Source organism: Oncorhynchus tshawytscha, linkage group LG04 (assembly GCF_018296145.1).
Source record: "Oncorhynchus tshawytscha isolate Ot180627B linkage group LG04, Otsh_v2.0, whole genome shotgun sequence".
NCBI classification, from domain to species: Eukaryota; Metazoa; Chordata; class Actinopteri; order Salmoniformes; family Salmonidae; genus Oncorhynchus; species Oncorhynchus tshawytscha.
The window spans coordinates 12906391-13025530 of record NC_056432.1 but is presented as its reverse complement, the minus strand read 5'-3'; the positions used below and the strand labels follow the sequence as shown (position 1 = coordinate 13025530).

Below are 119140 nucleotides of genomic sequence, written 5' to 3'. Positions count from 1 at the left end.
CAGTACGCAATTAAGGTCACAGTTATGAAAACTTAGGACACTAAAGAGACCTGTCTACTGACTGAAAAAAAAAAGATGTTCATCTGCGTGAACGTGCCTTAAGCTTGCTGCAAGGAGGCATGAGGACTGCAGATGTGGCCAGGGCAATACATTGCAATGTCCGTACTGTGAGACTTCTAAGACAACACTACAGGGAGACAGGACGGACAGCTGATCATCTTCGCAGTGGCAGACCAGGTGTAACAACACCTGCATAGGATCAGTACATCCGAACATCGCACCTGCGGGACAGGTACAGGATGGCAACAACAACTGTCCAAGTTACACCAGGAACGCACAATCCCTCCACCAGTGCTCAGAATGTCCGCAATAGGCTGAGAGAGGCTGGACTGAAGGCTTGTAGGCCTGTTGTAAGGCAGGTCCTCACCAGACATCACTGGCAACAACGTCGCCTATGGGCACAAACCCACCGTCGCTGGACCAGACAGGACTGGCAAAGTGCTCTTCACTGACGAGTCTCGGTTTTGTCTCACCAAGGGTGATGGTCGGATTCGCGTTTATCGTTGAAGAAATGAGCATTACGCCGAGGCCTGTACTCTGGAGCGGGATCGATTTGGAGGTGGAGGGTCCGTCATGGTCTGAGGAGGAGTGTCACAGCATCATCGGACTGAGCTTGTTGTCATTGCAGGCAATCTGAATGCTGTGAATTACAGGGAAAACATCCTCCTCCCTCATGTGGTACCCTTCCTGCAGGCTCATCCTGACATGACCCTCCAGCATGACAATGCCACCAGCCATACTGCTCGTTCTGTGCGTGATTTCCTGCAAGACAGGAATGTCAGTGTTCTGCCATGGCCAGAGAAGAGCCCTTATCTCAATCCCATTGAGCACGTCAGGGACCTGTTGGATCGGAGGGTGAGGGCTAGGGCCATTCCCCCCAGAAATGTCCGGGAACTTACAGGTGCCTTGGTGGAAGAGTTGGGTAACATCTCATAGCAAGAACTGGCAAATCTGGTGCAGGCCATGAGGAGGAGATGCACTGCAGTACTTAATGCAGCTGGTGGCCACACCAGATACTGACTGTTACTTTTGATTTTGACCCCCCACCCCACCCCACCCCCCCTTTGTTCAGGGACACATTATTCAACTTCTGTTAGTCAAATGTCTGTGGAACTTGTTCAGTTTATGTCTCAGTTGTTGAATCTTGTTCATACAATGTTCATACAAATATTTACACGTTAAGTCTGCTGAAAATAAACGCAGTTGACAGTGAGAGGACGTTTCTTTTACAATGCTTTGGCTTATGTAATCAAATATAAACCAGATCAGTTTAAGACATACGATGGAGGTGCCTGCATGAATGGAGAGCAGGGTATATCCAGTCCCTTTACTGTTGGGGATATTGGGGATAAGAAGCCATGTTGCTTTGGTTTATGTACTCAGTAAAAGTGTTATACAATTCTGACATCAGGCCAGGTGCAAATACTTTGATCCTTTGCTGGTACAATCTGGTTTAAGGGAAATACTAGGCTGTTCTGTCCCAGTATGTACAGTAGGCCTACTTTCTGTTCAATTAAACCACTGACTTTAACAACAAACCTTAAAAAAGAAGGCACAAGTTGGTCTCCTCCCTATAATTCACGTTTTCTAGATTGCCAAAATAGGTTTTATGTGACTGACGTGTTGCCATTACAACCCAGTGAATCCTGCTGAATCGAAAGAAATCACAGCAGGTGGAAAACATCTTTGATTTAGAGAAGAATTTAAAGCAGCAATCAGCAGTTGAAGCAGTTAGAAAGTGTACTCCCTGCCCCTGTTTTGGTAAAAGCTGAGAGATAGGGCTGGAGAAATGTAACCACTCTCAAATTAATACACAGAGCTATGGATGCAAGGACTGACCATCCACCATATAAAAATTCTAGACTTAACCATGTTTTGAGGCTATATGGTGTTTGTTTGCTTTGTTTACAAACATTGGAGTAAAACACGATTATATGTTAGGTTCTGATGGGGTACGACAGTTGAACTAAGGTCATGAGGCATTTTTGAGTTGTATTCTTAAAGAATCAATGGTTACATTCAATTGATTCTTAAATCCCCATCAGATGGTTGTAGCAACTGCAGATTGCCCCTTTAATGCCAGAAACCTGCCCCAGCAACCTCTGGGTTTTATGACCTAAGAAGACTGATATGACTATAAAGTCTAAGGTATGCAGCCGAGTGAATGCTGGTAATGATAGAAAACATATGCCCAGAACAGGCAGTCAGGTAGCAGTCAGTTAGTGGATAAGCCAGGTTTGTTGGGCGTTGCCAGCTCCTTGTAGCTACTCCCAAGGGACATAACAAGAATGGATAAGAACACATTTAAAAAAGGGCTCCTGGCAGTAAATACAGATGTAAAATCTTAATTTCATTCGTCTTTTGTTGCTGAGAATACAGGAAAAGCAAACATGTAGTGTATTTGAGATTTAAAAAGGCTTCTAAAGTTTCCACTTTAAAATGTCGGACCATTAATTTTAATCCACATAATAATTCACATTTCCTGTTGCTGCAAGATTATTTTCCTGCTGTAGCAAACTGGCTCAAATGAAGATCCGAGAGATAGAGAGAGAGAGAGAGAGAGAGCGAGAATAAGAGAGAAAGGGAGAGAGAGAGGGGCAGAGACAGGGAGAGGGAGAGCGAGAGAGAACAAGAGAGAAAGGGAGAGAGAGAGAGACAGAGAGAGAGGGACAGAGACAGGTAGAGGGAGAGGGAGAGAGAGAGAGAGAGAGAGAGAGAGAGAGAGAGAACAAGAGAGAAAGGGAGAGAGAGAGAACAAGAGAGAAGGGGAGAGAGAGAGAGAGAGAGAGAGAGAGAGAGGGACAGACAGGGAGAGGGAGGGAGAGAGAGAGAGAGAGAGAGAACAAGAGAGAAAGGGAGAGAGAGAGAGAGAGAGACAGAGAGAGAGAGAGGGACAGAGACAGGGAGAGGGAGAGAGAGACTGACAGATGTTATGGACTGAAAGGTGAGAGAGGCCACATTTACCAAAAGGAGAATAAATATGAAGGAGAATATGAGTGTAGCTAGAGGAACTCGGAGAACACTGTATGTCTGTCTGAGACTTCCTGAAGTGAACTACTCTACCACCCCCACAGGACTAAGAATGACCATGCAGTCACGTAGGGATTTAATATTGACAACAACTCATTTCTTACATGACTCAGTCATACAGTGTAGTGTGTGTCAGTGTGCGCGTGCGTGTGTGTGTGTTCTGCTAAAACAGCATTACCAGATAAGTAAACAATTAGAAGGTGAGAAGTGTGTGTGTGTGTGTGTGTGTGTGTGTGTGTGTGTGTGTGTGTGTGTGTGTGTGTGTGTGTGTGTGTGTGTGTGTGTGTGGTGGGCATGTGGTGTGTGTGTGATTGTAGTAGGAGGAGAAGAGAACAGGACAAGACATGAAACATTATTCCTCTTAACTTGTGAATTTGATATTTTAAGAGCAACACTTAGTCATGTTATTGTATTTTAAGTAGAAGGGAGACTTTTCCAACCACACCTACACACAAGCTCACTCACACGCACAGACTGACCTGTTCATACCTGCTTCTGCTCAGACATGTGGCATCTTATGATTCATACCACTATTCTGACCTGTTGGCAGGCCAAAACCTCAACCCCTAATGCAGGGGGATTATCCTTAAGTTTTCCCAGTACTTTTTCTTATCCAACAAATGACCCTATTAATACAACATAACGGTGTATACTACCCTACGCGATATCAGCACTCCTTCAAATGTAGGATCTTAGTTTGATCACTCTTTTGTTGCTAAGAAATTGTTGCTGATGTATAGAACAACATTTGGTTTAGATACAAGTATCATGAAACCTCTAACACAATAAATTCAGTAGGTTTTTTGACCTAACTTGCTTACCACTTTTTCCATGTGGTTTCTTCATACACACTCAATGAAATGATGACCTCTTCCTAAATATTTGGTCAAGTTACTAATTTTGTGTATGGTGTCCTAGAAACAAGAGTGGCTCAACTTACCCCTTTGGCTCAGCTTACCCCACTCTCCCCTACCTTATGGAAGACTCTCCCTGATTATTACAATACACATCCAAGAATGAAATCAATGTCATGTTCAGACTTGATTTCTGCCCTCTTTATTCCTCTGGTAATGCTGTTTGACCCGAGCAAACACGCACACACGCACACACACACACACACACACTACTGTTAGTCTGTCATCTTTGTGACTTGCATTTGAACTGAGTCGTGTAACAAATTAGTTGTTTGCGTAGCTGTTCTCTAACAAGTTCACTAGCAGTTTCAATATTAAATCATGACTTGATGATTGCATGGCTGTGTGCTCAATTTTATACACCTGTAAGCAACAGTTTGGCTTTTCTTGAATAGATTTAACAAAGACTCATATTTAAAGCATTAAAATTCAATTCCCCATTTCAGCAATACCTACACTACCGGTCAGCCTACACTATACCTACACTATACCTACACTATACCTACACTATACCTACACTATACCTACACTACCGGTCAGCCTACACTATACCTACACTATACCTACACTATTCCAGCTTCACCTGGAATGCTTTCCGGGAGCATGCATGCTAACACAGCTCCAGGTGTATGGTGTTTCCTCCCACACATTGGTGCGCTGGCTTGCGGGTTAAGGTCCGTATGGAGTTGCAGGGATGGGACAAGACTAATTGGATACCACGGAATTGGGGAGATAATAATAATGATAATAATAATAATAAATACCGTTAATAAAATAATAATGATACCGTTAGCTAGCTTGCTTAACATTGACAATATGGTCAGACTAGGTACATTATCCATATTGATGAGGTTGTATTTGTCCCAAAAAATATTTGTTGTCATATTTTGGTTGAAAAGGTAAAGGCCAGTTGGGTACCAACATTTTCTCTGAGTTTCCAACTTTTAATTCCAACTTGGAGGGTCATTCAAGTGAAATGTCCCACTTATAACTACGATAGCACTTGTACGCAGCGTATCACAGGGTGGTAAAGCTAGCTAGCATTTTTCTCTTATAGAGAACAATAGTAATGCATTCTTTTTGTAGGCACTAACTCCACCAATGCATATTTGCCAAAGCCTATGAGGAAATGAGTGGGACTGTGGTTAACACAGGCTTAGGAGATCTTATATGTTTTGTTCTGTGAGATAATCTTCATCAGCTGTTGTCAATTTTTGTGAATTTTAAAGCATTTATGTAATCAAAAGAAACACATAAAGCACTTCATGTGGCTTCATAATTCATGAAGGTCATGTTAACTGACTGATATTATCTCATAGAACAAAATGTATAAGATCTCCTAAGCCTGTGTTAACCTGACATGGAACCCAAACCGGCTGCACGCATGCGCCATCGTGCATACATTTATTTTGTCCCCCTACACCAAACTCGGTCACAACACGCAGGTTAAAATATCAAAACAAACTCTGAACCAATGACATTAATTTGGGGACAGGTCGAAAAGCATTAAACATTTATGGCAATTTAGCTAGTTAGCTTGCACATGCTAGCTAATTTGTCCTATTTAGCTAGCTTACTGTTGCTAGCTAATTTGTCCAGGGATATAAACATTAGGTTGTTATTTTACCTGAAATGCACAAGGTCCTCCACTCCGACAATTAATCCACACATAAAAACGGTCAACTGAATTGTTTCTAGTCATCTCTCCTCCTTCCAGGCTTTTTCATCATTTAACTTATATGGTGATTGGCATCTGAACTTTCATAGTATTTAATTTCACATTAATTTCCAGCATAGCAATGGCTGAACGAACCAGAGGTAATTTATTTACGGCTTTTAGGACTACAAGCTGGCTAGCTCTATTCACTAATGAGGTCAGTGTGACATCACTACCGGGTAATAGCCCATCGTTTTTCTTGCTCCTTATTAGCTGTATTGGTTATTTTAAATGTGCAAACATACTATGTCAGTCGTTAAATAGCGAAGTTAACAAAATGTTTAAGTTGTTGTTTTTTACAGTTTTCGTCATAGCGGTGAGACATCTCACCTTAAAAATTCTCAGCAACAGAGTGATCAAATTACGATCCTTCAAATTACGATCCTACATCTGTACAACAAATGACAGATTATACAAATGCCTTAAAAGACACACATGTTTACTAGGCTGTTCTGTCCCAGCAAGTACAGTGAACCTACTTCCTGTTCAATTAAACCTCTGACTTTAACAACAAACCTTAAACAAGATGGCACAAGTTGGTATCCTCCCTCTAATTTATATATTCTAGATGACCAAAACAGGTTTCATGTGATGGATGAGTTTGCATTATAACCAAGTGAATCCTTCTGAATCCAAAGGAACAACAGTAGGCGGAAAACAACTTTGAATGATCATGTAGACTTGATTATGTTTTTTGGATCATTATCTTGCTGCATAATCCAGCTGTGCTTCAGCTTCAGCTCACAGACGGATGGCCTGACAGTCTCCTGTAGAATTCTCTGATACAGAGCAGAATTTATGGTTCCTTCTATTACAGAACAGAACTCATGGTTCCTTCTATTGAGGCAAGTCGTGCAGGTCCTGAGGCAGCAAAGCATCCCCAAACCATCACACTATCACCACCATGCTTGACCATTGGTATAAGGTTATTACTGTGGAATAGAGTGTTTGGATTTCGCCAGGCATAATGGGACACATGTCATCCAAAAAGTTAGACTTTTGACTCCTCTGTCCACATAACATTCTTCAAAGATTCTTGATGATCATCCAGGTGCTTCCAGGTGCTGTTTGGAAAACTTGAGTGAACTTTTTGTTTTAGTGATTAAACCAATGTTCTCATTACATTTCACAATAAATGTACATTTTGAAAGAATGGTTGTGTGCTTAGGGATGTTTACAATCCAAATGAATGCACAATGACAGGTTTCGAATTAAAGACTGGCTCTGTTACAAGTTTGACCAGTTTGGAGTTTTGTACTAAGAGTTGTGAAAATTTACCACATACTTGGGAAAATATTACCAAAGCGATAAAAAACCTGTAATTGAACTTTAAATAAATGCATGTTGATAGAATAGTGTTTTACTCTTTAGACACGGAAACACGACAGGATCTTAGGTGAGTTTAAACAAAAAACCATTTTATCTTGATCTGACAGAAAGCAGACAGTCATATGAGAATAGCATACATGGGAACGAGTGTGTGTGTGTGTGTGTGTGTGTGTGTGTGTGTGTGTGTGTGTGTGTGTGTGTGTGTGTGTGTGTGTGTGTGTGTGTGTGTGTGTGTGTGTGTGTGTGTGTGTGTGTGTGTGTGTGTGTGTGTGTGTGTGCGTGTGTGCGTGTGTGTGTGTGTGCCTGTGCGTGTGGAATGAAAACAAGATACAGGACAAGACATGAAACTTCATCCCTCCCTCATATAATGTGAATTTGATTTTCCAAGAGCAACAATTAGTCATGTTATTGTTATTTTATTTTAGAGAGACTTTTCCAACCACACCTACACACTTGCTCACTCACACTGACCTTTTCATACCTGCTTCTGCTCAGACATGTGGCATCTTATGATTCATACCACTATTCTGACCTGTTGGCAGGCCAAAACCTCAACCTCTAATGCAGGGGGATTACCCTTAAGTTTTCCCAGTACTTTTCCTTATCCAACAAATTCCTCTATCAATACAATAGAAAAGTGTATACTAACTACGCAACATCAGTTCTTCCACAGATGTAGGATCTTAATAATAATTTCCACTTTAAAATGTCAGACTTCATTTGCTGAATCAAACCCCTACAAAAATCTCACAACACGCCCCCGTTCACATCGACAGGGCTGTAGTGGAGCAGGTCGAGCGTTTCACATTCCTTGGTGTCCACATCACCAACAAACTTTAATTGTCCAAACACACCAAGGCAGTTGTGAAGAGGGCACGACAACAACATCTTTTCCCCCTCAGGAGAGTGAAAAAATTTGCCAATCAGAGCGAGTGCACCATTGAGAGCACCATCAAGAGCATCCTGACCGGTTGCATCACCGCCTGGTATGGCAACTGCTCGGCATCCGACCGTAAGGCACTACAGAGGGTCCTGGATGGCAGGAAGCTTGGCCCCAGTGATGTATTGGGCCGTACACACTACCCTCTGTAGTGCCTTGCAGTCGGAGGCCGAGCAGTTGCCATACAGTGATGCTACCACTCAGGATGCTCTCAATGGTGCAGCTGTAGAACCTTTTGAGGATCTGAGAACCGATGCCAAATCTTTTCAGTCTCATGAGGGGGAACAGGCTATGTCGATGCATTCTTCATGACTGTCTTACTGTGTTTGGACCATGATAGTTTGTTGGTGATGTGAACTTGAAGCTCTCAACCTGTTCCACTACAGCCCAGTCGATGACAATGGGGGCGTGCTCAGTCCTCCTTTTCCTGTGGTCCACAATCATCTCCTTTGTCTTGATCACGTTGAGGGAGATGTTGTTGCACCGCACTGCCAGATCGCTGACCTCCTCCCTATAGGCTGTCTCATCATTGTCAGTGATCAGGCCTACCACTGTTGTGTCATCTGCAAACTTGATGATGGTGTTGCAGTCGTGCCTAGCCGTACACTGCCAGGTCGCTGACCTCCTCCCTATAGGCTGTCTCATCGTTGTCGGTGATCAGGCCTACCACTGTTGTGTCATCTGCAAACTTGATGATGGTGTTGGAGTCGTGCCTAGCCATGCAGTCATGAGTGAACAGGGAGTACAGGAGGGGACTGAGCAAGCACTCCTGAGGGGCACACGTGTTGAGGATCAGCGTGGTGGATGTGTTGTTCCCTACCCTTACCACCTGGGGGCGGCCCATCAGGACGTCCAGGACTCAGTTGCAGAGGGAGGTGTTTAGTCCCAGGGTCCTTAGCTTAGTGATGAGCTTTGAGTGCACTATGGTGTTAAACGCTGAGCTGTTGTCAATGAATAGCATTTTCACGTAGGTGTTCCTTTTGTCCAGGTGGGAAAGGGCAGTGTGGAATGCAATAGAGATTGCATCATCTGTGGATCTGCTTGCTCTTGAGGTAGGTATCAGTGAATAGCTTATTGATCGTGCAGCCCTACGTACAGCCGCACGTACAGCACGTCATGTCATCACACGTCATTAGAGTGCGCAGCTGAACATTGTATGCTGAAAAACACTTGGTTTGTTATTTTTGATTGAAACAAAACTGATATTCATTAAATGCGAATGCAGAACTTATTGTTCTGTGGATTACGCAATGCAGTTAGCTTTTAACAGCAAGCACTTGTCCCGGAATCCTGCTTAACAAAAAGGTTTAAGCCTGCTTGACAGAGATGCTAAGCTAAGCATCCAGCTAACGAAGTTGGTACCAGATGAGTTTTGCAATGGAGCCCTCTTTGTCTGGAGAAATAAATGAACGGTTCCAGCGCTGTTGGACCGCTATCTATTACGCTCTGTTTCGGGACAACTTGGAGTTCCAATGTGGCTATTGTTTATTTACTTTTTTACCCCTTTTTCTCCCCAATTTCATGGTATCATGTCATGCTTCCTTAACACCGCACGCATCCAACACGGAAGCCAGCCGCACGGAGGAAGCACCGTGCACCTGGCAACCTTGGTTAGCGCGCACTGCACCTGGCCCGCCACAGGAGTCGCTGGTGCGTGATGAGACAAGGATATCCCTACCGACCAAGCCCTCCCTATCCCGGACGACGCTAGGCCAATTGTGCATCGCCCCACGGACCTCCCGGTCGCGGCCGGTTACGACAGAGCCTGGGCGCGAACCCAGGGACTCTGATGGCCTTAACCACTGCGCCACCCGGGAGGCCGGATTTTGTTTACTTGCCGGGGATTATAGGCTTGAAGTGGCTTCATTGGTCATGCAGGAGTGGAATGCTTACATTTTCTACGCCAGTGGATGGACTGCGTTCGCGCTTGTTGAATGCATCTCCACCTTGTTGTTTGTCGTTATCCGACTGCCAGGAGCACCTCCATCTGATAGCCGAGTCGAAGGAGCACAGCAAGAGAGGATACAAACAATGAATAGTTTGGCCGTCCTGGAGCCTGATCTTCCTGCACCTTCCTCGCTGGGGGTGCCTATGTCTGCGGCCACAGTGCCTACAACTACGAATTCGAAGTCGACGTCAACAACCTTCCGTCTCTGTTCTGGATCGAGCGGGGCTTCTCCATCTGTCGGAGGTCTGCCACAGGTGCCGGGAGCAAAGGCTCAAGTTATCCTGCCTCTCGCCCGTCCATAAAGGGTTCTCCTAATCCTGAGAAGCGTGGGAGTGGGTGAATTTCCTCGTCCTTCTCGCCAGTGTTGATTCTGGGCTGCTCCATGGTAAGCTGCTCCTGAGTGTACTACGCCTGAAGATGGAAATTAGTTCTATCATAGTCCATATGGGTTTTAATGTGGCAGTTTTGAAAAGTTGAAACTGGATTTTAAAGAGTTGATTGACTCTCTGCTAAACACTAACAAAATGCCCATCATATCTGGCCCTCTGCCATCTCTGAATCACGACATTGAACACTTTAGCAGGATTATTTCTCTTCACAACTGGTTACGTGATTATTGCAGCTCAATGGGTGTAACTTTTGTTGACAATTTCAATACCTTTTGGAAACAAAACACGTTTTATAAGGAGGATGGGATCCACCCAAATCATTTGGGTTCCTGGATCCTTTCACAGCATTATAAGGCTTCGTTGAGACAATGACTTATCAATGACTCAAGCCCAGTTCAGCTAATCCCTACCATTGTGACACAGACTTGTCATGATGCTTCAGCACTTGTACATTACACTAGGGGCGTCAGTAGACACAATATAAGTAACCTAATTTTAAGTCCCTTTAACTGCCCTGAATGCCTCTACTGATCCTACAGCTATTGTATGCAGTAATCATGTGCCTATGAACCAGATTTATACTGTTAGCACTAAGCCGGTGTGCCCTAGGAGGAAGTCCACTGTGAGCAGCTCACCCTGCACTAACATAAAGAACATGAGCACATCCACTGCTGCTAAGCTTCCCAGTAAAGTAATGAAAGCAAGTAAGCATCCCAGAAGAAAAGTGCTCAAAATAGCCCACGTTAATATATGTAGCTTAAGAAACAAGGTTCATGAAATCAATAATTTGCTAGTAACAGATGACATTCATATTCTGACTATCTCTGAAACTCACTTAGATAATACCTTTGATGATACAGTGGTAGCAATACAAGGTCATAACATTTCTAGAAAATATAGAAATGCCAATGGTGGAGGTGTTGCTGTTTAAATCCAGAAGCACATTCCTGTAAAGATTAGAGAGGATCTCATGTTAAATACTGTTGAAGTAATATGGCTACAGGTTCATCTGCCTCACCTAAAGCCCATTCTGGTGGGAAGCTGCTATAGATCACCAAGTGCTAACAGTCAGTATCTGGATAACATGTGTGAAATACTTGATAATGTATGTGATATCAACAGAGAGGTATATTTTATGGCTGATTTAAATATTGACTGGCTTTCATCAAGCTGCCCACTCAAGAAAAAGCTTCAAACTGTAATCAGTGCCTGCAACCTGGTTCAGGTTAATGAAATCATCAACTCTGCCAGGACCTAGGATCAAGAGAGACACTCAAGTGTTTTAGTACTATATCTCTTGACACAATGATGAAAATAATCATGGCCTCTAAACCTTCAAGTTGCATACTGGACCCTATTCCAACTAAACTACTGAAAGAGCTGCTTCCTGTGCTTGGCCCTCCTATGTTGAACATAATAAACAGCTCTCTATCCAAACTCACTAAAAGAAGCAGTAATAAGGCCTCTCTTGAAAAAGCCAAACCTTGACCCAGAAAATATAAAAAACTATCGGCCTATATCGAATCTTCCATTCCTCTCAAAATTTTTAGAAAACAAGGTTGCGCGGCAACTCACTGCCTTCCTGAAGACAAACAATGTATATGAAATGCTTTAGTCTGGTTTTAGACCCCATCATAGCACTGAGACTGCACTTGTGAAGGTGGTAAATTACCTTTTAATGGCGTCAGACCGAGGCTCTGCATCTGTCCTCGTGCTCCTAGACCTTAGTGCTGCTTTTGATACCATCGATCACCACATTCTTTTGGAGAGATTGGAAACCCAAATTGGTCTACACGGACAAGTTCTGGCCTGGTTTAGATCTTATCTGTCGGAAAGATATCAGTTTGTCTCTGTGAATGGTTTGTCCTCTGATAAATCAACTGTACATTTCGGTGTTCCTCAAGGTTCTGTTTTAGGACCACTATTGTTTTCACTATATATTTTACCTCTTGGGGATGTCATTCGAAAACATAATGTTAACTTTCACAACTATGCGGATGACACACAGCAGTACATTTCAATGAAACATGGTGAAGCCCCAAAATTGCCCTCGCTAGAAGCCTGTGTTTCAGACATAAGGAAGTGGATGGCTGCAAACTTTCTACTTTTAAACTTGGACAAAACAGAGATGCTTGTTCTAGGTCCCAAGAAACAAAGAAATCTTCTATTGAATCTGACAATTAATCTTGATGGTTGTACAGTCGTCTCTGTGAAGGACCTCGGAGTTAATCTGGACCCTGATCTCTCTTTTGACGAACATATCAAGACTGTTTCAAGGACAGCTTTTTTCCATCTACGTAACATTGCAAAAATCAGAAACATCTGTCCAAAAATGAAGCAGAAAAATTAATCCATGCTTTTGTTACTTCTAGGTTAGACTCCTGCAATGCTCTACTTTCTGGCTACCCGGACAAAGCACCAAATAAACTATTGCTAAATTAGTGCTAAATACGGCTGCTAGAATCCTGACTAGAACCAAAAAATGTGACCATATTACTCCAGTGCTAGCCTCCCTACACTGGCTTCCTGTTAAGGCAAGGGCTGATTTCAAGGTGTTACTGCTAACCTACAAAGCATTACATGGGCTTGCTCCGACCTATCTTTCTGATTTGGTCCTGCCGTACATACCTACATGTACGCTACGTTCACAAGACGCGGGCCTCATAATTGTCCCTAGAATTTCTAAGCAAACAGCTGGTGGCAGATCTTTCTCCTATAGAGCTCCATTTTTATCGAATGGTCTGCCTACCCATGTGAGAGACGCAGACTCGGTCTCAACCTTTAAGTCTTTACTGAAGACTCATCTCTTCAATGGGTCCTATGATTGAGTGTAGTCTGGCCCAGGAGTGTGAAGGTGAACGTAAAGGCTCTGGAACAACGAACCACCCTTGCTGTCTCTGCCTGGCCGGTTCTCCTCTCTCCACTGGGATTCTCTGCCTCTAACCCTATTACAGGGGCTGAGTCACTGGCTTACTGGTGCTCTTTCATGCCGTCCCTAGGAGGGGTGCGTCACTTGAGTGGGTTGAGTCACTGACGTGATCTTCCTGTCTGGGTTGTGCCGTAGCGGAGATCTTTGTGGGCTATACTCGGCCTTGTCTCAGGATGGTAAGTTGGTGGTTGAAGCTTACCCTCTAGTGGTGTGGGGGCTGTGCTATGGCAAAGTGGGTGGGGTTATATCCTTCCTGTTTGGCCCTGTCTCTGGGTATCATCGGATGGGGCCACAGTGTCTCCTGACCCCTCCTGTCTCAGCCTCCAGTATTTATGCTGCAGTAGTTTATGTGTCGGGGGGCTAAGGTTAGTTTGTTATATCTGGAGTACTTCTCCTGTCTTATCTGGTGTCCTGTGTGAATGCTCTCTCTAATTCTCTCTTTCTCTCTTTCTCTCAGAGGACCTGAGCCCTAGGACCATGCCTCAGGACTACCTGGCATGATGACTCCTTGCTGCCCCCAGTCCACCTGGCCGTGCTGCTGCTCCATTTACAACTGTTCTGCCTGCGGCTATGGAATCCTGACCTGTTCACCGGGCGTGCTACCTGTCCCAGACCTGCTGTTTTCAACTCTCTAGAGACAGCAGGAGTGGTAGAGATACTCTTAATGATCGGCTATGAAAAGCCAACTGACATTTACTCCTGAGGTGCTGACTTGCTGCACCCTCGACAACTACTGTGATTATTATTTGACCATGCTGGTCATTTATGAACATTTGAACATCTTGGCCATGTTCTGTTATAATCTCCACCCGCCACAGCCAGAAGAGGACTGGCCACCCCTCATAGCCTGGTTCCTCTCTAGGTTTCTTCCTAGGTTTTGGCCTTTCTAGGGAGATTTTCCTAGCCACCGTGCTTCTACACCTGCTTTGCTTGCTGTTTGGAGTTTTAGGCTGGGTTTCTGTACAGCACTTTGAGATATCAGCTGATGGACGAAGGATATATAAATACATTTGATTTGATTTGATTTGATGTATTGATCACATCTTCACTAATGCTACAGAAATGTGCTTGAAAATAGTATCCAGATCCATCAGATGTGGTGATCACATTGCAATAGCCATATCTAGGAAAACCAAAGTTCCAAAGGCTGGGCCTAATATAGTGTATAAGAGGTCATACAATAAGTTTTGTAGTGATTCCTATGTTGTTGATGTAAAGAATATCTGTTGGTTGTGGTGTGTAATGAGGAGCAAACAGACACGGCACTTGACACATTTATAAAATGGCTTATTCCATTTGCTAATAAGCATGCACCCATTAAGAAAATTACTGTAATAACTGTTAAATCTCCATGGATTGATGAGAAAACTTTTGGAACAAATAGTTTTGACCAGATACAATGCCATTTTACAGTAAACAAATTGACAACAAACTTTCAGCATGCTTATAGAAAAGGACATTCAAAAAGCACAGCACTTACACAAATGATTGATAATAAAATATTGAGGGAGCTGTTTTGTTAGATTTCAGTGCGGCCTTTGACATTATCGATCATAGTCTGCTGCTGGCAAAACTTGTTATGTTATGTTATGGCTTTACACGGCCTGCTACAGTATATTGTGGATAAAAAGTTACCTGTCTAACAGAATACTGAGGGTGTTCTTTAATGGAAGCCTCTCCAACATAATCCAGGTAGAATTAAGAATTCCTCAAGGCAGCTGTCTAGGCCCATGACTTTTTTCAATCTTTATTATTATTATTTTTATACATTTTTTACCCCTTTTTCTCCCCAATTTCGTGGTATCCAATTGGTAGTTACAGTCTTGTCTCATCGCTGCAACTCCCGTACGGACTCGGGAGAGGCAAAGGTCGAGAGCCGTGCCGTCCTCCGAAACACAACCCAACCAGAGGAATGAGGAAAAACCGTACACCTGGCGACGGGGTCAGCGTGCACTGCACCTCACTAAACCATTCACTAAACCCTAAACCTCAACTAAATATTGTAATAAATAATGTGGAAATTGAGCAAGTTGAGGTGACTAAACTGCTTGGAGTTACCCTGGATCGTAATCTGTCATGGTCAAAACATTTTGATACAACAGTAGCGAAGATGGGGAGAAGTATGTCCATGATAAGGTGCTGCTCTACCTTCTTGACAGCACTGTTTTGTCACACCTGGACTACTGTTCAGTCGTGTGGTCAGGTGCCACAAAAAAGGACTTAGGAAATTGCAATTGGTTCAGAACAGAATGTGGGAAAAGTTAAGGGGTCTGAATATTTTCCGAAGGCACTGTATATCTAAGATAACACATGTACGCGGCATAGGTGGTAAAGCTAGCTAGCATTTTCCTCTCATAGAGACCAATAGTAATGGCGTATTTTGTAGGCATTAACTCCACCATGGGTCATTGGCCAAAGCATATGGGTAAATTAATGGGACTGTGTTAAACATTAATGGGGAAATAATGTGGTTTTGAGATAAACTGTGAAAGTAAGGTCTGAGGTTCTCACAGGCTTAGGAGATCTTATACATTATGTTCTATGAGATAATCTCATAGAAAATCTGCTTCAAAAGAAGCACATAAAGCACAAAAAGGTTTAATAATTTATTAAGGTCATGTTAACTGACTGATATTATATCATAGAACAAAATGTATAACATCTTCTCAGCCTATGTTAACCCCAGACCTTATTTTCGCAGTTTATCTCAAAACCTCATTCTTTCCCCATTAATTTCCCCAATAGGAATGGCTAAACGAACCATAGGTAACTCATATCTGTTTCTTTAGGACTTCAAGCTGGTGACACCACTTTTGGGTGACAGCCCAGTGTTTTTCTTGCTTTTTATTAGCTATTTTTATTTTATTTTATTTTTTTCTTTTTTTTTCTTGCACAAAACACCAATATACTTACAGGAAGTACGCAAACAAACAAACAAATAAGAAGAACATATGGTACAGATATAGGATCTTAATTTGAGCCAGTTTACTTAAGCAGTGTCAAAATAAACAAATGCCTTAAAAGACACACAAGTGTTGACTGTTTTTCAGCTTTCTCACTTGAATATTGGACAATGATCTTAATATACTGCTTGTACTTCTTATAGAAAACATGGAAGAGTGTTTCTTTTTGTGAATTTACAGTTCTGAATATGCAATGTGCCTCTCACATTCTCCTCATGTGTAGCCAAATTGAAAAAACTGTCAGGATGTTTATGTCTCTTAATTTGTCCTAGTCCTACTTCCGGCAGATGGGGCTAATATTCCTTACGTGATTTACCATTGGTGTCCTGCATTTATCTGCACAGCCGGAAACACATTTGTGTCCCCTGGCGACCGGTTCGTACATAAAGCATCCTCAATTCAGGCTGCAAAGGCATCAATTTCCTCCTTAACTAGCTTTAATGTTGTCCCTCCGGGGAAAACAACAGGAAAAATATGCATGTTGTCTTAATAAAACACAATTTTCCACTAGAGGAGTGTATAGCCAGTTGGGCTGACTGTGTCAACACCTAGAGGTTATACAACATCAGGAAGAACAATGCCCAACTATCCTGTTGGTAAAGGTTTCTAGTGTGCAAATGTACAATGTAAATCTTAAAATAGTGGCATAGCTACCATTGTTACTATACGTTTTAAGAATTGAATGACGATTTTGAAACATTTATTGACCATTGCCAGGGACTTAGCTAGCTGCTAGCCCATGTCAGCTACCGGTTTTTTAGCTCATTCTTTTAGCCCATATATTTTGTTGTAATGTTTGAGTCACTCAAATATCACATTAATACACATTAGAAGTGGTAAAATGTATAGATTTGCAAGAACAAACTGCACAATTTTCTCTGCACCACACGACAAAATGTGTAGAATTGCAAGAAATAAGCTTTAAACCTGCGAAATAGTATTATAGTAATAGTAACTGTGTGAACAGTTTATGTCATGAACACTGCTTGTACCCATAGAAATAGATGTGACGCGAGCGCAGGGAGGGGTCGTTCTAGACAAGTATGCTCATACCATCTATTGGCTTATTTGGCCATCTGGAGTGCAGGTAATATTTTTAGAAGCTTTATGAAATGGGATAGTTTGTTATCCCCTATTTCCAGTGACGAGAACCGTATAATGATGACGTAGCACGTCATGTTTAATTTCTAGGAAGGATTATCCCTTTAAATAAATATGATCTATTATATTTAAATTTTTGACAAGATTGCAGAGTAACCGCTCTAACAATAGAAATGCATGTCCTCAATGATTGAAGGCAGGCGAGATCATGTGGGACCATTCTAGCCAATGAGAGGGCAGATAAGCATGTGAACAACATGGACAACTAATGTTAACCGACATTTCTTTAGTATTAACCGGCCTTAAGTCGTTTTTCTCAAAGTTACCGAAATGCCACGTGCATCCATTTACATCAGTACATTTCTAACAGCCTAAACATTACGAAACTTATATTAAATCAAATAAGCCATATTTAAATTGACACTCTCTCACAGAACTCCATTCAAAAAAGTGCTTATCTAATGCAGACACATTTTTGGGCGGAGTAAATCCTCTCGTTTCACCGCGTCCTCTCTGCTTTAAATAGTTATTGTTATGTGTCGGAAATGGGGAATTGAATTTGAATGCTTTGAATATGAATCTGTTAAATCTGTTGAAGACAGTCAACTAAAAAATGTCAATAGAATTATTCTATTTCTGTGTCACATCTAGAACATGTAAATAAAATGTTAATATTTCCTTTAACATTCCATGTTGTGTCCATATTTTTTCTGATAAGTGAGGCATGTCCATAGAGGGGTAAATAGAAATAACAGAACATTGACTGCACACATTTTAATCATTTAGCAGACGCTCTTATCCAGAGCAGTTAGAGATAAGTGCCTTGCTCAAGGGCACATCAACAGAGTTTTCAAGTAGTCGGGTTCAGGGATTCAAAACAGCAACCTTTCCGTTACTGGCCCAACACTCTTAACCACTAGACTTCCTGCTAGTGTTATAGCTCAGAGTGGCAAACTGCAGTTAATTACCATGAAGTGCTTAGCTATTAATGCTTTATGAAAGGGACAATAGATTAGACTTAACTTTGACTGCATATAACTCATGAATAGACCTTTCATGTGTGTGTTATAGACCAGTATGACAAACGTAATTGAGATGTGCAGTAGAACTGTTAGTTACAAAGAGTTAAGATATGACCCTCAACTACACAATTTCATCCATAAAATGTACCCTGACGATTCAACCCTGTGGGTATCTTGATGCACAATTGACCTCAGTGAGACGAAGAAGATAAGTCAAGGGCTTATAACATAATTTTAAAAATGTGGTTTGGCCTTTAGGTACACTACAGTTCAAAAGTTTGGGGTCACTTAGAAATGTCCTTGTTTTTGAAAGAAAAGCACATTCTTTTGTCCATTAAAATAACATCAAATTGATCAGAAATACAGTGTAGACATTGTTAATGTTAATAATCTCCATTGTAGAAATTGTAGAATATCGATATAGGCGAACAGAGGCCCGTTACCAGCAACCATCACTCCTGTGTTCCAATGGCACATTGTGTTAGCTAATCCAAGTTTATCATTTTAAAAAGCTAATTGATCTTTAGAAAACCCTTTTGCAATTATGTTAGCACAGCTGAAAACTGTTGGTCTGATTAAAGAAGCAATAAAACTGTCCTTCTTCAGAAAGGTAAAGTGTCTGGAGCATCAGCATTTGTGGGTTCGATTACAGTGCCTTGCAAAGGTATTCACCCCCTTGGCGTTTTACCTATTTTGCTGCATTACAACCTGTCATTTAAATATATTTTGATTTGGATTTCATGTAATGGACATACATAAAAGAGTCTAAGTTGGTGACGTGAAATAAAAAAAATTACTTGGTTAAAAGAATTCACAAAAAACAAAAACAGAAAAGTGGTGCGTGCATACTGTATGTATTCACCCCCTTTACTATGAAGCCCCTAAATGAGATCTGGTGCAACCAATTATCTGCAGAAGTCACATAGTTAACTAATGTCCACCTGTATGCAATCTAAGTGTCACATGATCAGTCACATGGTCTCAGTAAAAATACACCTGTTCTGAAAGGCCCCAGAGTCTGCAACAACACAAAGCAAGGGGCATCACCAAGCAAGCGGAACCATGAAGACAAAGGAGCTCTCCAAACAGGTCAGGGACAAAGTTGTGAAGAAGTACAGATCAGGGTTGGGTTATAAAAAATATCAGAAACTTAGAACATCCCACGGAGCACCATTATTAAAAAATGGAAAGAATATTGCACCACAACAAACCTTCCAAAAGAGGGCCGCCCACCTTAACTCACGGACCAGGCAAGGAGGGTATTAATCAGAGCTGCAAAGCTTCACAGCGGAGATTGGAGTATCTGTCCAAAGGACTACTTTAAGCCGTACACACAACACAGAGCTTGGCTTTATGGAAGAGTTGACCGAAAAAAATAAGCAAACATGTCTGATGTTCGCCAAAAGGCATGTGGGAGACTCCCCAAACATATGGAAGGAGGTACTCTGGTCAGATGAGACTAAAATTTAGCTTTTTGGCCATCAAGGAAAATGCTATGTCTGGCGCAAACCCAACACCTCTCATCACCCCGAGAACACCATCCCTACAGGGAAGCATCGTGGTGACAGCATCATGCTGTGGGGATGTTTTTCATCGGCAGGGACTGAGAAACTGGTAAGAATTGAAGGAATGATGGATGGCGCTAAATACAATGAAATTCTTGAGGGAAACCTGTTTCAGTCTTCTAAAGATTTGAGACTGGGACGGAGGTTCACCTTTCAGCAGGACAATGACACTAGGCATACTGCCAAAGCAACACTTGGGTGGTTTAAGGGGAAACATTTAAATGTCTTGGAATGGCCTAGTCAAAGCCCAGATCTCAATCCAATTGAGAATCTGTGGTATGACTTAAAGATTGCTGTACACCAGTGGAACCCATCCAACTTAAAGGAGCTGGAGCAGTTTTGCCTTGATGAAAAGGCAAAAATCTCAGTGGCTAGATGTGCCAAGCTTATAGAGACAAACCCCAAGAGACTTGCAGCTGTAATTGCTGTAAAAGGTGGCTCTACAAAGTATTGACTTTGGGGAGATGAAAAGTTATGCACGCTCATGTTTTCAGTTTTTGTGTCTAATTTCTTGTTTGTCCACAATAAAATATATTTTGCATATTCAAAGTGGTTGGCATGTTGTGTAAAAAAATGATACAAACCTCCCAAAACTCTATTTTAATTCCAGATTGTAAGACAACAAAATAGGAAAAATGCCAAGGGGGTGAATACTTCACAAGCCACAGTACAGGTTCAAAATGGCCAGAAGCAAATCTTTCTTCTGAAACTTGTCTATTCTTGTACTGAGAAATGAAGGGTATTCCATGCAAGAAATTGCCAAGAAACTGAAGATCTCGTACAACGCTGGGTACTACTACCTTCACAGAACAGAGCACACTGGCCCTAACCAGTGTAGAAAGAGGAGTGGGAGACCCCGGTGCACAACTGAGCAAGAGGACAAGTACATTAGTGTCTAGTTTGAGAAACAGATGCCTCAAAAGTCCTCAACTGGCAGCGTCATTAAATAAACTCTGCAAAAAAAGAAATGTCCTCTCACTGTCAACTGTGTAAATGTTCAGCAAACTTAACATAAGTAAATATTTGTATGAACATAACAAGATTCAACAACTCAGACATGAACTGAGCAAGTTCCACAGACATGTGACTAACAGAAATGGAATAATGTGTCCCTGAACAAAGGGAGGGTCCGAATCTAAAGTAACAGTCAGTATCTGGTGTGGCACCAGCTGCATTAAGTACTGCTGTGCATCTCCTCATCATGGACTGCACCAGATTTGCCTGTTCTTGCTATGAGATGTTACCCCACTCTTCCACCGTGGCATCTGCAAGTTCCCGGACATTTCTGGGGGGAATGGCCCTAGCCCTCACCCTCCGATCCAACAGGTCCCAGACATGCTCAATAGGAATGAGATCTGGGCTCTTCGCTGGACATGGAATAACACTGACATTCCTGTCTTGCAGGAAATCACGCACAGAACGAGCAGTATGACTGGGGGCATTGTCATGCTGGAGGGTCATGTCAGGATGAGCCTGCAGGAAGGGTACCACATGAGGGAGGAGGATGTCTTCCCTGTAACGCACAGCGTTGAGATTGCCTGCAATGACAACAAGCTCAGTCCGATGATGCTGTGACACATCGCCCCAGACCATGACGGACCCTCCACCTCCAAATCAATCCTGCTACAGAGTACAGGCCTCGGTGTAACGCTCATTCCTTCGACGATAAACGCGAATCCGACCATCACCCCTGGTGAGACAAAATCGAGACTCGTCAGTGAAGAGCACTTTTTGCCAGTCCTGTCTGGTCCAGCGACGATGGGTTTGTGCCCATAGGCGACATTGTTGCCGGTGATGTCTGGTGAGGACCTGCCTTACAACATGCCTACAAGCCCTCAGTCCAGCCTCTCTCAGCCTATTGAGGACAGTCTGAGCACTGATGGAGGGATTGTGCATTCCTGGTGTAACACGGGCAGTTGCTGTTGCCATCCTGTACCTGTCCCGCAGGTGTGATGTTCGGATGTACCGATCCTGTGCAGGTGTTGTTACACATGGTCTGCCACTGCGAGAACGATCGGCTGTCCATTCTGTCTCCCTGTAGCGCTGTTGTAGGCATCTCACAGTACGGACATTGCAATTTATTTCCCTGGCCACATCTGCAGTCCTCATGCCTCCTTGCAGCATGCCTAAGGCATGTTCAGGCAGATGAGCATGGACCCTGGACATCTTTCTTTTGGTATTTTTCAGAGTCAGTAGAAAGGCCTAAGTGTCCTAAGTTTTCATAACTGTGACCTAAATTGCTTACTGTGTGTAAACTGTTAGTGTGTTAACAACTGTTCCACAGGTGCATGTCTATTAATTGTTTACAATGAAGATCTGTGATTTTTATGAGTTTTCTTTGAAAGACAGGGTCCTGAAAAAGGGACGTTTATTTTATTGCTGAGTTTAGTACCCGCAAAACACCAGTTTCAACGTCAACTGTGAAGAGGCGATACTGGCCTTCTAGATGCTGGCCTTCACTACATGACCAAATGTATGTGGACAGCTCGTTGAACATCTCATTCCAAATGGAGTTGGTCCCCCCTTTGCTTCTATAACAGCCTCCACTCTTCTGTGAAGGCTTTTCGCTTTCTACTAGATGTTGGAACATTGCTTGCTTCCGTTCAGCCGCAAGAGCATTAGTGAGGTCGGGCAGTGATGTTGGGCGATTAGGCCTGGCTCGTAGTCGGCGTTCCAATTCATCCCAATGGTGTTCGATGGGGTTGAGGTCAGGGCTCTGTGAAGGCCAGTCAAGTTTCTCCACACTGATCTCGACAAACCAATTCTGTATGGACCTCGCTTTGTCCACAGGGTTATTGTCATGCTTAAACAGGAATGGGCTTTCCCCAAACTGTTGCCCAAAAGTTAAAAGCACAAAGTCATCTAGAATAACATTGTATGCTCTAGCGTTAAGATTTCCCTACACCGGAACTAAGGGGCATACCGTGAAAAACAGCCCCAGACCATTATTCCTCCAAACTTTACAGTTTGGCATCTTCCAGACCTAGATTTGTCTGTCAGACCTCTCCAGAGTCTTTACACCACTCCAGCCGACACTTCGCATTGCTGAAGCTCCCGTTGAACAATTCTTGTGCTGACGTTGCATCCAGAAGCAGTTTGGAACACAGTATTTAGTGTTGCAAACAAGGACTTATGATTTTTATACGCTACGCGCTTCAGCACTCGGCGGTCCCGTTCTGTGTGATTGGGTGGCCTACAAATTCACGGCTGATCTGTGTGCTCTATTTTATACAACTTTCAGCCACAGATGTGGCTGAAGTAGCTGAATACACTCATTTGAATGGGTGTCCACATACTTTTGTATATATAGTGTAATGCCTTCCATCCTAGACACATTTCCTCATCTGCTTGCATGCGCCTCCTCTATCAAGGTGTTTTAGTACTTCCCTTATGAACTATGCTTTTCCGCACGCTAAGTATGTCACAGATCAATAGTCTACCAATCGAGGAGGCTATTCTCATTGATTAACATTATTTAAGGAAATGAGGCGCAGCAAGATTTCAATTCACATAATGTGTACATAAACTTTTCAATTGACATTATACCCTTGTCTTCCTTTTCGTTGTGGCTGGCAAAGTGACATTCTTGATCTGCAGCTCCAAATTTACCGTAAATATCACTATCACAGTAGCCAGTAAGCTTGCAAACTAATCAACAATGCAAGCAACCTTTCCTCTAAAATATATTAGCTAGCTACACTCTTGAATAATGCCAAGCCATATTACACTCTAGAATAATGCAACAATTCACAAGCCTGTGCAAACAAGTAAGAGGTTTATTTTCTTGTTCCTACACACATTGTGCTTGCAAGACAATAATACAGCTAGATAGCTATGCTGGCTAGTAACATTAGCATATCAAACATGAACGTTTAGCTACCCCTCTCATACGAATATACAAGTACAGTTTCAGTGTATTAAAGTTACTTTAGAACAAACTAGGCTTCATTTGATCAGTACCATGAAGTCATTATAATGTGGTAAACGTTAATTGCAAATGAAAAAATTGATACCTTGGTGAGTGGTTTCCACTAACTTCTAGACCCACAAAGTCAGATTCTACAGCCACAAAGTGAAAATTGGAAGATTTTTTAATAAATTTTTTAGCTTTTTTGTCTTCATTTAAGGTTATGGTTAGGCATAAGTAATTAGTATAGTAATTAATGTAGTGATTTTCGTGTGTGTTTTTGTGGATTGTAGTATTTTGGCAGACATTAGTAGACTGTGGTATTTACTGTAGTGTTTTGGCAGACATTACTGTGGTATTTACTATAGTGTTTGAGATCGGTAGCCCTAAGCTACTGCTTATGTAGCTTATGCCTGAAGCTGGCCCTACCTTTAAATAGGTAAGGAGACTTGGGCTTGTAGGGATAGCTCAGGGCTTCCAGACCTTTTCTACCCCTCTTGTTGGAGTTCTCTTTTTGTCTTCTTCAACTTGATTTTAATCAAACTTTATTGGATAATTGAATGTAAAGAAGAAAAATAAAGAAGAAAACATGTGAAAAAGGAGGGAGGGGTTCGGTAGGGGATACAAACCCGGTTTAGGGTAAGGTTTAGGGGGTAAGGATAGGAATAGGATACAGACCCGGTTTAGGGTAACGGTTTGGGTTGGGGGAGGGATTTAATATCTTTATTAGAAATAGAAAATATGGCCTCCCGAGTGGCGCAGCTGTCTAAGGCACTGCTGCGGTCTAAGGCACTGCTGTGGTCTAAGGCACTGCTGCGGTCTAAGGCACTGCTGCGGTCTAAGGCACTGCTGCGGTCTAAGGCACTGCTGCACTGGTCTAAGGCACTGCTGCGGTCTAAGGCACTGCTGCGGTCTAAGGCACTGCTGCGGTCTAAGGCACTGCTGCGGTCTAAGGCACTGCTGCGGTCTAAGGCACTGCTGCGGTCTAAGGCACTGCTGCGGTCTAAGGCACTGCTGCGGTCTAAGGCACTGCTGCGGTCTAACTGCTGCGGTCTAAGGCAATGCTGCAAGGCACTGCTGCGGTCTAAAGCACTGCTGCGGTCTAAGGCACTGCTGTGGTGGCACTGGTCTAAGGCACTGCTGTGGTCTAAGGCAATGCTGCGGTCTAAGGCACTGCTGTGGTCTAAGGCAATGCTGTGGTCTAAGCCAATGCTGTGGTCTAAGGCACTGCTGTGGTCTAAGGCACTGCTGTGGTCTAAGGCACTGCTGCGGTCTAAGGCAATGCTGTGGTCTAAGGCACTGCTGTGGTCTAAGGCACTGCTGTGGTCTAAGGCACTGCTGTGGTCTAAGGCACTGCTGCGGTCTAAGGCAATGCTGTGGTCTAAGGCACTGCTAGAGGCATCACTATAGATCCGGGTTCAATCGTGGGCTCTATCACATCTGGCTGTGAGTCCCATACCGAGGTGCACAATTGGCCCAGCGTCGTCCGGGTTAGTGGAGGGTTTGGCCGGGGGTGCTTTATTTGGCTCAACGCGCTCTAGAGATTCCTTGTGGCGGGCCGGTTGCCTGCAGGCTGACCTCAGTCGTCAGGTGAACGGTGTTTCCTCCAACACATTGGTCCGGCTGGCGTCCGGATTAAGCAGGCGGGTGTTAAGAAACGCCATTTGGCGGGTCATGTTTCGGAGGACACATGACTCAACCATTGCCTCCCGATCCCGTTGGGGAGTTGCAGTAATGAGACAAGACTGAAAATGGGGAGAAAAAGAGGGTAAAATACCAAAAAATAAATAAAATAAATAGGAGATGCTCTTCAGGATGCTGGGAGGGTGTGGTGCTCTGTGATTGTGAGTAGTTGGTTGAGTGGTTGTGGATGTTGTTGATCTTGATTGTGTTTGTGTTTCCACTGTTCAACAGGATTACACACAGGTCTTCTCCCGAGCAGCAACACAGCGGGTACACTGCGGTTCGGAACTCAGGTCAGGATTCGGGTAAGTATTGGTGTAGGTTTTCCTGTTAAAGGCTTTTCTTACTAAGTATGCATGTTTTAATATATATATATATATATATATATATATATACGTATATATATATATATACGTATATATTTTTTTCTAATAAGTCACTGCAGGTAGGTATGCATGTTTTAAATGAATATGATTGAGAATCCACTCTGGGTCGGTATGCATGTTTTAAATGAATATGATTGAGAATCCACTCTGGGTCGGTATGCATGTTTTAAATGAATATGATTGAGAATCCACTCTGGGTCGGTATGCATGTATTAAAAGTTCACTCCGGGTACGTACACTCTTAGAAGTGTTCCGAAAGGGTTCTTCAGCTGTCCTCATAGGAGAACCCTTTTTGGTTATTGGTAGAAGCCTTTATGGTTCCAGATAGAACCCTCTCTATGGAAAGGGTTCTACATGGAAACCAAAAGGGTTCTACCTGGAATTAAAAGGGTTCTACTTGGAACCAAAAAGGTTACTTCAAAGGGTTCTCCTATGAGGACAGCCAAATAACCCTTTTAGGTTTAAGCACCTATTTTTGTGTATGCATTTTCAGTGTAGAGTTCTTTAAAGCTGGCAGACCCTGTGCTTCTCCATAAGGGGATACAAATCAAATACCAGTGGGAGTAAAAGCAGCTGTTTAAAAGTGGATAAAAGTTATGACATGAAATAACACAATAATAACATGATAATGTGTTAAAAGGCATGAAACTTGTTAGATCCACTTAAAATGTTATGGATAAAAAAACAGTAAAAAAAAACATTAAAAAAATTGATAAAAGTGATGACACAATAATAGCGTGAATTGTTAAATATTACTGCACTGTTGGAGCAAGCATTTCACTACACCTGCAAAAACATCTGCTAAATGTGTATGTGACCAATACAATTTTGATTAAAAAAATGTGATTGGATTTGATGTTTTGATGATTATTGATCTGATGATTAAAACTCAGGAAAAAATACTTTAATATTTTAAAAGGGCCACGAGGGTGGTGCTTGCTAAAACTCTGGGACGTTTTTGTTGTTCCTCTTGAATCATCAATTTCAAACTTCCACCCTAGAACAGCCATCCTCTCCATGACAGTCCATGTGAGTATTGATTATTTGTGTGTTTTGGGAGCCTAGGTTTCTCACTCATGGGTGGCATAAATTGGGATATGGGGGAGGGAAATGGGCAGGGTATATGCAAATTACTACGTAGTGTACTGAAACAGGCAGGGAGTGTGAGCGCGTCCATGGTGGTCTGTGAACCCGCAACCTTCTGGCCCTTAGCCCTGGACTCTCCCACAAAACCATGCTGGGGCAAAGTTGATATCCACATTTATAAACACAGTATCGCTACAGTTATAGTTATTTGTGGTTCTTAATTTTTGTAGTTGAGTTAATTGAATGAGGGGGGAGGGTGTGGACATTTTAAAGTACAAGGGTGGGTGTGCATGAGTGTGTGCGTGAGTGTGTGCGTGAGTGTGTGCATGCCTGTGTGGAGAAGGAGAAGAGAACAGGACAAGACATGAAACCTCATATCATGAACCATATTTAAACCATAACATAACTTTATTATAATGATAGTACAAAAAAAATACACATGACCCAACTAACAATATACCAAAGGCCTTAGGGCACAGGCATTAGAACCCTAGCAACGTGTTACTGACACAAGGCACATATGGCAGTGGTTTTATTGACAGGTTTAAATACTGCAAATATTTACAAGCAAAAAGTGTTGGCAATCAAACCCAATGAAAATGAATCAAATCAATGAATCTCAAATGTTTTCATATGGTGAGAAACCCAAGAGCTGATGAAGGAAAGTAGAACAGTGGTTTTCATCACTCCAATGAGAGGTCAGAAGGCTGTGTTGCCATGAAACAATCAAAGTGTACTGCTTGAACACTTCATAGCTAGCTAGTTGTTAACACTCTGAACAATAAGATATACAGAACGGATTGTTTTCTGGTTGTAGTCTTGTTACCTTGCCAACAGATAGACAGTATACAGTCTGTATTACATGTAATGACATAACAAGCATTAATCAAAAGTCATTATCACACTACCTATCCCATAGAGAGGTGTTCTCTTTCCTCTAACCAGGAAAACATCTGGTTAAATTCAACTTCACTGTTTGAAGGTATTCGTTCAATTTCCGTAACAAGAAAAAGCAGGCATTTCCTTGTGAGAGGAATGTTGACATTGACATTTTTTAAATTCCAGTACTCTGGTCGTGGCACATCAGAGGAGGCTGGTGGGAGGAGCAATAGACGAGCGGGCTCATTGTAATGGCTGGAATTGAATTAATGGAAGGGAGTCAACTACATGTAGTTTTCATATGTTTGATGTGTTGGATATCGTTCCATTAATTCCATTCCAGCCATTACAATAGGCCATCCTCCTATAGCACCTCCCACCAGCCTCCTCTGAGACACATACAATCAGTATAAAACATAGAAAACATTTCAAACAGTAGCCCTAAAGATATTAGGATATAAACTTCCATTGCTTCTAAATGTTTAGAATTAATATAATTCTGTTTGAGTCATGACATTCACCCTTTTTACTTAAGGACACAATTAAGCTGCAATGTAAGACAAAGAAAGCCTAGAGCTAAATATACTGGAGCGATGCTAATGCTATGGAAAAGACTGCGGTCCATTGTGCATGTGTGTGCTGTATTTGTCTCCTTACAGACACACAGCTGTCAGAGTCAAGGATGGTGAGGGACCCACCGGCCCTCCAGGAGACCATACCCCCCACTGGGACTCGCTTTAGGGTTACAGGATGCTTGTAGTGGTGGGGTTGGTAGTGGTGGTGGTGGTGATGGTGGTAGTAGTGGTGGTGATGGTGGTAGTAGTAGTGGTGGTGGTGGTGGTGATGGTAGTAGGTAGTAGTGGTGGTGGGGGTGGTGGTAGTAGTAGTGGTGGTGGTGATGGTAGTAGTGTTGGTGTTGGTGTTGGTGGTGATGGTAGTAGTGGTGGTGGTTGAGGTGATGGTGGTTGTGGTGATGGTGGTAGTAGTGGTGGTGGTAGTGGTGGTGGTGGTAGTAGGGAGTGAAGGCTTCTGGAGAGTGGTAGGTTAAGAGACTCATACCATCTCTTCCTTTAGGACATCCTTTTTGGTGATATTAGTGAGTCTAACTCTGGCTTCCTCTTTCTCCTCATCCTCCCTCCTCTTCTTGTCACGAGCCTCTCCCTCTTGATGGTAGCCCACCATCAGCTGATAGACTATCACCCCGAAGGTGGAGCCTATAAACGGGGCAAAGATGGGCACCAGGAACCAGCACTTACCGGCACTGTGAGGACCAGAGAGCGAGAGAGCGAGAGAGAGAGAGAGAGAGAGAGAGAGAGAGAGAGAGAGAGAGAGAGAGAGAGAGAGAGAGAGAGAGAGAGAAAGCAAAGACATGGATTACACAAGAGACCGGAGAAAGATATATTCTTAATCCTCTGCTTTTAGCTGTTTGTTCCATCATTACCATCTACCATTTTGTCTCATCTGCATATCAATAACGCACAAAGCCCGAACCAGGACATTCAACAGAGGGGTAGACGTATAGTGCTAGGATACATGAGAAGAGGTGTGAAGACAAGCAGAGAGATGAGGAGGCAACTAGAATAATGCAGAAAGGTGTACAGGATTGTGGGAGGACTCACGTGAAGACCTCGGTGCCCCAGCCTGCCAGGGAGGTGAAGAGACGAGGCCCCAGGTCCCTGGCAGGATTGACGGCGTAGCCGGAGTTGAAGCCCATGGACAGGCCAATGACCAGCACCACAAAGCCCACCGTGAAGGCCTCCAGGCCCTGGGGGATGGGGTTGTTGTAGGGGTCTACGATGGCCAGGATACACACGACCAACGCTGCCGTGCCAATCACCTGAGATAGAGACACTTCCATTAACATGGAGAATTCCCAATATACTAGTAGTTCTGTTCCCTAATCAGTTTGGGGGTTGTATGCAGAAGGAAGATGCTAACCTGGTCAAAGAAGCCATTGAGCAGGTTGAGATGTTCGCCAGGGTAGGTGGCGAAGATGCCAGCGGTGGCGTTGGGCCCGGTAACGATGAGCTTTCCAGCAAAGCCCCACAGAGCGTCTGTGAGGAGATTACACACAGACAAACATCATGAGATAACATCAACTTTAAAAAGGTGTTACACTATACACTGATTCGTCCAATGGATGCATCAGTTCCATCCCTGGACATGTCAGAGGACTCACCAAAGTACAGACCAAAGATGATCCCGGAGCCCAGGAAAGCGCCCAGTGTCTGGAAGGCAAAGTACATTGGGAACTTTCTCCAGCGTTCTCTCCCAAGCAGGCAGAGGGCAAAGGTCACCGCCGGGTTTAGATGGCCTCCTGGGAATAACACACGTTGAGAGATTTTTAACATTAAAGCAGGATGGCTTCTCTCCAAAAGGAAGTACCTTTCCAACACTGCAACACAGTCATTTATCAGGCAGAAGAACACATGACTATTATAGGTTGAGCCTTAGAACAACTCATGGGAACAAATCTGTTCAAGGAGAACCTATACACCTAGTCATATGATGTGCGTACCTGATACTTGGCCACAGACCAGGATCCCTAGGGTGGCAGCGAAGCCGAAAGCAAAGTTCACGGTGAGGAACATGCCATGAGATCCTCCACTAAGCACCAGCTGAGCCACCGCACCACAACCAAACATCTGTCAAGAGAGGGGAGAGACGAAAAGTATAACATGAGTACCAACAAAAATTGAGCGCCAACATCGCTAGGTGTGTAATTCCAGAGCACAGCCAAACATACACCTTGCAATGTTAACACACTGCAATAGTCACTCAAGCTTTGTGCATCAAATGGCTTTGTAATTATAAATTATATATACTGAACAAAAATATAAACTCAACTTGTAAAGTGTTGGTCCCATTTTTTTCCGAAATAAAGGATCCCACGCACAAAAAGATCATTTCTCTCAAATTTGGAGAACAAATTTGTTTACATCCCTGTTAGTGAGCATTTCTCCTTTGACAAGATAATACATCCACCTGACAGGTGTGGCATATCAAGAAGCTGATTAAACAGCATGATCATTACACAGGTGCACCTTGTGCTGGAGACAATAAAAGGCCACTCTAAAATGTGCAGTTTTGTGACAACACAATGCCACATATATCTCAAGTTTTGAGGGAGCGTGGAATTGGCATGCTGACAGCAGGAATGTCCAACAGAGCTGTTGCAAGATAATTTAATGTCAATAAGCCACCACCAAAGTTATTTTAGAGAATTTGGCAGTATATCCAACCGGCCTCACAACCGCAGACCACGTGTAACCACACCAGCCAAAGACCTCCACATCCGTCTGAGAGGGGGGAAAAACTTATTCTGATTGGCTGGGCATGGCTCCCCACTGGTTGGACCTAGCTCCTAAATGGGTGGGTCTATCCCCTTCCAGGCCAATCCATGGCTGTGTCCCTGCCCAGTCATGTGAAATCCATAGATTAGGGACTAATGAATTTATTTAAATTGACTGATTTAACTGTAACTCAGTAAAAATGTAGCATGTATATTTTTGTTCAGTGTTCAAACAGATATCCTAGATTTGTCATCCCTGAAGGTCAGCACAGGTCAGAAGCGGTGTGCAATCGCTGTAAGTGAAACTGGACACCTTAAAGATTGAAATGGGATCCAGTCGCAAGGCCCCCTGGAGTGAATGCATTCCACTGAGACCACAGTAACGTTTAGTTGCGAGGAACCATAGCTCTCGATAAAGGTCTTGGCGTCTAGCAGAGGTTCAACATCACTGAGCCCAGTCTAAACTCCCGATGAGACCAGAGGGCCTCATGCTTCCAACTCGGTGGAAAAATACTTCAGGGACACCATCTTTAGACATGTAGTCAAATGTCAGCGGCATCTGATAACATGTCGGTATGGTGCCAAAGAGTCGACTGAATTAGCCAGATTAAATTACACTGAAAGGTTATTCTCGGACTCGTTTGAAGTTTCATGACACAGTGAGCAATGTCTCAAAAAGACAGCATCTAACAGAATGAATAACCTAAATCACAGCTGTCTAAATGGCTTGTTGGTGATAGCGACACCAAGTCATGACAGCATTACGCCATGACATTGCATGACTGCATTACGCAATCACTCACTAGAATGTCAGGCAGTTTATGCTGTGTCCTCATACAGCAACATTATGTTTAGCGATAGACCTGGTCACCCAGGTATCCCTTTTAGCCAACAGCACTGGAGGTAGGGAGGTAGGGAGGTAGGGAGGTAGGGAGGTAGGGAGATAGGGAGGTAGGGAGATAGGGAGGTAGGGAGGTAGGGAGATAGGGAGGTAGGGAGGTAGGGAGATAGGGAGGTAGGGAGATAGGGAGGTAGGGAGGTAGGGAGATAGGGAGGTAGGGAGGTAGGGAGATAGGGAGGTAGGGAGGTAGGGAGATAGGGAGGTAGGGAGGTAGGGAGATAGGGAGGTAGGGAGGTAGGGAGGTAGGGAGGTAGGGAGATAGGGAGGTAGGGTATGTAGGGAGATAGGGAGGTAGGGAGGTAGGGAGATAGGGAGGTAGGGAGGTAGGGAGGTAGGGAGGTAGGGAGGTAGGGAGGTAGGGAGGTAGGGAGATAGGGAGGTAGGGAGGTAGGGAGGTAGGGAGGTAGGGAGATAGGGAGGTAGGGAGATAGGGAGGTAGGGAGATAGGGAGGTAGGGAGATAGGGAGATAGGGAGGGTTTGAGGGTGGTAGAGTCACATAGACAGGAAACCTCAGATAGCTTTAGACGGCGTTAAGTCTTTTCAAACATCACTATACATGAAAAATGTTTATTGGAAAAAAGAACAGGTGAAGTTTGAAGAAGTCACCATACTCTTTCCATCACAGAGCCACTCCTACATAGCTGCAGGAAGCAGGGGTGCTGAGGGTGCTGCAGCACAACCTGAAAAATCCCCCCCCCCCAAAAAAAAATATAGTAATAAAAAAATGTAAAAGTATTTTTTTTTTTACAACATTATTTTACAAAAGTAGTGCACTGGGCCTTTACTGGTATTCGGGGACTAATGTAGACCTCTGTAGAGCAGGCAACAAAAAAAAACAGCATCACTGCCTTGCCAAAAAAAGGTAGTTGTAAAATTAGGAACAGTATATCTAGCAGGATTCAATAGTTGGAATTGTGAGAGTTGTTTCCCTGTCCCCTTCTCTGCGATTGTCATTCTACTGGAATACAGAAAGAACAAAACCCTGTCCTAAACAATTACATCCAAAAGTGCAAAGTCATGGACAAAGACACAAAACATCTGCATCAAATGAAATGTTTTTCTTGATAAAATAACATGGAAAACAACCACTTTTTATGCAGTATTAATTGACCATCCTTATAAACCACTTACTGTAAATTTACATTACTGTATTGTACATAGGCTGGTCCTCTAGGTTTGTACCTGTAGACTTTCCATCACCATGAAGAAAAACAATGACCAATACAGTAATTGAGTACATTGAGACATCAAGTGGTTTGTGATGATGTGGCTCGTGTTAGTAGAGCATGGTGCTTGCAATGCTCGGGTTGTGGGTTTGATTCCCAAGAGGTGACCCGTATGAAAATGCATGCGGTCACTACTGTAAGTTGCTGTGGATCAGAGCGTCAGTTTTCACATAGAAATAAGTTGCATTTGCGAAGTATTTCTAGAAACTGGAAAACATATACCAAGCAAGTATTTTTATATTCCACTTGTATTATCAGCTTAACTGTTTTGTACAGATAATGATCAGATTCAAGTTACAAATGTTTTATTTTTATTTTTTTTAAATCACAAATGTAGTGCACTGAGCCTTTACTAGTCCTGTATTAGAGGACCATAACACTGGGCCTTTACTAGTCCTGTATTAGAGGACTGACATAGAGGACGGTAACACTGAGCCTTTACTAGTCCTGTATTAGAGGACCATAACACTGAGCCTTTACTAGTCCTGTATTAGAGGACTGACATAGAGGACAGTAACACTGGGCCTTTACTAGTCCTGTATTAGAGGACCATAACACTGAGCCTTTACTAGTCCTGTATTAGAGGACTGACATAGAGGACAGTAACACTGAGCCTTTACTAGTCCTATATTAGAGGACGGTAACACTGAGCCTTTACTAGTCCTGTATTAGAGGACCTACATAGAGGACCATAACACTGGGCCTTTACTAGTCCTTTATTAGAGGACCTACATAGAGGACCATAACACTGGGCCTTTACTAGTCCTGTATTAGAGGACTGACATAGAGGACAGTAACACTGAGCCTTTACTAGTCCTGTATTAGAGGACTGATATAGAGGACGGTAACACTGGGCCTTTACTAGTCCTGTATTAGAAGACCATAACACTGAGCCTTACTAGTCCTGTATTAGAGGACCTACATAGAGGACCATAACACTGAGCCTTTACTAGTCCTGTATTAGAGGACCTACATAGAGGACCATAACACTGAGCCTTTACTAGTCCTGTATTAGAGGACTGACATAGAGGACGGTAACACTGAGCCTTTACTAGTCCTGTATTAGAGGACTGACATAGAGGACAATAACACTGAGCCTTTACTAGTCCTGTATTAGAGGACTGACATAGAGGACAATAACACTGAGCTTTTACTAGTCCTGTATTAGAGGACCATAACACTGAGCCTTTACTAGTCCTGTATTAGAGGACTGACATAGAGGACAATAACACTGAGCCTTTACTAGTCCTGTATTAGAGGACTGACATAGAGGACAATAACACTGAGCCTTTACTAGTCCTGTATTAGAGGACTGACATAGAGGACAATAACACTGAGCTTTTACTAGTCCTGTATTAGAGGACCATAACACTGAGCCTTTACTAGTCCTGTATTAGAGGACTGACATAGAGGACAATAACACTGAGCCTTTACTAGTCCTGTATTAGAGGACCATAACACTGGGCCTTTACTAGTCCTGTATTAGAGGACTGACATAGAGGACGGTAACACTGAGCCTTTACTAGTCCTGTATTAGAGGACTGATATAGAGGACAATAACACTGAGCCTTTACTAGTCCTGTATTAGAGGACCATAACACTGAGCCTTTACTAGTCCTGTATTAGAGGACCATAACACTGGGCCTTTACTAGTCCTGTATTAGAGGACTGACATAGAGGACGGTAACACTGAGCCTTTACTAGTCCTGTATTAGAGGACTGACATAGAGGACAATAACACTGAGCCTTTACTAGTCCTGTATTAGAGGACCATAACACTGAGCCTTTACTAGTCCTGTATTAGAGGACTGACATAGAGGACAGTAACACTGAGCCTTTACTAGTCCTGTATTAGAGGACTGACATAGAGGACAGTAACACTGAGCCTTTACTAGTCCTGTATTAGAGGACCATAAGACTGGGCCTTTACTAGTCCTGTATTAGAGGACCATAACACTGAGCCTTTACTAGTCCTGTATTAGAGGACTGACATAGAGGACAGTAACACTGAGCCTTTACTAGTCCTGTATTAGAGGACCATAAGACTGGGCCTTTACTAGTCCTGTATTAGAGGACCATAACACTGAGCCTTTACTAGTCCTGTATTAGAGGACTGACATAGAAGACCATAACACTGGGCCTTTACTAGTCCTGTATTAGAGGACTGACATAGAGGACCATAACACTGAGCCTTTACTAGTCCTGTATTAGAGGACTGACATAGAGGACCATAACACTGAGCCTTTACTAGTCCTGTATTAGAGGGCTGACATAGAGGACCATAACACTGAGCCTTTACTAGTCCTGTATTAGAAGACCATAACACTGAGCCTTTACTAGTCCTGTATTAGAGGACTGACATAGAGGACAGTAACACTGGGCCTTTACTAGTCCTGTATTAGAGGACCTACATAGAGGACGATAACACTGAGCCTTTACTAGTCCTGTATTAGAGGACTGACATAGAAGACCATAACACTGGGCCTTTACTAGTCCTGTATTAGAGGACTGACATAGAAGACCATAACACTGGGCCTTTACTAGTCCTGTATTAGAGGACCTACATAGAGGACGATAACACTGAGCCTTTACTAGTCCTGTATTAGAGGACTGACATAGAGCACGGTAACACTGGGCCTTTAGTAGTCCTGTATTAGAAGACCATAACACTGAGCCTTTACTAGTCCTGTATTAGAGGACTGACATAGAGGACAGTAACACTGAGCCTTTACTAGTCCTGTATTAGAGGACCATAACACTGAGCCTTTACTTGTCCTGTATTAGAGGACTGACATAGAGGACGGTAACACTGAGCCTTTACTAGTCCTATATTAGAGGACGGTAACACTGAGCCTTTACTTGTCCTGTATTAGAGGACTGACATAGAGGACGGTAACACTGAGCCTTTACTAGTCCTGTATTAGAGGACTGACATAGAGGACGGTAACACTGAGCCTTTACTAGTCCTGTATTAGAGGACCATAACACTGAGCCTTTACTAGTCCTATATTAGAGGACCAACATAGAGGACGGTAACACTGAGCCTTTACTAGTCCTGTATTAGAGGACCATAACACTGAGCCTTTACTAGTCCTATATTAGAGGACCATAACACTGAGCCTTTACTAGTCCTGTATTAGAGGACCATAACACTGAGCCTTTACTAGTCCTGTATTAGAGGACCATAACACTGAGCCTTTACTAGTCCTATATTAGAGGACCATAACACTGAGCCTTTACTAGTCCTATATTAGAGGACCATAACACTGAGCCTTTACTTGTCCTGTATTAGAGGACCTACATAGAGGACGGTAACACTGAGCCTTTACTAGTCCTGTATTAGAGGACCATAACACTGAGCCTTTACTAGTCCTATATTAGAGGACCATAACACTGAGCCTTTACTAGTCCTATATTAGAGGACCATAACACTGAGCCTTTACTAGTCCTATATTAGAGGACCATAACACTGAGCCTTTACTAGTCCTATATTAGAGGACCATAACACTGAGCCTTTACTTGTCCTGTATTAGAGGACCTACATAGAGGACGGTAACACTGAGCCTTTACTAGTCCTGTATTAGAGGACCATAACACTGAGCCTTTACTAGTCCTATATTAGAGGACCATAACACTGAGCCTTTACTAGTCCTGTATTAGAGGACCATAACACTGAGCCTTTACTAGTCCTATATTAGAGGACCATAACACTGAGCCTTTACTAGTCCTATATTAGAGGACCTACATAGAGGACGGTAACACTGAGCCTTTACTAGTCCTGTATTAGAGGACTGACATAGAGGACGGTAACACTGAGCCTTTACTAGTCCTGTATTAGAGGACCATAACACTGAGCCTTTACTTGTCCTGTATTAGAGGACTGACATAGAGGACGGTAACACTGAGCCTTTACTAGTCCTATATTAGAGGACGGTAACACTGAGCCTTTACTAGTCCTGTATTAGAAGACCATAACACTGAGCCTTTACTAGTCCTGTATTAGAGGACTGACATAGAGCACGGTAACACTGGGTCTTTACTAGTCCTGTATTAGAGGACCATAACACTGGGCCTTTACTAGTCCTGTATTAGAGGACCATAACACTGGGCCTTTACTAGTCCTGTATTAGAGGACCATAACACTGGGCCTTTACTAGTCCTGTATTAGAGGACCATAACACTGGGCCTTTACTAGTCCTGTATTAGAGGATCATAACACTGGGCCTTTACTAGTCCTGTATTAGAGGACCATAACACTGAGCCTTTACTAGTCCTGTATTAGAGGACCATAACACTGGGCCTTTACTAGTCCTGTATTAGAAGACCGATATAGTCGTCCTCAGCACATTTATTCTGCACATTTCTTCCCCAAACTACTTCCCGCGGTTATGCACTCCTATGAACATTGATTGAAGATAGTGATTTGGGGGGTGGTCAGCCGTGGTTTTGTGTGGCAGTATGTGGTCTCCCGCCACTTGGACTTAAGCAAAGCAGAGCACACAGACTGTTTCAGAAATGAAGCTGAAATATAAGGAGAACAATTATTGCTGTTTTTCCCCCTAATTCCTGGGTTTATGTAAGGACGGTATTGTTTCCTGGGAGGTGCACATGCACACCACCGCTGGGGCCTGAAGGACGTGTTCTGTATGTCCAACCGCCTGTCACACACAGGTGATCCTGTAAGAGCTCAGGAAAGACCTGTCTGCTGATAGAGTCACTGTCACCCGCTGACCTTCAGAGACAAAGAGTGCCTGTCGGCTCCCCACTGACCACCTGGAAATGGAAGTGGTCCCCTTCACTCCAGAGACACCACATTCATTCAGAGGCTTCTAATTGACGACTTCAGTTTAGTTTCACTCTTTTCCTATTTCTTCAGTGTAAACTGGAGTCAGGTATACAATTGTAAAGAATGCAGAGATCTGTTCTCCATATATAGGGGTGAAGCTGTGCGCATGCCAAATCTAATGCGCACACACACACACACACACAGAAAACCACACACACTGAAAAACACACACACACACACACATTGAAAAACACACACACTGAAAAACACACATATACACGTAGAGATAAACAACCCTGCCCTTCGTTCCTCCTCCCTACCTGCCCTGCCCTTCGTTCCTCCTCCCTACCTGCCCTGCCCTTCGTTCCTCCTCCCTACCTGCCCTGCCCTTCGTTCCTCCTCCCTACCTGCCCTGCCCTTCGTTCCTCCTCCCTACCTGCCCTGCCCTTCGTTCCTCCTCCCTACCTGCCCTGCCCTTCGTTCCTCCTCCCTACCTGCCCTGCCCTTCGTTCCTCCTCCCTACCTGCCCTGCCCTTCGTTCCTCCTCCCTACCTGCCCTGCCCTTCGTTCCTCCTCCCTACCTGAGAACCAGTCATTAGAACGCCTACCTGTTCACTCATTATATTACTTAGTCATTAGTACAACTTGATGACGTTAGCTCAATAGATGACGCCAACCTGTGTCCTGGAGAGCATTTGGTGTGTTCACGTTTCACCCATTGTGTTGTCGCTGTCACTCCCAATACTTCCTCCCATAACATACATTAACATTAAGCAGTGACGAAAAACGTTGTTTAAAACGTGTGTGAAAGAGCCTGCAATCGTAAGACTGAATGATCCCTCCATCAACTCTCTGAGCCAAATAGTGAAAGTTAACTGCCTAGAGACCCGCAGGTTGTGTACTCACTAAACTGTCCGCTAGGTGCTCAGTGGCCATTGACTGCTAGAGCCAGATAACAATACAAATAGCAGGGGTTGTTTAATTTGTCTTGTTTCTTTATTTAACGTGACCAATGGCCTAGGGTCTGGGTTCCTTTATGTGAATGACTGAGGGAAGATTTAATCTGTCAGTTTTATTAAAGCTGAGTGATGTGGAGGGATGAGTCCTTCTAGGAAGAGGCCACTCTAAGAGGGAAACAAACAACAGCGGTCAAAAGTGCAAACAAGATGCAATCATCCCTAATATTCTTTTTAAAAACAAATTGTTACAATATCATAGTTTTGTGCTTAAATTGAAGCTCTCAAATGTTCTACTGCTTGAGATCCTGAACCTCCTATAAAATATTAGCTCCAGAGTATTGTGGAGTTCCTGCATCGGAATATAAACAGTAACGGCACCAAATCATTAGTACCGATACATATTTCAGTCCAAGTCAAGCACTGCTCCTCAGGGAAATACATCTTACACACAATGTACAGTATGTTGAATTCTAGACTACCAATTTCTCAGTGTTCAATATCAACAAGTCTTGTGCCATGTCACCATGATGAAGAATGGAACAAAGGAACAAATATGGCAGACACAATGTGTCAAGTACACAGAGATTTACAAACACACATTTACAAACACACGTATGTGTGTGAATGTGTGTTTATGGATATGATTCAAAAACACACATATACAAACATGCCCGTGCGCACACACACACACACACACACACACACACACACACACACACACACACACACACACACACACACACACACACACACACACTAAACTCAAATAGGGCAGCAGAAGGGCATGAGGTTGTCGGGGGAGCTTAGGATCCTGGATCGTTATGCCGGTATCATGTGTCCATGTTCTTGCCAACAAGAGCAAGCATATTTTTGTACAGACTCAAGGAGTGTGATTTACAGCTGCCTATATGAGTCTCACATTCCAGACTCCTGTCACTTTGAAGTCAAGTGCAAAGTCTAGCACAACCTGTAAACCCATGCTGAACTTATCCACCAGTATCCATCGCTCTCACATCTTGGCATTGCAACAATGGTCTATACTCGAGTTATTGTTAATTCAGAATTAATACAGACAAGAGGAGCCAAGAAAATGTAACCTGCAATGTCATATTTCAAGGAGATACAGGTATGAATATGCTCAAACTAATATTTATTGTGGCAAAGAATCATGAAAGTAAAACATGCAGTCTACTCTTCCAAGGAAAGCTTGAGTGAGGATAACCTGACTATAGATGTGGAAAATTAGTATAACCTGACTATAGATGTGGAAAATGAGTGAGGATAACCTGACTATAGATGTGGAAAATTAGTATAACCTGACTATAGATGTGGAAAATGAGTGAGGATAACCTGACTATAGATGTGGAAAATGAGTGAGGATAACCTGACTATAGATGTGGAAAATGAGTGAGAATAACCTGACTATAGATGTGGAAAATGAGTGAGGATAACCTGACTATAGATGTGGATAATGAGTGAGGATAACCTGACTATACATATTATGAATGAGAATGTGAGTAAGGTGGTGAGAGATAGAGGGTCTCTTACCACCAGGATGAGGGTACCCAGACACTCTGCCAGAGCCTGGCGCAGCAGCAGGTTACGGATCTGGAAGTTCCGTGCCAGCTTGTCCAACCATATCTTCTGTTTTCCCATGGTTCAGTGCTGCTCGGCAAGGTAGGTCCTCCTGAGTATGTGTGATGGCTGATGACCTGGCCTCCTGTACTGTGTCTGGTGACAGTAGGTAGGTCCTCCTGAGTATGTGTGATGGCTGATGCCCTGGCCTCCTGTACTGTGTCTGGTGACAGTAGGTAGGTAGGTCCTCCTGAGTGTGTGTGATGGATGAGGCCCTGGCCTTCGTCTCTTATAGGACCTGGATTTCCTGTGGCTCCTGCCAAAGACAGCCTCCTCGAACACTCCCTTCTCTCTCCCTCCCACAATCTCTCTCTATAGATGTCAGTGTCTCTCCCTTGTAAATCCCAAACACTCTCTCTTTCTCTCTCTCTGCCTCTTCTGATTCGCACTCTCTCTCTTCTCCTTTCCACCTGTCCATTTTCTATGTTGTTCCTGCTTTGTCTGGTCTGAATAGAGGTCAGATTTACTCAAAATCAGTTATAGGGATAGACCTTACACATGCTTTATGAGCTTGCCATACTTTCATCTGGTAATACATCAACAGATCTCAGAACTGTCTGACAGCCCTTTGCTTGACACAAGTCAGCCTGCCTCAGGGCCCTGCATGGTGTCTGTAATGAAGCTGGCAGTTTGTTGAGTGCACTCAGATCTACCTGACAGAACATGAAATCCACTATACTGAAAATGTTTAAAGTATTTTAGATATTTGTGGGAAGAAAGGGACAGCCATAGTTTACTGTATGTGAGTGTTGGGTTGAGTATCTCTACTCATGCTAGTGTGATATATGTTTGAATTGAAGTAGACTACTTGTACTCTGTATTTTGTGCTTTGCTACTTCACAATGTACTGTGTAGGGCCTCCTATTGTGTTGATATATCAAATGCAATGTTGGATATAGCAGATAACAGAAAAACATCAAGGTACATCATATTTGTTCAAGAACTGATTGATCTATAATATACTGTATAATCTATACTTTCACAGTTAAGTTGAACGCAATGTGCTCTAGTACCTCAACAGGGGGGTCACACTGCTTCTTGGTGTGAGAAGCATACATTTTGAGCGGTTATAGAGATATAATGACAGGCAACTCTATTCAGACCAGACAAAGCAGGAACAGTACATGGTGATGACGATTCAGGCAGAACAAAGAAACAGGATGGACTAAAAGGAGAAGAGAGAGTGTGAGAATCAGAAGACTTAACGTCAGAAGAGGAAGAGCTCATTTCCTGCAATTCTAAACATATTGTCAGGTGGCAGAAAGAAAATTGTGGCTTTATAGCTAATCTTATGCTATTCTACACATTTTGCAATGAGGCTGAGACAGTTTTTTCATTTTTTTTCCATAGGGGATTGTAGAATCACTTAAAAGGGCTGTGTTTCGTGTAGGCTTTCCCTGGCGTGATGTTTTCATAACCATGTAAATCTCTCTCGGACAAGGTGACTATTATCAATATATTCCACTCTATTTACTCTCAGATTGGAAAATGCTTATTAGCAACAAAGTAGACATCATAGAAAACTACAAATCCCTGCAAGCTCCTGCATGTCATCTCTAGCTGACACCTTTGCTAACAGGTACTGTGTCAATTTAAAACTTGCACAATACCGTTCACAGAATTGTCCATTTAAAGTTTTGTAGCCAAATGATTCATTACTACATTTAGCTAACATTAGTTAATCCAGAGATTATTATTATTAACTGACTTGCATAGCTAAATAAAGGTTAAAACATATTTTTTTAATTGTTCAACTTTATTTGCCACTAGTCTGTGAATCTGTCCGTGACATATCGAAAATGAGGGTTTAAGGTCATGAAACGTCATGGAAATTTGTTTCATAATTTATATCAATTTAATTAATGGAGGCACACATATATCAATCATTTAAAAAACTACATATTCATGTTGAGTTATATACCTTGATTTGAAGTAGCTCACTTTATCCATTTGATCTCTGAATCATTGAATAAAGTAATAATATATATTTTTAAAGTATTTGGTTGTAATGGGGCAAGATTTTATATCAAGGGTGGCAATCATCCTCCAGGAGAGCTACTGGGTGTGCAGGCTTTTGTTCAAGCCCTAGTCTAACCACACTGTAGCCTAAACATCAGCTGCTCAACAGTTCCTTGATAAGCAGACTTGGATGTTTCAGGGTTGGATCAAAAGCCAAGCCTGAATACCCAGGAGGTCTCCAGATGGAGGGTTGACCACATGTTGACAACATGTGACTAACAGTGCAGTTCTACTTTGTGGGGTTAGGTTTCGATACACCCACTTGTGTTGATCCTCCCACTTGTTTCGCAACGTCCACTATCAGACACACTCCATATATGCAGTTACCGCTAACTCATGAGAAAAGCATTGCGGTGGTGGTGCACATAATGGTCTCCATTGTGTTTATGTAGTTTGTGTTTATCTTGTTGTGACACGTCAGGTGTCATTCAGACTTTTTGAAAGACAAATATTACTTAACACTAAAACCAGAGAGGAAGAGGCCAAGCGAAAGAATTTACTCCTCCCAAAATCTGTCAGCGTGAGACAAGCCCATTTCAGTATTAATGTCTATGACATTGTTGAATTACGTGAGGCTTATTTGATCAAATAGACGTTTTATAATGTTTAGGCTGTTACAAATGTTTCTGATATAAGTGGATACCCTTGGCATTCTGGAAACTTTGAGAAAAACAACTTTGTGCTGTTGCGCACACGCGTATCTGCCCTCTCATTGGCTAGAATGGTCCCGCCAGATCTCACCTGCCAGAAAATCCTGTCCTGGATGGCCAGATTGCTAACAAGACTGACAAGAAACTGCCATGTGGGGAATCTTAAGTGGCCTGTTTGTTCTTCATACCATGTTTTGTTTTAAGTTATTTAATGTTAATACTAATATACATCAAATGTGCTAGCTAGCTAACCAACAATTGTATCGATGTACTGTATTTGAGAGAAAAGTGCTCATTGTGCAAATGTATTTATGCTTTCAATAAACATTGGAGAAGAAATATTGCTAACATGTTGTCACCAATCTAAGTCAACCCTGTCTGTTTTTCCCCATTGTTGCGCACGCGTCCAGTTTGTTGCTAAAAAAACATGATTATGTGGAAGATGATTACATTTCCACAATGGGGCTTGATTAGGGATAACATATTGCCTCTCCTTAGAATTTCCTCAGTATGTAAACATCTTTTGTGAACATTCATGTTCTCTATATTTGTTTTTAGAACTTTTTTCTCTCCAATTTCATGGTATCCATTTGGTAGTGGTTACAGTCCTGTCTCATCGCTGCAAATCCCGTACGGACTCGGGAGAGGCGAAGGTCAAGAGCCATGCATCCATGCGTCCTAGAAACATTACCCAACCAAGCCGCATTGCTTCTTGACACAATACACATCCAACCCGGAAGCCAGCCACACCAATGTGTCGGCGGAAACACCGTACACCTGGCGACCTGGTCAGCGTGCATTGCACCCGGCCCGCCACAGGAGTCGCTAGTGCGCAATGAAACAAGGATACCCCTGCCAGCAAACAAGGATAACCCTTCCTAACCCGGACGACTCTGGGCCAATTGTGCGCCGCCCCATGAGCGCCGCCCCTCTGTCGCAGCGGCCGGCTGCGACAGAGCCTGGGCTCGAACCCAGAATCTCTGGTGACACAGCTAGCACTGCAATGCAGCTAGCACTGCGATGCTAACACCAATTGCACAACATTTTGTGGTATTCTTGAGCATGACAGACTACCCAGCAAACCTAAAATTGGTTCTGTGAAGTTCCCAGAACATTCGTAAGATTGCGGCAAATGTTCTCAAAACACAATTTACACCAAAATGCAGGTGTTTCAGCCTAGATCGGTGCTTTCTGTGGTGGTGGGGCAAGTCAGCCGAATATACGGAGCATTTCGCCGTGACTGGCTCAGTGTTCTGTCACTCTTGGGGACACTACGTCACCGCCAAGTGTAAAGGTGGACATCGAAAATTCAAGCCCTTTGGGTGCTGCCATAGAGTTACATTAGAAGTGCCCTTCCAAGAAGGCTTAAGGTCATTGGCCACAGATAACATTGCATCAAATCACAGTATATGTAAAGTAGCTTTGATTGGACTGATCGTGTCAACATCATACTTTCAAAATCTTAGCTAGCAGTCATCATCATGAATCAAGTCGACAATCTACTGGCAAATCCTTTTTAATCCTCGTCATATGAAGAGAAATAATGAAGAGAAATTATACGTAAAACGAGAATACTGTGCTCGGCCATTGCACATAAACATTACACAACAAGTTGGAAATGGAAAATTCCACAATGAGTCGTTTGGAAGGAATCGTGACTGTGGCTAACTGCAAGCAATGCATCTGGGAAGTCAGGAATAAACGAGGTCCGACAGGGAAAATACGTTTTGAACGGTCATCCAACTCGTAATTGTAAATCCGGCCTCTCTCTTTCTTTGACAACAAAATTTGCCCACAAAGGACTGCCTGTTCAAGTAAGCATAGCACAACAATGAGAGTCCAAAAATGTATTGTATACTGCTGCATAAATGATGTAATATGCCAGGGAGATATGTATACTGTAGCTAAGAAAGTAATACTAAGTTTGTTGTGTAGTAAGATGTTAGTAGTCCAAGTGCCTCACCCTAATAATTTGGTATTTTTTACCACTCTTAATTTCACCTACTGTTCTGACTTGGTGGTGCGCATGTAACCTGTTTTAGGGAAATGTAATCATTGAATATTGTCTGCTTATATGCTTCCTTTATTTATCCTACGGTTCTGACTTGGTGTAGAGGGAAATACTGTAAGAACATCCCATGTTGAATTCTGCTGCTGTACATTTCAAGTGCTGAACAAATAGTTATATTGACTAAGTCTATTCTAGCTCGCTCATTGAAATGACGGATTACCTCATCCACTCGTTGTCCTCTTATGTCATAGTTCGTACATCTCAATTGTCAGTAGAAACCACATTTGTTTAAGCAAGTCAGCCATATCAGCTATGTTTTTTTAAAGGCAGTTAACGAGACTGAATGACCTGTTTCGCTGCCAGACAAGGCTCTGTTGATTGCCAGGTGTAGTAGTGGTAAGATGTTGGGACTGATTTTGGGACAGTTTTATGTAGGCCTAATAGTTTGTGGGAACCGTTTGTCACCGTTGTAGTGCAATTCATGTATTGTAGCTTTGCTGGCATACATCAAAAACATTTTTTAAAATTAGATTTACATGTTAAAATCGCCACTGATCTGGGCCCATATTTAGGTATCCAAGACTATGAGCCCTGATCTGATTTCATCTGCGGTGAAAAGTGACGGAGATAGAGCAGTGTTTGTCAGACCATGAGACATCCCGAAAATCAGGCTTCTCACAAAATCGTCTGAAGCGTCGTAATGCCTCGATCACACTAACAGTGTCATTGCATTTTGGTACAACCAGAAGAACATTCATTTCCAATGAAACACTGCGTTTGCATTGCACAGGCAGTTGCAGTGTTCTGTGTGGTGCATATTTAAGTGATAATGCCATAGAAGCTGGTGTTTGGAGGATATATTGGCACAGGAGTTGTTAGGCCAGAGACGAAGTCGAGGGCAGGCAAACCGTGCCAATATCAAATCAAATTTTATTGGTCACATACACATGGTTAACAGGTGTTATTGTGAGTGTAGTGAAATGCTTGTGCTTCTTGTTCCGACAGTGCAGCAATATCTAACAATTCCACAACAGATACCTAATACACACAAATCTAAATAAAGGAATGGAATAAGAATATATAAATATGTGGATGAGCAACAACAGAGCGGCATAGGCTAAGATTCAATAGATAGTATAGAACACAATATATCCTCCAAACACCGGCTGTGAGGGCATTATCACTTTTACACGACAGGTAACCAACATATTCAAGTAACGATTGACATATTTTCATAAAAAACGTTATTTTGATTTAATTTATTTAAACTATTTCATCCGTCCACAAGATATAGTCACGACACAAATCTAGGGTTGCTACCCAAGGTCGTTTACTCATGGTCTTTGTTCTGTATCTATAGATGTTGTTCGTCCTAAATGTTCCACAGCCATACTGGCTGGCCAAGTTCTTATCCCTTGTTGGCTATCTAGCCAACTACGGCTAATATACAGTAAAGACAAACAGGATGGGATGGATTTCAGAGATATGGCCGCCAACACCAAATGGAAGTATACATGACCAGTCAAAAGTTTTAGAACATCTACTCATTCCAGGATTGTTCTTTATTTTTTACTATTTTCTACATTGTAGAATAATAGTGAAGACATCAACTATGAAATAACACATATGGAATCATGTAGTAACCAAAAAGGTGTTAAACATTTTCAAAATATATTTTATTTTGTGATTATTCAAAATAGCCACCCTTCGCCTTGATGACAGCTTTGCACACTCTTGGCATTCTCTCAACTAGCTGCACCTGGAATGCTTTTCCAACAATCTTGAAGTTCCCACATATACAGTGGGGCAAAAAAGTATTTAGTCAGCCACCAATTGTGCAAGTTCTCCCACTTAAAAAGATGATAGAGAAATATCTCCTTTCTGAGAAAGGAGGCACCTCCTTTACTCCTTTGAAAATCATTTTGGGAAAGGACCTTGGTCTGACTATCAGTGATGAGTTATGGGCGGAGGTTTGCAACAGGGTATACTGCACCTCTACTAATGTGAAAATGAAAGAATCTAACTACACATTTTTGTACAAATTTTATTATACTCCTTTGAGACTCCATAGAATGAAAACAGATATGTCTCCTAACTGTAAAAGATGTACCTCTGAAAGTGGAACCTATATGCATGTATTTTGGAGCTGTAGAGAGATTGCCAGATTCTGCACAGAAAATACTAGAGGTACAGTTTGATATGACCCCGTGTGTCTATCTTCTTAATGCCGAGCAGGACTTTGTTCTTGATCCTGACAGAGAAAATTTGCTTATGACTATTACATACTTTGCTAAGAAATGTATTCTTCTATTGTGGGCCTCTAATACCCCTCCTACATTTAAAATGTGGATTGACCAGATTGTTGACTTTCTCCCTCTTGAAAAGCTCACTTATGACCTCCACAAGAGACAGCCCAAGTTTGATAGACTCTGGTCTCCACTATTCAACTATATTTCAAACTGGACAGAGTGAACGGGTGACTAGGGAAATGTGCAGATACATGTTGTGTAAGGTGCTGTAAAACCTAAAAACAAATTATTGGCCCGTCGTCTCAGCGAAGGATAGAAATAGCTGATGAGAACCTTGATAGTGCTGCTGCAAGTGTTATATATGTTTTTTTGTGTGTTTTTATTTCAATTATATTGTAGAGTATGCGTGCGTATGTATGTATGTATGCATGTATATATATATATATATATATGTGTATGTGTGGGTGTGTGTATATATATATATGCACCAAGGAAAATAAATAAATAAAATAAAAACACTTTATTTTTCTTAATCTTTCATTTTAATTGTATTTTTTTTCAAATGTATTATTATAACATTTTTTTACTTTTTTTTAAGCCTGTCACATCTGTGAATGTGGAATGTGTTTTGTTGGTTGATTGAAAAACAAGAAAACTTCAAACTTTAAAATGAAAAAAAAAAAGATGAGAGAGGCCTGTAATTTTCATCATAGGTACACTTCAACTATGACAGACAAAATGAGAAAAAAAAATCCAGAAAATCACATTGTAGGATTTTTTATGAATTTATTTGCAAATTATGGTGGAAATAAAGTGAAATAATTTGTCTGTAAACAATTTTTGGAAAAATTACTTGTCATGCACAAAGTAGATGTCCTAACCGACTTGCCAAAACTGTAGTTTGTTAACAAGACATTTGTGGAGTGGTTGAAAAACTAGTTTTAATGACTTCAACCTAAGTGTACGTAAACCTCCGACTTCAACTGTAGGTCCAGAAAGATACATCAGTTGTTTTGTCATTATTTTACTCTGCCTGCAAACACGCTGGATGATTCAGAATCCATGGAAGAGCTTGAATGATTCACTGACGAAGGGTACTGACGATCTCAAAGAAATATGTCACTGGTTTCAAGCACAACAAACCCATTCAACAAAACAAACCAAATCCAAGTTGGCAAAGCCGTATCAACAATGGCATCAAACCATCCCCAAACAAGCGGGTGTGCGTGGAGAGTGGTTTACGGATATGGATGTTGACTTGTTGAAATCTATCAATGAAAGGCTTGCCAACCTTAATATCTTGGATATACTACAAGACAACATCTAGAATTCAGCCAATGTCCGATTGTCGATCTAAGGAAAGAGAACACAGTGTTGAAAGGTACTGTAGACTCTATTGCTGGCAAGGTGGAGTTGATGCAAAGGGAGAACAAACTACTTAAAGAAACCATGGGGACAATCAATGCGGGACAATCTAATATTTTCAGGGATACCAGAGAATGACAACAGCAGAAGCTGTGAGGACACTTTCCACGACTATGTCACCTCAACTGAAACTGCCCACAGATGGGCGTAAATGTCACTTTCTCCAGTCCATAGAATGGACAAGGCCTCTGGGAATAGTCCACAGGCTATTATTGCATGTTTTGAACATTTTAAGCAAAAGGAAATGGCGAAGAGCAGGGGCAGAGAACTCAAACACTGATTTTGGAATGAATGATCACTTCCCCACAGATATCAATGAAAGGAGAAAAAAAACTATCCCATATGAAAGAAAAGCGTTGCCTGAACCAACAAATCTCCTTGGTGATGAATAAACTTTACATCAACGGGCAACTGTATCGGGACTCTAGAGGAACTCCCTGGCTATTTTAATCCAACTGTATCGGGACTTGTGGTGGCATATTTCTGCTTTACCAAATGAGGAGAGTTAAACTTCACACACCAGTCAGAGTTATACTTAAACAACATCTTTAATAATAAGAGCTTTGCAATAGCCTTTGACTTTCAATGATGCGCTCTCTCTAATGAACCATTGAAAGTGACTACAGAATATTACAAAGATCTTTTATAGCCAAGATACACCCCTCTCAACCTACATGACGAACCACAGATCTCAGGAACAGTTCACAAAGAAAGACTTTTACTTGAGAGAGAGGAGTATCCCATAGCCAGATAGCATTCGCTATAAATTACCGTTCAGTTTGGTCCCTAAAATGAGGTTCTAATCTCATTCCTGGTACTTCACAGCACAGAACCATTACTTCATCCAATGACATAACTCAATTGTCAACTCTAGATACTCCCATCTAAAGTAAAACCCCTTCTTGAACCCTCTCCTGGACAAGCTCACTGAGGGGAGTGACTTGCGCACAGACATTGTGGAGACAGTAATTGATTGGTTAAACAGATACGTTGACATATGAAGACAATGTTCCATCCTGTCCTCTTCCCTTTCTGATATTCTGCATAGCACCAGAGACATGTAAAAGACAAGCCTGACCTCAAGTGAGCCCCAGCTGAGGGAAGAAAGGACTCTAGTGTTGGCAGTTGCAATTAGAAATACATTCTAATAAAAAGTATATCACATAAGAATTTTATGCAGATATGACATCTTAATTACTTAAATTACCCAACTAATTCTGATTCATCCACCACACTCTAGAGTAACTACCTGGCTATTTTAATCCAATGTTCAAATCTGATTTTGTGTTGTAGTGTATCATGACAACTTCAACTATACATGAGTACATGCTCTATTGATCTCCAATATAATGAATACATGCTCTATTGATCTCCACTATAATGAGTACATGCTCTATTGATCTCCAATATAATGAATACATGCTCTATTGATCTCCACTTGACAAGGAAAGGGTTGCATATAGCTAAGGTTAATGTATATAGCCTTCCTAACAAAATACACGAGTTTAACTTAGTCAACATCAGTAATATTCAGATTTTAGCTTTGACTGAAACACATTTGGATGCATCTGTAAATGATGGGAAAATTAACATTCATGGAGTCTACATCGAAGGGACAGGAATCATGGATAGTCTACATCGAAGGGACAGGAATAGCAATGGTGGGGGTGTAGCTCTGTACATTCAGAATCATTTACCTTTTAAGAGAAGGGATGACCTTAATGTATGTCAAGTAGAGGCACTATGGGCTCAGGTACATCTGCCTCACCAGGCACCCATATTGGTAGGATGTGTGTATAGACCTCCTAGCTCTAAGGTGTACTATCTGGATGATTTATGCACGGGGTTTGACAAGGTCACAGATAGTAACAGATGTCTTGAACTTGGGTGATTTTAATATAAATTGGAATTCAAATATAACTAAATGAATGAGATATGTCAAGAGCTGTGGTTAGAAAAAAAGATGGGTAATGATAGAACTAGATCATCAACTAAGTTAGGTCACCGTTCAGACATGTGCATTGAACTGATCTTCTGTAATGTACCATTGCAATGCTTACAAACCAGATCAATGCCAGTGGGCTGGATAGACCATAATCATGAACACCAAGGTTCCAAAGAAAACCCCAAGGATTGTGGTCAAGAGAAATGTTTACACATTTAAGCTATTTCTAAATGATTTGGCTGCTGTACCCTGGGAGCTGATTTATCTAGAGGATGATTTAAATGATTTAAAATGTTTTATTGATTTGCTCACTGGGGTAATGGACCATCATGCCCCAGTAAGAAAGAGTACAGTTGGGGCTCGTCCATCTCCAAATATGGCAAAAGTCTTAGCAGCCAAATCTGAACTAGAAATTGATGAACAGAATTATAGAACACTATGTAATTATGCAGTTAAATTAAATCATTAAAAAAAAACATTTGACAAAATGCTTTTATTGATTGTATTGATTGTAAAAAAAAAAAAAATTTAAAAAGCTATCGAATACAGTTCAGGGCTTACTTGGTACATCTATTTCATCATACCCATCTAGTGTGGAGGTTGATGGGAGAACAATAAAACCAGCTGATAATGCCAATCATTCTGCAGATTGTTTTACAAAGAAAATTGATTTACTGAGCGATAATGTAATCACCCATTCTTCCAAACAAGCTATTGTCCAATGGTTGTACGATCATATTATGAGCAACAACAAAACAAATGCTCTTTTAGTCTACAAGTAATGTCAGTTGAGGTGTTAAACCTGTTGAAGTCACTACCTAATGGTAAATCTACAGGTTATGATCTTATGGACAATTTTTCACTTCGCTATGCTGCTCCCCAGAATGCAACTCAACTGAAATACATATTTATTTGGTCACTGGAAAAGGGGATATAGCCAAGTGTATGGAAGCTAAACTGTGTCCAATCCCAAAAGACAGCAAAGAACCCATTACTCCTGCCAGTAGCGGACCAATTAGTCTACCCCCTTCACTCAGTAAGATATTGGAGGGTATTGTGAGTAGACAAATATGGGAGTATATGGAACAGCATGATCTGATCACAGCCAATCATCTTACAGCAAATTCCATTCCACTACCAGTGCATTGGTTGACATGACTGACCACAGGCTCAATGGTACTATTTTTAGATTTTAGTGCAGTATTTGATTTAGTGGATCATTAAATAATTGACAAAATTACTGCATTATGGGCTTGAGGCGGCAGCATTGTATTGTGTACAGTCATACAAAGTACAAATTGAGGAAGTAGCAGAAACCAAACTACTAGGAGTGCAGCTAGACAACTGCTTTTCATGGTCTCAAAAAACGAATCTATGTAAAAACAATTGTTTATTAAAACAGCATGCATGATCAGGATAGCTAAATATTTACAAGGAAAGATTAAGCAAACAACTCAAGCATTAAATTGGGAGTCAGGTGAAATACTGTTCTGTGGTCTGGGGAAATGCGTCAGCAGGCTGCAGATTGAACAGAACAAAGCAGCAAGGATTGGTTTAAGGTGGAGATATGGTTCTTCTGTTGTAGTCATGCACAATGCTCTTGGTTAGTCATCAATCAAAAAGAAAATGTTTAAAAAAAACATGATTATTTAATTTCGCAATGTACACCATTTAAAGAGGACTAACTCCATTCATAATAGCAGTCAGTTGGTAAGAGACAAACATTCAGTAAGTACTAGGAATAGATTTACGTTCCTCGGCGTACACATCACAGACAAACTGAATTGGTCCACCCACACAGACAGCATCGTGAAGAAGGCGCAGCAGCGCCTCTTCAACCTCAGGAGGCTGAAGAAATTCGGCTTGTCACCAAAAGCACTCACAAACTTCTACAGATGCACAATCGAGAGCATCCTGTCGGGCTGTATCACCGCCTGGTACGGCAACTGCTCCGCTCACAACCATAAGGCTCTCCAGAGGGTAGTGAGGTCTGCACAACGCATCACCGGGGGCAAACTACCTGCCCTGGAGGACACCTACACCACCCGATGTCACAGGAAGGCCATAAAGATCATCAAGGACAACAACCACCCAAGCCACTGCCTGTTCACCCCGCTATCATCCAGAAGGCGAGGTCAGTACAGGTGCATCAAAGCTGGGACCGAGAGACTGAAAAACAGCTTCTATCTCAAGGCCATCAGACTGTTAAACAGCCACCACTAACATTGAGTGGCTGCTGCCAACACACTGACTCAACTCCAGCCGCTTTAATAATGGGAATTGATGGGAAATGATGTAAAATATATCACTAGCCACTTTAAACAATGCTACCTAATATAATGTTTACATACCCTACATTATTCATCTCATATGTATACGTACATACTGTACTCTATATCATCTACTGCATCCTTATCTAATACATGTATCACTAGCCACTTTAACTATGCGACTTTGTTTACATACTCATCTCATATGTATATACTGTACTCGATACCATCTACTGTATCTTGCCTATGCCGCTCTGTACCATCACTCATTCATATATCTTTATGTACATATTCTTTATCCCCTTACACTTGTGTCTATAAGGTAGTAGTTTTGGAATTGTTAGCTAGATTACTTGTTGGTTATTAGTGCATTGTCGGAACTAGAAGCACAAGCATTTCGCTACACTCGCATTAACATCTGCTAACCATGTGTATGTGACAAATAACATTTAATTTGATTTAGATTGGATAACACAGATGGTGGACAGACAGAAAAGAGAAATAGGCTAAATAAAATTTCAATTTAGAGCAATAAAGAAATGGAAAAATGTATCTGAGCAAACCAGAAACCTTTCAATATATAAATTCAAACAATACTTTAGGACCATTTAAATACAATAAATTGGAAGGTTGTGCAGGAATATGGTAGATGAAGGAATCAATCTATAATTTCAGACTGTTAAAGAGTATTTATCTGGTCAATATGTCAGTGTATTATGTCTGTAATAGTGTGTTAAATGTGAAAATGTGATCGTATTATAAATTGTATTTTAATGTTGAAGGACTCTTGGAAGATTACTCCAAATGGAGGACTAAAAGAGATCCTAATAAACTCATCTGCAGCAGAGATAATGGATTTAATGGTGCTCCGTGGGATGTCCTAAGTTTCTGATATTTTTTTATAACCCAACCCTGATCTGTATTTCTCCACAACTTTGTCCCCGACCTGTTTGGAGAGCTCCGTTTGTTTTTATGGTGCCGCTTGCTTAGTGGTGTTGCAGACTCTGGGGCCTTTCAGAACTGGGGTAGATATGAGATCATGTGACACTTAAAATCTACCTGTGTGCAATCAGATCTGATTTAGGGGCTTCAAAGCATTTGGGGGTGAATACATACGCACGTACCACTTTCCTGTTTTTATTCTTTGAAACAAGTCATTTTTTAAATTTCACTTCACAAATTTAGATTATTTTGTGTAAATCCATTACATGAAACAATAGGAAAAACAGAAAGGGGGATAAAAACTTGTGCAAGGCACTGGCAATAGCCCTGGTCTGAAACCTACATACACAGGGCAATAGCCCTGGTCTGAAACCTACATACAGAGGGCAATAGCCCTGGTCTGAAACCTACATACAGAGGGCAATAGCCCTGGTCTGAAACCTACATACACAGGGCAATAGCCCTGGTCTGAAACCTACATACACAAGGCAATAGCCCTGGTCTGAAACCTACATACACAAGGCAATAGCCCTGGTCTGAAACCTACATACACAAGGCAATAGCCCTGGTCTGAAACCTACATACACAAGGCAATAGCCCTGGTCTGAAACCTACATACACAAGGCAATAGCCCTGGTCTGAAAGCTACATACACAAGGCAATAGCCCCGGCTGCACGAGGCCACGAGAAATAAATGGCAAACTGCAGGTCAGGAAAAACCCAGACGTTGTCTTTTTGCTTCTATAGAATATTGCGTATTCTTTTGCAACTGTAAAAATAGGTAAGAGGTTCATAAAAATAAGCAAACACTTGTGTTCTTTATGCTTTATTTACACTCACTATGATGTGTAAGTAAGGTAAAGCAAGCAAGGCGTTCAATTTTTGGAATTATTTTATTTTGAACTCGTACCCATTTTGCAGTTGTGAAAGAATATGCCAGCCCTTTGGAATTTACCGCCGAGGCGATATTTGGCAGCTCTGTGATTATGAAACCAGTGAGAACGTACTTCTACGCTATTTCAAATGGTAATCGTTACACCCAAACGGCCAGAGTAATGACACTTCATGTTACTTATGAGTCCCCAGGTTTCTTCCCAGGAGCAGGGGAGGATGTAGCCTAGTCAGTCATGCTCAGGCATGCCTGCCTGTACTCTAAGAGAAAACTTATGCTTGATACGAAAATGTGGCCCGAGGTGCTTGAACGGTGTGAGCATTTGCGGAGCCGCCATAGGCACACAGAGGCCAAATTGAGCTCCCATACCGCACTCCCATGGAGCCTCTCAAATCTTTTGTAACAACTCATAGGGCTCCATAAAGCTCTGCATTGACATGACTAGTTGACAGTAGGTGAGGGCAGGAGGTCCTACATGAGCACAAACTCACTTCCTTCACAACAGCTCTGCAAAGCACAAGTATGAATGCCCTGACCTCTGCAAACGCCGTATCACCATAAATGCTGCATGGCTAATGCAGATGCGGATTGACCATGCCGAGCCTTTAAGTTCATGTCCTACTGTCATAGATGGGGTGAAGCACGCCCTGTTGGTCAGGATACATCATCTCAACTAGACTGCTTTTACACTACGGGGAATACCATAGGGACAGTTCACTGCTACCGCATCATGCTGTCAGTATTTACCCTCCCAGATGAAACAGTAACACAGACGAGCTTGAGAATACTATTTTTTTATAAGACTGGGTAAAGAACCAGCAAAAACAATGACATGGTTAGTTTCTTACAACATTTCTCCTACCCAATAAATCTCCTTGACTTGTTTTGATAACAGACTTCGATATACAATTAAATGTGTTCAAGCTGTACTCAGGGGTAAACATATAGTAAAAGTCAATTCACTTACTCAATTTAGTATGATACTGCATTTCATATGGTATTATTAATTTGTTGATGTCCATCCATTTCATGTTACGAATTACGATTCCTACAATAAGTTACAAATTTGCAAAACATTTGATATGTGACCAATTCCAATTTGTTACAGCTAACGTTAGCTAGATTGCTAGGTGGCTAATGTTAGCTAGGTTAGGAGTTAGCTAACCTTAACCTTTTAACCTAACATACTAAGTAGTTGCAAAGTTAGCTAAAATGCTAAAGTTGTCCGTGATGAGATCTGAACATGCAACCTTTGCACTAAGAAGGTTGCTGGCTATGGGGAATTAATTTAAAGTCGAACTTGATTGTGCAAGTTAAAATATGATCATGGTACATGTGTGTGTGGGGGTTTATGTGACCTCAGTCTACACTACACCACCCATCTATCCGTCCTTGGCTCCACCGACTTCACCAGGCCCTGGCCCATGACCCTGAAATCCTCCAGGATGGCCTCCACGTTGGGGACAGTGTGAGCCTCCTCCCCACTCACCTCCACACGACGAGCCACCATCTGCGAGGTCTGTTCCAGAGGGACACACACAAAGAAATTAATAAGCAAATAGAGAGGGAAAGAAAGACATGTTCCCTGACTTCCGGTCTTTACCTTGAACGGCAGTGGGGTGAAGGCTTTGGGTTTCCATAACACCGCGATCACAGTGCCGCCATAGGGGTCATAGAAGAACAGAGCCAGGTCTCCAAATGCATCCTGGGAAAGATAAGCAGACAGGTTTAAAATGGAAGGCCTTTAGCCCACTTGAGTCAATATGACAAGAACTACATGGTCTGAAACCTACATACACAAGGCAATAGACCTGGCTGCACGAGGCCACTAGAAATAAATGGCAAACTGCATGTCAGGAAAAACCTAGACATTGTCTTTCTGCTTCTAAAGAAAACCAGCAAGCCAGAGCCCATTGAGCACCACACAGGTACTTACCCTGAGCTCTGCCAGGTAGTGGGTGACGGGGTTGAAGTCGATGACGGGTAGTGCCCCTCCAGTGTTGGCCACTCTGCCAGCCAGGATGCCCCTGCTGAAGGTGGCATGAGGCGGGTCCACTGCTTGGCTCAGTAAGGGCACCTGCTTGGGGCTCAGGTGGATCAGGACATCATAGGGATCCAATGGAGGCCGCATGACCACCTGCGTGTGCACAGAAACACAGAGAGAAGGAATGGTAATGATGGAATGTATATTACAGTAGGTTTGACAATGCAATAATTTTGGGGAAATGAAGAAAAACATTATACAATTAAGCATGCGAGTGGTAGTTTTAAGAACGTGTGAGTGACTGACCCTGACGTCCTGTATCTGGCTGGTGTCCATCAGCTGAGGTTCTAGGATCTTCAGGCTCTCTGCAGCCACCATCACCACACGCTGCAACATCTGAGCACACAGAGACAAACCCCTCAATAACCCACACCTGATACTGGCCAGCATAGTGAGAGTGATCCTACCAAACCCTTGTCGGTTGTCCGTAAAGAGATATGTTTGAAACTCCTCATTCAGAACTATCCTCACCTGTGGTTTAAACAGCTGTAGGGTTAATACTGTGAATGAGTCAGCTAAGGACAGTTTGAGTTCTATCGAATAGCTAGGTTTACTCTGTCGAAACACCAGACTCCATCACAAAGATCTGGTACATTGTCAAGGATGGGCATCTTGGTGAGAACGTCGGGCTGTAAAAACATGTGCACAGAGCTCCATTATAAGCTGTTCTATCAAAAAGTGTTCAGCCTCTCGATCAATCATTTGATTACGCAAGTGAAAAGTGCAGTGTCCTTGGGCGTATTCCAATCATTCCACCAGCTACCCCGCAGCCTTCGTACATTCACAGTTGGAACACTGCGGCCATTCAAAATGAAGTGGACCTTTGCCATCAATGAGAAAGTGACCTGACAGATGCCTCAAACACACAGGTTTTTCTCAGGCACATGAAATGTTAGTTGTCAGCACATCGTGCATTAGGCCTATTGAATTCAATGTTATTGGACAGACACAAAAACATGGCAGGTCTAGAGAGCAGCTACTTGGAGCATTGGAATCCAGTGGGTTAGGTGGAGCAGGAAAGCAACATGAAAAGGATGGGAAGCTGCCAGCTCCATCTCCTCCCCATGTTGCTGTGTGCTGCAGTATTTCTCAGAGGACATGAAAACAAGATCTTCAACTGATTTCCTTCTGGAAGTGGACAGTGAAAAACACAACTGGTGAGCATTACATGCACTTCTTGATCATGTTGTCCCTGATAATATTGAAGCCATTGTATTCGTCTAGATAGAACACCATGAATGAAAAAGGAAGCATTCAGGTAAAATTGTATTTTTGCCATTTTGAATTCATGTAATACAATTATTGTATGAGTGTCATAACATGACAAACTGAATGTGTATGGCATTACATGAGTGATTTACAAGGTGCTTGAAAGGTTCAAAAGCAAGAGGTCAGTAATCAAGGAAAGAAACAGTCAGCTGCCTATGGTGAGAGATATGACACTAGTCATTTCAACAGGCATTTAGACTTAAAAAAAAAAAGGTTGACTAATCAGTAATAATAATATTGATAACGGTATGAGTGTATCTGTCACCAGTGTGACGTAGGAGCAGTATGCTCTGAGGAAGAGTCCAAGGATCGGGAAACTGTGTGACTGCCGACTAACAAGAACGTGCAATTCATTTCTACTCCGATGTTTATGATGTCACCTCCACCATTATATTCTGTTAGGTTCTAATTCTCAGAGTAAAAACTTGGACACTATGAAAGCTTAAACCAAGTTTATTCTTCCCAGAGGGTCAATACAGCTGCATTAGACATCACACACCAGCACTGATATTTATAACCTTTTCTCCTAGGCTGAGTCTCCTCCTACACTGCCAATGCATCTCTGTTGCTAGACAGAAATTTTGTGATATCCGTTCTTCCTCACTCCATCTGACCTCTACCCCAAAGTGCTCACTCCTCCCCAACTCAAGGCTGTCATGGTGATTGGTACTATACTACGTCTCTTCTCCTCCCAGAGGATCTCTGTTGCTAGACAGAAATTTTGTGATATCCGTTCTTCCTCACTCCATCTGACCTCTACCCCAAAGTGCTCACTCCTCCCCAACTCAAGGCTGTCATGGTGATTGGTACTATACTACGTCTCTTCTCCTCCCAGAGGATCCCTCCCATAGGATCCCTGATGGCTAACAATAATATATTCTGCCATATTGTAAATGTTATACATTACCCTCTCTCCGTCAGTGACGTAAGTATATTTCATATTCTCAGAAGCCAACAATTGACTATGCTGTTTAATATACAGAGACTGGCATGAACATGGCCTGTCCTAGACAGTGTGAGAGTCAATTGAAAAGTTTGAATTCCTGTTTTACATGTTTTACTCCGTTTCTGTGTATGCCTCTTCTGTTACTATGCTGTGTACAATGTGCTGCACAAATAACATATTGGATGTGACATACTGGTGAATGTACTGCATGTGTGTGTTCTGACCTGCACAGTGGGAGCCTGCTTAGTGGCATGATACTATGACGGATGTGAGTGCTAGGTATTTCTCTTGGGCGGTGGTCGTTTAGCTCAAATTGGAGTGGGTCAGTTACCTTGAGGTCCAAATGGAGACTTTCTTGTCGCTGGGAGTGGCCATGAACATAACAGGCAGAGACTCTCTGGAGGCTATGAAGTCATTCTTGATCTCAGTGTAGTCAGCAGCTACAGCAGAGGATAGGACAGAGAGGGAAAGTCAGGGGGAGGAGAGAGGTAGGAGAGAGCGTGGACAAGACCGAGGGAAGGAGAAAGAGAGTTGTAGGAGAGGCAAGGACAGAGGGAAGGGGAGAGAGAGTGGACAGGACAGAGGGAAGTAGAAAGAAGGGTAGGATAAGGGAGAACAGGACAGAGTGGACAGGACAGAGGGAAGGAGAAAGAGGGGTAGGATAAGGGAGAACAGGACAAGAGAAGGAGAAAGAGGGGTAGGATAAGGGAGAACAGGACAGAGTGGACAGGACAGAAGGAAGGAGAGAGGTATGGGAGAGCGTGGACAGGACAGTAGGAAGGAGAAAGAGGGGTAGGATAAGGGAGAACAGGACAGAGTGGACAGGACAGAAGGAAGGAGAGAGGTAGGGGAGAGCGTGGACAGGACAGTAGGAAGGAGAAAGAGGGGTAGGATAAGGGAGAACAGGACAGAGTGGACAGGACAGAAGGAAGGAGAGAGGTATGGGAGAGCGTGGACAGGACAGACGGGGAGGAGAAATAAGGGAGAACAGGACAGAGTGGAGGACAGACGGGAGGAGAAAGAGGGGTAGGATAAGGGAGAACAGGACAGAGTGGACAGGACAGACGGGAGGAGAAAGAGGGGTAGGATAAGGGAGAACAGGACAGAGTGGACAGGACAGAGTGGACGGGAGGGGAGGAAAGAGGGGGTAGGATAAGGGAGAACAGGACAGAGTGGACAGGACAGACGGGAGGAGAAAGAGGGGTAGGATAAGGGAGAACAGGACAGAGTGGACAGGACAGACGGGAGGAGAAAGAGGGGTAGGATAAGGGAGAACAGGACAGAGTGGACAGGACAGAGGGAAGGAGAAAGAGGGGTAGGATAAGGGAGAACAGGACAAGAGAAGGAGAAAGAGGGGTAGGATAAGGGAGAACAGGACAGAGGACAGACGGACGAAGAGGGTAAGGAGAACAGGACAGAGTGGACAGGACAGAAGGAAGGAGAGAGGTAGGGGAGAGCGTGGACAGGACAGTAGGAAGGAGAAAGAGGGGTAGGATAAGGGAGAACAGGACAGAGTGGACAGGACAGAGGGAGGAGAAAGAGGGGTAGGATAAGAGAGAACAGGACAGAGTGGACAGGACAGAAGGAAGGAGAGAGATGTTATGGGGTCTTTATATACTGCTGCATGAGTATGATTAGATGCACATTGTTGTGTAAGATATATTATAATCCACATTGTGTGTGTGCTCACCGGTGAGCTGGCTGTTGAGGTTGACAACCAGGGGGTTATTTCTCCAATCGAAGGAGGAGAGTAGGTGGAGAAACCGAAGGAAACCGACCTGAGGAGACCTGAGAGAGGGGAGAGAAAGTGAGAGAGAGGAGAGACAGGAAGAGAGAGAGACAGAGAGAGCGAGCACAAGAAACAGATGGATAAACCACTTCTCCAATTTTTTTTTATCAAAGAACAAACAGCAAAAACATGTGACCAATTACAAATGTTAGAATATGCTATTAAAAGTCCTATTGGCATGGGACTAGTATTACGTTGGTTATGTATTTACTACCCCAGAGGACGATTCAGACAGGATACGTTTTTTCCAAAATATAAGTGTCCTGTAAGTGTCTTTTTTTAAATAAAAAAGCCTGGATGGTTTTTTTTTTCAAGGCGTGAAGATATTTCAACAAGTCCAGGCAGAAACAGGCTACACTGATATATTGAGCTTGGTTCCTACTTTCTGAACCATACCAAACCATCTTTTAGGTCGTGTCGATATATTTGAATTAAGGAAGAGTAAACATTAGGATACTTTAGCGATCTACAGTAGAAGGCAAACTAAATGCACCCAGCCTTCAGATGGGAGCTGAACAGTAAACTTGCACTTGATATGAATTGTTTGGCTATGAAGAGACCGTGAACTTGTCATTTCCAAACGTTTAGCTCAGTATGCTGCTTGTGATATATTTTATTTTTTTTGACGTTGCAACAACAACAATCTACAAATCTGTCATTATGGGGTATTGTGTGTAGAACAATTAATTTTTAATTTAATCAATTTTAGAATAAGGCTGTAACTGAATGAAAGATGGAAAAAGTCAAGGGGTCACTGGCCTACACACAATACCCTATAATGTCAAAGTGAAATTGTTTGTAGACATTTTTACAAATTAATAAAAAATGAAAAGCTGAAATGTTGCATCAATAAGTGTTCAACATGGTTTCTAAAATGCCTACCTCATCTTGGTACCCCTCACATACAGATACATGTCAAATCCCTCAGTCGAGCAATGAATTTCAAACACAAAGACCAGAGAGGTTTTCCAATGCCTCGCAAAAGGCACCTATTGGTAGATGGGTAAAATAAAAACACTTGACATTGAATATCCCTTTGAGCAATGGTGAAGTTATTAATGACACTTTGGATGGTGTATCAATACACCCAGTCACTACAAAGATACTGGCGGAAAACCGTTCAGGGATTTCACCATGAGGCTAATGGTGACTAAAACAGTGACAGAGTTTAATGGCTGTGATAGACAAAACGAGTATCATAACATATAGGCAATTTTCTTGACACGATTATGATCAGAGTACTTTTTGTAATTATCCGTGATTTAAAAAAATATACATTTTCAGGTGCCAGCAAAAATCTCTCATGTAAGTCAGTCAGACTTTATAAACCTTCTCCCCAGTCTGAGGTCCTAAGCACTCGGAAGCAGGTTTTCATCAAGGATCTCTCTATAACATTGCTCCGTTCATCCTGACTGGTCTCCTAGTCCCTGCAAAACATCGCAACAGGATGATGCTGCAGCCACCACGCTTCACCGTAGGGATGGTGCTAAGTTTCCTCCAGACAAACTCCAAGCAGGCTGTCATGTGAGGAGAGATCCTTGATGAACAGAGGCTTCCGTCTGGCCACTACCATAAAGGCCTGATTGGTGGAGTTCTGCAGAGATGGTTGTACTTCTGGAAGGTTCTCCCATCTCCACAGAGGAACTCTAGAGCTCTGTCAGAGTGACCATCGGGTTCTTGGTCACCTCCCTGACCAAGGCCCTTCTCCTCTGATTGCTCAGTTTGGCCGGGCAGCCAGCTGTAGAAAGAGTCTTGGTGATTCCAAACTTCTTCCATTAAAGAATGATGGAGGCCACTGTGTTCTTGGGGACCTTAAATGCTGCAGACAATTTTTGGCACCCTTCCCCACATCTGTGCCTCAACACAATCCTGTCTCGGAGGTCTACAATTCCTTCAACTTCATGGCTTGGTTTTCGCTCTGACATGCACTGTCAACTGTAGGACCTGATATAGACAGGTGTGTGCTTTTCGAAATCATGTCCATACAATTTAAATATCCACAGGTGGACTCCAATCAAGTTGTAGTAATATCAAGGATGATCTACAGAAACAGGATGCACCTGAGCTCAATTACGAGTCTCACAGCAAAGGGTCTGAATACTTTGATACTTTGTTTCACTTTTATAAACCAGGTGAAACATCTGGCTCATTGTTCATTGTGTTCCTGCTCACAAAATCAAAATAAATAAAATCGCTATTTTACCTGTAATACCCTTGTTAAAACCAAGTACAGAGTCTACTTGTTATAATGAATTGGTATTAGATTTAAAATATGATCGAGTTTCTCCTGTATTTGTATTGATCATGGATCCCCATGAAAAATACTTATTTTCCACCATAATTTGCAAATAAATTCATTAAAAATCCTACAATGTGATTTTCTGGATTTTTTTCTCTCATTTTGTCTGTCATAGTTGAAGTGTACATATGATGAAAATTACAGGCCTCTCTCATCTTTAAGTGGGAGAACTTGCACAATTGGTGGCTGACTAAATACTTTTTTGCCCCACTGTATGCATGTGTCTATGCCTATGTTTGTGTTTCCTCACAGTCCCCGCTGTTCCATAAGGTGTTTTTTAAATCTACATTTTACTGCTTGCGTCAGTTACTTGATGCGAGTTCCATGTAGTTATGGCTCTATGTAGTACTGTGTGCCTCCCATAGTCTGTTCTGGAAGAGACCTCTTGTGGCATGTCTTGTGGGGTATGCATGGGTGTCTGAGCTGTGTGCCAGTATTTCAGACAGACAAGTCGGTGCAGTCAACATGTCAATACCTCTCATAAATACAAGTAGTGATGAAGTCAATCTCTCTTCCACTTTGAGCCAGGAGAGATTGACATGCATATTATTAATATTAGCTCTCTGTGTACATACAAAGGCCAGCTGTGCTGCCCTGTTCTGAGCCAATTACAATTTTCCTAAGTCCTTTTTTGTGGCACCTGCCCACACGACTGAAAGTAGTCTAGGTGTGACAAAACCAGGGCCTGTAGGACCTGCCTTGTTGATAGTGTTGTTAAGAAGGTAGAGCAGCGCTACTGTTGTATCAATATGTTTTGAACATGACAGTTTATAATCCAGGGTTACTCCAAGCAGTTTAGTCATCTTAACTTGCTCAATTTCCACATTATTATTTACAAGATTTAGTTGAGGTTTAGTGAGTGTTTTGTTCCAAATACAATATTTAGGACTAACTTATTCCTTGACACCCACTCTGAAACTGACTGCAGCTCTTTGAGTGTTGCAATCATTTCAGTTGCTGTAGTAGCTAACGTGTATAGTGTTGAGTCATCTGCATACATATACACACTGGCTTTACTCAGTCAGTGGTATGTCGTTAGTTAATTTAAAAAGCTGCCCTGGAGGATCTCCTTTATTGTATTGTAATGTCATTAAATATTTCTTCAAAACAAATGCATTAATGTACAAGTGAATAGGTTGGTTTACTTTTAAGTTTAAGTTTTGACCAATAAGGTAGCTTGTTAAGTTGTGGCCAATGGGAGAATTGACCTGGTTAACAGGAGGAGGCCTGAGGGAGAAAGATGTTGAAAAAAGGAAGGAGAGACATTATCGGTGTTGGTGAAGAAAACCGATAAAAGACGACGATAAAAGTAGAACAAACCCCAAACCTACTGAGTTTTGAAAGTAAATACAGATTTCATCTTATAAGAGAGTTATTATTTTGTTAACAAAGACTTCGTAGAGACTGAAGCTACCGTTTCATCGTGGAGGTATTTGACAGCCTAGAAGTTAGCCTGGCATCGTGCAAATTAGGGAGCCAAATGAACAGCGCTCTCACCGACGCAATTTGGTAGGCTACACTGACTGATGAGACCAGAGTCACTGACTAGCAGCCCAGGATAGGAAACCTAGGAACCTTGTCCAGATACCATGGACCTGGATAGGAAACCTAGGAACCTTGTCCCGATACCATGGCCCAGGATAGGAAACCTAGGAACCTTGTCCCGATACCATGGTCATACAGTAGAACCACGCTGCATTATTTATGAATGGCAAAGGGATATAGAAGATCAAATGTATTCAGTCAGTTCGACACCTTCAATAAACTAGTCAATGAACTACTTGCTGTTCAGTTGTCAAAGCACAGTAAGTGGCCTATGCGCCACAACTCTGCGTGGCTGGCTATAGGAAAGATGTGAAAAACAATAAATGACTGTGGCAGAGAACAATAATTTGGCTAAGTGGATTTTGACTCATCGTTACCACTTACATTACATGTGACGTGCAAATTCACGAGCATCGTGCTCTCCCTTCTTGAAAAACTAATTTTGTCCTATCAATAGATCACTAGAAGATGCATATCAAGTTAAAACTTCTAAATGAAAAGCAGCCAAGATAATATGAAGTATTAATCTGTAACCAGATGATTCGCCGACGACTGCAAAACACTAATGGAAAACACTGGCAAAAAAATACTGGAATCAGTTATAAAAACCCATAGCCCTTTATGGTTGTGAGGTCTGGGGTCCGTTCACCAAACAAGAATTCACAAATTCTGCTAAAATATCCTTGTGTATAAAAATACAAATAATGCATGCGGAGCAGAATTAGGCCGATATCCCCTAATTATCAAAATCCAGAAAAGAGCCATTAAATTCTTCAACCACCTAAAAGGAAGTGATTCCCAAACCTTAACCATAACCTACAGAGAGATGAACCTGGAGAAGAGTCCCCTCAGCAAGCTGGTTCTGGGGCTCTGTTCTCAAAACACAAACCACAGAGCCCCGGGACAGCAGCACAATTAGACCTAACCAACTCATGAGAAAACAAAAGATAATTACTTGACACATTGAAAATAATTAAACGATTTGGCCCTAAACCAAGAGTACACAGTGGCAGAACACCTGACCACTGTGACTGACCCAAAATTAAAAGGAAAGCTTTGACTATGTAAAGACTCAGTGAGCATAGCCTTTGTATTGGGAAAGGCCGCCATAGCCTGTCTTCTCGAGAGCCAGATGTGCCCACCGCATACAAAATTGAACTGCACTTCCTAACCTCCTGACAAAATGTATGACTATATTAGAGACACACACATCCCTCAGATTACACAGACCAACAAAGAATTTGAGAGAAAGAGTTTGTGGTACAGGAAGGTGATGATAGAACGAGTGAGAGAAAAATTAGCAGAGAGGGATTGATAGTTCAAGTAGGTAACTAGTTACCCTGGAGGAGTGAAGGGGGCCGGCTGCAGGAAGAGGGACGCCACCAGCAGGTCAGCAGTGTCCTCTGTGATGTCATCGCTAAAGAGCTGCGCTCCCAGCCAGCGCTTGGCCAGGCGACACACCGCCCCGAAGCATGGGTGGAGCTGCTGGAGCCTAGAACACACAACCACAGAGACATTATGATATGTGTGTCTGTTGAGAGAGGGTGTAAAGCTATAGTGCTAGCTGACAGAGAGAGCGCTCCAGTGTAAAGCTGGTGCCTGACCCGTGCAGTGTGCTGGTGAGTAGGGGCCGCTGCATGGTGGCCATCTCCAGGGCCTGAGCCTCCGCGTTGTCCCTGACGATGAGCAGCCCCTCTGGACTAACACTCTCCCTCAGGACCTGAGGCTCCCGGTGGTACGCTACCTGGATCCTGAACACCAAGCCATCCTGCACACACACACAATTAGTCAAGATGTCTGAGAACAGTGCTACCCTATACCAGTCAAATTCAAATCAAATCTATGTTATAAAGCCCAATTGTGACAACTGCAGATGTCAGTGTGTGTGTGTGTCATAAATTAACATAATCGCTACCATCCTAACCCCACAGAGAGAGAGAGAGAGAGTAGGGCCCATACCTTCCACACATCCAGGTGTGTGGGACTGGGCTGGCAGGTGTAGTGGTGGTGTTGGGTTAACAGTTCTCCCAGGCTGATGTGGAAGGCTGCTTTAATGTGGCGGATGGCCACTCTGTCATGAGGCCACTTCCCACTGCCCTCCATGTGGCAGATCACTACAACAGGAGAAGGCAAGCGAGAAGGGTTCATAGTAGAAAACACACAAATAGCATACCTTCTCTGGATCCACAAAAAAACACTTCAGGTCTGTACAGTACCCACTAGGCTTGGGCAGTATGGATCATAAACCAGGATATTTGACGGTACCATTGGTCTGGTTTTTCAGTTTGTACTCTAACGTTCTAAAAGTTGTTTTTTTGCGCTGTTTGCTAAATCACATCAATGTGAGTGAGGTGAGGGGATCAAATTACACCTCTCGACAGAGTGGAAGGGGTCATAAAGCCTACTAACTTTTGGGGTCACGTGACCTCTTCTACCTTTAGTAAGATAAGAGAGAGGAAGAGTGAAAATGGCAAATCTGGTGTCGGAAAAAAACGCCACCGTCCTTTTTGGATACATTTCGGCTTTAGAACCAATGAGAAAGGGGAACCCAAGGATTTAACAAAGGTCATTTGCAAGATTTGCCAAAGGCAATAACAAAAGGCAATACATAAAATGTGCCTTCCTACCTCAGGGTACACCAGGCTCTGAACTACGCAGGCCTCAGGACCACAGCGCTGGGGCCAACCCAGTCTCCATCACAGCTGATAATTATTATTAGGTATTTTTCAAAACTATCCAAATACAAAAAGCAAAGCACCCAGTGGTAGAGGTGCACAGCAGACGGTAGGTATTTTTCAAAACTATCCAAATACAAAAAGCAAAGCACCGGGTGGTAGAGGTGCGACGCACAATTGGCCTAGCGTCGTCCGGGTTAGGGAGGGCTTGGCCGGTAGGGATATCCTTGTCTCATCGCGCACCAGCGACTCCTGTGGCGGGCCGAGCGCAGCTAACCAAGGTTGCCAGGTGCACGGTGTTTCCTCCGACACATTGGTGCGGCTGGCTTCCGGGTTGGATGCTCGCTGTGTTAAGAAGCAGTGCGGCTTGGTTGGGTTGTGTATCGGATGCATGACTTTCAACCTTCGTCTCTCCCGAGCCCGTACGGGAGTTGTAGCGATGAGACAAGATAGTAACTACTAACAATTGGATACCACGAAATTGGGGAGAAAAAGGGGCAAAACAAAAACTCAGAGTCCGCATCTAATATATATATATATATTTATTTTACCTTTATTTAACCAGGCAAGTCAGTTAAGAACAAATTCTTATTTTCAATGACGGCCTAGGAACAGTAACTGCCTGTTCAGGGGCAGAATGACAGATTTGCACCTTGTCAGCTCGGGGGTTTGAACTCGCAACCTTCCGGTTACTAGTCCAACGCTCTAACCACTAGGCTACCCTGCTGTTTAGATGCTAAACAATTCATTGTTGTCATTATTTTGATGGTGTTTAAACCAGTTGGATGTGCTATTTGCTATTGTTACTGTCCTATTTTGATATGGCAGCTACTGGCCATTTCGAAAGGCTGCTTGTGTTGCTCAATTATGCACAATATTCTATGCTGAAAAAATCTTGTTGGAATTTATAGTGAGCTACAAAAGTATTGGGCCAGTGACAATTATACACTACCGTTCAAAAGTTTGGGGTCACTTAGAAATGTCCTTGTTTTTAAAAGAAAAGCACATTTAACATCAAATTGGTCAGAAATACAGTGTAGACATTGAGAAACAGACGCCTCCGAGTCCTCGACTGGCAGCTTCATTAAATAGTACCCAAAAAACACCATTCTCAACGTCAACAGTGAAGAGGCAACTCTGGGATGCTGGCCTTCTAGGCAGAGTTGCAAAGATAAAAGCCATAGCTCAGACTGACCAATGAAAAGAAAAGATTCAGATGGGCAAAAGAACAGACAATGGACAGAGGAACTCTGCCTAGAAGGCCAGCATCCCGGAGTAGCTTCTTCACAGTTGATGTTGAGACTGGTGTTCTGCGGATACTATTTAATGAAGCTGCCAGTTGTGAGGCGTCCGTTTCTCAAACTAGACACTAATGTACTGGTCTTCTTGTGCAGTTGTGCACTGGGGCCTCCCATTCCTCTTTCTATTCTGGTTAGAGACAGTTTGCGCTGTTCTGTGAAGGGAGTAGAACACAGTGCTGTACGAGATCTTCAGTTTCTTGGCAATTTCTCGCATGGAATAGCCTTAGTTTCTCAAAATAAGAATAGACTGACCAGTTTCAGAAGAAAGCTCTTTGTTTCTGGCCATTTTGAGCCTGTAATCAAACCCACAAATGCTGACGCTCCAGACAGAACTAGTCTAAAGAAGGCCAGTTTAATTGCTTCTTTAATTAGCAAAACAGTTTTCAGCTGTACTAACATATTTACGAAAGGGTTTTCTAGTGATCAATTAGCCTTTTAAAATGATAAACTTGGATTAACTAACACAACGTGCCATTGGAACACAGGAGTGATGGTTGCTGATAATGGGCCTCTGTACACCTAGGTAGATATTCCATAAAAGAAATCTGCCGTCTCCAGCTACAATAGACATGTATAACATTAACGATGTCTACACTTGTATTTCTGATCAATTTGGACAAAAAAATGTGCTCGACTTTCAAACTTTAGAACGTTAGTGTATATTTTTGTCTCTGTATTCCAGCACTTTGGATTTTAAATGATACAATGACTATGAGGTTAAAGTGCAGACCGAGGGTATTTTCATCCATAACATTTAGAAATTACAGCACTTTTTGTACATAAATCCCCACCCCCCCCATTTTAGGGGACCAAAGTGTTGGGCCAAATTCACTTGTGTATTGTAGCAGTCAAAAGTTAAGTATTTGGTCCCATATTAACAGCACAATGTCTTCATCAAGCTTGTGACTATAAACACTTCTCCATTAATGTGGATGCTACCATGATTACAGATAGTCCTCAATGAATTGTGAATAATGCACTGGAGTGCAGAGCCAAAGTAAAGCGCTGGAGTACTGAGCCAAAACAACAAAAATGTGACAGTATGTCAATTCTTTTGGAGCTCACTGTGTGTTCTTATTATAAACTGGATGGTTCGAGCCCTGAATGCTGATGGGCTGAAAGACAATACTACGGGTATGACAAAACAATTATTTTTACTGCTCTAATTACATTGGTAACCAGTTTATAATAGCAATAAGGCACCTCAGGAGTTTGTGGTATATTGCCAATATACCAAGGTGAAGGGTTGTTTGTATTTTAAGAAACGCAATTGTATGTTGGCATGAGTTAACGCCTAGGGTCCCATGCCATCATATAGTTATATTGCTTCCAAAATTAACGTTTTATAAGAAGGCTGAGATTGTTTAACTGACTGCTTACTGTGTTCATTATTGAAGAATGTTGAGCATTAACCTGCATATTGAGTTGGATTATAAGCCTAAATGGTAGGCTACAAGCAACAGGCATGGATGTGGTTGATGGGAAAGCGAACCATAATGGAAGAATTAGTATTCTATCCAAATTACAAATACAATGCTGCCTCACTGTGGTAAGATTGTTGTTGCACATTGTGTTGAAGAGAATGTATGAACCCTAATTTCACTAACAACTAGGCCTAGAAAAGTTCAGTCCCGCCACGTACATGAAGGCAGGCAGCATTGTAAGCGCAACACATGAACACAAGGCACTGATGAACACATGCACCCCCCACACACACACATGTAAGAAATGGTGTGCCGTACCTTGGATAGGGGTGATGTACACAGGGCAAGGTTTGACCTCATGGGGTACCAGTGACCGGGACAACTTCTCTCTGTCAAAGAATGAGTAGTCCAGCTTTAGGGGCACTGGGGGGAACACCTGTGTGATGGAGGAAGCACAAATCAAACATTGAAATTATGAACCATCTCCAACTCGCTAGTTAACGTCTGCTGCATGGAGGAGCTGGAATGGATTAGGAGCCAAATGGAAATAAACAGGCCTTAACGGGAAGTGACCTGAAACTCATGTTGCCAAATCCTTTTGTTAGGGTTTGCACCAATGAATACATTCCTGTTGAGATGTGTCAATGGGGAAGGGGGGGGTCTAGGTAGGGTACAGTAGCTAGGGGGGTTACCTGGGTGTAGCGGAGGGCTGGGTGGGCCCCCTGCACTGAAGTTATGGACAGGGGAAGCCCCTCCAGCGTCCACAGCTTCCTGCTTAGATCATCATATGACTGAACCACCTTCAGACTCTCCTCCTCACCAGTACTGCACACCTGGCAAACACACACACACACACAGAGCTTTAACAGGTTTCAGATGTCAAAGTTTGTATGGAGGGGGTCATCAACCCAGAGAAAGATGCACTACAACAAAAAACTCAGAACTACCTCACGTCCCACTTTGATGACATCATCCAGCATCCCTCCAATGTATCTCACACAGGATTCTGGTATATCTGCATGACTGAGGAGAAGAGAAAGGAGCCTCTCTTAAACCTGCTTCTAACAGAACTTCCCATACAGCCAACACAACATCATACAAGGAAAAGATGGTGGAGAGTTGTCAAAGAGGCTTTGTGTGGATGCAAGCATTTTGATGAACAGCTCAGCCTACTCCTTCCTTCTAGTATAGGAGAGGGTTTATTTATTTCACCAGGTAGGCCAGCTGAGAACAAGTTCTCATTTGCAACTGCGACCTGGCCAAGATAAAGCAAACCAGTGCGACAAAAACAACAGAGTTATACATGGGATAAACAAACGTACAGTCAATGATACAATAGAAAAATCTATATATAGTGTGTGCAAATGTAGTAAGATTAAAGAGGTAAGGCAATAAATAGGCCATAGTGGCGAAATAATTGCTAAATTGTAATTAAACACTGGAGTGATAGATGTGCAAGTAGAGATACTGGAGTGCAAAGGAGCAAAAAAATAAATAATATCGGGATGAGGTAGTTGGGTTGGCTATTTACAGATGGGCTGTGTACAGGTGCAATGATCGGTAAGCTGCTCTGACAGCTGATGCTTAAAGTTAGTGAGGGAGAAGTACATCTCCAGCTTCAGTGATTCTTGCAATTCGTTCCAGTCATTGGCAGCAGAGAACTGGAAGGAAAGGCGGCCAAAGGGGGGGTTGGCTTTCGGGTTGACCAGTGAAATATACCTGCTGGATCGCGTACTATGGGTGGGTGCAGCTATGGTTACCAGTGAGCTGAGACAAGGCGTCGCTTTACCATGCAAAGTAAATAAATATGACCTGGAGCCAGTGGATTTGGTGACGAATATGAAGCAAGGGTCAGCCAACGAGAACATACAGGTCACAGGTGTGGGTAGTATATGGGGCTTTGGTGACAAAACGGATGGCACTGTGATAGACTGCGTCCAATTTGCTGAGTAGAGTGTTGCAGGCTATTTTGTAAATGACATTGCCGAAGTCAAGGATCGGTAGGATAGTCAGTTTTACGAGGATATGTTTGGCAGCATGAGTGAAGGATGCTTTGTTGCGAAATAGAAAGCTGATTCTAGATTCAATTTTGGATTGGAGATGCTTAATGTGAGTCTGGAAGGAGAGTTTACAGTCTAACCAGACACCTAGGTATTTGTAGTTGTCCACATATCAGAACCGTCCAGGGTAGTGATAGGTTGAAGAGCATGCATTTAGTTGTACTTGTATTTAAGAGCAATTGGAGGCCACGGAAGGAGAGTTGTATGGCATTGAAGCTTGTCTGGAGGTTTGTTAACTTCTTGGATATAGGGGGCGCTCTTTTAATTTATGGATAAAAAAACGTTCCCGTTTTAAACAAGATATTTTGTCACGAAAAGATGCTCGACTATGCATATAATTGACAGCTTTGGAAAGAAAACACTGACGTTTCCAAAACTGCAAAGATATTGTCTGAGTGCCACAGAACTAATGCTACAGGCGAAACCCAGATGAAATTTCATACAGGAAGTGCCCCAGATTTTGAATTTGAAATTCTTGATTATTGTAGATTTATCGGTGGTGACAGTGTTTCCTAGCCTCAGTGCAGTGAGCAGCTGGGAGGAGGTGCTCTTATTCTCCATGGACTTTACAGTATCCCATAACTTTTGTAGTTTGTGCTACAGGATGCAAATGTATTTTTGAAAAAAGCTAGCCTTTGCTTTCCTAACTGTCTGTGTATATTGGTTCCTAACTTCCCTGAAAATTTGCTTATCGCGGGGGCTATTTGATGCTAATGCAGTACGCCACAGGATGTTTTTAAGCTGGTCAAGGGCAGTCAGGCCTGGAGAGAACCATGGGCTATATCTGTTCTTAGTTCTACATTTTTTGAAAGGGGCATGCTTATTTACGATGGTGAGGAAAGCACTTTTAAAGAATAACCAGGCATCCTCTACTGACGGAATGAGGTCATTATCCTTCCAGGATACCGGGGCCAGTCCGATTAGAAAGTGTTTTAGGGAGCATTTGACAGTGATGAAGGGTGGTCGTTTGACCACGAACCCATAACGCATGCAGGCAATGAGTCAGTGATTGCTGAGATCCTGGTTGAAGACAGCGGAGGTGTATTTAGAGGGCAGGTTGGTGAAGATGATATCTATGAGGGTGCCCATGTTTACGGATTTAGGGCTGTACCTGGTAGGTTCCTTGATAATTTGTGTGAGATTGAGGGCATCTAGCTTAGATTGTAGGACGGCTGGGGTGTTAAGCATATCCCAGTTTAGGTCACCTAACAGTACAAACTCTGAAGATAGGCAAATCCAGGGCACAGCTGGGGGCGGTCGATAACAAGCGGCAACAGTGAGAGACTTGTTTCTGGAAAGGTGGATTTTTAAAAGTAGAAGCACGAACTGTTTGGGCACAGACCTGGATAGCATGACAGAACTCTGCAGGCTAACTCCACCCCCTTCGGCAGTTCCACCTTGAAAGAAATGTTGTAGTTGGGGATGGAAATTTCAGAATGTTTGGTGGTCTTCCTAAGCCAGGATTCAGGCACGGCTAGGACATCAGGGTTGGCAAAGTGTGCTAAAGAAGTGAATAAAACAATCTTAAGAGAGGAGGCTTCTAATGTTAACATGCATGAAACCAAGGCTTTTACAGTTACAGAAATCAACAAATGATAGCACCTGGGGAATAGGAGTGGAACTGGGGGCTCCAGGGCCTGGTTTAACCTCTACATCACCAGAGGAGGAGTAGGATAAGGGTATGGCTAAAAGCTATAAGAACTGGTTGTCTAGTGTGTTTGGAACAGAGAATAAAAGGAGTAGATTTCTGGGCGTGGTAGAACAGATTCAGGGCATAATGGAAAGAGATTGGTATGGTAGGATGCAAGTACAGTGGAGGTAAACCTAGGCATTGAGTGACGATGAGGTTTCGTCTCTGGAGGCAGCAATTCCGCATGTGTGTAGGGTGGGACAAAAGAGCTATCTAAGGCATTTTGAGTGGGACTGAGGACTACAGTGAAATAAAACAATAAGAACTAGATGACAGCAGCAGGCAAGGCATATTGACATTGGAGAGGCATAAAGCAATGCAGGTGTTGATCAGGAGAGCTAAGACAACAACGGGTAAATGGCGATTAAAACCTCTTAAGCCGACCCCCTACTTTTTCGAACATTCTGTTAAAAATCGCGCAACATTTTGGCGTCCTGCTACTCATGCCAGGAATATAGTATATGCATATGATTAGTATGTGTGGATAGAAAACACTCAGACGTTTCTAAAACTGTTTAAATCACGGCTGTGACTATAACAGAACGTCTGTTTCATCGAAAAGCGCAGGAAAATCTGATCACTGGAGATGGAAAAAAATATCCATGCGCCACTTCAACCCATTGTTAAAGGTGAACCGTATTAAATGAGGCCGAGGTTGCAGTACCTACAGCTTCCACAGGATGTATAGAGTCTTCTCATTTGATTCTGATTTGATTCTTGGTAGATCCGACCAAAGGGAACCGATTCCCTCCGACCACCAACTTGATGCATCGGCTCGGTGTTTTTCCGGACATTTTTTCCAGACGACCAGCTATCGAATTTACATCGCCTCCTGATGATTTTTATAGCTTATTAACGTGTAGTAATACCTAAAGTTGCATTAGAAAGGTATTTCGAAGTGTTTTGTGAAAGTTTATCGTCGACTTTTTAACTTTAAAAAAATGACGTTACGTTATGAAACGCTATTTTTTCCGTTTATCACACAGTTTTCATAGATCGATATCTAGGCTATATATGGACCGATTTAATCGAAAAAAGACCCAGTATTGATTATGGGACATCAAGGAGTGCCAAGAAAGAAGATGGTCAAAGGTAATGAATGTTTTATATTTTATTGTGCGGTTTGTGTAGCGCCGACTATGCTAATTCTTTTGTTTACATCCCCTACGGGTCTTTTGGGGTGTTACATGCTATCAGATAATAGCTTCTCATGCTTTCGCCGAAAAGCATTTTAAAAATCTGACTTGGTGCCTGGATTCACAACGAGTGTAGCTTTAATTCAATACCAAGCATGTGTATTTTAATGAACGTTTGCGTTTTAACTAATACTATTAGCGTTTAGCGTAGCGCATTTGCATTTCCAGAGCTCTAGTTGGGACGTCTGCGTCTCAAGTAGGATCAAGAGGTTAAATGGGCAGAGCGGGTCAGTTAGGTACATACAGGACCTGTGTTCGAGGCTGGGGCCGACAGCTAAACAAAAGGGTAGTGATCCCAAACTGGACGCAGTCTATAACTGTGCCATCCATTTTGTCACCAAAGCCCCATATACTACCCACCACTGCGACCTGTATGCTCTCGTTGTCTGGTCCTAGCTACATATTCGTCGCCAGACCCACTGGCTCCAGGTCATCTATAAGTCTTTGCTAGGTAAAGCGACGCCTTGTCTCAACTCACTGGTCACCATAATACCCACCCGTAGCATGCTTTCCAGCAGGTATATCTCACTGGTCATCCCCAAAGCCACCACCTACTTTGGCCGCCTTTCCTTCCAGTTCTTTGCTGCCAATGACTGGAACGAATTGCAAGTTGGAGGCTCCCTCACTAACTTTAAGCATCAGCTGTCTGAGCAGCTAACTGATCGCTGCAGCTGTACACAGCACACCTGTAAAAAAAGCCCATCCAATCTACCTACCTAATCCCCATATTGTTTTTATTTACTTTTTTGCACACCAGTATTTCTACTTGCACATCATCATCTGCACATCTATCACTCCAGTGTTAATTTGATAAATTGTAATTACTTCACTACCGTGGCCTATTTATTGCCTAACCTCCTCACGCCATTTGCACACACTGTATATATACTTTATTGTGTTATTGACTGTATGTTTGTTTATTCCATGTGTAACTCTGTGTTTGTGTCGCACTGCTTTGCTTTATCTTGGCCAGGTTGCAGTTGTAAATGAGAACTTGTTCTCAACTGGCCAATCTGGTTCAATAAAAGGTGAAATAAAATTAAAATTCTTAATTAAACCGACTGATACAGGGTCAGATCTTTATCCATCCCCAAAATGGTTATGGTTAGGATTGGAGGTAGGATGATCTGATTCTAGATCTGTGCTTAGGAGTGGTGAGGTACGTACAGCTGCAGCAGGTGGGTGATGAGCTGGCGTGGGACCAGTCTCTTCTGACAGGTGGTCTCTCCTTCCCACACCACAGCCTCCGTGATGTCACCGTCCTGGAACCGACGCAGCTCAGAGCGAGACCCCCACAGCTGCCTGAACTCCTCAGCCTGCACAAACACACACAGCAGTGCAAATGACACAAACAACTGGATGACACATTTGAAAACATGGTATTAATTGTTAACACAGAAACACAAAGAGAGAAATAGACACAGACCTTGGGACTATCGGCTGGGGGTCCTCTCTCCAGTACAGAGGCTGTCTGTTCTGGGTTGAGCAACAGGCCAAAGGACAGGGGTGGCTGGGCATTGTGCTTCGGAGCATCACTCTCCACCGGCCACTGCCATAGCAAACATACACTGTTACACACACCAACCAGACTACCCATTAGGAATGTTATCAAGTAAACAGTTCTGTCTAAACGTACTGGACCAGTCCGTCCCAGTCAACAGACCTGAATTACACACAACCTGTCTCAACCACACACACACATTTTACAAAGTGAAACACAGGAACACAAACCATTCAGTACTATTTAACATACGGAAATCAAAGAAAGCAGGAGAATGCTCACCTCGGGGTCAGGGGTCAGTGAGTGGGTGAGGAGGCGGACTCTTTGGCCCAGTCCTCGTTGCAGGAGGGAGAGGATGAAGGGGAGTGCAGTGAGGACGTAGTTTCCACTGTGGTCCATGAGTTCACTGAGGAGGTTGAGTTTCTTACAGCAGCACTGCAGCTTGACCAGCTCACACAGCCTGATGACAGAGACACACAGGAGGGAGTGGTCCAAGTTAATACAAGAGGAGAGAACAATAAATGTGTGTGCTAGCGTGTGTTCCGAACAAGGCCTTACTGGAAGACATGGTCACTGGTCCTGATCATGGGCTTGGGGGTCATGAGTAGGGCATGGAATCCATCCACGGTGGGGTCGTCCCAAAACTGCAGCGACAGAGAAGCCTCGTGCTGCACCTGAGAGCCAAACAAGCTACAGTCAACCAATCAGAGGACATGTTACTGCCATCCAGCCAATCTCAAGGCACCTTGCCACAGGGCACTCACCTGTTTGTAGGTGCAGGCTGTCATGTCAGCACACATGTTGAGGTGTCCAGAGGGGTCGACAAAAACAACCTGGAAAGCAGTGTGGAACTCGGCGAGAGAGGGCTGAGGGAGGGAACGAAAGAAAACAAGGGGGAGAAGAACATGTGATTATGATCCATAATGGAGAAAATAGAAAAGCACTCCTCCTATTACTAAAGAAAAATTCCCCCCAAAAAACCAGCTTCTTGTATTTGTTTCATTAGTCCATTGTTGATATTGTCCCAAAATGTTTTGCATGTCAGAAATCGAGTTTAAGAGATACAATTCAAAATACAGAAATACAGCCGGTATGATGCATTTTGCATCACATGATGATCATACCAGCTGTACTTCAAAAGTTATACAACTTGAAAACTTGATTGCTGACATGAAAAACATTTTGGGACTATATCAACAAAGGACTAATGGAAAACAAATGCCTAAAGATAGTTTTTGGGTGGCATTTTCCTTTAAAGTCATTTGGACTAGTCCTGCCTCACCGCTGTTGAATCTGGGCCTTTGGCTAGGGTAATTCCATTCTCTGTCAGGTCGTTGAAAGCTGAGATTGAGAAGAAAGCGATGACAATAAGACTGGCTCTAAACAGAGTAGTGATGAGATCAACACCAAACACTTTGCAATAACACCAGGTATGGTATTTATGGTACATGCAATGTTACTCCAACAGTAGGAGTAGACAGACAGGTAGGAGATGAGACCTCATGCATCTTACCCAGGAAATGCAGGCTGTTGCGGAGCAGCTGGTAGGCTGTCATGGTGTTGCTGACTCTGTGGCAGGAGAGGAGGTATGCCAACAGCATGGAGCCCAGGAATCCACTGAAACACCCAACGCCCTGGGGGAAGAAAAAGAGTAGTTTAAGCACTGGGTTCATTCAGCCCAGTAAAACTCTTGATAGAGATGGAGCGGGTGGTGGTGCAGGGGCCCAGACCTGGTCCAGCTCCCTCTGTCTGAGCCACACTTTGAGCAGTGCCACTCCCTCTGCAAAGGCGGCACACTGGGAGCTCACAGTGGTCAGGAACTGCAGGTGGGCCCTGGGTAGCATGTCCCCAAGAACAGAGCTGTTGTAGTGGGGAGTGGGCGGCTCACTTGTCACTGCCCAAAAATACAGACAGAAAAGGAATGGATGAGAACGTGGACTTAATTCTGATTTAAAGGTGAAGAATCTATCCAATGCACAGCTGTAATTCAGGTTAGTGTACTATCTCCCTCAACAAAGAACACTCATCTCATTTAACAATCAGTTTCCATTAACATCCTAAATCAGAAGAGACCTGTATTTTTGGAAACAATATATCGAAGCTGCTTGGTTTGAGTTGAGGCCCTCACCTGGCTGAGAGCTCCCCAGGCCAGTATACCAGTCGGTGCGGATGTTGTTCCTCTGGGGGTGGAAGCGGCTGGGCTTGAAGAAGCCCGGTGGAGGGCAGGCGTGGAGTCGCAAGATGAAACTGGAGGAGTCTTTGCCTGGAAAAGGGGCCATTTCATTTAATCATTACTGACACACACAAAACAATATGTTGTGAATAGGTACATGAACAGGTAGTGAATAGGTGCTTGCCGACAACCATATGAATTGCATGCTAAATCCAACCAAGCTAGGCTTTGAGTTAAGGAACACCGTGAAAAAAGGTTTAAGCTCTACAAGACTTGGCCTTAGAATGAACCAACTGTTCAATCAAACAAATGTATTCATGAAGCCCTTTGAACATCAGCCGATGTCACAAAGTGCTATACAGAAACCCAGCCTAAAACCCCAAAAAGCAAGCTATGCAGATGTAGAAGCACTGTTGCAATCCCACCCTTCTGTGACAGGTGCTAGGTACCTGGAGGGGAAAGCAACAGGATAGGACGGAGGCGGTTGCCATGGAGACATGAGTACCGCATGGCCCCGATGGCGGGAGAGGCGGCAAGATGTTGTGCCAGTCCTGCCAGGTAAATCGCCCTCTTCCGTGGGTACCTCTGGTTTAAGGCATCTTTAGGGTGCAGGACATCCTGAAGATAATACATGAATAGACGTATGTTGTTATTTCTGTTGTACGACCAAATGTTGACTCTTATTGTTCAGAGTGAACAGTGTGGCATTACGTACAGCAGGAATAGCGACTGCCAGATCAACTGAGATGCCTGGTTTGGTGCAGGTGCCCAGTGGGTAGCTGCCTATGATGGTAACAGATATGGGCGGTGCCATGTGAAACTTGCCCTTGGCTGCCTTTGGCACCAAGACAAAGGGGACCTTCACCCCTCCTGACAACCATGACAAGTCACTTAGCTGGGGAAAAAGCAAGAGAGAGATCAATGGCATCAATGGCAAACATTTTGGAGATCATTGAGGTCAGACCAAATACAACAAGTTCCCACTATTTCTAATCCCCTGGAACCACCGTATCACTGACATACCTCCATGTCAGAAGTCTGTGGTACAGTCTGGAGCTGCTCAGTGACACTCTGGACAAAAGAGTCAATCAGCTGCTTCCTGCGCTCACTCAGGGAAACCTCCTTCAGCAGCTCCTCCATCTGTTGGCATTGGCAGGGAGACAGAGGGAGATTAACAAATATATATGTATATGCATGCATGGGACCATTGAGACTGCTGTCATGTTGCTAAGTGGCCGTGTGGTCCCCACTTCATCAGAAATACTGGAATGTAGGCGTGTGTGTACACACACACACAAACACACAATGTCAATGTTCTTGAAAACGATTAATTTGTGAATGAACCACCGACCTCCACCCATACCTAACCCCGTCTCACCTGCATCTTGAGCAGGCTGCAGTGAAACAGGCTCTCGGCCTCCTTGAGCTGGTTTAGTTCATCTGCGGTGGGAGGTTTGTAGAGGTCACCGCGCGACAGCTTCACGGGACGGAGGAGCCCGTTATGGACCACCTCAGGCTTACCCCTTTTGGCCCTGGTCGGGCCCTCATCTTCCTCATCGTGCGAAGACTCTGATTGCTCCATCTTTGAAACGTGAGAATCATGTGTAACGTTAACACACATATCAGAATATGTTGTAGTGCGAGATCTAGCTAGTAAACTAACTAGCATCAAATTGGCTGCATGGTGGATATAAAGGCATGGACTAGCTATAGTTGGCTAGATAAATTGGACTATCTACAGAAACTCGTCATAACTCAAATCCCGACAACCTTTCAAATAGTAACGTTATCTGTAATACTAAGCGAATAGATATTGTCTCCGCTAGCTAATGTTACCGTTACGTTAGCAACACATGAAGAGTTACAATACACATGTAATGTGCGATGCTAACGTTAGCTGGCAGCTAATTACTAGTACTAGTCGTCATTGCCTCATGATAAAATGAAAAAGTTCACACTATATAATGTAAGTTACCTGCTCCTTGGCTGTTGCTTTCATCTTTAATTTATTCACTGGTTGTTCAATAGGCAATCGTTTTATTTCCATGCATATGAAAACTTTTAGTTCTCGGCACAATTCTCACGTGTGGACAGGATCAGTCAGACCCTAGTGCATTACGACACACAACTGTGTGTTACGATTGGGTAATTTCCGTTTAACTCCGCCCATCTAACTCAAGATGCGTTGCATGAGCATACACGGAAGGATGCAGAGGAAGAGAGGCCCAACTTGGGTGGAATACCTTTCTCCCTCCAGCAGGTGGCGTTTTCCCCCCGTTGTTTCGCCAACCAAGCAGGGAGTTTATGTATGGAGGTCGATGAGGGTCAAATTTGGTCAACAAAAAATGTATGGCGTATCTGCTACGTGAGGTTTATTTAATCGAAAATAAGTTTCGTAATGCTTAAGTTATGTGTACTGATATAAGTAAAACAAGTGACATCCCTGCAACTTTGAGAAAAAAACCACTATATTGGAGTTGTCTCGAGATCAAATTGTATTTGTCACATGCGCCGAATACTGCAGGTGAAATGCTTACTTTACAAGCCCTCAACCAACAATGCAGTTAATTAAGAAAAATACCAACAAAAATAAGAAATAAAAGTAACAAATAATTAAAGAGCAACAGTAAAATAACAATAGCGAGGCTATATACAGGGGGTACCGTTACAGAGTCTTATGGCTTGGTGGTAGAAGCTGTTTAGAAGCCTCTTGGACCCAGACTTGGCGCTCCGGTACCGCTTGCGTGCGTTAGAGAGAACAGTCTATGACTAGGGTGGCTGGAGTCTTTGAAATTTTTTAGGGCTTTCCTCAGACACCGCCTGGTATAGAGGTCCTGGATGGCAGGAAACTTGGCCCCGGTGATGTACTGGGCTGTACGCACTACCCTCTGTAATGCCTTGCGGTCAGAGGCCGAGCAGTTGCCATACCAGGCAGTGATACAACCCAATGCTCTCAATGGTGCAGCTGTAGAACCTTTTGAAGATCAGATGGCGATGTATATTCATGTCACGAGGCTAGAGGCATAGCATCTCTCTCCATTGAACATAGGAATTTGATGTCAATAACCCTCATAGAATATTCAAAAAGGGATAACAATAGCAAGATGTATCCAATCCAAAGAAAGGATAGGCGGGAGCTAGACAGCCCGCCTTGCCTGTGTGGACAACGACTCCCATTGTTAGTGCGGAGAAACGTATCTTGTCATAATCTTTGGTTGATGCGACCCCATATTTACAAGAGCTTTACTGCTGGGCTGGAACAAAAGCCAACAACTCTCCAGGACCAGAAGTGAATATAATACAGAACAATAAACTCTACTAGACATACAATATATTTATTTTATGTTTCATTGTCACATACTCCCCGGATAGGTGCAGTGAAATGTATTGTTTTACAGGGTCATCCATAGTAGTATCGTGCCACTGGAGCACTGACATAAGTAAGTTAAGTGTCTTGCTTCAGGGCATATCGAAAGATTTGTAACCACGTCATCTCGGGTATTCAAACCAGCGACCTTTCGGTTCCTAGCCTAACAATACTATACCTGCCGCCCACAATCTTACCAGAGTAAATAAACAAAGAAACAAGTGAATTATAATTACGCTTTAACTACAGGGGTGTGTGTTCTCACATTTTGACCAGAATGATCATTTCAGTTTGCAGCACTGTTGTGGATTGTGCAGTTATTGGTAGTCATGTTTGGCATGACATCTTTATTTTGGTTTTCTAATACAGCAGGCCAGTTAAAACAGAGATACTTTGAGCTTTTCAGAAGAGAACCCAGATGTCATGAGCCACTCATCGATGGCTTTCTCATTGTTCTCCACATCCTCTTGCCAGTCCAGATGCCAACGCAGGTTTGCAATGACTTGGGTATAATTGTCACCAAGACTCTTTCGCCATGCAGCAAACTGTTGCTTATTGTAGAGACAGATTGCCTGAGAGACTTGGGGGTAGTCTACTGCGCTGCGCAGCAGCTTGTCCAGGTGACGACACACATCAGGGAATTTGGACGCCACATTGTGAAGCTCCTCTTTGTCCACCGTTAAGTCTGTCAGGGGAGAGAGATGTTAAAAGTGTTAAAAGAGGAAAGGTTGCAGAGATTTGATCTACGTAGACCCTGCGGCTGAGGGAGGGCTGCACCTGAGGGAACATTCTGACAAAGGTTTTAGTGGGGAATGAATGACATGACATATTTATTTAACTAGGGAAGTCAGTTGACAGATAAATAATGCCAAAAGTTATGTGGCTATGCTTAAAAATCACATACCAAGTACACACAGTAGTGGTACTGTTCCAAATCATATTTATCCACTAAATAAAAGGATTAGATATTGGACCATGTGTAATTTACATGCTGATAAGTAATGATGAGGGATAAAAACAAACTCTAAACCCTCTTTCCTCCAGTAATCTTTCAGTGCGGGGACACACAGACACACACACACACTCACCGAATAGCTGCGGGGGGACACTCACACCATCTGCGTAGGTAATGTACTTCCACTGGCCCTCCCTCAACATATAGGTGGAGGCGTTGGCATTGCAACCGTGGTATTCACTCAATACCCAGTCTGGGCGAGGCCGTGCGGGCCGGGCAGCAGACTGAGACAGCAAAGGCAGGAGTGAATGACCACTAAGGCCACCTGGCACTGCTACGCCTGCCATCTCTGCAAACAGGTATGTGGAATGGAATCAGTTTACTGACCAGGATGTGTAACAACCCTTTGAATCCCTCCATCATCGAGCCCTGTGCTTCTGACCCGCATATACTCCTGTACTTACCCAGCACAGTGGGATAGATGTCCACCAAGGACACTAGCTGACTCAGCCGCAGGCCAGACTTCACCCCAGGCCCCATGATGAGCAGGGGGACATGGGAGCTGCCCTCAAACATGGACATCTTGTAGAACTGTCGGTGCTCCATGGCCAGGTCGCCGTGGTCAGACGTGAAGAGCAGCACTGTGGTGTCCAGCAAGTCTGTGTCCCGCAAAGCTGAGATCACCTGGCCTAGAAGGACCACAGAGAATAGCGCAGCCACAGAATGGTTAGTACTCTCCGGGATCCTTCGAACATCCCTACCCTGAACCCTTACCTAACTTTAACTATTTTAAAATATCAACATCAAATGGAGTAGGGACATTGCAAGGATCCCAGATAGCACGGACCGCCACAGAATGAGTGTCTGTTGGGATTACATTCAAGGGGTAGTAGAAGTGTGTAATGTAAGGGACTACTTATTCAACTTCCAAACTATATTTGAAAACAGTTTGTTTTTGCCAATAATGTTTTAGACCTAATTAATGTATGACCGAATACAAACAGTGTAGCTATTCCCTCCGCAAGGCAATCAAACAAGCTAAGCGTCAGTATAGAGACAAAGTAGAGTCGCAATTCAACGGCTCAGACACCAGAGGTATGTGGCAGGATCTACAGTCAATCACGGATTACAAAAAGAAAACCAGCTCCGTCGCGGACCAGGATGTCTTGCCACCAGACAGACAAAATAACTTTTTTGCCCGCTTTGAAGACAACACAGTGCCACTGACATGGCCCGCTACCAAAACCTGCGGACTCTCCTACACTGTAGCCGACGTGAGTAAAATATTTAAACGTGTTAACCCTCACAAGGCTGCAGGCCCAGACGGCATCCCCAGCCGTGTCCTCAGAGCATGCGCAGACCGCATGGCTGGTGTGTTTACGGACATATTCAATCAATCCTTATCCCAGTCTGCTGTTCCCACATGCTTCAAGAGGGCCACCATTGTTCCTGTTCCCAAGAAAGCTAAGGTAACTGAACTAAACGACTACCGCCCCGTAGCACTCACTTCCGTCATCATGAAGTGCTTTGAGAGACGAGTCAAGGACCATATCACCTCCACCCTACCTGACACCCTAGAGTGTGTGGTGTCAGGAAAATAACCTCACACTCAACGTCAACAAAACAAAGGAGATGATTGTGGACTTCAGGAAACAGCAGAGGGAGCACCCCCCCTATCCACATCGACGGGACAGTAGTGGAGAGGGTAGTAAGTTTTAAGTTCCTCGGCGTACACATAACGGACAAACTGAATTGGTCCACCCACACAGACAGCGTTGTGAAGAAGGCGCAGCAGCGCCTCTTCAACCTCAGGAGGCTGAAGAAATTCGGCTTGTCACCAAAAGCACTCACAAACTTCTACAGATGCACAATCGAGAGCATCCTGTCGGGCTGTATCACCGCCTGGTACGGCAACTCCTCCGCCCATGACCGTAAGGCTCTACAGAGGGTAGTGAGGTCTGCACAACGCATCACCAGGGGCAAACTACCTGCCCTCCAGGACACCTACACCACCCGATGTCACAGGAAGGCCATAAAGATCATCAAGGACAACAACCACCCGAGCCACTGCCTGTTCACCCCGCTAACATCCAGAAGGCGAGGTCAGTACAGGTGCATCAAAGCAGGGACATAGAGACTGAAAAACAGCTTCTATCTCAAGGCCATCAGACTGTTAAACAGCCACCACTAACATTGAGTGGCTGCTGCCATACATGTAAAAAATGTATCACTAGCCACTTTAAACAATGCCACTTAATATAATGTTTACATACCCTACATTACTCATCTCATAAGTATATACTGTACTTGATACCATCTACAGCATCTTGTCTATGCCATTCTGTACCATCACTCATTCATAAATCTTTATGTACATATTCTTTATCCCTTTACACTTGTGTGTATAAGGTAGTAGTTGTGGAATTGTTAGGTTAGATTACTCGTTGGTTATTACTGCATTGTCGGAAATAGAAGCACAAGCATTTCGCTACACTCGCATTAACATCTGCTAACCATGTGTATGTGACAAATAACATTAGATTTGATTTGTATGAAAACTGATTGAGTTGCACAAGGTTGCAGAACATCCTATGGTTGGTGGCTGCCTGGCTGGCACGTGGCTAGATGTTTTACTACCAACAGCAATATATCTGCAATAAACCAGTATAACATCAGTAGCTGCTAAACTGTCCATTGCTGAACACCACATTCTGCAACACTGTAAAACATTGTACGGATGTACACATTTGGCCAAATGAAATTCCAGACACAAACAATTAAGTCACCACTAACCCAGCATGGCATCTGTTTCAGCACACATAGCGTAGTAGAAGGCCCGTATCTTTCTGACCTCCTGCTCTGTGAAGTTCCCACTGCAGTTCTTGGTGAAGGTGGAGTAGTAGTCCACAGGGTGCATGTCGGACAACGGCAGCCATTTTGGAATAGAGATTAATTCAGGCATCACCTGTGTGTGGACAGCAGCTCCTTATTACACATGCTGCGAAATGGAACACAAGCGCAGACTGCAGATGGGAATCAATCAACATGGTTTGACAATCTAGAGTAAAGTCGAATGCTTCTGAAGATGTATCAACATTTGGTTGAATGCATATAATCAAGATGATGTTATATTAAATGAGCTTTTTTGCTTCTACGTGCTTCTACACCTGCATTGCTTGCTGTTTGGGGTTTTAGGCTGGGTTTCTGTACAGCACTTTGAGATATCAGCTGATGTACGAAGGGCTATATAAATAAATTTGATTTGATGATTTGATTTTGGTTAGCACAGTTAAAACAAAGCTAGACTGCTAACATGACACATGACTGCTATAAAATTGTAAAAATAGGAACTAGTAGTAATTCTTGAAGAGAACGTGCCTTTTCAAGCCAGTAAGGAGAGGTGCGGAAGGTGGATCCCCCAGCGTTGGGCCCCAAGGAGTCTGTGACGTAGGGGTGTGGCAGGTTCAGGCCCAGGTAGAGGGCGAAAGGCTGGGAGAGAGCTGCAGCTTTGTGGCGGATCCATTGGGTGGCAATGTCCGTGGTTCTCCAGTCCTTGGTCATGACTCTCGTTGTGGACGCGTCCCCAACCAGGTCGGTCACCGGCCGGCCTTCTTGCCGCAGAAGGAAAGGCACATCTCGCGTCCATGCCTCCACACGATTACTGGAGTGGAAATACACACATCATAAAAATGTGACATCACCAAACTTGACACGAGGAAAAAAACATAGGCCTAAATAAAGACATGAGTCAGAAATCAAGGGACTGTTCACATTTGGGGAGACTGAATAGAACATTTCCATGCACAAGCCCTATCTATCTACACATAAAGTCTCTGCATGTCTTAGCATTACAAGACTAGCTACTTTAAGTGAGCTCACTGTTTCCTGTAAAATGATGCTGTCAGTTCTGTTATAAATTATTATTAATTATTTCACTTTTATTTAACCAGGTAGGCCAGTTGAGAACAAGTTCTCATTTACAACTGCGACCTGGCCAAGATAAAGCAAAGCAGTGCGACAAAAACAACAACACAGAGTTACACATGCGATAAACAAATGTACAGTCAATAACACAATAGAAAAAGCTAAGTACAGTGTGTGCAATTGTAGTAAGGTTAGGGAGGTAAGGCAATAAATAGGTCATAGTGGCAAAATAACTACAATTTAGCTTTAACACTGCAGTGATAGATGTGCAAGTAGAGAAACTGGGGTGCAAAAGAGCAAAAAATTAATAACAATATGGGGATGAGGTAGTTGGGTGGGCTATTTACAGATGGGCTGTGTACAGATACAGTCAGCTGCTCTGACAGAAATGCTTAAAGTTAGTGAGGGAGTTGTAAACCTCCAGCTTCAGTGAATTTTGCAATTCGTTCCAGTCATTGGCAGCAGAGAACTGGAAGGAAAGGCTGCCAAAGGAGGTGTTGGCTTTGGGGATGACCAGTAAAATATACCTGCTGGAGCGCTATTTTGGAGGCTATTTTGTAAAAGACATCGCCGAAGTCAAGGATCGGTAGGATAGTCAGTTTTACGAGGGTATGTTCAACATTCATGACTCACTGCAGTGTCCACCCACCTGACAGAGTGACTTCCTGAAGTATAGTCCAGCTTCCCAACACTCAAGGTGTTATAGCCATTCTGTTGGAGCATGTCCATCCACGTTGTGACATTGCGGTCCAGGCACTTATAATTATTCCAGGACTCAGTTAAATGGACAAAGCGACCACTCCACATAGCTGACAAAAATAAATCAACATACAACAGATGGTGAAATGTTTCCTTCCATGGACCTATGGTGGCCATTGGATTGAAATGCAGTTGTAGTATTGTTTGAGTTTGAATACAATTTGAGCTGGTTACATTCCATTCCTTTGTACTGAACATGTCTGTTACTCACAAACTATTGGAATCAGAGTCATCCACCAGCATTATGCAATTCAACTTCTTGTTCTGTATGTTGTGAATGGATCGTAACATAGCCCACATTATTGACCAATGATCTGCTGTTGCCTTGAGGTCTTCTATACAAATGCACACCAACATCTTACCTGCTCTTGAGGGGCAACAGATTGGAGAATTGGTGTAGGCATTGATGAAGACAGTGCCTAGCTCCCGGAGATAGTTTAAGTATGGTAACTGGACCACCCTACTCCCAGGGTCAAAGGTCAGCCGCCCATCCTTCAGCAAGAGGGAAATAAAGAGTTTGAATACCTTTAAAAAAACATCCTTCCTAATTCTTTCTCCCTTCTTTGAGGTAGTAACAGAGCATCTACTATGTCTCTATTGATAATAACTGATCCATGACCACCCTCCAACCTTATCAGAGCAGTGATAAATTAACTAGGGATATTACAACTCCACGGGATGGTTGAGCTAACGCAGGCTAATGCGATTAGCATGAGGTTGTAAGTAATAAAAACATTTCCCACGATATAGACATATCTGATATTGGCAGAAAGCTTAAATTCTTGTTAAAACTCACTGGTGGAAACAACTTATAAATCATCAGGAAAGTTAAATTTAAATATAATCCACACAAAATCTCATGAGAATGTTGTGTAAAACGAATCAAAAATATTTACAAAATGTCAAAGTGGCAGTACTTACAAATGCATCGGACATCACCATCACAATGTTGGGTCTGAAGTTTGTGGTACGATTTTGGCACATACAATGTCCATGCGTTTGGGAAAGTATAATGAGAACTAACCATGTTCCATACATCGCGTACATCAATATAAAAATTATTACGACATTAACTGCTGCTGCTTGACTTGGTGCTGACGAGAGGCATTTATTCAGGGAAGTGACTGTCGTCCAACAAGGGCTTCTTGACTGCAACACATTTTCACGTTTGTTGTTGTTCCGCATTAGTCACGTGGTGTCGCCATTGCAGTACTAGGTTTCTAGCAGCAAAGACCGCACACGAAGATAAACTTGATTTGCAAAAAATACTGTCAATTTATGACAATTCGAGCAATATATATGACACCGTGTCATCTTGTTAAATTTACTCATAGCATTGAAAAACAATGCCTTTCTGCCTCATATGGCCTACTGCTCCACCATGGAGCATCAAATATCTGATTAGTTGGGAATAGTGAAGTTAACTCAAATGTCTACTTTCATTGTAGAAATCACTGGAAAATGACACATTTTAAAATAAATATATATATTTTTAACGTTATTTAATCTCAACAATTTGTACATTTCTTTCATTCTTGAAGTTATTGTCATGAAATGGATCCCATTATTTTGTCTTCAGTAATTGGCCTTCCCAAAGTTCTTGAGTAATGGCTCAGTTGGTGTCAAATCAGTGTGTTGACCTGAGGGTCTGGTCCGGCCGTCAGCTGCTCCAGGGAAAACAGTGGCACAGGCAGATTGTTCCGTATGGGCCTCAGCTCTGCACTGTGCTCTAGCTGGGCTGGGCATCCTTTGAGGGGGCTGAAACGGGTCCCCTTGGGGCCTTTGAGAGTGACCCCAGGGGCCAGCTCCATGCTATCAAGCATCAGGGTGCCAGAGAAGGGTACAATCCCCTCACTGTTGCCCCCATGCGGAATACTCCTCCTTTTAATGGCCAGACAGACTGCCCCAGTCAGGGCACTTCTCCTCTGGGCCATGGATGGGCCTTTGTCATCGGTCAAGGGTTTCATTGCCTTTGTCTGTGTGCTGTGTTGTTTCTCGAGATTCTGCCCTGCTGCCAGTGGACCTCCGGTTCTCAATGGATGGCGCTTTGAGGGACTGGCATCCAGCACTTCATATTGGGGCCAGACACGATGGCGTGGAAGACGGGCAAGATCCAGTCTCCTCAAGGATGGGAAGCCTCCACGCTGAGGGCGGAGCTTAGCACTTCGGACAGAAATGTTTGGGCATGTCTCTACATACTCTTCTTCCTCAGTCACTGAGCTGTTCAGAGAATAACTTGGAGACTGCAGGTAGTCCTCTGTAGGAGTGGTGGGTGATGTGTGATGCTGCCTCCAGGTCCCTCCCTCAGTTATGGGTGGGGGAGCAGGGGATAGTTTGAAACCCCTAAAACCTGGTGGCTCTCTGTCTTTTCTGTCTTTTCTGGAATGCTTGGGAGAGGAACTAAGCTGGCTCACTGTGTGAGTCTTGTGATTGGCCCTATGACCTGTCCGTCCAGCCGCCTCACCAACCGGAGTGGACCTCTGGAGGAAAACACCAGAGATGTTTTAGATTACATTATTATGATTAAATGATTCACTTTCAGGTATTAGCATTACACCGGCCACTCACCAGTAAGCAAGCAACTAGCTTCAAACAATATACTTCATGGAGTTTTCTTATTTTACCATATCTACTTCCTTTACTATTACATATTTACTGCTAGATATATCCTTGACATTTTGGCTTATTTCCAGGTAGACTTATTAGAGTAGAAACACAATGCAGCTCGATGGAGTATTGTTCAGAGCTACCTGTAGGGGAGAAGGGTATTTTGTTGGCTTGACTTGCAGAACCTGCACACAGCCTTGTGCCCAGGAGTCTGTAGTTGACGGCAGGGGCTCTGAATCTTCTTCCCAGGAGGGGGCACTGTCTGGTCCTTCCCCCTCATCCTGGACCAGGAACTGCCACTCCAGAATCTGCACCAAAGAATCTCGGGCCCAAGACGTTGTGAATAACTCTGGCTAGAGAGGAGACATTTCATTGTCAGTCCCGCAAAGAATTAGCAGCATTATTGGTGAGAGGATAGTAAAGGGAAATTGGTCACCAGCCAGATTGAAACAGTGCATTTGATCCTCTGAGCAAAGGAAGGCACTTATTCTAAAGTGAATTGATTAAATCAATAGTATATACAGTGCATTCGGAAAGTATTCAGGCCCCTTGACATTTTCCACACTTTGTTACATTACAGCCAATTTTAAAATGGATTAAATTGTGTTGTTCCCTCATCAAACTACACACAATACCCCATAATGACAAAGCAAAAACAGGTTTTTAGAAAATAAAAATAAAATATCACATTTACATAAGTATTCGGACCCTTTACTCAGTACTTTGTTGAAGCACCTTGAGCAGCGATTACAGCCTCGAGTCTTAGGTATAACGCTACAAGCTTGGCAAACCTGTATTTGGGGAGTTTCTCCTGTTTCTTCTCTGCAGATCCTCTCAAGCTCTGTCAGGTTGGATGGGGAGCGTCGCTGCACAACTATTTTCAGGTCTCTCCAGAGATGTTCGATCAGGTTCAAGTCCGGACTCTGGCTGGGCCACTCAAGGCCATTCAGAGACTTGTCCCGAAGCCCCTCCTGCATTATCTTGGCTGTGTGCTTAGGGTTGTTGTCCTGTTGGAAGGTCAACCTTCACCCCAGTCTGAGTTCCTGAGTGCTCTGTAGCAGGTTTTCATCAAGGATCTCTCTGTACTTTGCGCCTTTCAACTTTTCCTTGATCCTGACTAGTCTCCCAGTCCCTGCCACTGAAAAACATCCCCACAGCATGATGCTGCCACCACCATGCTTCACCATAGGGATGATGCCAGGTTTCCTCCAGACGTGACGCTTGGTATTCAGGCCAAATAGTTAAATCTTGGTTTCAGCAGACCAGAGAATCTTGTTTCGCATGGTCTCAGAGTCTTTTGGCAAACTCCAAGTGGGATGTCATGTGCCTTTTACTGAGGAGTGGCTTCCGTCTGGCCACTCTACAATAAAGGCCTGATTGGTGGAGTGCTGCAGTATTGGTTGTCCTTCTGGAAGGTTCTCCCATCTTCACAGAGGAACTCTGGGGCTCTGTCAGAGTGAACATCGGGTTCTTGGTCACCTCCCTGACCAAGGCCCTTCTCCTCTGATTGCTCAGTTTGGCCGGCCGGGCGGCTAGCTCTAGAAAGAGTCTTGGTGGTTCCAAACTTCTTCCATTTAAGAATCATGGAGGCTACTGTGTTCTTGGGGACCTTAAATGCTGCAGACATTTTTTGGTACCCTTCCCCACATCTGTGCCTCGACACAATCCTGTCTCTGAGCTCTATGGACTATTCCTTCGACCTCATGGCTTCGTTTTTGCTCTGACATGCACTGTCAACTGTGGGACCTTATATAGACAGGTGTGTGACTGTCCAAATCATGTCCAAACAATTTAATTTACCACAGGGGGACTCCCATCAAGTTATAGAAACATGTCAATGGAAACAGGATGCGCCTGAGCTCAATTTCGAGTCGCATAGCAAAGGGTCTGAATACTTATGTAAATAAGGTATCTGTTTTAATACATTTGTAAACATTTCTAAAAACCTGTTTTCGCTTTGTCATTATGGGGTAAGGTGTGTAGATTGATGAACATTTATTTTTATTTAATCCATTTTAGAATAAGGCTGTAACATAACATAATGTGTACAAATGGAAGGTGTCTGAATATTTTCCGAATGCACTGTATACTGCCCACATTAAACTGATAAGCCACGTAAACTGAAGGATTCTTCATTGGCTACAGTACATTTATTAATATTTGTTTGAAACAAAATCAGAATGTCACCTCTGCACAGTGAATGTATCAGACTACTGTCTGACACAGGTAGTGTCCACCTGTGAACATAAGGCCTCACCTGTCTCTGGAGGTACACAGTGTAACATTTCTCCATGATATGGTTCATGAATTCATACAGGACCTCCACCACCACCTCCTCTCCTTCCTCCTGCACTAGCATGGACACCCAGTTAGACTCTGTCAGGCGGCCCGGGACAATGTCCACCACATCTGGACTCTGGGAAGGAGGGGGGGGGGGTGCAGGAGCAGAGTTGGTGCGCCCCTTCTCAGCACGCGACTTTGATGCAGCGCGGGACATCTTTGCCGGGAGCCTGAGTAAGCACATAAGCCACAAAAAGAAAAGTCCTCTTACTGTCAACTGCATTTATTTTCAGCAAACTTAACATGTGTAAATATTTGTATGAACATAACAAGATTCAACAACTGAGACATAAACTGAACAAGTTCCACAGACATGTGACTAACCAGAAATGGTCCCTGAACAAAGGGAGGGTCCAAATCTAAAGTAACAGTCAGTATCTGGTGTGGCCACCAGCTGCATTAAGTACTGCAGTGCATCTCCTCCTCATGGACTGCACCAGATTTGCCAGTTCTTGCTGTGAGATGTTATCCCACTCTTCCACCAAGGCACCTGCAAGTTCTCTGACATTTCTGGGGGGAATGGCCCTAGCCCTCACCCTCCGATCCAACCGGTCCCAGAGGGTGCTCAATGGGATTGAGATCCGGGCTCTTCGCTGGCCATGGTAGAACACTGACATTCCTGTCTTGCAGGAAATCATGCACAGAACGAGCAGTATGGCTGGTGGCATTGTCATGCTGGAGGGTCATGTCAGGATGAGCTTGTACCACATGAGGGAGGAGGATGTCTTACCTGTAACACACAGCGTTGAGATTGCAAGCAATGACAACAAGCTCAGTCCGATGATGCTGTGACACATCGCCCCAGACTATGACGGACCCTCCACCTCCAAATCGATCCCGCTCCAGAGTACAGGCCTCGATGTAACGCTCATTCCTTTGTCGATAAACGCGAATCCGACCATCACCCCTGGTGAGACAAAACCGAGACTCGTCAGTGAAGAGCACTTTTTGCCAGTCCTGTCCAGTCCAGTGACGGTGGGTTTGTGCCCATAGGCGACGTTATTGCCGGTGATGTCTGGTGAGGATCTGCCAAACAACAGGCCTACAAGCCCTCAGTCCAGCCTCTGCCAGCCTATTGCGGACAGTCTGAGCACTGATGGAGGGATTGTGCATTCCTGGTGTAACTCAGGTAATTGTTGTTGCCATCCTGTACCTGTCCCACAGGTGTGATGTTCAGATGTACCGATCCTGTGCAGGTGTTGTTACACATGGTCTGCCACTGTGAGAATGATCAGCTGTTCGTCCTGTCTCCCTGTAGTGCTGTCTTAGGCGTCCCACAGTACGTACATTGCAATTTATTGCCCTGGCTACATCTGCAGTCCTCATGCCTCCTTGCAGCATGCCTAAGGCACGTTCACACAGATGAGCAAGGACCCTGGGCATCTTTCTTTTGGTGTTTTTCAGAGTCAGTAGAAAGGCCTCTTTAGTGTCCTAAGTTTTCATAAACTGTGACGTTAATTACCTACCGTCTGTAAGCTGTTAGTGTCTTAACGACCGTTCCACAGGTGCATGTTCATTAATTGTTTATTGTTCATTGAACAAGCATGGGAAACAGTGTTTAAACCCTTTACAATGAAGATCTGTGAAGTTATTTAGATTTTTACGAATGATCTTTGAAAGACAGGGTCCTGAAAAAGGGACGTTTCTTATTTTGCTGAGGTTAGATTAGAATTGCGTGAGTGAAAAAAAGATGTAGGATACTATTAAATGTGCAGCCATTCAAAGCAATAACTTTTAGTTGTAGTTCTGCTTCAGAATCTTGTCCTTTTCTACTCTCACTCCCTTCAAAAGTACTAGATTAATTTGTACATTTATGTTTTATGGATGGAGTTACAATAGGCCTTCTTGGTGGGTTTTCTACTTGGAGAGAGTTGTCACTTTCTTGAAACACACCAGACTGTCTGCTGGGTGCAACAATAACACAGCCCTCACCACTTTGTATTGGACAAGAAGTGAACAATCTTTGAAGCTGCCTGCAGTGATTGAACAACCTAGCCAAGTGAAGCAATGCATCAACAAACATAACAAGGTTGCTTGCTAATCTAGATAACAATATTTAGGTACCTTAAACAAAGAGCAGGCTGAAAATCTTTGTCTTCAATCTGATGGGAGAAGAACAAGAACACTTCTCTCGTTGCCCTACTTTTTTCCAACCCAAAAAGACAGGATTGCTTGGCAACTGAAAACGCCACTACCTTTTTTTGTGTACACAAAACGTATGACGTTTCACGCAAAGGTGGAGCTGTCACTATGGCTGCAAAGGACGCGCAATGGTAATCTCCTCCTCGCTAAATGAAATGCAATCTATTTAGCACTTGTTGATGAATGAATAACGTAACATAGAATATTGCTAACTGTATTTATCTAGCGAATATTCAGGATATATGATAGAAGCTAACGTTAGTTCACAATACGGTATTCTGTTCGACAATACTTGCCTCCAAGCTTAGGCTTGCTAGCAGTAGCCAACGTTAGCTAGCTAGCGTAAGAAAGATGAATAGACTTAAAGGCGACTTTAGCTAACTATTAATGTTTGCTGAATTGCATTACATTAGCTAACTAACTACATTTTTCTGAATTGCATTACATTAGCTAACTAACTTAGTTCCTAATTGATGTAACGTATCCGTTAGGTAACTTAGCCGGCAATGGCTAGACTGATAAGTAGATGGCTTCTAACGTCTTCCAATTCATAGGAGTGCATGTCAAGCTGATTAGCTATACAGCTAGCTTGATTCAAGTGCCCAGTGTGACATGGTCAAAAATCATTTGGATGACTAACGTTAGCTGGCTAGTAGGTCAGCATGTTCGCTGAACTTGCTCAATGAGAATGATAATCTTCACGTTGGGCAACATTATGTAGCTGCCATTGTGTTTTTTGGTATGACATATTTTACGCTACCTATTTTCCCACATCTCACCCAACTCGGAGACACAGCGACATACTGACACACACTGCAATACTAACCAGCTTTATTTCTCATTGTTCCCCAGAATTGTCGTCATTAAGTACACTATTTGCACTCTCCCTTTTTACCCAATTGAATTGATAAGATTGAAAGATGTACCACAAAGAGAAAAGCATTCAGATGAAAAGCAGTGCGTCTGCGCTATACAACAACCTGAGCGTGCTGCGCATAGCCCCGCGGAGCCTGACCTATTTCACAGTGGTACACGCCAACATGGTCAATATGGTCAGTGCTTCTTGGGACGGACTCAACTACTCCCACCGCCAGCTGCAGTCCAAAGAGGCCAACGTAGCTACCAGCTCCTCCCTCATCATGCAGGTAGACTGTTATTAGCGCTGACCAAGAGGGTGTCAGTGGATCATGAATGATATGGGTCTACTTCCTTCTTTAATGTCCATGTTAGATGGACATGAGTTGGTGCAGTATTTTGTTGAAGGGGAAACTTGCTGTCTCTCCTTTCAGGCAGCCTGGTGTGTCCTCCCATCTCGTGACATCCTGGTGCTCACCTCTCAGAAAGGCATCCAGGTGAGTGGATTGTGTGTGTGTGTGTGTGTGTGTGTGTGTGTGTGTGTGTGTGTGTGTGTGTGTGTGTGTGTGTGTGTGTGTGTGTGTGTGTGTGTGTGTGTGTGTGTGTGTGTGTGTGTGTGTGTGTGTGTGTGTGTGTGTGTGTGCGTGCGTGTCACAGGAGGTTGGTGTTAACTAAATTTGGAAGGATGGCTTGTGTTAATGGCTGGAGTGGAATGGTATCAAATGCATGGTTTCTATGTGTTTGATATCATTCCATTCGCGCCGTTCCAGATATTATTATGAGCCGTCCTCCCCTCTGCAGCCTCCTGTAACATGTGTGTGGCCTTGTACAATGCTGTCCGCCTGTTGGTCAGGTCTTGACAGGTGTGTCTGTGTTCCAGATGTATGAGTCGGATGGATCCATAATGGTATACTGGCATGCACTGGACACGCCTGAAACCCAAACAGGTAACTTCTGCCCCATATACAAATACTGAGTCTCCTCTAACCCTTACCAGTGCACACAAACCCAAGAGAGACTCTTCCTTTGGATATGAATGAGCTGCTCCTTTATCTCTACCCAGTAACAGCTACAGAAGCTCTGCTTCAGGAGTCCTTTTCTCTCTCTGCTGTGTGATTGTCTGGTGGCCAGCTTTACCATGGATGGGTGTCTTTACCATGGATGGGTGTCTTTACCATGGATGGGTGTCTTTACCATGGATGGGTGTCTTTACCATGGATGGGTGTCTTTACCATGGATGGGTGTCTTTGCCATGGATGGGTGTCTTTGCCATGGATGGGTGTCTTTGCCATGGATGGGTGTCTTTGCCATGGAGAGGTGTCTTTGCCATGGATGGTTGTCTTTACCATGGAGGGGTCTCTTTGCCATGGAGGGGTGTCTTTGCCATGGATGGGTGTCTTTACCATGGATGGGTGTCTTTACCATGGAGGGGTGTCTTTACCATGGATGGGTGTCTTTGCCATGGAGAGGTGTCTTTGCCATGGAGGGGTGTCTTTGGACCATGGATGGGTGTCTTTGCCATGGATGGGTGTCTTTGCCATGGAGAGGTGTCTTTGCCATGGATGGGTGTCTTTACCATGGATGGGTGTCTTTACCATGGATGGGTGTCTTTACCATGGATGGGTGTCTTTGCCATGGATGGGTGTCTTTGCCATGGATGGCCATGGAGGGGTGTCTTTACCATGGATGGGTGTCTTTACCATGGATGGGTGTCTTTACCATGGATGGGTGTCTTTACCATGGATGGGTGTCTTTGCCATGGAGGGGTGTCTTTGCCATGGAGGGGTGTCTTTGCCATGGAGGGGTGTCTTTGCCATGGAGGGGTGTCTACCATGGAGAGGAGTTTGGTGTACTGTAGGTTGAGTGTGTGAGCTCAGAGGACCATGTTGATGATATATCCTGATCTGTACCCACAGCTCAGGCAGTGTTTGCTCGAGGGATTGCAGCAGTGCGGGAAAAATACATCTGTGTGGGTAAGTACAGAATGAGCACGGCAAGCTAGGCCTCTCCCTCTCTCTCCTGCAATCACTTCAGACCTGACAGGATGTTGACCAAAACCCAGCCAATTTCATCTCTCTCTCTCTCGCTGCAGGCATCTCGTCTGGCTCTATGCTGGTGTTTGACGTCCCCATTAAAGGCAGTAACATCACCCTCTCTGAGGTGCTGGAGGAGCACAAGGAGTCCATCACGGATTTGGCCTCAGAATGTTCCGGTAGCCTGGTACTATGCACAAACACCATGTGTATGTGTCTGTTGTTAATCTCGGAAAAGCATTATCCATCTGGGGCCAAGTGTTATGTTCGATAATAGCCGTAACCATGTAGAACCGACAGACAGATGAAGGTGTAGTTGTCTGTCAATATGCATCAATCACAGCTTTAGATATTGACCCTGTCGTTGATGCTCTCCCTCCCCCAGGAGTGCATTGCAGACATGGTGAGTGCTGACGACTCTGGCAATCTCTGTGTGTGGAAGTCAGGAGAGGACTTCCAGCTGCTCAACAAGATCCCTGGTTTCGAGTAAGTGAGTTACTGACAGTAGGATCTTTTAACCACATTTGAACTCCCTTCTTCAGATAAGGCCATAGAGGCCTTGTAGTTATGAGTTCCTCTTGCCATTGGCCTGGCATCTGTGGAAATGCCACCACTAACCTCTGCCCTCTTCTTGTACCAGTATGAGCTGCTCCTCAGTGAAGCTGTGGAAGGGAACCGTGGTGGCAGGCTATGGCACAGGGCAGATCCGTCTCTACGAGGCCGTGACAGGGATCGTCCACGCAGAGGTCAACGCGCACGCACGCTGGATCTACTCCTTGGACATCGCCCCCTTCTCTGGCCTGGTGAGGTCAACACCAGATGCTGTCAGGATGGGGCAGTGGGAGGGATTGGCAATTTCCATATGACTATCTATCTCCAGACAATGGACTGTGTTTATCACCAGTTGTATGCAAACTGATTTTAAAGCAAGCTACTAGAGATCCATGTAGAAAGGCAAAACATCTTAATGTAAGGGAGTGAATTCTGATGCTAATGGATCATTTTCCCTGTCTGTCTCTCTCTCTCTGTCTGTCTCTGTCTGTGTGTTTGTGCTCCAAGCTTCTTTCTGCTGCTGAGGACTCTCTGGTTAGAGTGTGGCATCTGACCATGACCCCAGAGACTAACAGTGTGGAGGTAACCTCTCAAACCATACCAGGGAGGGACCTCACGACACCACGCACACACAGACAGACATTGACTGCCTCCCTCCCTCTCTCTCCCTCCAGATCGTGCACATGTATAACGAGTGTGTGACAGACACCCAGATCTGCGGGGCTAAGTTCTGCGATGGGGACGGCTACGCCTTCGCTGTGACGGGCTACGACCTGAGTGAGATCATCCGCTACACACAGGTCTAACAGCAGTAGCACGCACCACGGGAGATGTGTGTGAGTGTGTGTGAGGTTGACATGTGAACGGAGTGTGTCAGCTCAGCAGTATCTCTGTTGGGGAGTGTGTGACAAAATAGAAGCCTACAGCAGGAAACATCAGCCTGATAGACCATGCAGCATCTAATTCCACCAGATCAATGGTCTACAGAGAGACGGAAAGCCTATGAAGGTTAACTCAGAAGCAAACGAGGGCTGTGACCACATCTCCATCTACTATGGCCTAACTAGAGGACATGATACAGTATGTATGTCTACAGCGTCTCTCCCATGGATGTTAACTTTGGTCCAGAGGTCAGAAAGAAAAATGTTGTCTCTATCAAGTAGTTTCCTACATATCAATGCGTGAAAGGAAAAGTGAGGCATCTTACGATATATGAGGAGAAAGATGATTTGTAGTGCGATGTGACCTTGTATATTTTGACTGATCACATACTGGCTTATGCTGACACGTTTCCTCTGTGTTGAGTATTGGTGTGTGTGTGTGTGTGTGTGCGTGTGTGCGTGTGTGCGTGTGTGCGCGTAACGGACCATGAAACTACAGATGAGTGTGTATAAATCTGTTTTACAGATTTAAAATGAAGGGAGCAGGCTATACTGAAATGACGTAGGGTTGCTGACAGCAGCACAAGTCCTCAGGTGTCTCAGTATATCATTGTTGCAAGTATTTACAACGTGTATGGTAATGTAGGTCGTTCAGCATTCAGTTTGGAAATGTAACATTCCTTTGACTTAGTAAGTCTTGAATATTATTATTGTACAGCATCACTGTATAAATGTACTGTAACTATGAATCAACTTGACAATAAATATTTATTGTAGATAACTGTCTTTATCCTCTTTAATTTGTTTGTGCTTTGTGTTTCTTAATTGTTGTGTGCTTGCGGCGGAGCAAGGAAGAGAACCTGGGTCGCTGGCACAATGGCAAACACTCTACTCATTGAGCCAATAGGGTTGGCCCACTTGTTGGCCCACTTGTTGGGAATTCTTTTATTTATACAATTTTTTTTATTATGCCTTTTTCTACCTAATTTTGTGGTATCCAATCGGTAGTTACAGTCTTGTCCCATTGCTGCAACTCACGTACGGACTCGGGAGAGGCAAAGGTCGAGAGCTGTGCGTCCAGCCAAGCTGCACTGCTTCTTGACAATGCCCGCTTAACCCAGAAGCCAGCCGCACCAATGTGTCAGAGGAAACACTGTACACCTGGCGACCGTGTCAGCGAGCATGCGCCGGCCCGCCACAGGAGTTGCTAGAGTGCGATGGGACAAGGACATACCTGCCAACGTGATGGGACAAGGACTTCCCGGCTCTCCCCTAACCCGGACGACGCTGGGCCAATTGTGCACCACCCCATGGGTTTCCCGGTCACGGCGACAGAGCCTGGACTCTAACCAGGATCTCTAGTGTCTATAGATTGTACTTTTTGGAGAAATGTCCTCTGGTCTGATGAAACAAAAATAGAACTGTTTGGCCATAATGACCATCGTTATGTTTGGAGGAAAAAGGGGGATGCTTGCAAGCCGAAGAACACCATCCCAACCGTGAAGCATGGGGGTGGCAGCATGATGTTATGGGGGTGCTTTGCTGCAGGAGGGACTCCTACTTGTCACAAAATAGATGGCTAGTCTCTCCACAGACTCCTCTGGCCAGTCTAACCACAGACTCATCTGGCCAGTCTAACCACAGACTAACCACAGACTCATCTGGCCAGTCTAACCACAGACTAACCACAGACTCATCTGGCCAGTCTAACCACAGACTAACCACAGACTCCTCTGGCCAGTATTTGATTAAACGTTGTTCACGTTTTATATGGTGGGTTGTAGTTCACCAATATGCCAGTAGATGGTGCTCTGCATCAGTGTTCTCGGCCAACATCGTGGGAATAAGTTGGTTCCTTTTTTTGTGTAATGGAGAAAAACCTGAAGCACTTTCAGGGGTTTAGAGTTCACTCGTTGCTCATTCTCTCACCAAGTGTGCTCAGGGTGCTGTAGAGAGGTTTGGGAGGACAGTATTCTTTCAAACTAACATCAAATATGTCTAGAGGGGGAAAAAATGTTTTATCAAGTAACCTTTGAAAATATTTTTTTGCAATCTGAGAAGTGGTGTTGTGGAGACAACTTAGATCTATTGATTGTTCCTAATTAACCCACTCATTAACACCGGTATATGTAAGGAACCATGTGGTGTAAATTCCTATAGTTAACATCAGTTATGGAAACCTCTATGGCATGTAATGACAGTGTGTTAACTTACATTGATGATGATAGGGTCAAATGACTAACAGAGAATCAGTGGTAGCTAGACTGTCCAGAGGAGTCTGTGGTTAGACTGGCCAGAGGAGTCTGTGGTTAAACTGGCCAGAGGATCTGTGATTAGACTGGCCAGAGGAGTCTGTTATTAGAATGTCCAGAGGAGTGTGTGGTTAGATCCCCAATCACACGGGTGCTATTATTATTACACAACTCTACTGGAGGAGTGAGGGGGGGGAAGGGAGAGAAAGGGGGAAAGAGAGAGATGCAACAGGTCGCATGAGTGAGAGAGACAGAGGGGGTAATTAAGAGCATATAAAAACTCACACTGCAGTAGGAATAGAGAGAGATAGATTATGGGGAACTGGAATAGAGAGAGGTTATGGGGAAATGGAATAGAGAGAGGTTATGGGGAACTGGAATAGAGAGAGGTTATGGGGAACTGGAATAGAGAGAGGTTATGGGGAACTGGGATAGAGAGAGGTTATGGGGAAATGGAATAGAGAGAGGTTATGGGGAACTGGAATAGAGAGAGGTTATGGGGAACTGGAATAGAGAGAGGTTATGGGGAACTGGAATAGAGAGAGGTTATGGGGGAAATGGAATAGAGAGAGTTTATTATGGGGAACTGGAATAGAGAGAAGTTATGGGGAACTGGAATAGAGAGAGGTTATGGGGAACTGGAATAGAGAGAGGTTATGGGGAAATGGAATAGAGAGAGGTTATGGGGAACTGGAATAGAGAGAAGTTATGGGGAACTGGAATAGAGATAGGTTATGGGGAACTGGAATAGAGAGAGGTTATGGGGAACTGGAATAGAGAGAAGGTATGATAAATAGGAATAGAGAGAGGGTATGGGGAATAGGAATACAGAGAGGGTATGGGGAATAGGAATAGAGAAGGGGTATGGGGAATAGGAGTAGAGAGAGGGTATGGGAAATAGGAATAGAGAGAGGGTATGGAGAATATGGATAGAGAGAGGTTATGGAAAATAGGAATAGAGAGGGTATGAGAAATAGGATTAGAGAGAGGATATGGGGAATAGGAATAAAAGAGGTTATGGAGAATATAAATAGAAAGAGGGGGAAAGAGAGAGATGCAACAGGTTGCATGAGTGAGAGAGACAGAGGGGGTAATTAAGAGCATATAAAAACTCACACTGCAGTAGGAATAGAGAGAGAGAGGTTATGGGGAACTGGAATAGAGAGAGGTTATGGGGAAATGGAATAGAGAGAGGTTATGGGGAACTGGAATAGAGAGAAGTTATGGGGAACTGGAATAGAGAGAGGTTATGGGGAACTGGAATAGAGAGAAGGTATGATAAATAGGAATAGAGAGAGGGTATGGGGAATAGGAATACAGAGAGGGTATGGGGAATAGGAATAGAGAGGAGGTATGGGGAATAGGAGTAGAGAGAGGGTATGGGAAATAGGAATAAAGAGAGGGTATGGGGATAGCAATAGAGAGCATATGGGGAATTGGAATAGAGAGAGGGTTTGAGAAGTAGGAATAGAGAGAGGGTATGGAGAATACGGATAGAGAGAGGTTATGGGAAATAGGAATAGAGAGGGTATGAGAAATAGGATTAGAGAGAGGGTATGGGGAATAGGAATAAAAGAGGTTATGGAGAATATAAATAGAAAGAGAGCATGGGGAATATGAATGGAGAGAGGGTTTGGAAAATAGAAATAGAGAGAGGGTATGGGGAATAGGAATAGAAAGAGGGTGTGGGGAATAGGAATAAAGATAGGGTATGAGAAAAAGGATTAGAGAGAGGGTATGGGGAATAGGAATAGACAGGGTATGGGGAATAGGAATATAGTGAGGGTATGTGGAATTGGGATAGAGAGAGGGTATGGGGGAATATGAATAGAAAGATGGTGTGGTGAAAAGGAACAGAGCTGTATGGGGAATAGGAATAGATAGGGTATGGGGAATAGAGATAGAGAGATGGTACTGGGGATAAATAATGGAGAAAGGGTGTGATAAATAGGAATAGAGAGGGTATGGGGAATAGGAATAGAGAGGTTATGGGGAATATGGATAGATAGAGTGTTTAGGGAATTGGAATAGAGAGAGGGAATGAGAAATAGGAATAGAGAGAGGGTATGGGGAATATGAATAGAGAGGGGGTATGGGCAATAGGAGTAGAGAGAGGGTATGGGGAATACTAATAGAGCGAGGGTATGGGGAATACTAATAGAGCGAGGGTATGGGGAATACTAATAGAGCGAGGGTATGGGGAATACTAATAGGGTATGGGGAATAGGAATAGAGCGAGGGTATGGGGAATACTAATAGAGCGAGGGTATGGGGAATACTAATAGAGCAAGGGTATGGGGAATACTAATAGAGCGAGGGTATGGGGAATACTAATAGAGCAAGGGTATGGGGAATAGGAATAGAGTGGGGGTATGGGGAATACTAATAGAGCAAGGGTATGGGGAATAGGAATAGAGCGAGGGTATGGGGAATACTAATAGAGCAAGGGTATGGGGAATACTAATAGAGCTAGAGTATGGGGAATACTAATAGAGCGAGGGTATGGGGAATAGGAATAGAGCGAGGGTATGGGTAGTAGGAATAGAGCGAGGGTATGGGTAGTAGGAATAGAGAGGTTGTGAGAGAGAGGGGATATAAGGTCACTGTGTTTTTAGAGGGATGTGAAGCAACAGAAAGCATCGGGACACAGTGACATGCTCAGCAGGATAAGGTCGATAGTGCTCTGTACTATTCTGGCCCCAGACTTACTGTAGCCCCAGGCCCCCATATACTGAGTACTGCAATTCACTTCAGCACAATACAATATACGAGTCAATACGGTGCACTTATGGGTTTCATCGCTGAGCTCACAATGTGTGTGTAGATTGCATCATCTATCCTTTGTCATGGTTTGCAATGTTTTGGTTGACAGAAATGGGACAAAATATGAGCTATGTACAGACTGACATTTCATTAAGTGTGTGTGTGTTTGTGTGTTTGTGCGTAGTAGAGGTGGGATTTAAATAATGACTAAATTCCCTATACCCAGTCGACACACAGACATATTTTATTCATGAGTGACAAAAATAGCAAAATATCTCATATGAATCAGTCATTCACCTTTTGCACTAGCGTTATCACAGAACCTGCAAACACCTTGGAACGGTATGTGGGTGTCACTTTAATTATCTAATCAAAGGACAATAAAACAAGGGTGTTTGGAGTCCACCCTTGTTTTGCAGAGGTATCGACCGAGCCCTATGATACAACGACAACACAAACAGCCACTGGGTGTGAAATGTGGATGGTACAGCACGCACAATCCCTGCCCATCTACTCCAGCCCACTGGCAGCTGCCTGGGCCACTACAGCAAAGCCTGTTGAGACAGAAGCACACTAAGGGGATGAACAGTCTAAAGCTCCTCCGAGCTGGACAGCAGAGAAACACACATGAGGAAACAGACAGAAGCCACGCTGTACAAATAGACAGAGAGAGAGAGAGAAATTAGAGTGAGAGAAATGAGAGAGAGAGAATTGAGAGAGAGAGAAATAAGAGAGAGAGAAATGAGAGAGAGAGAATTGAGAGAGAGAGAAATGAGAGAGAGAGAAATGAGAGAGAGAGAAATGAGAGAGAGAGAAATGAGAGAGAGAGAAATTAGAGTGAGAGAAATGAGAGAGAGAGAAATGAGAGAGAGAGAAATTAGAGTGAGAGAAATGAGAGAGAGAAATGAGAGAGAGAGAAATGAGAGAGAGAGAAATGAGAGAGAGAAATGAGAGAGAGAAATGAGAGTGAGAGAAATGAGAGAGAGAGAAATGAGAGAGAGAGAAATGAGAGAGAGAAAATTAGAGTGAGAGAAATGAGAGAGAGAGAAATGAGAGAGAGAGAAATGAGAGAGAGAAATGAGAGAGAGAGAAATGAGAGAGAGAGAAATTAGAGTGAGAGAAATGAGAGAGAGAGAAATGAGAGAGAGAGAAATTAGAGAGAGAGAAATGAGAGAGAGAAATGAGAGAGAGAGAAATGAGAGAGAGAGAAATGAGAGAGAGAAATGAGAGAGAGAGAAATGAGAGTGAGAGAAATGAGAGAGAGAGAAATGAGAGAGAGAGAAATGAGAGAGAGAAATGAGAGAGAGAAATGAGAGAGAGAGAAATGAGAGAGAGAAATGAGAGAGAGAGAAATTAGAGTGAGAGAAATGAGAGAGAGAGAAATGAGAGAGAGAGAAAAGAGAGAGAGAGAAATGAGAGAGAGAAATGAGAGTGAGAGAAATGAGAGAGAGAGAAATTAGAGTGAGAGAAGTGAGAGAGAGAGAAATGAGAGAGAGAGAAATGAGAGAGAGAGAAATGAGAGAGAGAAATGAGAGAGAGAGAAATGAGAGAGAGAGAAATGAGAGAGAGAGAAATTAGAGTGAGAGAAATGAGAGAGAGAGAAATGAGAGAGAGAGAAATGAGAGTGAGAGAAATGAGAGAGAGAGATGAGACAGAAGCAGATTGGGGAGTTTTGAAATAAATTCAACTCGCTGGTGATTCATTAGGTGGTTGTATTTGTCTAAGTGGGGGATCCTGTCTTTCAGAAACTGGGTCTGCCTCTGTTGTGTCTCTGACTAAGTCATTCCTCAGAATGAGATGAGTGGCAGACAGAAAGGGAAAGGGAGAGAAAATCAGTCCTCTGATGTGAGAAAAATCTCTTAGAGGCTCTTTGAGGGGAGAGATTCTTAATGTTGTCAGTCCTCTTTTCAAGACTTCGCTGCTCTCAACCAATCAGAGGGATGCTTTGGATTGTTCAACCCCCCATTGAAATAAACCAGAAGTTCAAAATAATATTGATGTTGGCGAGCCAGTAAACAGGCGATGCCGTACAGAAATGTGCACTTCAAGGACCCGTGGGTAATAGCATTGTATTAAGAGACTGAACTGAGCGGACTGTTTCAGCACAACATGATGCACACATTATGGGGATTCACTCAGGTGGATGGTTGGCAAACCTCCTCCTCACTGCCTGGCAGTCCTGTTGTGAAAGCTTTAGTCAACCCTGCCTACTACACTTGTCTTAGTTCACCGCTGTACCCTGATGGGACACACCCAAAGTGAGCCTAGGCTTCTCCCACAGATCTGACTCACCAGACGGCTCCTGAACTATAACCCACAGGACAGGGCAAGAGAAGACGGCTCCGCCAGGGAGACTCCCTCAGTAAAGAGAAGAGCCCAAGACTGAGATTGGATCCCAATGTCCTTACATTGCATCATCTACTTGTCTCGAATCATCCTAAAATGTGATTGTCTAACTCAATTAAGTTACTTATAGATGATTTGGACATGAAGCGCAAAAAAATGCTAATATAGGTACAATTGACTTGCATTGGATTTGTGCCACAGATGCTAAAAAGTTAGCATTTGAAACAGTGGCCAAGTAAACAAAACCAAAGCATGGACTGCTGTCATACCATGTCCATAGACTGCTGTAATACCATGTCCATAGACTGCTTACAGGGAACCAATACATTGTTTTGTAACTTGGGTGAACTATCCCGAACCAAAGTCAGAGTCCTTGATCGATTATGGGAAATATGGTGAAAACCTATCCTGTTACCACACCTATCAACAGTCAAGAGGGAATGGAGAGAAGACAAGGAAGATTAACAGGGAATAAAGTCAAAGATGACCACTGTCCCTTTAAAGTTAACCTTTTAAAGTAAACGTTAAGTACCAACCCTAAAAACAACTTAGAATTTCATGCCTGTCCACATTGACTATGCACAAGTTTGACACCGGACTGCAAACCACAACACATACGTCACTGGGGAAAAAATGGTTGAATCAACTTCGTTTCCACGTCATTTCAACCCCCAAAAATCTACATGATGGTGTTGAATCAACATGGAAAACTGATTGTATTTGCGAGGAGTCATCAACGTCAGGGCATTTCGTCTTTCTTTTCACCTAACTTTTAACCTAAACCCAATGACATGTTGATTCATTTTTGGGGTTTTAACGTTGAATTCACGTTAGTTGACAACTCAACCAAATGTAAATCAAAACTAGACGTTGAACTGATGTCTGTTCCCAGTGGGGCACACACTTAGTGTTGGTAGGATGGGACTGGAATGATATGGTTGAAGGTCACAGTGCCATTGACTCTTCCCTTGACGTCACAGACAGTCCACATTAGTGTACCGGCGCCCCCATACGGACCCCCTACTGATGTAAATTAGCAGACATGGGGAGGCATCTGTGCTTAAGTACATTAGAGTAAAATAAACATGATCAGCCATCTGCGCTGGGATGGCATGGTTGCCTAGTGCCGTGTCCTGTTTGGATAGTCTGACGTGGGTGTACTGAGGATAGTGTGTGTGTGTGTGTGTGTGTGTGTGTGTGTGTGTGTGTGTGTGTGTGTGTGTGTGTGTGTGTGTGTGTGTGTGTGTGTGTGTGTGTGTGTGTGTGTGTGTGTGTGTGTGTGTGTGTGTGTGTGTGTGTGTGTGTGTGTGTGCGTGTGCGTGTGTGTGTGTGTGTGTGTGTGCGTGTGCGTGTGTGTGTGGCAGCACTCATGATGATGGATTCATTTTCCAGACTAAGGCTCCAGAGTACTGTGCTGGTGTGTGTTTGTGTGTGTCTGTGTGTGTGTGTGTGTGTGTGTGTGCGCGTGTTCGTGCGTGTGTTTCCGTGTGCGTGTATGTACCTGTGTGTTTGTCCTTCCTATAAGGGTTTCAGAAAGGTCTCCTCATTCCCTGGTATGATCAAGTGTGCTGTGTGAACCATCGAGTCCCAAAATAGTCTGACTCTGAACCACGGCAACAACCTCAACTACAGTATATCATGGGATCCATCACCATTGTATTCTATCAAAGAGCCCATTAAAAGGGTTCATATGAGATGAGACCTGAGCCTCTTCAGAGGTGTGGCTGCAATTACACTACATGTTCAACCCAGTACAGAGGGCTGGGTTCAAACAAATCCAAAAGGCTCTCAGTACAGAGGGCTGGGTTCAAACAGGGTGTGTGTATGAGTGACCAGCTAGTGCAGGGATGAGGTCTATACAGTACACCAGGACACCATGTTGGCAGGGATGAGGTCCATACAGTACACCAGGACACCATGTTGGCAGGGATGAGGTCCATACAGTACACCAGGACCCTGGCACACAGGCACCTGGGCGGCATGGTGGCCAGCGTTAGTACGTTAAAACCCAGGATTAACACATTAACACGTTATTTGGTTAACCACATAGAGCCATTCTTCGTCATAGAAGAGGGATTCAATCAAATTCAATGTCCATAAAGGTCCCACTTCATTTATCGACCAGAGATATTCAAATCAATCATATTTGGGTTAACAAGATGGAGGAAAATCTAGAGAGAGGGGTGTCCAACACATTTTGCCCTAGGCAGCGAATTCGGTCTTCAATGAAGTCCGGAGGGCCGCACTGAAAGTGTGTTATATTTCGTTGGCGTCACAATTTGCATACAATTGTCCTCGATCCATAGTTTTTGGTTGTTAGCGAGCTGGACAGTCAAGAACAGTCCGTTTCCAATTGGTTTTAGTCATTTTAAAGTATATTGAGTTAGTTTCCCCCCAAAAAATGTTTAACCCCCCAAAATATAAATATTGTTATTGTTATGACTCAAATCACTGTATGTTTGACACACCGAGTCTACTCTAGTCCGTGAAGAGCAATATCTTTCTATCAGGATATGGAATGAATCCATCACTCTTAGAAAAAGAGCTACTATCTAGAACCTAAAAGGGCTCTTTGGCTGTCCACATAGGAGAACCCTTTGACAAACCGTTTTTGGTTCCAGGTAGAACCCTTTTGGGTTTCATGTCTAACCCTTTCCACATAGGACTCTACATGGAACCCAAAAGGGTTCTACCTGGAACCAAATAGGGTTCTCCTATGGGGACAGCCGAAGAACCTTTTTGGAACCCTTTTTTCTGAGTGTACATCAAATTCTTATAAACGTTACCAGGCATGATTCACTGGGGCTTTAACCTAATATTCCCAGAGAAGCTGAACTCAAATGGCTAATATTTATCGAGATAAGAACAGAGCAAACTGCAGAACATTTTATACAAATACATTAACTGTAGGGAGACAGAATTGATCCTGCAGAACTGGTTTCACTTACTAGACTGGCAGGTCGGACAATTCAAACACTGTCTAAAAATAAATCATGTCCTATTTAATGATGGGCTAAACCCTGGTATACTTTCCAAGGTAGGACATTTAGAACAATAGTACATTTGCTGCTTCCCAATGGAATTTATCATGAACTAGAAAGAATAAATGAATATCCTCTTTACAATAGCAATATGGACAAGAGGCAGGGCAAAGATCCTGGATGGCTGAGGATGTACGCTCACCATTCATTTCAAGTTCACATGCTAAAGTATGAGCTCAATAATACTTTATTTCCACTGCTCAGATGAGTCACTGTCTGTTTGGCTTGTTTGAGGCTCCGATGCATATTATCATTGGTCCATGTGATTCAGCAGCACACAAGTCAGCCAGCATGGAGCCCAGGCCCCAAGTATTCAATAAGAACTCATTACACCAGGCAGAGCAGAGCTGGGCCAGTGAGAGGCCCTGCTGCTCCCCCTTTAGATCAACCAGTCTCATGTCTCAACCAGCTGCACTGTCACTCACACCGCAGATGTGTACACAAACACATATACGTGCACAGACACACACACACTACACACCACTGTCTCTGAGAGGCATAAACCAGAGGACCAATACCACGGACTCTCATTCAGTTCAGGTCAACGGTTATTTACTGGGTGGACTAAACAAAAGATCCTCTAAAAGTGAGACAGACCTCAACAACAGGCAGTGTGAACATCAAACTGTCTGTCCTGCAGACATCCTACACAGACACATCTGGCTCCGTCTGATGTGTTACTCCGTTCCCCCAGTAGGACTTTGACCAACTATCAGACCAGAGTTAGGCAACCCACCGACCCACCACAATCACCCCGCTGGGACTGCACACTGCACACTGCACACTGCACACTGCACATTGCACACTGCTCCAGCTGATTCAACACATGAGCTCATCTTCACTGTCCTGATTTCAAAATGTTGGAGGGAGGAAATTAATTATGTTCTGACTGAAAATTCAGAATCAACAGCCTGGCTGGCTGGAGTGAGTGAAGGTGGACTCAATGGCAGCCCTCTCGGACTCACTTAAGTACTGTAAGATCAATCTAGTGAGAAGCAACAACAACAAAAAAATCGATGTGCTCACTTCCATTCTTCGTCTTATCTGATGTACAGTAGATCCAAAGCCAGTATCTTGTTAAGTTGTATTGCACTTTTTACAAATGCACAAAGTCCACAACATACTCCCCACCCACTAAACCCTCAAAAGACCTAACCAGGGTGAGGGTGGAGAGGAAACCTCCTTGGTCCACAGAAACATTGAGAGGAACCAGACTACGGGATCATCCCATTGTCGGCTGCATGCCTGCCGCCCTATCTGCTTGCATTCTTATCTTCCTTCCTGTCTGTCTTCCTTCCTGTCTGTCTTCCTTCCTGTCTGTCTTCCTTCCTGCCTGTCTTCCTTCCTGCCTGTCTTCCTTCCTGTCTGTCTTCCTTCCTGTCTGTCTGCCTGTCTGGGTACACTAATTATATGACGGATCAAACACTGAGGGGTAAATGGATCCGGAACACAAACACCTAAATCTGGTCATTTATCCCTGTATTCAGCTTTCCCTGTGATATACTCTGACCACAGGCAGAGCTGCTGGACATCACTAAAAGGCCAGAGCCTCAAACACACAAAGATGTCCATTAGTGGTATCACTCATACTCTGTGTGGTTGTTGAAGGAGGGGGAGGGAAGGAGGGAAAGAGAGAGAACGAGAGAGACGTGGCAGTCAGATGGCAAGGAGTGCACATGGCCTCTAGTGCGTGCACGCACACACACACAAACGTTGCTCCACCTCCCTGTTGGGACTTGTACAATGCCCAGATCCATCTCTGTGAACTCATACATACAGACACATAAGATTTGTCAGGTGTGCTCCATTCTGTTTTACAGAAAGCATATCATACCAATGCAGTTATGAACCCAGAAACACAGTGACAGACACAATGAGTAGAGAGGGGAGAAAGAAAACATGAAGAGTGGAGAGAAGAGAGGGGAGAAGAGAGGAGAAAGAGAGAGAAGAGAGGAGGAGAAGGAGAGAGAGAGACAGAAAGACAGAGAGAGGGGAGAAAGAGAGAGAAGAGAGGGAGAGAAAGAGAGATGAGGAGAAAAGAAAGAGAAAAAGAAGAAGCAGAGAAAGAAGAGAGAAAAGAGGAGAAGCAGAGGAGAAAGGGAGGAGAAAGAGGAGAAGCAGAGGAGAAAGGGAGGAGAAAGAGGAGAAGCAGAGGAGAAAGAAAGAAAGAGGAGAAAGGAGGAGAAGGAGGAGAGAGAGAAAGGGAGGAGAAAGGAGGAGAAAGGGAAAAAGAGGAAGACAGAAGAAAGGGGGAGAAAGAGGAGAAGCAGAGAAAGAAGAGAAGGGAGGAGAGAAAGAGGAGAAAGAGAGAAGCAGAGGAGAAAGGGAGAGAAAGAGAAAGAGGAGGGGAGAAAGAGGAGAAGGGGGAGAGAAAGAGGGGGAAGAAAGAGGAGAAAGGAGAAAGAGGAGAAGAGAGGAGAAAGGGGGAGAGAAAGCAGAGGAGAAAGGGGAGGAGAAAGAGGAGAAAGGGGAGAGGAGAGGGAGGAGAGAGGAGAAGCAGAGGAGAAAGGAGGAGAAAGAGGAGAAGAGAAGAAAGGGAGGAGAAAGAGGAGAAGCAGAGGGGGGAGGAGAGAAAGGAGAAAGAGGAGAAGCAGGAGAAGCAGAGGAGAAAGGGAGGAGGGGAGAAAGAGAAAGAGGAGAAAGGGGGAGAGAAGAAGAGGGGGAGAGAGAGGAGAGAGAGAAAAAGGGGGGGAGAGAAAGAGGAGAAAGAGAGGAGAAAGAGCAGAGGAAAAGGGAGGAGAAAGAGGAGAGAGGGAGGAGAAAGAGGAGAAGCAGAAGAAACAGGAGAAGCAGAGGAGAGGAGAAAGAGAGGGAGGAGAAAGAGGAGAGGCAGAGGAGAAAGGGGGAGAGAAAGAGCAGAGGAACAGAAGAGAGGGAGGAGAAAGAGAAGAGGCAGAGAAAGAGAAGCGAGAGAGAAGAGAGGGAGAGAAAGAGAGGGAGAGAAAGAGAAGAGGGAGAGAGGAAAGAGAGTCAAATTAAAATAGGAATCTTAAGACAGCTCATGTAACGATGTCAGGGTAGTGGCAGCTGCACTAGTCCTTGTATCCATGGCGACCCCAATGTGCCGTCAGAGTGGTGACGCTACTGGGATCGCTGTGCTGAACTGAGCTGCATTGAGGCGCGTGCCTAAACCTGGCTCCACTCAGCGTGACTATTCATAGCACTCAGGCAGGACTATGGCAGAGGTGTGGCTATGGGCAGGTGTACAGAGGGACAAGGCATGGAGCTGCTGTTTTTCTCGCTCTGATCCTGCTCCAGACTCTGGAGGGTGACACCTGGTCTCCCTACTGCCTTACAGAGATGGACCGTATGTTTAGTCAATCACAACACAGAGCTTATGAGCTTTCCTCTGGGCTGCATTCAGGATCACACTGATCATGTAGATTGGAGAAGTAACAACAACCTCCATTAGTAATAGGACTGTTAGTCTTAAAGGAGTCGTGGATTCAGTCCTGATTCTTCATGTCCTGTTGAGCTGAGATTTCAATACGTCATTAGTATTGTCAAAACCATAGCAATACTTTACCTAAACTCGTGTCATAAGGTGTTAGTGGAATGCAAGATGGCAGGAGCATTAGGGAACTGTCATCCCCCCACCGTATCCATGTAATCTCCTAACGCCTAGCTGTGAGTCAGTTTTACTGTAGTGACTCAAGGCCTGGCTCTCTCTCACACACTGGCCTATTAACTTATCCATCTCCAATCAATAGCTGACATGCAGAATGATCTAATTCAGCTGAACAGTGAATAACGGCACCCAGTCTCCATAGCACACAGTGCTAGCTGGATGGCTGGCTGGCTACTGCCCAATGTGCTAGGGTACGTACGGCCAGGGGGGTGGACCGAGTGAGCACCTCCCTTTGTGAGCGATTGTTCAAGCTCAATTGGCACTTCTGTAACATTGCTTTGTCGGAAGGATCAGCGGGGAGAATGAGCCAGGCTCTGAGGTGCAGAGAGAGCCCTATTGTGGCCGGGGCCGGGTCAGTGTGAGGGACACAGAGTTGCTGAGTGAAATCGATCTGGGTGGGATTAGGACCACTCTTTCATGAGTGTGTGGCACGGGCCGGGCCAGCTTTGTTGAATTCAGCCGACGCAGGCCTTTCCCACCCCTCGGATCAGCAGTTCCCCCCCCCCCTCCACAGGACAGGGAGACAGTGGGGTGGGCTTTTTGGAGACCACCTTTGTGCTCCTATTGTGCCCAGGCACATCAATGGTGCTGGGCATAACCCTGGGCAATGGGAAAGTGCTGGAGAGGACACTTTAGGATAAAGCTTCCATGCACCTGGTGTGGCATGAAGGAGAGAGGTAACAAAGAAGATGATTAGCTTTGATGAGCATAGAGTTGGCCCAAAAAGACAAATGTTCACATGACCCACGTTGCACCATCACGCCAATGTTCATCACTGCAATAAAGATTGTCTCCACCCAATACATTTGGAAGGAATAGGCGCGACTCTCGTTCACAATAAAAATGTGATACTTGATTGATCTGATTAGAGCTGAAATCGGCTGTCAATGGCCTTCATCACAAACATGTTTCCAACATTCACTCTCCAGATACAGGACAATGATTTATCCCAATGATACCATTGCCATGGCCACAGCTACATGTCACACCCGCCAGAGTGTAAAAATAGCTGTAGTACCAAGGGCCTATGGCTTGTAGTGTGTTGTTTAGGGCCCTCATTGCATAACAGCTGAGATGTGAGCAAGCCTGGACATGTTTCTCGTCCTCACATCGAGAATGCTTCAGCAAATGGTTGAGTGAACTGGAGAGGCAGAGACCAAAATGTTCAAAACATGGTCCTGTGTGTTCCTCCCAGTAAATCATTGTCCTATCCTGACAAAGGACTTGGTAACACTTTAGTAATCCTACTTTAGTAATCCTGCTTAAATAATCCTACTTTAGTAATCCTACTTTAGTAATCCTACTTTAGTAATCCATGTCAGCAGGTAGCCTGGCGAGTATGAGCATTAGGCCAGTAAACAAAAGGTTGCTGGATCGAATCCCCGAGCTGACAAGATATAAATCTGTAGTTCTGCCCCTGAGAAAGGCAGTTAACCCACTGTTGCCCTGGCGCTGAAGACATGGATGTTGATTATGGAAGCCCCCCGCACCTCTCTGATTCAGAGGGGTTGGGTTAAATGCAGAGTACCCACTTCAGTTGAATGCAATCAACTGACTAGGTATCTCCCATTCCTTGACATAGGGTGTCATAGCAGAAATTGAAAGTGGTTCAAATTATTTGTTGTCATTCAAGTCAAGTGTCACTAAAACCTAAGAGAGAGTGCATTTACCTCTGATGGCACTCCTACGTAGCTTCTAGATACAGGATGTGTCTGGGAATGTCTGGGAGTGTGTGCATCCAAGCTGTCCAACACTGAATAGAGGTACAGGACCTCCTAGGGTGTAATCACTAGGAACCAAACACACCAAAACAGAGAGGGACCTACCTCAATTTATCCAATAAGAAACTCCTGTTCTTGTTTTTCCGTTGAAAAACGTTTTTCTATGGTGTGCTCTAATGAATACATCCCTAAACTGTCTAGTAGACACACCTGATGCACAACAGACCATGTGCAACAAAGTGACTACACAGACCTATATCAACTCATCTGCACAGCACCTGTAGACAGGTCCCTGTGGCTGTGTGCCACCATTCCATTCAAAACCTGATGGTATTTTTACCTTGACATTTCCAACCAATTAATGTCATGTCTAAGTGTAACCATAACAACAGGGGGCTTTGCGTTGGTTTGAAATAAACATGCACACACAAAGACTACACAGAGATACACACACACACACACACACACACACACACACACACACACACAGACCAGAGGTGTTGTTCATTATCACTATAAGTGTGATTAGCAAGAGTAACATGTGTCCTGAGCATGCATTGAGCAAGACCAGATATTAATAATACTCAGTATTCACGACAAATTATGACAGATTTGGTGAATTTGATTGATAGGCTATTTGTCACGATAAAAACATATGTCAAGTCCTGCAGTAGGTATTGTCGGTAGGCTATATGTATTAAGCATTTATTTCAGATTTAATTATTCTCTCTCTCTTAAAAATACAACAGGATTTGACCGTATTACTACCATCCTCTCCCTATCCTCGGCGCCATGTGCCAGTGAAGGCATCCATTCAGTTTATGAATGGATGGGTGTGGCGGAGGCGGTGGATGAGTGACTGGCGCTAGGTTGTCGTCACTGCTCTCGTTGATAGGCACTGGCGTTTTGTCGCTGGCTGGACTGGATTAGAGCGCAATTTGGCTCCTCCACCGTATGTGACAATTGAGAGCGAGAGACAGACAGCGACACCACAGAGACTTAAGCCGAGGGGTGAACTTCGGGCGGATTTGGTGAGGCTATGGGGCAGTCTCGCACCGCATGCACTACACGCGTTGAAGGGGTGGAATTGGAGCAGGGTTACAGAGAAACAAACGATTTGAGATTCATTTTTTTGTCTCAAAATGTCCTTACTGACAAAAAAACAAATAGCCTATAGCCTATATAAAAGCATTGCACGTTGTGAATACCACGTTTCCTTTTGTCTTATGCTTGCACTCACATTTGTGTAGACCAGGGTCGGCTATAGTTCGATTTGGATGAACGTATAGGCAACCAGTCACTGGTTAGATAATAGTCTAATAAGAAAGATCAAGAAATGTACAAAAATATATATTGTTTTGGTAAAGGCGATAGAAGGAAACAGACAAAGAAAGTCGGGCACATGCCTTTCCTCCAATGGCCCCTTTTAGGTGTGACAGAAATAACAAAGGACGTGGACAAACTCGCATCAGCACCAGTGAACACCCAGTCCCCTAAACAAGATTGTCTGCAGCTTTTGCAATATGCAATATGATGCATATTTACATTCCTTCTGGCGTCAGTACATGGGAGTGTTTTAGAGCTGACTGGTCACAACAAAACCGGTCCAAAAGGCATCGGAAGACAGGCGTCAAGTCTCACCAAGAAAAAACTTGCCAGTAAATATTAAGTGCACACTGTTCACAAATCTTTTTATCAGTAGCATGCAGGAATGTACTGAAAATGGTTATTGTGTGTTGTGCCTTGCAGCTAAGAGGGAAGAGAAATATACGAGCGCTGTGAAAATAACTGTAAGAAAGCTAAAAGTGGAGAGTGTGAAGTGGACTACGCAGAACACCGAAAAGATTCCAGAGGCGAATGACCATTGAAGGTAAGTTCCTAATTGACTGCAATAATCGGTCGAAATCATTTATGCTAACGTGTTATTATCATAAGAAATTACAAGCAACTGACCACACATGCACAGTGGTATACAGAAGTTTCGCGGGCCAGCAATGTCTGAGCCCACCGTATGAGCCATGGAAGGTCATTAGAGCACACCATAAACTAAACGTTTTGCAAAGGAAGAACAGGCGTTTCTTATTGGACAAATTCAGGTAGGTCCCTCTGTTTCGGGGTGTTTGCTTCCTTTTGGCAACCTCATAAACAATTCATGGTAATTCATGGTAACCTCATAAACAATTCATTTAGACCTGCCGTTTATTTGAGGCGTTTATTTATGGTGTGTACTTGCTGATATGTGTGCTGAGGGAGCATGTTGCTGTTTTAAAGCTAATTTCATGCAATTCAACACATTTTGACATGGGTCAGAGAAAACAATTTGCAGTTGTATAGCTAATCTCATGCCATTCTACACATTTTGACATGGGTCAGAGAAAACAATTTGCAGTTGTATAGCTAATCTCATGCTATTCTACACATTTTGACATGGGTCAGAGAAAACAATTTGCAGTTGTATAGCTAATCTCATGCTATTCTACACAGTTTGCAATGACACTGAGAGAATTTAGAATTTTTAAAGCTAATTTCCTGCAATCGTAGCTCGTTTAAACCCGTATATTAGGCAAAACGTTTCAACAACCTATAGGTAACAGAAATCTTATTAAAAATAAGAGCATTTAACATGGGTTTGTATAGCCAATCTCAATAAGATAGGTTACTTTCTTTCATAGCACCTGCTGTCAGTGGACCATGACAAAGAGAACGCCACCACAACAATGTGTCTCCTGAGAAGTTACGTTATTAGAATGACAGCAGGAACAGTTCATACCTACCCCTCTCTATAGACACCCACTGTATCCTATAAACGTTCAAGTGTTTTGCCTCTGAAAATGACACCACCCTTCATATCTTTATCAACTTGACCAACAATCTACATAATTCCCCAATCTCTCTCTCTCTCTCTCTCTCTCTCTCTGTCTCTCTCTCTCTCTCTCTCTCTCTCGCTCTCTGTCTCTCTCTCGCTCTCTGTCTCTGTCTCTCTGTCTCTCTCTCTCAGAATTTCCCACTTTATGAGATGTGGATGGTCAGATACAGTGTTGACAACGGTTCCTCTGCTCTGTTTTTGTACCAGCTGTAGAATCTGAGCCATTCTTCCTCTCTCTGTCTCTCTCCTGTCCGGCTCTGTGGAATATGTTAGTCTCCTGAGGGGGCTGGGAGTGTGTATTGGCAACTGGGGCTTTCCACTGGGTTGATCACCAAACATTCCAGGCTGCTGGATGAAGCTCTCTGGGAGCCATCTGTGTCTTTGTGTGTTGAGCAATATCTCTGTTCAACTCTGTCTCTGTCTCTCTGTCTCTCTCTCTCTCTCTCTCTGACTCTTCATAACAGTCAGTCTCTCTGATACATTACAAGACAAAGGAACTCACAGACTGCACTCTCTCTCTCTCTCTCACTCACTGTCACCTCTGTCATAAAACATTCACTGAGATACCCACAGAGATACTCAGAGATACAAAAGTGTCTCCACATGATGTTTGTCTCTCTGCTCTAATGCTGTTTCAGGGAGAGGGAGGGAATAAAGGAGAGAAGAAGAGGGAAAAGGAGAGAGGGAGAGAAGGAGATAGGGAGAGGGAATGTAGCAGGCGATTGAGAGAGGGAGAGAGGGAGAGAAGGAGATCTGTCTTCTGTCTCTCTCTCTCAGGCGATTGAGGGTCTCTCTCTGATCTCTGTAGCAGGCTTGAGAGAGGAGAGGGAGAGAAGGAGATCTCTGTCAGGCGATTGAGAGAGTCTCTCTAGGTCTCTCTGAGGGAGAGAGGAGAGAAGGAGATCTCTCTGTCTCTCTCTCTCTCTCTCTGTCTCTCTGTCTCTCTGTCTCTGTCTCAGGCTCTCTCTCTCTCTCTCTCTCTGTCTCTCTGTCTCTCTGTCTCTCTCTCATCTCAGGCTTGAGAGAGGGAGAGAGGGAGAGAAGGAGATAGGGAGAGGGGAATCTCTCTCTGTCTCTCTCTCTCTCTTCTCTCTATCTCTCTCTCTCCTCTCTGTCTCTCTCTCTCTCTCTGTCTCTCTCTCTCT

At 43.6% G+C, this 119140-nt stretch overlaps 4 protein-coding genes across 6 annotated transcripts; 1 reads left to right on the top strand and 3 right to left on the bottom strand.

The window, feature by feature from the left end:
• Positions 1-28762: 28762 nt before the first annotated feature.
• Positions 28763-40868, bottom strand: aqp3a (aquaporin 3a). Its single transcript, XM_042320347.1, has 6 exons — positions 40562-40868; positions 30367-30493; positions 30028-30165; positions 29787-29902; positions 29468-29685; positions 28763-29109 (listed from the first exon to the last, which is right to left on the bottom strand). The coding sequence occupies exons 1-6, from the start codon at positions 40667-40669 to the stop codon at positions 28902-28904; spliced, it is 915 nt and encodes a 304-aa protein (XP_042176281.1). The 5' UTR covers positions 40670-40868; the 3' UTR covers positions 28763-28901.
• Positions 40869-54334: 13466 nt separating this feature from the next.
• LOC112246971 (nucleolar protein 6-like) lies at positions 54335-81096 on the bottom strand. The gene is made up of 27 exons (XM_042320346.1): positions 80939-81096; positions 80342-80545; positions 79987-80103; positions 79679-79858; positions 79413-79581; positions 78919-79053; positions 78521-78684; positions 78304-78424; positions 78073-78131; positions 77555-77656; positions 77349-77464; positions 77073-77250; positions 76716-76838; positions 76457-76605; positions 71291-71366; positions 71036-71176; positions 70662-70779; positions 66903-67057; positions 66548-66711; positions 66283-66435; positions 61001-61098; positions 59647-59750; positions 59535-59555; positions 57342-57431; positions 56988-57188; positions 56655-56756; positions 54335-56570 (listed from the first exon to the last, which is right to left on the bottom strand). The coding sequence occupies exons 1-27, from the start codon at positions 81008-81010 to the stop codon at positions 56421-56423; spliced, it is 3462 nt and encodes a 1153-aa protein (XP_042176280.1). The 5' UTR covers positions 81011-81096; the 3' UTR covers positions 54335-56420.
• A 1183-nt stretch (positions 81097-82279) lies between these two features.
• arsk (arylsulfatase family, member K) lies at positions 82280-89160 on the bottom strand. 2 transcript variants are annotated; one of them, XM_024415554.2, is made up of 8 exons: positions 88890-89160; positions 88331-88460; positions 87859-88018; positions 86664-86946; positions 86079-86250; positions 83750-83974; positions 83419-83634; positions 82280-83015 (listed from the first exon to the last, which is right to left on the bottom strand). In XM_024415554.2, the coding sequence occupies exons 1-8, from the start codon at positions 89151-89153 to the stop codon at positions 82708-82710; spliced, it is 1758 nt and encodes a 585-aa protein (XP_024271322.1). In that variant the 5' UTR covers positions 89154-89160; the 3' UTR covers positions 82280-82707. The 2 variants fall into 2 exon arrangements, with proteins under 2 accessions (XP_024271322.1, XP_024271329.1); XM_024415561.2 differs by lacking the exons at positions 88331-88460; positions 88890-89160 and adding an exon at positions 88180-88291.
• Positions 89161-95086: 5926 nt separating this feature from the next.
• Positions 95087-100158, top strand: wdr54 (WD repeat domain 54). 2 transcript variants are annotated; one of them, XM_042320345.1, is made up of 10 exons: positions 95087-95188; positions 95970-96202; positions 96347-96409; positions 96793-96859; positions 97829-97885; positions 98005-98132; positions 98331-98431; positions 98586-98748; positions 99005-99079; positions 99172-100158. In XM_042320345.1, exons 2-10 carry the CDS (start codon positions 95978-95980, stop codon positions 99301-99303), a joined length of 1011 nt encoding a protein of 336 aa, XP_042176279.1. In that variant the 5' UTR covers positions 95087-95188; positions 95970-95977; the 3' UTR covers positions 99304-100158. The 2 variants fall into 2 exon arrangements, with proteins under 2 accessions (XP_042176279.1, XP_042176278.1); XM_042320344.1 differs by having other exon boundaries at positions 95092-95188; positions 95910-96202.
• The last annotated feature ends 18982 nt before the right edge of the window (positions 100159-119140 follow it).

What these genes read in the sequence shown, in the direction of transcription:
- aqp3a (XM_042320347.1), bottom strand. Translation starts at nt 40,669, where the DNA reads ATGGGAAAACAGAAGATATGGTTGGACAAGCTGGCACGGAACTTCCAG. An exon ending in GGTCTGTGGCCAAGTATCAG is followed by an intron (nt 30,166 to 30,366) that starts GTACGCACATCA and finishes TGTTATTCCCAG; the next exon opens with GAGGCCATCTAAACCCGGCG. An exon ending in TCAATGGCTTCTTTGACCAG is followed by an intron (nt 29,686 to 29,786) that starts GTTAGCATCTTC and finishes TCTCTATCTCAG; the next exon opens with GTGATTGGCACGGCAGCGTT.
- LOC112246971 (XM_042320346.1), bottom strand. Translation starts at nt 81,010, where the DNA reads ATGGAAATAAAACGATTGCCTATTGAACAACCAGTGAATAAATTAAAG. An exon ending in GCCCCCTTCACTCCTCCAGG is followed by an intron (nt 61,099 to 66,282) that starts GTAACTAGTTAC and finishes CCCCTCTCTCAG; the next exon opens with GTCTCCTCAGGTCGGTTTCC. An exon ending in ACTACCTGGCAGAGCTCAGG is followed by an intron (nt 56,757 to 56,987) that starts GTAAGTACCTGT and finishes TATCTTTCCCAG; the next exon opens with GATGCATTTGGAGACCTGGC.
- arsk (XM_024415554.2), bottom strand. Translation starts at nt 89,153, where the DNA reads ATGCGGAACAACAACAAACGTGAAAATGTGTTGCAGTCAAGAAGCCCT. An exon ending in CATCTATCCCACTGTGCTGG is followed by an intron (nt 83,635 to 83,749) that starts GTAAGTACAGGA and finishes ACCTGTTTGCAG; the next exon opens with AGATGGCAGGCGTAGCAGTG. An exon ending in TGTCCCCCCGCAGCTATTCG is followed by an intron (nt 83,016 to 83,418) that starts GTGAGTGTGTGT and finishes CTCCCCTGACAG; the next exon opens with ACTTAACGGTGGACAAAGAG.
- wdr54 (XM_042320345.1), top strand. Translation starts at nt 95,978, where the DNA reads ATGTACCACAAAGAGAAAAGCATTCAGATGAAAAGCAGTGCGTCTGCG. An exon ending in GGAAAAATACATCTGTGTGG is followed by an intron (nt 97,886 to 98,004) that starts GTAAGTACAGAA and finishes CTCTCGCTGCAG; the next exon opens with GCATCTCGTCTGGCTCTATG. An exon ending in CAGAATGTTCCGGTAGCCTG is followed by an intron (nt 98,133 to 98,330) that starts GTACTATGCACA and finishes TCCCTCCCCCAG; the next exon opens with GAGTGCATTGCAGACATGGT.